A 128,650-nucleotide genomic window follows, 5' to 3' on the forward strand; every position below is an offset into this window, starting at 1 on the left:
GCTATATTATCTTAGAAAGTTTATTGACTAAGATTCTCAAACTTCATTTATTTTTAGCAAAGAGTAGTTATGTGTGTTGATAAGAGTGTTTGGCACCAATAGGTCATCAAAAGTGAGGATTATTATTTTTAAAGTAAATATTCACATTTTCCCCTTGTATCTAGACCTACTCTCAAACTGTCATAACAGCTTCATTTGATGTAAAAATCCACTGTTGTTGCTTTGGCTGTTGTTGTTGTTATTGTTCAACAGTAAATATTTTTGGCCCACCCCTAGGGAACTGACAGCCTGTTGAAGAGTATATGGTTAAGGAACTCTAATATTACCAAAGAACTATAAAAAAAGAGCTGAAAGACTGGGAACTCTTTAAATCACTTTCTCTTTTCAGTTTCTAGGAATATACCTGTTTAAACAATTGAACATTTTGCATAGGGATAGTCATTTAATGGTTAGTAGAAGGCGTTCAGCTGTTTTTATTTGAGAACGAAAAGAAAATTGTTGAGAAGTTATCATCTTTTACATAGGTAATAGGGCTTGCCTGGTGGCTCAGTGGTAAAGAATCTGCCCGCAGTGCAGAAGACCCGGGTTCAATCCCTGGGTTGGGAAGATCCCCTGGAGAAGGAATCTTGAATGGCAACCCACACCAGTATCCTTGCCTGGGAAATCCCGTGGACAGAGGAGCCTGGTGGGCTACAGTCCACTGGGTCACAGAGTCGGACATGACTGAGTGACTAACACTACATAGGTAACATCAGTTAGCTTGTATTCTAATTTCTGAAGTCAATATGAGACAACCTTATTCTAGCCCTGTCAGTTTATACTGATGAATTCTATAGCTCACCATACAATTATCCATTTGTTAGTGTTTAAGAAGATAATACAAATATTTTGTTATTAATTAAGCCTTATATAAAAGAATAAATCCAGTACCCAGGCATAAGAGTATATATGATTTTGCTTAACTGTCTGGAGCAGTTCCACACATTTTCAGCATATTATTCTGTGACTTTGGAATGGATCATAACTGTTTCATCATGCAATAGTGATCTCTACATAATTATTAAGACAAAACATTTGCCTCTTCTAAGTCCTTGTTTCATAATCTGACTTCGTGCTAGTTGCTTCAGTTGTGTCTGACTCTGTGCGACCCCATGGAGTGTAGCCCACCATGCTCCTCTCTCCATGGGATTCTCCAGGCAACAGTACTGGAGGGGGTAGTCATGCCCTCCTCCAGAGGATCTTCCTGACCCAGGGATTGAACCCAGGTCTCTTATGTTTCCTGTTTTGGCAGGCAGGTTCTTTATCACTAGCCCCACCTGGGAAGGGGAGCCCAAACTGACAGCCTTCTTCTGTCTTCCTGTCTGGAGTAAGTGTGAGAACTGGAAAGAAACAGATGACATTATCTCTATTTGCAGATAATGTAATTGTATAAAGAGAAACCCTAATGTAAAAATATAAAATTAAGAAATCATTCTTAATTGTACAACCAAAATTAACAGAATTGATTAAAGTAGCAATATAAAAAACTAACAAAGAAAAATCAAGAGTGTTTATATATCCAAAGAATAACACTAGAGGATATCAAGGGAGGGTAAATCACAACTGTAGTTGCAATAGAAAATTATTAAAACCTAGGAATAAGCTTAAAATACTCATTTCTCACAGGTGCAAAAGTAGGCTTGAACAAATGAAAGGCCTTTGTTCACGGGTAGGGCAAGTCTACATCATACATATGTAAATTCTTCCCAAGTTAAGAAAACATTTAATGTAATTCCATTAAGAATATTGAGATTCTTCTCTTAAAGTAGACTCTTGATTCTAAAGTTCTTTGGGGGTCAGGAAAAGGCAGAAAAATCCCATAAAGAACAATGAGAGGAACTAGCCCTGTATGATACTAAAACATTTTATCATTGCCCTATAAATTTAAAAAGGTGCTTTCATTGACACATAACTAGATATACAGAATGACAGACTAGAATAAAAAATTTAACATAGAACAATTATATGGGAAAAGTGATACCTCAAGTCACTGGTGAAAATATACTGTTTTTAATAAATGTTTTTGGCATAACTAGATAGCCATTTGGGAAAAGTAAAATTGAATCCATATTTCATCCTGGATACCAGAATGAAATCCAAATAATCCAGACATCTATATGTAAAAAATAAAACTGCAAAAGAAAACAGATTCATTTCTTTATAAACTGGAAGTGAGAAAAACCTTTCCAACTATGATTACCAATCCAGAAGCACCAAAGAAAATACTAAAACACTGACAGACTTGACTCCATAAAAATAAACTTTTCAAAGCAAAGGGGGAAAAAACCAAAAGTCACTAATCAAATTAAAATCCAGAAGAAAATATTTGTAATTTATATCAAAAAAATCACAATCACTTAAGTGATAAAGAGCTCTTAAAAACTGGAAAGAGAAAGACCAAATACCATTGAGGAAAGATATGAATAGAATTTAAAGAAAAAGCCGATGTCCTTCTTTACAAAAAAGAGCTCCATTCATACCAAGAGAAAGGCATATTAAAATTACTTACACATACTATTTCTTACCTATTGAGATTGTCTAAAATACAAAAATTTGAAGAATTGTGATGGCAAATAATAAGGAAACAGGCACCCTTAGGCAAAGCTAGTGGGAGTGCAAAATGGTACAACTTTCTATGGAAGGGAATTTAGCAATATCTAACTACATTGCCTTTGCATTTATCATTTGACTCAGCAATTCCACTGAAGGTACACTTCCCCAGATATGAAATACTAATGATCATTACTTGTGATGGCGTTCAGGGCAGGCCAACCCAAAGTATGCTACTTTGACATATGGATTGTTTTGAATTCAAGTTGAGAAAGAGCCAGTGCAAGAAGGACATTCTGACCCTGCCCTCTTCCCCCTGAAATCAGGAAATAAATCTCCCATCCAAAAGGCAGCCTCTGAGCACCGGGGCATGACATCTTTATGTCCAGGGATAGAAAATTCAAGACAGAGACGACTCTGCTTTGTTTCTTCACTCATTAGTGCCCAAGCCTAAGTGTCTTTGTCAGTTCTTCACAAAGACATCTATTGTTTCTTTTCTAACCAATATAAAGGCTGCCTGCTTTAGTCATTTCTTTGAGTCTCACATTTCCATGAACTCCCATATGTGTGGAGTTAAAATTTGACCATTTTCTGTTAATCTGTCTCATGTCAATTCAATTATTAGACTACAAGAAGAACCTAGAAAGGCAGAGGAAACAAATTTCTTCCCCAGCACTGTAACTGCAAAAGACTGGAAATAACCTGTCCTCAGTGTGTCAATAAATGACTGAAAGTGGAAGTGTAGTTCCTCAGTTGGGTCCAACTCTTTGCAACCCCATGGACTGTACCCCGTCAGGCTCCTCTGTCCATGGGATTCTCCAGGCAACAATGCTGAAGTGAGTTGCCATTGGCTTCTCCAGGGGACCTTCCCAACCCAAGAATCAAACCCAGATCTCCTGCACTGAAGGCAGATTCTTTACTGTCTGAGCCAGCAGGGAAGCCAGATAGATGACTAGCTGAGTGAAATACGAGCATTGTGGTTGTCGTTCAGTCACTAAGTCGTGTCCGACTCTTTGTGACTCCATGCTCAAATTCATGTCCATTGAGTTGGCGATGCTATCTAACCATCTCTTCCTCTGCCACCCCCTTCTCCTTTTGCCTTCAATCTTTTCTAGAATAAGAGTATTATGCATTCATTTTTTAAAAATAAGGAATATTTCTGTGAACTTACTTCAAGGAGTTACAGAATCAGTTCAGTCAGTTCAGTCGCTCAGTCATGTCCGACTCTTTGTGACCCCATGGACTGCAGCACGCCAGGCCTCCCTGTCCATCACCAACTCCCGGAGCTTACTCAAACTCATGTCCATCGAGTCGGTGATGCCATCCAACCATCTCATCCTCTGTCGTCCCCTTCTCCTTCCGCCTTCAATCTTTCCCAGCATCAGGGTCTTGTCCAGTCCAAGAGACTCTAAGAGTCTTCTCCAATAGCACAGTTCAAATGCATCAATTCTTTGGCACTCAGCTTTCTTTATAGAATTACAAGATATATTAAGTTAAAAAGAGTAAGGTGTAGAGTATTATATACGTGCTATGAGTGGAACTGTGCCCTCTAAAGAGATATGCTGAAGTCCTAATGCCCAGTATCTCTGAATGTGACCTTATTTAGAAACCAGGTCTTTGCAGATGTAATAAAGTTAACATCAGGTCATATGGGATTAGAAAGAACCCTAATCCAATGACTGGTGCCCTTATAGAAGAGGGAAATTTGGACACAGAGACACAGACACACAGGAGAGAAGGCCATGCAACCATACAGGCAACAACTGGAGTAATGTTTCCACAAGCCCAGGAATAATACTTCAGGTAACCAGAGATGCTAGGAGAGAGGCGTGGAACAGATTAACCCACTCTGAGTAGGGAGGAGCTGAGGAACCAGGATCAAAGCCTGGCTGAGATGGTGGAGGAGATAATGAAGGTTATGAGATTCTTAATTGTTTTGTTTTGGGGAATTTTTCATCCTAACAAAACAGGAAAAATCTTAAAGCAGGTATTTTGCATATTGTTGCCACATTCCCTTAAGAGTGTCCAGTGGCCTCCCCATTGTCAAATCTAACCATCAGTTCTGTTGTCATGTCACAGCCTCTGGGCAGCAGAGCACAGTTGATCATCCTCTCCTTCTTGAAACACTTCCTTCCATAGGATTGCAGACCTCCCCCCTTCTCACAGACCTCTCCCACCTTCCACGTCATATATGTTGGAGAGTTCTAGGCCTCACTTTCCAGACTCCAGTTTGTACTCTTCCTGAGCAGCCTCGTTAGGTCTTTTACGATATTTTCTACATGGAGATGAAGACCAAATTCATATCTTTAGCTCCAGTCTTTGTCCAGGGCTCCAGCAGCATTTATCCATCTGCCTGTTTAACATTTCTACCCAGATGATCTCTGGAGTCAGGCCACCCAAGCTTGTATTCTAGTTCCCACCTGTATGATCTTGTGTTACTTAACTATATCTGTGAGATGAAAATGATAATAGTACCCACTTCTCTAGATTATTTAGAATAGTGCTGGCACAAAGTAAATGTTTGGTAAATATGCTGCTTACTTGCTTGAAGTCACTGCTAGAAGTTTGGAAAGAAGGAACCTTGTGTGTTCACCTGATTCAACAGTTAGTTTTCCAGGGCTGGCAGCTGGATATTGACTGACTGAATGATTTGATGAATGGATGAATCCATTCCTTTAAAGGAAGAGAATGCAAGATAGCACAAACTGGCTGAATTGTGACTGGTTGCACATGCCTTGGCTGGAGAAGTCAGCTCTGCCTTTCCCACCCCCGCCTTCCCAACGCTGTATCTTTGGAATTTCTCTTCTGTTTGGCCAAGTCCTTGGAATGGGCCATTCCTGCTTCTGATATCTGATGGTGTGGGGCATGCTCTGTTTTGTTTGTTTGAAAATGTGAAATATCATTTATTGTGTAGGCTCATCAATCATGTTTTTTTCATTTTATACTGTTTCACCAGAACTTAATGGAAACCTAGAAAAAAGTTCTATTATGTAAAGTATCTATCTTTGTTTTTTTGTCAAGTTGCTCAGTCGTGTCTGACTCTGCGATCCCATGGACTGCAGCCTACCAGGCTCCTCCATCCATGGAATTTTCCAGGCAAGAGTACTGGAGTGGGTTGCAATTTCCTTCTCCAGGGTAATCTTCCTGACCCAGGGATTGAACCCAGGTCTCCCACATTGCAGGCAGACGGTTTACCGTCTGAGCTACCAGGGAAGCCCAAAGTACCTATATCTATGAATATATAGATACCTATATATATAATATATATATGACATGAATAAATTTAAATATGACAGTGAAAGACAGTGAATTTTCCTGGCAGTTAGGGAACCGGGGGCGAGGAGAAATATTTTTGCCGAGTAAGAGTAGATACATGGACGGTGATATATCAATACTACTGCGCCACACAGCACGACACAGCCCACCTAGTGACCCGGTCCCCACCCCCCGCCCCAGGCCCCCGCCCCCCGGCCCCCGGCCGCCGGCCCCCGCGCCCCGCCCCGGTTCCGACCGCGCCCCGCCCCGGCCCCCGCCCCCGCCCCAGTCCCCGCCCAGCCCCGGTTCCGGCCCCGCCCCGCCCCGCGCTCCGGCCCCGTCCCGCCCCAGCCTACGTCCCGCGCTCCGGCCCCGCCCCGCTCTCCGGCCCCGCCCCTGCCCCGCGCTCCGGCCCCGCCCCGCCCCAGCCTCCGTCCCGCCCTCCGGGCCCGCCCCGCGCTCCGGCCCCGCCCCGCGCTCCGGCCCCGCCCTGCGCTCCGGCCCCGCCCCGGCCCCGCCCTGGTTCCGAACCCGCCCCGCCTCGCCCCTCGGCCCGGCTCCGCCCCGCATCTCCGTCGCGCTCTGCATCCCTGTGGAGGAGCCCCGCCGCCCCGGCAGAGCCCGGATCTCCGCACGACCGAAGCCCGCCACTCCAGACCCGGGTGGCCGCCGCTGGAGCGCGCGGCGCGGCGTGGAAAGATGGCCGCCCTGACGACGGTTGTGGTGGCGGCGGCGGCCACCGCCGTCGCCGGGGCTGTGGCGGGGGCGGGCGCGGCCCCGGGAACCAGCGTGGGAGCCGCGGTGCCGCAACAGGTAAATAAATGGAGGAGGCAGAGGTGGGCCTGAGCGGGCTGCGGGCGCCGGAGGCGCGGGACGGGTCCCCGGCTGAACAGGTGTCCTCTGCAGCGCGGCCGGGAGGCGGGAGCCGCGGCCGTTAGCCTTCCTTCGCTCGGGGCCTGGCGCTTGCCAGCCTTGTGCTTTGTTCGCTCGTGCATTTTTAACTGCTGTTACGGAGCCCCCTCCCTGGTGGTTTGGGAGTGGAAGAAAGTCTGGGTGGAAACCCTGGCTCTGCCTCTGTGATAGGAACACAACCTCTCGTGACTCCGTTTCTTCTCTAAGCGTTGGATCTGATCATACGCACCTTCCTGAACCCTGCACCTTGTCTGGGAAGCCCCTGGTACAGTGCTTGGTTGGAGAGAGAGTCTGCCCAGTGACTGATGGCTGCTCTATTATTGTGTCAGCGCTGGGAACACAAGGAGGAATCAAACTGGGATGGTCTCCGAGGCAGATGTGTTTCCAGAGATCTCCTTGGGACCCCTTTCTCTGCAGTAAGGATTAGGAGATTCCCGGAAGAGAATCGTTGGAGCCAGCAGCTCTTGTCAAAGATCTCGACTCCTCCGCATTCTCTCACAGCCCACACCCAAAGCACAGGCAATTCCTGTCTGCCCTACCTTCAGAATAAGTCAAGAATCCCACTTCAAGCACTACTACCCATGTCCACGCCATCATTTCTCCCTTAGCAGAAACACTTTCTTAGTTGGTTTCTATTCATCCACTCTTGCCTTCCTGACGTATTCACAACAACCAGACCGTTCAGGAATGACACTGGTCTGCCCAGATCCCTCAGAGTGAAAGCAGACGTTTTCACCATGTTCCACACCTTAGACTCTACAGGGCCTCTGAGCTGCCCCCAAGATCTCCCTGTCACCTCATCTCCAGTCCCCTGCTCTGGGTCTGCTGCAGTCATACTGGCTTCCTGTGGTCCTTCAGACAGGGGGAGCACACTCCTGCCTCAGGAGCTTTGCAATTGCTGTGCCCTCTGCTTGGAATGCTCTTCCTTCCTGGTCTCATGGCCAGCACCATCTCCACCTTCAGATATCTTTGTTCAGATGCAATCAGCTCAGTGGTTCTTTCTTTGACCTCCCCAAACTGAATCCCCTTACCTAGCACACCGTTCTCTTGTTAGGTTTTTTCTATATCTGACTGGAGTGACTTAGCAGCAGCAGCATAACACTTATTACCCTATAATATACTGCATATTTTATATTCATTTTTTGTGTGTTGTTTTTCTCCTCTCCATCTAGGAATGTAAACCCTGCCCTCTATGAGGGAAGAAACTTTTGGAAATTTTGTTCACTGTTACATCCCCAATACCAAAAACTGTGCTGCTTTAGTCCAGAAACGTAGTAGACACTCCCTAAATGTTTGTGGATTAGGCCAAACCTGGAGGAAGGCTGTTATGAGCTGAGGACAGCTTCCATCATTTTCTTCCTCTAAGGAGATACAATATCTTTACGTATTTCCAGAAATTCCACTTCATCCTGGTTTGCGTTTCTCACAAGTTGCTTAATATTGTTACTGATGCACACTCCTGCCCACTACAGTGGTTCTCAGAGGTTTGCCTTCCTCAGTGTTGGATCAGAATCACCTATGGAGCTGTTTCAACTGTCCCTTCAGCCCCTCACATTTAGCAGTGTCTGGAGACAGTTTGGGTTGTCACAACTGCAGGTGGACTGTGGAGAAGGCTGTGTGTGCTACTGGCATCTAGCCGGCACAGGCTGAGGGACAGTCCCCCACAACAAAAAGTCCCCTGGTTCAAAATATCAGTAGGGCTGAGGTTGAGACACCCAATTTTATATGCTCTCACCAATTCAGAGAAGGCAGAGCCTCATGGTTAGCTATTGTGGTAGTAGCGAAGTAGAATTTCTCAAGGGTGTTGGGTTTTAAAAAAGAATTAGAATCTCTAGCAGATTGTGACTTTTGAGGAGTTTATGTGTTATCCTTCTTTGTACCCCCCCAACATATCTCACACACACACACACACACACACACACACACATATATATATATATATATACAAACACATGCACATTATAGACTCAGATTCTGTAGCCCAGCCCTGGACTTGAATACTTGTCATAGGAATTTGTGAATCTATGACCCTGACAGTGAAACAGCTAACGTGTTTCTGAGAAGAGATCATTTTCCTTGTGACAGCCTCATGATATTAGAGGTATCTGCCAAAATACTAAGATTCCTAGATTAGCCTGCCCGGGCTTCCATGACAAAATACCACAGACTGAGTGATTTAGATTACAGAAATATATATATATATTTTTTTACACTCTGGGAGGCTGCAAAGATCCAGCCGAGATCTTGTGCAAGATGAGGGAGCTGTCGGGGTTGGTTTTTGGCTTGTAAACAGTTGCCGTCTTGCTGTGTCCTCACATGGCCCTTTGTGTACATGCAGAGAGAGAGTTCTCTGGTGTTCCTCTTCTTAAAAGGACACCAGTCCTGATGGATTAGGACCCTATCCTTATGAGCTTATTTAACTTTAATTACTTCCTTAAAGGCACCACCTCCAAATCTAGGGCCTCCACATGTGAATTAGGGGAGTGGTAATTCAGTCTATAACAGTTCCCTTAAATTATTTTGGAACAATTATCTTTGAAGTTTTAGAACTATTTTATTTTTTATTTTATTTTATAGCCTCCAGAGCATATGAAATCTTCTCATTCATCATTAGGAAAAGTAATAATGTACCCTATCTATGTATTTTAATGTTTGTATATTATTTGTTCATAATTCCTCTCAGCCATTGCTTTTCAAGACCAAAGACTACAAATTTCTTGATTCTCCTCTTAGATGCCAACTCCCTCTTGATCTTTTTAGCACGTTTAATTTTGACTTTTTTGAAGTATCTCTGGCTGCATCACACGAGTGTATGTCGCGGTTTTGCTCCAGAGTAGGGCTGTGTCCTCTCTTTGTCTCTAGTGCCCTCTCTGTGATGACTTGTATGTAATGGCATTCGGCTGACTGGAGTGGTCCTTCAGTAATAACCACATTACTTTTCTGACTTTACATAATTACTCAAAATGGATTTCCTCTAGAAGATCACACAAATGAATAGGGCTGTGTATATATCCAGGTGTGGCAGAGTGAAGAATTCCGCCCCTGCCCCCCACATGCACCTTTTTTTGGTCTTCTTTTGACATTTCCCTTAATGTTGTTAATACAACAAACACAAATAATACACAATAACCACAAATAGGGCAGGGGGAATCCTTTGTTATTAATATATTTTTACAAGCAAGCCTGTCCCAGACAGCTCCTTGGACAGTCCGTCTCTTCTCTACTCCATGTCAGTCAGTCATTTCCATCTGCCTCAGACACAGTGGATTGTAAGTCAGTGTGCGTCCTCACTGTATCACTATGTTACCTCAAGGATAGTCACATCCTAACCCCCAGCACCTGAGAACATGTGACCTCATGTGATAAAAGGAATTTTGCAAATATGATTAATTTGAGACTCTTGAGGCAGGGAGTTTATGCGGGGTTATCTGGGTGGGCCAATGTATTCATGGAGAAGGAAATGGGAATCCACTCCAGTACTATTGCCTGGAAAATCCCATGGACAGAGGAGCCTGGTAGGCTACAGTTCATGAGGTCGCAAAGAGTCGGACATGACTGAGCAGCTTCACTTTACTTTCCAATGTATTCATAAGAGTCCTTGTAAGAGGGAAGGAGGAGGATTAGAACCAAGAGGAGATGTAATAGTGAAAGCAAGAGGGCGATGTGATATGAGGAAGCGGCCATGAGCCAAGGAATGAAGGTGGCCACTAAAAGCTGAAAAAAGGTAAGGGAGTAAATTCTCTGGGTCTCCAAAAAGAATGCAGTCTTTTCAACACCTTAATTTTAGACTTGACCTCAAAAACAGTAAAAGAATAGCTTTGTGTTGTTTAAGTCTCTTAAGTTTGTGGTGAACTGATTTTTTTGGTAAGTTTGTTGTAGTAGTGATAGGAAATGAATGCAACCAGAGAAAGCCTAAGAAGGCCTGAGCTCTCATCTTTGGCTGACCTTGAAACTGTGCAACAGGAAATGAAGGCTAAAGTGGAGTTGTAAACTGCTTGCCCCAGTACTGATGCCATGTTCCAGCTTGCACACAGACCCCCTCAGCAAAGTGTGGGGACTTATAGGTTCAAGACATCTAAGAAAATCTTTGACCAACCAATCATTCACTGACAACTAAGCTAACAAAGCAGAGATTTCAGTGCCCCACAAACAAAGAATCCAGACTTTACTGAATTAGTTCAGAAAAATGACTGAAAAAAAACCAGCAACAACAGCAGACCTTGGAAAGAGGGGAAAAAAAAAATCTCATTTTTAGTGTTGCCACATTATATATTATTTAAAGTGTTGGGTTGCTGATGAATTATGAGATATGCAAAGAAATAAGAAAATATGGTCCACACACAGAAGAATTTTAAAAAAAAAGAATAGTAAAAAGAAACTGTCCCTTAAGATGACCAAATGTTGGAGATAATAGACAAAGATTTTAAATTATTGATTTAAACATGTTCAAAAAGCTAAAGAAAACCAGATCTAAAGAAATGAAAGTATGAGAATGGTATCTCACCAAATAGAAAATATCTAAAAAAAGAGACTGGAAAAGGTGAGCCTTCAATCCAATCCCAAAGAAAGGCAATGCCAAAGAATGCTCAAGCTACTGCACAATTGTACTCATCTCACACACTAGCAAAGTAATGCTCAAAATTCTCTAAGCCAGGCTTCAACAATATGTAAACCATGAACTTCCAGGTGTTCAAGCTGGTTTTAGAAAAGGCAGAGGAACCAGAGATCAAATTGCCAACATCCACTGGATCATCAAAAAAGCAAGAGAGTTCCAGAAAAACATCTATTTCTGCTTTATTGACTATGCCAAAGTCTTTGACTGTGTGAATCACAGCACACTGTGGAAAATTCTCAAAGAGATGAGAATACCAGACTCCTGACCTGCCTCCTGAAAAATTTGTATGTAGTTCAGGAAGCAACAATTAGAACTGGACATGGAACAACAGACTGGTTCCAAATCGGGAAAGGAGTACATCAAGGCTGTATATTGTCACCCTGCTTATTTAACTTATATGCAGAGTACATTATGAGAAATGCTGGGCTGGAAGAAGCACAAGCTGGAATCAAGATTGCTGGGAGAAATATCAATAACCTCATATATGCAGATGACACCACCCTTATGACAGAAAATGAAGAACCAGAGAGCCTCTTAAAGAAAGTGAAAGAGAAGAGTGAAAAGCTGGCTTAAAATTCAGCATTCAGAAAATGAAGATTATGGCATCTGGTCCCAGCACTTCACGGCAAATAGATGGGGTAACAGTGAGAGACTTTTATTTTTGGGGGTTCCAAAATCACTGCAGATGGTGACTGCAGCCATGAAATTAAAAGACGCTTGCTCCTTGGAAGAAAAGCTATGACCAACCTAGACAGCATATTGAAAAGTAGAGACATTACTTTGCCAACAAAGGTCATCTAGTCAAAGCTATTGTTCTTCTAGTAGTCATGTATGGATGTGAGAGTTGGACTATAGAGAAAGCTGAGCACCGAAGAATTGATGCTTTTGAACTGTAGTGTTGAAGAAGACTCTTAAGAGTCCCTTGGACAGCAAGGAGATACAGCCAGCCCATCCCAAAGGAAATCAGTCCTGAATATTCATTAGAAGGACTGATACTGAAGCAGAAACTCCAATACTTTGGCTACCTGATACAAAGAACTGACTCATTTGAAAAGCTCTGATACTGGGAAAGATTGAAGGCAGGAGGAGAAGGGGACAACAGAGGATGAGATGGTTAGATGACATTACCAACTCAATGGACATGAGTTTGAGTAAACTCTGGGAGTTGGTGATGGACAGGGAAGCCTGGCTTGCTGCAGTCCATGAGATGGCAAAGAGCCATACACGACTGAGTGACTGAACTGAACCAAACTGATAAAGAGAGAAGTTATAGCAAAAGAATGGAATAGAAAATTTGGAGCTAAAAAGTACAAAAATGCAAATGAAAAATTCACTAGAGAGACTCAACACTATGTTTGGGCTGGCAGAAGAAGGTAGGTCAATTTAGATTATCCAGAATGAGGAATCTAAAGAAAGAAAGAATGAAGAAAAGTAAACAGAGTGTTAAAGACCTGTGAGACACCATCAGATGTCACAGCTAATCAGAGTCCCGGGAGAGAGGGAAAAGTGGGGAAAGAAATTTTGAAGAAATGATGGCTGTAGTATTGATCTACACATTACTGGAATTTAGTGAACTTCAAGATCCATACCTAGACATGTCATAATCAAACTGTAAAAAAGAGACAAAAAGAAAATTCTGAAAGTACCAACAGAGAAATCAGTTCAATACATATTAGGCATTCTCAATAAGATTAACAGATTTCTCAACAGAAACCTTGGACTTCAAAAGTATGGGATAATATGCATGCATGCTAAATTGTTTCAGTTGTGCCCAACTTTTTGCAACGCTATGGACTGTAGCCTACCAGGCTCCTTTGTCCATGGGATTCTCCAGGCAGGAATACTGGAGTGGGTTGCTGTGCCCTCTTCCAGGGGATCTTCCAGACCCAGGAAGCGAGTGCATGTCTATGTCTCCTGCATTGGCAGGTGGATTCTTTACCACTAGCCCCTCCTGGGAAGCCCCATGGGATAACAGACATAGTCAAAATGCTAAAAGAAAAGGACTGTTGACCAAGAATTCTGTGTCCAACAAAATAATTATCTAAAAATGAAGGAGGCTACATCAAACTGAAAAGATTCTGCACAGTAAAGGGAATATCAGCAAAATGAAAAGATGACCTACTGAATGGGAGAGAAACATTTGCAAATCATATTTTGGTAAGGACATATCTAAAAATATAAATTATTAAAACTCAAAAAGACACCCCAGTTTTTAAAATTGGAAAATATATAAGTAGGTATTCCTTCAATGAAATAGCCAATAAGTACATGAAAAGATGCTCAGCATCATTAATCATTATGGACTAATCAAAACCACTGTGAGATACTACTTCACATCCAGTAGGATGATTATAGTAAAAGAGACAGACAATAACAAATGTTGGTGAGGATGTGAAGAAACTGGAACTCCTGTAGCATGCTGATGGCAATGTAAAATTATATAATGATGCAGCCACTGTGGAAAACTGTTGAATAGCTCTTCAAAAGTTCAAAACTTCTGTGCTTCAAAGGATATTATCAGGAAAGTGAAAAGAACTCTGAATTGGGGAAAATATTTGCAGGTCATTTATCTGATAAAAGACTTATAGGAATGCTTCCACTGTAACAATAAAAAAATAACACAAATGGAAAAGTAAAGAAGTAACTGTGATTCAGAAATTCCACTGCTAGAAATACCCAAGAAAATTGAATTCATACTAAAACTTGTACATAAATGTTCTTAGTAACGTTGCTCATGGTGACCAAATAGTGAAAGTAACCCAATTGTCCGTCAGCTAATGAGTAGATAAACAAAATATGTTAGTCATGTGGACTATTACTTAAGCGTGAAAAGGAATGAAGTACAGATTCATGGTACAACGTGAATGAATCTTTAAAATATTATACTCAGTGAAAGAAGCCAGACACAGAAGGTTGTATATTGTATGATCCTGTTTATGTTAATTGTTCAGAATAGGCAAATCCATAGAATCAGAACGTAGATTAGTGATTGCCAGGAATTGGGCGGGAAAAGGGTATGGGAAGTGACTGCTTAATGAGTGCGAGCTTTCTTTTGGGTATAATGGAAATATTCGGGTACTAGGTAGTGTTGCGGAGAAGGCAATGGCACCCCACTCCAGTGTTCTTGCCTGGAGAATCCCAGGGACAGAGGAGCCTGGTGGGCTGCCGTCTATGGGGTTGCACAGAGTCAGACACGACTGATGCGACTTAGCAGCAGCAGCAGCAGCAGATAGTGTTGATGATTGCATGACTTTGTGAGTATAGTAAAAAACACTGAATTGTAAACTTTATGTGCACATTCTATGGTATGTGAAGTAAATCTCAATTTTAGAAGTAGTAACCTAAAATCATTACTTTATTCTTGTTTGCTCGTTCCTTGAAATTTGACGGCTTGGTTCATTATTTTTTTTTTAATCTCTCAGGCTGTCAGCAGTTCCTCTTGGTTATGCCTCCAAGATACATCTAGGCTCTTTACTTTTGGTCTCCACCATCACCCTGGTAGACCTGGATGCCATCATTCCTAGTCTTTGTTGCTGTTTCACCTGTCTCATTGATTCTCCTGCTTCCAGCCTTGCCTCGCCTCTTCCTCCACCTCCCTGAATTTGTTCTTTAAAAAATAGAAAGATTTCCTTTAAAAATTAAATGTATCATGGCATTCTCCTACCCTAAACCTTTCAGTAAAATTCAGACTCCTGTAGTGACTTAACATGCTGGTGTGATATGCCACTTGCCTGACTCTGTACCTCAGCTCCTACAAAGCTCTGCACTTCACTCATCTTATATCACAATTGCTTTTGCTCTGCTTGAACCAGCCAAGCTTTTCTCCTGCTGGAGGGCTTTTGGACACCCTGGTCCCTCTGCCTGGCACACCTTTCCTTGCAGCTTTTGGCCTGGCTGGCTCCGTTCTTCGTTAAACATCATCCCCTCAAATAGACCTCTGTGGCCATTCTAACTGAAAAGAAAAAACAAAAAAACAACCCCTTGTCCCCTTTATCTTCATCTCAGCACTCTTTATTTCCTTAATAGTCCTTACAGTGTTGGTTTTTTTTTTTTTTTAATGTATCACTTATTTACTCTTTTCTTAAGTCTGTTTTCCTCTCTAGATTTTAAGGCAGAGGCCCTATTATCATGGGGGCTTCTCCAGTGGCACTAGTGGTAAAGAACTCGCCTACCAATGCAGGAGACATAAGAAACGTGGGCTCGATTCCTCAGTCTTCTGGGTTCAGAAGATCCCCTGGAGAAGGGCATGGCAACCCACTCCAGTAGTCTTACCTGGAGAATCCCATGCACAGAGGAGCGTGGCAGGCTGTGGTCCCTAGGGTCACAAAGAGTTAGACACAACTGAAGCAACTTAGCATGCAGCACACACATGTTACCATGGACCATCTTTGTTTCCCTAGTGTCTAGGCCAGCACCTGTCCCATCATAAGTGTTCAATGCATATTGGTAAATGAATGAATGAATGAAAGAGATTTTTCTAAAACTCCCTGAAGACTTTACATTTCTCACTAATTTAGCATTTTAAAACACATATTCCTTCTTCCACAAGCTGTATTTTTAAAAATTAAATAAGATTGGCCCCAAAATTATCCCCTGAGAAACTCCATTATTGATGTTTTATCTCTGAAAAAAAGGGCTTCCCTGGTGGCTCAGACAGTAAAGAATCCACCTGCAATATAGGAGCCCTGGGTTCAATCCCTCTGTTGGGAAGATGCCCTGGAGGAGGCATGGCAGCCCACTGCAGAATTCTTGCCTGGAGAATCCTCGTGAGCAGGGGAGCCTGGTGGGCTACAGTCCATGGGGTCGCAGAGTTGGACACCACTGAGCAACTAAGGACAGCACACACTCTGAAAAAAATTCCACATGCATCTCCCACCATTTTTATTATTGAGGATAAATTTGTTTTTGTTTTCTCTTCAGAATGATGGCTGTCTTGGTACTTCAGGTGGAATTCGTCCTTTTCAGCTTCAAAACTGGAAGCAGAAAGTTAATCGAACTAGGAAAGCAGAATTCATACGTACAGCTGAAAAATTTAAGAATCAGTAAGTATAAGAACAGTATCTTCAAGGAACATTACTCATCATTTTATTATGAACAATATAAAGTTAATTCTCCCCCAGTCTATCTAATCCCATACCAAAGACTAGTCACTAGTCTTTCAAATGTAAAACAAGGGACCAGTGAGAAATGTGAAATATAGAAATGATAGTAAACTATTTAATATAAAGTTAATTTTAAGTAGAGTTCTTTAAATCTTAATTTCACTATTTTGAATCAGTGTATATCAAGGAGAATAAAAGATTTCTTTAGATCACATATATCAAGTAACTGAATACATTTTGACTTAGCAAAGTAAGCACTTGGTAAATATTTTTGAGTGAATAATTTTAATGAAGAGTCCTACTGTACTCTTGAGTTTTTTTTTTTTTAATTGGCCTTTTAATTGGTCTCCCTTCCTTGGTCTCTACCTCTTTCAGATCTACCCTGTACATTATGACTAGGAAAATTAAGAAGGTGGCATTTAAGTTTTAGTGTTTATGTATTTTTTAAATAACCAGTGATATTTACTGAATGTTCAACATTGTTAGTAGCACCATACCATTTAACAAATATAATGAGTAAAGGCAAAAGAACTAGAGCTCAGGCGGGTAACCCTCTCCTATAGTTGGAAGCTTTATGAAACACTGCTCTGAATTTATGCAGCATCAATTTGCTGAAGAACCAAGAGAAAGGGAGGCTTTTGTAAGAAATGATCTCTGGACCAGAATTAGTGGCAATTGTCTGTTTAGAAGTTCTACCAATAAATAGTATACTGTTTGAATTTTAACAAGTTATACCATAGTGCAGCCTTGTGAGACTGAATTCTGACTGTATTGGTTTAATTCTTATTTTTAATACCCAGAATTTGATAAACTACAGGTTTTTTTTTAATTTATAAAATGCATTATCTTAGATAGAATTGGACTCTAGGTTAAGATTTCTGGTTTATGTTTCTTTCTAGATAAGATAATCTGCCAGATGATTAATGTACATAAATTAAGCAAGCCAGTTACATTATGCCAGTATAGATAGGTACTTTATCTGTGTATAGGTTTTATAACTCTGATTAGGCTTTCTTCATCTGTTACAAGGTTTTGGAAAAACTCATTGAAAGAGTGTTAGAAAAATCCATTGAAATTGAATCCAACTATTCTCATTGAATATAGAGAAGAACACCATTTGTAATATTTTCATTTTCAGAATAGGTTATATATTCACATAATTCAAAAATTAATTCAATCAAAGGGCCCACAGTGGAAGGTCTTTGTTTCACCTGTGACCCATATCACCCATTTCCCTTTTCCCCAAACCACCATTTTTAGTTTCTTACGTATCCTTCCACGGGTATTTTATGTGTTTTTCAAGGACATAAAAATGCATATTCAGATGGTTCCTTTTTTTTTTTAAATAAATGGTCGTATACTATATACATTCTAGTGCATCTTATTTTATATTTTTAACTTAAGAGTATATCCTAGATACCAAGAAATTATTGATTTTGTTCAGGCATGATAATGGTATTATACAAATCCAATACTCATAATCTCTAGGAATGCACACTGAAGTATGTTGGGGTGGAAGCACATAATGTAGTGGGTTTCCTTTAGAGTACTTAAGCAGAAAAGGAAGAGGAAAGATAAGAAAAGGTAGATGAGAGAGGAAAAAGACAGGTAAAATTGTTGAGTTAGAGTGATATGAGGTATATATCATACGAAACGATATGAGGGGAATCAGTTTACCAGTCTCTAGTATGTCTTAACATTTACATGTAAAACTTCTGTTAAAAACGAGAGTCTCTTGGTGATCTTTCCTTATCGGTACATAGAACATGGTACTGCATTGTATCCTACGGTATGCATATACCATCACTTATTTAATCTGCCCCCTGGAGAATCCCAGGGATGGGGGAGCCTGGTGGGCTGCCGTCTACGGGGTCACACAGAGTCGGACACGACTGGAGTGACTTAGCAGCAGCAGCAGTGATAGGCATTAGATTGCAGAAAACGTTAAGTTATAGTAAATAAATGCTTAATTCATTGGAGCCTCCATGGAGGTTCATATCATTTTGCACATCTTTGAGTGTATCTTTAGGAAAAATTCCTACAAATAGAAGTGCTGGATCAAAGGTATATGAATTTGTGATTATAATGAATAGTTTCTGATTATGCATGATTGTAATGAACAATGAATAATTTCTAAATTGTCCTTGATAGGCCATTTATGATTTCACCAACAATATATGAGAGGACCCATTTCCCCACAGGTTTATCATCAGAATATATTAAACTTGTGTGTTTTTTCCCACCAGTCTGATCGATACACCATGTTACCATGGTATAGTTTCAGTTTTCCTTTCTCATGTTACGAGAGAGGTTGAGCATCTCTTTTTCTTTGGCAATTTATCTCCATTATACATTTTGAATACCTATATGGGTCAGTATTGGAGAAGGCAGTGGCACCCTACTCCAGTACTCTTGCCTGGAAAATCCCATGGATGGAGGAGCCTGGTAGGCTGCAGTCCATGGTGTCGCTAAGTTGTACATGACTGAGCGACTTCACTTTCACCTTTCGCTTTCATGCATTGGAGAAGGAAATGGCAACCCCTTCCAGTGTTCTTGCCTGGAGAATCCCAGGGATGGGGGAGCCTGGCAGGCTGCCGTCTCTGGGGTTGCACAGAGTCGGACACAACTGAAGTGACTTAGCAATAGCAATGGGTCAATATTTCGAATCCAGGAGTAACAAAGCTTGACTGACTGTCGTAGCATAGCCTGTGTCCATGATGGGCATTTCTGTCTGCTCGTAGTGCCTTTCCCCACCCCAGCCAGAGTCGAGATGGGCTGGCGCTCAGTGCAGGGCTGCAGGAGCTGCCCTCAGCCTGTTAGACTGACCTGCAGACTAAAGGCTTTTTGATGTCTCTGTTCTCCCCCTTCCTTCCTCCCAACATAGATTGAAGCTCTGACTCCCTCAGCCTTGGGGCAGCCAGTAGGGCCTGTGGCATTCTCATCTATTTACCTCAGGGTGCCTTGTATATTAAATTCTTTTCTTGGTGTGGCAAGCGAAAAAGATTCAGAAACTCTGCCTTATATAGTTGCCCCTCAAGATAGAGGAAAGGAAATCAGTGACCAGAGATACTCCACCACTCATTAAATTCAGGATTAGTGGAGATGTATTTATATTAATTTCCACCTTGTGGGAGAAAGAAAATAGATGTTGAGAAAATAAATTTCTTTGTCCAACCGAAAAAGTTTCTTGATGGTAAATTGTTTTGTTTTACTCCAGGGTTCAAGCTAACATTAGAAGTCTTACTGGTAGATGGAGTAAAGCCAAGGAGCAAGGGTGAGATGGAGCAGCTCTGAAGTAAATGTAGACCATATCCCATAAAAACACTGAAATCCCTGCCTTCATAGATTGTTTGCCTTTTGGAGTTTTAGTTTTACTAGCATTAATAACTTGCATTTCTATAGTGCATTTTGCTTCCCTGGTGGCTCAGAGACCCAGATTTGATCCCTGGCTTGGGAAGATTCCCTGGAGAAGGGAATGGCAACCCACTCCAGTATTCTTGCCTGGAGAATTCCATGGACAGAGGGGAGCCTGGCAGGCTACAGTCTGTGGGGTCACAGAGTCGGACATGACTGAATGACTACTGTTTTGGTTCCATAGCCTTATTGATCCAAGTAATTTTATTTTGAATCCTTTGATGAATTAATACAAAGTACAGATTGTAAGTATATTCATATTTTAAACAATTAAAAATGTACTTAAATCATATTTATACTATTTGTTTCTTTCCCTAAAGGGTTATTAATCTAGAAAAAGACAAACATAGTCATTTCTACAACCAAAAAAGTGACTTCAGAATTGAACACAGTATGCTGGAAGAATTGGAAAATAAACTGATTAACAGCAGGAAAACAGAAAGTAAGTTGAGTTCATGATGAGCAAAACCCATTGAGAGATATAAAGTCGTAGTTTTGGCCTGTGCTTTGTCCTTGTGTGTTGACTGTTACAGTCTCTGTGAAGATACATTCTAGTGGGTGTAATGAGTTTATCTTTTAAGGATATGTATTTATTTGGGGGAGGGTCACTATTTAGTCTGGATATTTATACCTGGATTGTTATAACTGGATTGTTCCCTGTGTATATCTCGTCTTAATAGGAAAAAGAGAGTTTTGTTTTCTGGTTGTCGAACCAGTTAATGATGCTACATTATTTTAAAGGAAAGGAAGGGTGCCTTAAAGATCTGCATAGGCTGGGCTTGCAAAAGGATCAGCAGGCCTTTAGCTGGAAATGTACTGTAGCCTTCCTTGGAAGAGGAACAGAAGAAACATAAAAAGACACAGCTGGCTCAAAGTCCAAATTCTTACTTTATGTATGTAAAATGTCCAGGTAGCTACAAGATTACTTACAGCCAGGCTTACACAGTGGTGTTTGGTGTAGGTTTTTCAACTGTTGTGCCAGCCAATAGGAGGAAAGGCCAGACTCAGAAGGATGTTCATTTAGAAGAAAGCAATACTAATGATCCACACAGTTTCCTGAATCTGTGTCCTGTCCCAGAAAGCCTTTTCAGTTCAGTGATTCCAGTTAATCTACCAAGATAATGTAATTATGTTTAATTTTTTGCAAGGTTTGCAACAATGCTATCGTATTTTGGTGTCAGTTTTTAAATAAAGCTTTGATTATGGGCAACAAATTTAAAAAATAAAGGAAAACTGATTACTGGGTGTCTGATCTTAGCTCATCACCAGGCTCCTATTGACTGAATCCCAGACTCAGTAAGCATCAACAGATTCAGAACCTGTATGACCGTTAAAGTGCTCAAGTCACATAGTTGTTTAAACCTGAGTTTACTTGTCTGTGATATATTATAAAACCTGCCATTTCTGCCATAGGAGAGCTGTCTGTGCATCTGATGAAATAGTATTGGGTAGGCTCAAAGCTTCATTCGGGTTTTTCCGTAAGTTGTTATGGAAAAACCCAAATGAACCTTTTGGCCAACCTAATATATAAGAAAGTGTTAGAGATTGTACAGTGAATATGTTCTACTGCTTATTATGAATATTAATAATTATTAACTGTACTAAATGTTGGCCTTAAAAAAGAATTTTACAAGAATACCTTGTTTCCTTGTAGAGTAGATTTTTTAAACTGCAAAGTCCTTATTTTATAGTAAAAACACATCTTAACTTTGATTAAAGGAAAAGTAATGGTTTTTAGGGGCTTCCCAGGTGGTGCAAGTGGTAAAGAACCTACCTGCCAATACAGGAGACATAAGAGATGTGGGTTTGATCCCTGGGTGAGAAAGATGCCCCCGGAGGAGGGTATGACAACCCACTCCAGTATTCTTGCTTGGAGAATCCCATGGATAGAGAAGCCTGGCAGGTTACGGTCCATAGGGTTGCAAAGAGTCACACACAACCGAATCGACTTAGCACAGCACAGCACAGCAATGGTTATCAACCAACTGAGCTTTATAAAATATTAAGACTTATTACACAGAGATTATACTGCTCATGAGACACCTTTATAGTTAATTAAAAGAAATTTTTAGTAAGTTTTTCCTTTCAGAATATAAGATTGCACTATTTTAAAAAGTCATCTTTTGTCAGACAGTGGCAAGAATCATTCTCTCTCTTCTGTTAGAATGATGAGACCTAACATAAATGCCAGATTTCCAGTTCTCCTCTTTGATTCATAGAAGAATCTGAGCATCCCTTGTTTAATATTAATGTTTCTTAATATCCCTCAGTTCTTTCACAGACAAAAAGGCTGATCTTTCTGTCTCTCCATCATGCCATTAAGTAGAGTATCTCCATTCTGTGCATTTTAAGTCACTTGATTTTCTCCCTTTTAAGGCACTTTATTTTTATTTTCTAATTTCCCTTTGTCTACAATTTTGCTTCTCTTTATTCATACTTTGTGTTTATCTTATCTTGGAGAAGAAGGAATGCATTGCATTAATATAAGGATATAGAAATTTCCCTTTCACATGTTTCAGCTCAGAAGCATTAAATAGCTATACTTTACCTCAAATATTATGTCACATTTTAGCATGTATTTATGTAATGTTGTACTTGAATGCTTTGCCTATTTAGTGCAGAATGTCAGTTCCAAATGAATTAATAAAAGATCATTTTTCCTATAGTGGTATCATTGTAGCTATTCAAACTATGGCAAATATAAAACAACAGAAAACACTTTCCTGATTACTAGGGAAGTTCCTTGACCTAAAATTCCAAAAACGAGTAAGACCTTATAAAATACATTGGGTAAAGTTTCTACTTCTATAGAACTCTGAAATTTTAATAAAAAATGGAAAAATCCAAAGTCATATATGCATATTTGGGTTTGTTTTGAATATCAGCACTGGCTTCCAGCCTAAAGATAAACTTTTAAAAAAATAACTGTTTTTAAGGACTTTTGAACAGAGCCTTTTGGTGTTTCATGTTCATTTGTGGAAGAGTTGCAAAAAAAAAAGGGGGGAAGTAGATAAGCAAAATACCCAAAGATGATGATCAGATATTAGTATATGAATATGTATACAAATATGAATATTTGACTTTATCCTAGTAATTTAAGTAAATATTACAGTAAGGCTACTACTTCAGAAGGAAGATATGAAAGAAGAATCCAGTCTTCCTGCTGGTGATACAGAACGTCTGAAAATGGCTTTGAGACGCTTTGCTCTTCAGGCTTTTATTGTGGGCCTAGCACCTTTCTTTAGACTGGTCCTTTGGCTGCACTTGGCAACTTGTAGCATAGCAATAGCAGTGTGAGTCTCTCAGACGTGTCTGACTCTGCAACCCCACAAACTGTAGCCCACCAGGCTCCTCTTTCTATGGGATTTTCCAGGCAAGAATACTAGAGTGGGTTGCCGTCCCCTTCTCCAGAGGATCTTCCTGACCTGGGTACTGAACCCAGGTCTCCTGCATTGCAGGCAGACTCTTTACCATCTGAGCTACAGGGAAACCTATAGCATAGGCAGCAGTAAATGGCACCTGAGACGTCTCCTCAAGGCCATGACTGTGACACCAGTGGGTGTCACCAGCCCATATTAGATGGTGTGGTTAGATACAGTTAATTCTCACTGGGCAGTTTTCAGTATTCATAGCATTAGTATTGGCAATACAGTTTTAATATTCTAACAATAATTGAGATCAACTCTATGTCCATAAATTATAGCAAAAAGGAAAAGACTGTTAAAGAATAAAACATGACTAAAATTATGCTGCTGATCCATGTATTGGAGTGTCCAATAACTCAGTCTCCAGAGTTAAGAAAATATTTCTAAGGACATTTCCCTGGCACAGGTTATAGTAAGACTTAACCTATTGTGCCTTAAAATATTAGACAAAATTAGATGCTTTCTTTAGAGCAAGAGTTGGTTCAGGCTATTTTAACACTCATAAACCATGTTTTGTTCTTTAATTGTTCTTCAATAATTTACTAGGTGAGGGTGATCAGTCTTGTGTGAAGAATCCTGAATTGGTAACCACATTTGTCATAGACTTATTTTAAAGTACATCCTTCTTCCCTCAATGAGTTCAGTTCAGTTTAGTCGCTCAGTCGTGTCCAATTCTTTGTGACCCCATGAATCGTAGCATGCCAGGCCTCCCTGTCCATCACCAACTCCCGGAGTCTACCCAAAATCACGTCCATCAAGTCGGTGATGCCATCCAGCCATCTCATCCTCTGTCGTCCCCTTCTCCTCCTGCCCCCAATCCCTCCCAGGATCAGGGTCTTTTCCAATGAGTCAACTCTTTGCATGAGGTGGCCAAGGTATTGGAGTTTCAGCTTCAGCATCAGTCCTTCCAATGAACAGCCAGGACTGATCTCCTTTAGGGTGGACTGGTTGGATCTCCTTGCAGTCCAAGGGACTCTCAAGAGTCTTCTCCAACACCACAGTTCAAAATTCTTCGGCGCTCAGCTTTCTTCACAGTCCAACTCTCACATCCATACATAACCACTGGAAAAACCATAGCCTTGACTAGACGGACCTTTGTTGGCAAAGTAATGTCTCTGCTTTTGAATATGCTATCTAGGTTGGTCATAACTTTTCTTCCAAGGAGTAAGCATCTTTTAATTTCATGGCTGCAGTCACCATCTGCAGTGATTTTGGAGCCCAAAAACATAAAGTCTGACACTGTTTCCACTGTTTCCCCATCTATTTCCCATGAAGTGATGGGACCAGATGCCATGATCTTCATTTTCTGAATGTGGAGCTTTAAGCCAACCTTTTCACTCTCCTCTTTCACTTTCATCAAGAGGCTCTTTAGTTCCTCTTCACTTTCTGCCATAAGGGTGGTGTCATCTGCATATCTGAGGTTATTGATATTTCTCCCGGCAATCTTGATTCCAGCTTGTACTTCTTCCAGCCCAGCATTTCTCATGATATACTCTGTATATAAGTTAAATAAGCAGGGTGACAATATACAGCCTTGATGTACTCCTTTTCCTATTTGGAACCAGTCTGTTGTTCCATGTCCAGTTCTAACTGTTGCTTCCTGACCTGCATACAGGTTTCTCAAGAGGCAGGTCAGGTGGTCTGGTATTCCCATCTCTCTCAGAATTTTCCACAGTTCATTATGATTGACACAGTGAAAGGCTTTGGCATAGTCAATAAAGCAGAAAGAGATGTTTTTCTGGAACTCTTGCTTTTTCGATGATCCAGCGGATGTTGGCAATTTAATCTCTGGTTCCCCTGCCTTTTCTAAAACCAGCTTGAACATCTGGAAGCTCACGGTTCATGTATTGCTGAAGCCTGGCTTGGAGAATTTTGAGCATTACTTTACTAGCATGTGAGATGAGTGCAATTGTGCGGTAGTTTGAGCATTCTTTGGCATTGCCTTTCTTTGGGATTGGAATGAAAACTGACCTTTTCCAGTCCTGTGGCCACTGCTGAGTTTTCCAAATTTGCTGGCATATTGAGGGCAGCACTTTCACAGCATCATCTTTGATTTGAAATAGCTCAACTGGAATTCCATCACCTCCCCTAGCTTTGTTTGTAGAGATGCTTTCTAGGGCCCACTTGACTTCACATTCCAGGATGTCTGGCTCTAGGTGAGTGATCACACCATTGTGATTATCTGGGTCATGGAGATCTTTTTTGTACAGTTCTTCTGTGTATTCTTGCCACCTCTTCTTAATATCATCTTCTTCTGTTAGGTCCATACCATTTCTGTCCTTTATCGAGCCCATCTTTCAATGAAATATTCCCTTGGTATCTCTAATTTTCTTGAAGAGATCTCAAGTCTTTTCCATTCTGTTGTTTTCCTCTATTTCTTTGCAGTGATCACTGAGGGAGGCTTTCTTATCTCTCCTTGCTATTTTTTGGAACTCTGAATTTAGATGCTTGTATCTTTCCTTTTCTTCTTTGCTTTTCACTTCTCTTCTTTTCACAGCTATTCGTTAGGCCTCCTCTGACAGCTATTTTGCTTTTTTGCATTTCTTTTCCATGGGGATGGTCTTGATCCCTGTCCCCTGTACAGTGTCACAAACCTCCGTCCATAGTTCTTCAGACACTCTGTCTATCAGATCTAGTCCCTTAAATCTATTTCTCACTTCCACTGTATAATCATAAGGGATTTGATTTAGGTCATACCTGAATGGTCTAGTGGTTTTCCCTACTTTCTTCAATTTAAGTCTGAATTTGGCAATAAGGAGTTCATGATGTGAGCCACAGTCAGCTCCCGGTCTTGTTTTTGCTGACTGTAGAGCTTTTCCATCTTTGGCTGCAAAGAATATAATCAATCTGATTTTGGTGTTGACCATCTGGTGATGTCCTCCTTCCTTACAGGAGCAAAAATCCAGCAACAATTGGCCAAAATATACAACAATGTAAAGAAACTTCAGCATCAGTTAAAAGATGCGAAGCCTACACCTGATTGTAAGTAAATTTACATTTTCAATTTTTTTATATTAGTTTTTTCTATTGTTCATTAGAAAAATATATATTTTTAAATAAATTTTTCTATTTGGCATTAATGTAGGAGCTAAACCCTACTTTTTGTTAGAGATTTATAAGGAAACATTGGGAAACTGTAATATCTGCTGTTTATATATTTTTTAGTCTTTAAAATGCTATCAAATGCTTATAAATTATGAAATAGAACAAATATTAATGTCATATATAGGATGAATAGGGCTCCCCAGGTGGCACTAGTGGTAAAGAACCCGCCTGCCAGTACAGGAGACATAAGAGATACAGGTTGGATCCCTGAATCGAGAAGATCCCTTGGGAGAGGGTATGGCAACCCACTCCAGTATTCTTGCCTGGAGTATCCCATGGACAGAGGGGCCTGGTGGCCTAGAGTCCCTGGGGTTGCACAGAGTCAGACACTACTGAGGGACTTAGCAGCAGCAGCAGCTTCAGATGAGGAATCTGTGGTATGCAAAGATTCAGGTTCAGGTGATAAAGAGGAAAAGATTCTTGATTCTTTGCCTACTGTTCCCATCACTTGCTAATTGAAATTACTGCCTTTCAGAGGCATTTCAAATACCTGAGGGAATGGCTAAGTAATATTTGGGCAAATTGTAGTCATTTGTGAAAGACAAAATAGTGTCCTTACCTCTTTCCTTATGCCAACATTCATTCCTGAGAGATCAAAGCAGTACAGTCAAGTGCTCAAAGAAGTAAAGTGCTCAAGATGTGTGGGCTTAAGAATCAGGCACATGCTGGGTCAAATCCTTGAACTGTCAGGTAAGTGGCTTTAGGCAAGTTGCTCAATCTGTTGGAGCTTTCACTTCCTGAGCTCTGAAATGGAGATAATCATACAGCCTAACTCAGAGTTGTGGGAATGAAGTGAGGCTGCTCGTAGAGTGCTTATGCACTGCTTACAGCATAATCACTAGAAATAGTAAATATCCGAAACCATTAAAAATATTAGAAAAGAACATGGATTTCTATTTTTATGATTATATTATAATTTATAAGAATAACAAAAGTCAGAAGTCATAAAGAAAAAAGTGGACATAATTGACTATTCAAAAATACCGCAAACCTATCAGAAAAGTTGAAATACAAATTAGGATAATATTAGCAATATATATATAACTTAAGAAGCTAATATCCATAATGTGTAAAGAGTGTCTACAAATTTGAGCAACAAAGGTAACAGATCAAGAGAATGGGCAAAGATTATAAGTTGCATATTATAGCCAAAGAAACACGAAACACATATGGAAAAGTGCTCAGGCTTAGTAATTATTATAAAAATGTCAGTTAAGTCAATGATAATAAGTTTTTGATTATTTTGGAAATGGCTGGAATTGCATGAGACGGAGCACTCTCAGGAGCTGTAAATAGCTCGAGCCTCTTTGAAGGACAATATGACAGTATTTTACATACTGTAAAGTGGGCATACTTTTTATAGCAATCAGTTATCCTCTAAGAATACTTATTTGAGGGGGAGGGATAGATTGGGAGTTGGGCATTGACATGTACGTACTGCAAAATAAATAGGCAACAGGGACCTACTGTATAGCACAGGGAACTCTGCTTGATATTATATAATAACCTGAATATGAAAAGAATTTGAAAAAGAATGAGGTGAGGTGAGGTGAAGTCGCTCAGTCGTGTCCGACTCTTTGCGACCCTGTGGACTGTAACCTACTAGGCTTCTCTGTCCATGGGATTCTCCAGGCAAGAATACTGCAGTGGGTTGCCATTTCCTTCTCCAGGGGATCTTCCCAACCCAGGGATCGAACCCGGGTCTCTGGCATTGGAGGCAGACGCTTTAACCTCTAAGCCACCAGGGAAGCCCCGAGAAAGAATAGATACATGTATATTTGTAACTGAATCACTTTGTTGTACACCTGAAACCGGCACAATAGTGTTAATTGATGATAGTCTAATATAAAATGAAAATTAAAAAATAAAATAAAAACACTTATTTGAGCATCCAAAAATATGCAAAGATAGTTACTACAGCATTGCATCTATTGAAAGGTTCATCAGTTGGAGAATTAATGATTTAGGGTAGCATTGGACAACAAAATGCCGTGTAGCCATACAAAGAATGAAGTACCATATGTATGTTGATATGGAAAGTTAATTACAACATATTGTTAAAGAAAAAGTACAAGTCACAGAAAACATATGTGATACAGAAGTTTTTTGGAAAAAAAATAATATTTAAGGTATGTATGCTTAGGAAAAAATCTGAGATAAAATCTCAATCATAAAAATTTACTTTTTAAAAGTACATTTTTTTCTTTTAGGCTGAGAAATGTTTTTTAATTAAGAGAACATTGTAATTTTCTACCTAATTTTTACTTCTTAGTCATAATAAAATATGACATAATTTTTCCCTTTTTTTTTTTTTTTTTTGCAGTTGTTGAAAAGCTCAGAGAAATGATGGAGGAAATTGAAAATGCAATTAACACTTTTAAGGAAGAGCAGAGGTTGATGTATGTTTTAAACACATTTTAATTTAAAATTATTTACCTTTATTTTTCAATAACTCTTTACTAGGTAGTTGCATGTAAACTATTTTATTGTTATAAATTTAATACTAGTCTTACACAAAAGCAATATAATACCTCTCTTTTGCTTTAGGTTTTAGACTGCTTTTCATGTTTAAAGTGAATTTTCATTTATATTTGGAGTCTATAAACTCTCAAGAGTTTGAAAGATTGCTTTTTCCTCTGAGGAAACTCTTTGAAGGCTTAGATTTATAAATGTTAATAATGTGAAGTGGAGAAGGTATCAAATGAGTTGGGAATAATAAAATTTGAAGGAAAACAAAGGGCTAACATGGATTGGTTTGTATCTTATTTTTCAAACTTTTATTTTTAAAATTTTAGATATGAAGAGCTTATTAAAGAAGAGAAAACAACTAATAATGAGTTGAGTGCCATATCAAGAAAAATTGACACATGGGCTTTGGGTAATTCAGAAACAGAGAAGGCTTTCAGTGCAGCATCAAGCAAAGTTCCTGTGGACAAAGTCACACCAAGTGCTCTTCCAGAAGAAGTGGTAGAGTTTGAAACGTTCCTCCAGCAGACAGGAGGGCGCCAGGGGGGCTGGGATGATTATGACCACCAGAACTTTGTGAAGATGAGAACCAAGCATAAAGGGAAGCCAGCATTCATGGGAGAAGTTCTGGAGCACCTTCCCGGAAGAACGCAGGATGAAGTTCAACAGCATGAGAAATGGTATCAAAAATTTCTGGCCCTAGAAGAAAGAAAAAAAGAGGTAATAAGAATTGTAATAGCTATTATTTACTGTATATTTCTGTGTTCTAGGACTGTGCTACACTCTTCAACATATATATTATTAACTTTAGTGCAACCCTATGAAATATGTCAACGGTTTCCCCCCATCTCATAGCAGGTGAAACTGAGGCATTGAGAAGTTAAGTCATTTTAGTGGAACTATAGTTGACATAGTTGGGACTTCCCTGGTGGCTCAGAGGGTAAAGCGTCTGCCTGGAATGCGGGAGACCTGGGTTTGATCCCTGAGTTGGGAAAATCCCCTGGAGAAGGAAATGGCAACCCACTCCAGTACTCTTGCCTGGAGAATCCCATGGAGGGAGGAGCCTGGTAGGCTACAGTCCATGGGGTCACAAAGAGCTGGACATGACTGAGTGACTTCACTTCACTTAATAGTTGACATACTCAACATCCAGCATAATCTACTCTAAGAAATAATACAGTGAGTCAGAAAACATCTGACAGTGGTCAACATTCTCTGTCAACTGGAAATAGGAAATTCAGATTTAACCAGGCTTTTGATAAAAGTCATCATACTGGTGAAGTCCACATTATTTTCAACAGAAAATAAAGAGCGCAGTAGGGAAAAAAAATTCTTTGACTCAAAAGTTTCTAAATAGTTTTGGAACTTTAGTTGCACTACTTATTTTAAAAGACTCAAAGTTTTAGCAACCCCAGAGTACAAAGTAACTCTTAATTGTCGCAAATACCTAAAAGGTCCCATTTTCACAAAAATGTTACTGTGGCTCTGGTTTAGATTAGGATTCCTCAACACTGGCATTCGTGACTGTTTGGACTGGATAGTTCTTTACTGTGAGGGCTGTCTTGTGCATTGTAGGGTGGTTAGCACCATCCTTGACCTCCACCCAGGAGATGCTGGTAGCACCACCTTAAATATGGTGATCAAAATATCTGTAGACATTACTAGATGTCCTCTGGAGGGTAGAAATTGCCCCTGGTCAAGAACCATAGGCTTAGATAGTCCTAAGTTGTTTTTTTTTTTTTGGTAGACTTGAGCGCAATAAATTTTAATTCAATTTGGTTTGACAAGAAAGGTATGATGGTTCAGCAGACAACATACCCAAAAAGGAGCATTAAAGAAATACTTGATTCTACATATAAAGTATTAGAGGAAATAGCTGGTAGTTTGTTGTTGCTATTGTTTCTCTCCAAAATAAGTTGAATGTTCATAAGGTCGACACTTAAAACCTTAAGAAAACATTTTGAAGCATAAGTCATTAAAAAAATAACAATCTAATAATTATTTGCACTTCCCTGGTGGCTCAGATGGTAAAGCATCTGCCTGCAATGTGGGAGACCCAGGTTCAATCCCTGGGTCAGGAAGGAAGTGGCTACCCAGTCCAGTATTCTTGCCTGGAAAATCCCATGGATGGAGGAACCTGGTAGGCTACAGTCCATGGGGTCACAAAGAGTTGGACACTACTGAGTGACTTCACACACAAGAATTATTTGGGATTTTTTTCCAGGGGCCAGCAAAGTGGTCTGAGGACTAGCAAAGTCAGCATCACCTGGGAACTTGTTAGAATTTAGCAGGGTCCAACCCCAGACCTAGTCTGAACTCAGAGAGTGGGGCCCCAAAATCTGAGTTTAAATAAAGCCTCTAGGTTATTCTGTTAACAAGCTCAAGTTTCAGAACCACCTGTCTAGGGTAAAGGAACAGACAGTGTTGCTTAACTGTGCTTCTTGTGATAAAGGTAAACCACCTAGATTCTGGCTTTCTCTTCTTGTTCCCAGCCACTCTGTTTCCTGATCCCTGATGACTGATTGAATGTCGGGGTGATATAGGAAAGAGTGTGAAAGAGGAGATGTCATTTACTAAAGCAGGACATGTTTGAGGAGAAGTGTGAAGTTTGGGAGTATAGCATCAGGAATGCAGTTTTGTATTTTGGGGTTTTTTTGGCCGCACCCTGTGGCATGCAGGATATTAAGTTCCCTGAGCAGGGATCAAACCCATGCCCCCTGCGGTGAAAGCATGGAGTCTTAACCACTGGGTGGCCAGGCAAGTCCAGAAATGCATTTTAAATCTGTGGAGTTGAGAAGGTTGAGTAGAAAATTTAACATTCCTATCTCCCACTTCCTTTAACATATCCTACGTCTTGCCTAAATGAACATACTTCTTTTCAGACGCTCCATGAACTTTCTGGTCCACGTCCTCTTGCTGATCTTGTTCTCACTTTCTGGAACCTCCTCCTTTCTTCCACCCTCCACTGCTAACTCACCTACATCTGCCCAGACCATCTGCTGCTTCCTTTTGCCTGCTCACCCCTCAGAATTTCACTAGCACTTGTTTAGATGTCTTGTGTGATATGCGATGGCGTGTTCTAAAATATGTTCTAGTATTTATGTGCATGTCTTATCTCACCTAGAGCAGTGCTGGTCAAACTTGGTCCATGGACTGGATGTTAGTTTGCAAACTATTTCTGGTCTTCAATGAGTTATTGTGATTATACAAGAATCAGCTACCCAGTAAGCATGCTATTTTGAAGAAGGCAATGGCACCCCACTCCAGTACTCTTGCCTGGAAAATCCCATGGACGCAGGAGCCTGGTGGGCTGCAGTCCATGGGGTCGCAAAGAGCTGGACATGACTGAGTGACTTCACTTTCACTCTTCACTTTCATGCATTGGAGAAGGAAATGGCAACCCAGTCCAGTATTCTTGCCTGGAGAATCCCAGGGACGGGGGAGCCTGGTGGGCTGCTGTCTATGGGGTCGCACAGAGTCGAACACAACTGACATGACTTAGCAGCAGCAGCAGCAAGCATGTTATTTAGTTCAAGTGACTGTTTTTTTCATAGAAAACTCCGTCGTTGAAAGACGCAGTGCATTGATTTGCCTTCTGGCACGAATTCCTGATACTGTTGTGGACTGGGACTTTGAGTGGCACTGGCCTAGATGGCATTTGGTATTGTTTAAGCACCTGTGGTTCCTATTCACAGTGTCTTGCGTATCGTACACGCAGCATAAGCATGTATTTCATGAAAGTGGATGATATATCATGAGGAACTTCAGGGGAAAGTAATTCAGTTTCCTTTATGGCATAGAAAAGGCCACTAGAATTTTGAATAATCTTTACATACCCACATATAAAGATATGAAGCTATTTTCCTTTTTTTTTTTTTTTTATACTTTTGAAGCACTATGTGCCAGGCACTGACTCATTTAAACTTCAGAACAACCCTGTTTGAGAAATGCTACCTACCACTTACAGATGAGCAAAACGAGGACAGAGACATGTAATGACTCATCCAAGTTTACACCTAGTAAATGGCAAAGCCAGGATTTGGTCCCAGATACCTGGCTTCAGAGCACACATCCTCACTTACCTCACTTTTAACTCCTTTTCTGAATTTGACCAGAGATGGGTCACTCAGAAGGGATTATAAGCCTAGAAAGAGAATTTGGAAACAAGTGAAATGATCAGAGGAAAGGACTGTTTCCCCCTGAACATCAAGGAAGGAGGTAAAGGGGAGGAGGAGACTTCATGAGGTGCAGTCCTTGTGTACCTGGTGATTCAAAGAGGAAGAGAAAGGCCAATGGAAAGGCCATTATTTAGTGTTTTAAAAGATACATTAAATTTTTTACAAAGAGAAGTAGAAAAAAATTGCATTGGTTTAAAAAACCACTTTTCAAACCTAAGCAACAAGCATATTGCAGTCACTATGTAGAAAGAGATACAGATTTGAGGTTGTATTTTAAAATGCTTTTGGCAGGAATTCCCTGGCAATCCAGTGGTGAAGACTTGGTGCTTTCACTGTTGAGGCCCAGGTTTGGTCACTGGTTGGGGAACTAAGATGCCACATGCTTCACGGTGCAGCCAAATAAAAATAAAAAATAAAATGCTTTTGGTTATAAAAAAATTTTTTTCTTGCTATTGTTTTTTAACCACATAGTCTATTCAGCATTGGAAAACCAAAAAGCAGCAAAAAAAGGAGGAAATTTTCAAATTAAAGGAAAAAGACAGCATACAAGTACTTTCTCATAGTAAACAGGAAGATAACCAAAAACAAAAAGAAGAACAAAGAAAGAAGCAAAAATTGGCCATTGAAGCTTGGAAAAAGCAGAGAAGTATAGAAATGTCAATGAAAAATGCTTCCCAGTTAAAAGAGGAGGAAGAGAAAGAGAAAAAGCAGCAGAGAGAGCGTCAGCGCCAGTGTAAACTAAAATTGCTGCTGGAGACTTACACCCAACAGAAGAAAGAACAGGAAGAATTTTTGAGACTTGAAAAGGAGGTACGGGAAAAGACAGAAAAGGCAGAAAAAAGGAAAACTGCTGCTGATGAAATTTCTAGGTTTCAAGAAAGAGTGAGTAAATATTTTTCCTGAATAATTTTTCAGTGATACACATGGAGGTATTACTTCCAGGCTCAATCAGCAAAAATTAATTGAATGCTTCTTAGGTATCTGGCCTGGACCTAGCGTTAGTACTCCAAAATAAGTAGGCTGTGCTCCCTGCTTTCTAGTAGGTTATAGTCTAGTGGGAATGACTGGTGTGCAAATAGGGGACTTCGCTGTGATATGGTAAACAGTGTGGCGCTTGAGGTGTGGACAGACAGCTTGGGGAGGTGGAGTGCACGGAGGGAAGCTCACCACAGCTGCGTGAGACAGGAGGCGACACTTGAGTCTTGAAAGAGAAGAAAGGGAAGGAAAGGGGAGCTCGCTTCCTAGCAGAGGGAACAGCATGAATGGGCAGCTTGGAGGAGCGTAACTCTAGCTTATGGGGGAAACTGTAAACACTTCAGTATTCTTAGGGGGAGACGGAAGCCAGCAGGAGGCGAGACTGGAAAGGCAGCCACAGTCCAGGCCACGAAGGTCTTGTCTGCTCTGCCAGACTGGCTGGGTTTTCTCCGTAGGCGATTTGCTTACTTGGTCACTGTCCAGCTTCCTACCATAGTGTAAGCTCCATGAAGGCAGAGGTTTTGTCCTTTTTGTTCATGCTTTACCCTAGGGTCTAGCACATTATACTCAGTATATACTTCAAGGAATCAAGGTTATTGCTGAGAGGTAGGATTATAGTGATTTTAAACAAATGTATACAAGAAAACTCCTGATCAAAGAAAGAAGTTGCAGTCTCATCAGATAGGGTGGAATTCAGTCCAAATATATTAAAGACAAGGAAGGGTACTTTAAAATGAAAAAAAGTACAGCTGAGAGATAACTTAAGAATTGCATCAAAATATACATGCACATATGGGCAACACTCATAAGGCAAAACATAAGGGAAGTGCAAAGAAAGATAATAAAAAATAATAGGCCTAACACATTACTAGTGGTATTTCTTTTGGCTCATATATAAAAATAAAAATCTCCCTAAACAACCAAAGATCCGTTCCCCAAAAAGGCAAGCAAGTCACATAATAAAAGACTTAGAACAAAAGAAAACCTTGTATTATACAGAAAGTATAATGCAAGAGACCTAAAACCAGACATCTCTGTATTGATAACTGAAAATTTTACCCATTAAAAGAAAGGAAGTTTTAGATTGACCCATAAAATAAAACAAACAGTTGAAAGAAAGTGATTCAGAAAGGATGTGCATGCGTTATATTGATATTCAGAGAAAATAAAGCTCTTAGATTTTCTCTTTTTGGAAAAAGTTTATATTAAAGGTATATTGCTGTTAAGGTAATTTAATTTTACATGCAAGCAACTAAACTTTGAAACAAATTCTAGTTAATTTTACTTCTTAATGTTATCTTTTTTGTTGGTATATGTCTTTTAGGATTTACATAAACTTGAATTGAAAATTCTGAATAGACAATTAAAGGAAGATGAGAAGGCAGAAAAACAAAGAAAACTGGCAAAATTAAAAGAAAAGGTACTCTACACTGAGATTAATTTATTTTCATTGTTATAATTCTTTTATTTGTAAGGATACAAACATAAACTCCAATTCTCTTTTATCTCCATCTCCTTTATTTCATACTTACTTATTTACCAATTACAAAGCAACTGTTTTAATTCTACCATTTCACATTATAAGCACCTCGTGTTCTTGTACCCTGAATTCCTTCTCTCTTCCTGCTCTTCGTTCTTTTCTTCATTCTTCCTATGTGAAAAAAAGTGAAAGTGTTAATTGCTCATTTATGTATAACTCTTTGCGACCCCATGGGCTGTGGCCCACAAGGCTCCTTTGTTCATGGAATTCTCCAGGCCAGAATACTGGAGTAGATAGCCTTTCCCTTCTCCAGGGGATCTTCCCAACCCAGAGATTGAACCCAGGTCTTCTGCATCGCAGGTGGCTACTTTATTGTCTGAGCCACCAGAGAAGAAGCCCCCATTCTTCCTATATGAGCCTGTATTTTACATCTATAGCAGCTGTGAGCGTTGTTTAATTTCATTGGTGATAAAGATACTAGTGACTCTCACAGATGAAACAAAGGACTACTTACTGGTGGTTATTTATCTTAAATTTATTGTCCGTCATAGTTTGCTGAGTTATATTTCCCTCATGCTGCTGCTGCTAAGTTGCATCAGTCGTGTCTGACTCTGGGCAACCCCATAGACAGCAGCCCACCAGGCTCCCCCGTCCCTGGGATTCTCCAGGCAAGAACACTGGAGTGGGTGGCCATTTCCTTCTCCAATGCATGAAAGTGAAAAGTGAAGTCGCTTAGTCGTGTCCGACTTGCAGCCCCCCATGCTCCTCTGTCCATGGGATTTTCCAGGCAAGAGTTCTGGAGTGGGGTGCCATTGCCTTCTCCGACTTCCCTCATGAGAGAAATACAAAAAAAATAACAGCGGAAGTAGAATAAAGTAACTAGAAAAAATAAATTAACATTTTATTAGTAAATTGATGTAGTCCAAAGTTTATTTTAGCTGTATGAGCACAATTAGAAGATTACTGAAGAGGTTATTAACAGTTTTATATCTGTCTAGGGAATATCAAGTATTTTTCTTAAACCTGCTTTCTGTTACTAAGGATCTTACAAGTACAAACTGAATAGTTCATATAAATTAACTGGCACTCATTTTCCTTCCAATTACAGGTTGAAAACAATGTTAGTAGAGATCCCTCTAGACTTTACAAACCTACCAAAGGTTGGGAAGAACGGACCAAAAAGATAGGACCAACAGGCTCTGGGCCACTCCTACATATCCCGCATAGGTAACGAAGGGCTTAGAATGGGTGTTCACTCTATAATAGGCTAATAAACTGTATATGAACTGTATATGTTTTATATAATTTATATATATTTTATAATAAAGTTTACTATAAACTTTTTAAAGAGTGTATAGATAAAACAAATCTATATACTTTTTAAAAGTTAACATCTAATCAAGACTTTAAAAAAATACCCTATGTATTTATACTCTCTTTTCTTCTCCTTAGGGCTATTCCAACCTGGAGACAAGGAGTTTAGAAAATATGCGATCATGAAATTGGCATTCAGTTGATGAGAATGTTAGCATATGGAGTTATAGGAGGAGGGAATGACCATGTCCTTAGAATTTTATTAGCCTCTTCAGATTGATTATTGTGTTGCATGTGAATTGGCAGGTATTAAGTTCTACAATGCATTGTCGTTAGTATTTCTTGTTTATACTAAGAGGGTAATTAATATATGTTGGCCTGCTGATGTCAAAGTTCTTTGAATAAGTTTATGTTAGAAACAGTATTTTATTTAAATACTTAAAACATTTGAAAGATTTTTTTTTTGTCATGGCATGGCAAAATAAATTGAGACAATCATACAGTGACATTTTTAAACCAAGATTTTGTACCATTTATAACTTGGAACTAAATTAACTTGAGTAACAAAAATTTTAAGTTTTTTCTTTTGAGTTATGAAATGTTAGAACTTTTTCTAAGTTTAACAAATTGGTAATTTGTCAGTTACTACTACATTTTTGTGTAACAAATATTTTGTATTTGTTTGAAGCATGCTTTGTTTTATAAGGAAAATATTTATTTTAAAAATACACTTCTCACCTCCTATATATTCTGTTATTTGCATTATTGATACACAATCTTACTGGTCTCCTTCAGCTGTTTCACGTCTCCGTTCAGCCTTCCTGGGCCCACACGTTTATAAACCTGTGTCCTTCACATCTTCTCCCTGGGCCCACACGTTTATAAACCTGTGTCCTTCTCATCTTCTTCCTGGGTCCACACGTTTGTAAACCTGTGTCCTTCTTATCTTCTCGGCTGATGCAGTTTTCTTTGGGGCTTTGTTTGCCTCAAGATACCAAAGTTTTGTTTTTAACAGCATCAGAAGTAAGCTGACTTTAAAGGACTGTGATATTTCTTAGTGGTATTTAAAATTTTTAAATTGGTAGACTAATACATTTGGTCAAAAGAGTCAGTTTTAAAGTTTCCAAACTTTTATAAATGAAAACACAATTTAACTTCATTCGACTCGATTTTATGAAAAAAATTTTTTTAAATCTTAGTTCCTAACTTTAAGTAGTTCCCACCATACAGGAAGGGCATCACATACATGATAAATATAAGAAACTTCATTTCTTATAACTTTTATCTCAGAGTATGTTAATTATAATTTGATCATTCAGGTCAAATGATTTAGATACAAATTTACTAGGAGTAGTGTTTAAAACCTTTTCTTATTTCACAGTTAATATTCAAAGTAGATGGCTTCCAGATTTTGGAAACTGAATTCTATTCATACAATTCTTGGTTCAAAAAGAGAGAATTAATATAAACCACGGTTTCTTAGGCATGCCCGTTTTATTCGTTGCGCTTGTTCTCCGTAACTTTTTAAAATGATTTGAGGCGGCGTAGAAATAAAACACAAATGACAGGACAGAGTATTTAAAACCAGAATTGAATAACAACAAGATAGAGCAAAGTAAAGGTTTCTTATGCATTGCTTTCTAACATGTTGCTTTTTTGTTGTACACAAATACAGCTTTCTGTTTCCCGCATTTAAGGTAAGCCTGTTGTATTGGGTGAGGTGATTCTTACAGTTTTTACTTAATTTTTTTTTTAATAAAAGAAAGTATAGGATTTTGAAGAAACGTGTCCTTGTAGTTGTATCTGAAGTAAATAAGGAATTTTTCATATGGATCCTTTGTATAAAGGATGTAGAGGAAACATAATGTCTTCAGTTACAGGCTCATGGAAAAGATGTCAAATAAACATTTCTTATACTGGATTAAGAAATTGAGGGAAAAAACACTAAAGGAAAAATGTCATAAAGCACCCACAATTCTACTACTCTAAAGGTAACTTCTCCTGAAAATATACCTACATATTTTAAGTAGCTATTCTTAGAGTACATTTTAGATACTATACTATTATCACTTAGCATTACATCACATACAATTTTTCTGTTTCTATATAATTCAGACATTATCATTTAATAGCTAAATATTCAGTTTTATAGATACTCTGTCATTCCTATACTTTGAAGACTTGTGGTCTACATTTTTTAGCTAATAATGTGCAGCGACATTCTATGTGAAGGGTTAGATTCTGTCACATGTATGTCAGAATTCTTGTATGGTCAGAATCACCCATGAAAAGGTGGGTGATTACTTACCTAGGAAGTATATTCTCTCTCAGTGAGTCCACCATAGAAATATTTTCTCCATTTGGATCACATTAGTAGTTCTTGAGCTGAAAATCACATGAAATATTTTGCTTCTCGCTAAGAGCCAGGTTGAATACACTGTCTTTCTGTCTGAGCTTTGAATAGCTTCAGCCATTTGGTGGTGTATCTGTGCAAGTGAGAAAAATCTTCATTGTAATCATGGAATGAAAACTCCTCTAGACTGGACATACCTATGGACAGTGACTCTTGGCCTCCATGTTTGTACAGAAGCACCAAGGACAGCCCTCTTCCCGTACCTGGTAGTTTGTTAATGCAGTATTTGTTAAAGACATGTAGGAATACCTAGAATAATTAGTTACTAGTACCTAACATTCAGAAAACGAAGATCATGGCATCCGGTCCCATCACTTCATGGGAAATAGATGGGGAAACAGTGGAAACAGTGTCAGACTTTATTTTTTGGGGCTCCAAAATCACTGCAGATGGTGACTGCAGCCATGAAATTAAAAGACGTTTACTCCTTAGAAGGAAAGTTATGACCAACCTAGATAGCATATTCAAAAGCAGAGACATTACTTTGCCAACAAAGGTCTGTCTAGTCCAGGCTATGGTTTTTCCAGTGGTCATATATGGATGTGAGAGTTGGACTGTGAAGAAAGCTGAGCGCCGAAGAATTTTGAACTGTGGTGTTGGAGAAGACTCTTGAGAGTCCCTTGGACTGCAAGGACATCCAACCAGTCCATTCTGAAGGAGATCAGCCCTGGGATTTCTTTGGAAGGCATGATGCTAAAGCTGAAACTCCAGTACTTTGGCCACCTCATGAGAAGAGTTGACTCACTGGAAAAGAGTCTGATGCTGCCAGGGATTGGGGGCAGGAGAAGAAGGGGACGACAGAGGATGAGATGGCTGGATGGCATCACTGACTCAATGGACGTGAGTCTGAGTGAATTCCGGGAGTTGGTGATGGACAGGGAGGCCTGGCATGCTGCGATTCATGGGGTTGCAAAGAGTCGGACATGACTGAGCGACTGAACTGAACTGAACATTATGCAGGGTGCTTTGGGTTGGTGAAAACTCCGCCCACATGGTATGCTTTTTAAGAAATACATTTTCTAAGAAGGCTAACAAAATTATGCCCAAACTTGTATTAGCTGACTGTAAAAATCGAGTTCAGACCAGGTCCTTGCGTGGATATTTTCCCCTAAGACTACCTCATAAACTTTTAAAGGGAAGAATGTATGGCTGAAGCAACTGAAATCCCTCTTTTTGAAGAAAATTAAAAAGAAGCTTATGCTATTTCACTTTCTAGCATATGCAATGGCAACCCACTCCAGTACTCTTGCCTGGAAAATCCCATGGACAGAGGAGCCTGGTAGGCTGCAGTCCACGGGGTCGCACAGAGTCGGACACGACTGAGCAACTTAGCAGCAGCAGCATATGCATATTTGGAGAACACCTAGCGTTTATTTGCTGTTGCAAATTGATGCATTATTGATGCTGGATAACACACTGACTTAAAGAGTAAAATCTCTAGTCTCCTAAAAGAAAATGATACAAACCCTCGTATGAAATCAGCAGTGGTGTGTGCGCGATACAAACCCTCGTATGCGAATCAACAGTGATGTGTGTGTGTCTGTGATACAAACCCTTATATGGGAATCAACAGTGGTGTGTGTGTGTGTGCGCGCGCGCGCACGCACATGCAATTCCTGGTATTCTAGAAGACTAGAAACATCTCTTGGTAGCGTTGATAATGATTTAATGAGCATTTAGTTATCTCTGTATTAGTTTTGTAGATTTTCTCCATTCAGCTTAAAACTGTGGCCCTCCAAAAATGAATCTGTTGGCAACTCTATACTGACTTATTTCAGTTTTCGTATATACCATCTTAATGTCGTTTCAGTTCAGTTCAGTCGTTCAGTCGTGTCCGACTCTTTGCGACCCCATGAATCGCAGCACGCCAGGCCTCCCTGTCCATCACCAACTCCCGGAGTTCACTCAGACTCACGTCCAGAGTCAGTGATGCCATCCAGCCATCTCATCCTCTGTTAGGGCCCTAATTTTTTCAAAACGACCTTGAAGCTATTGACCTTGCACTTCTTCCCCAAAATCGAACGAAGATAAAAGTTCTGGAAGGATTTGTCGGCTGAATTTTACAGGGTTTAAGAGGTGTTTCCAAAACTTTGGGCTTAGAGTACAAAAGGGCAAGATCGTGCCCCACCAAAGGGTAAATCTGAGGGAGAAATTGCCACGTAAGGCCTTCGGTTGACAGCATGTAGTTTTAATCATCAACTGAGGCGGGAGCGGACGCACGCCCCCTCCCCGCGCACGCCCCCTCCCCGCGCACGCCCCCTCCCCGCGCACGCCCCCTCCCCGCGCACGCCCCCTCCCCGCGCACGCCCCCTCCCCGCGCACGCCCCCTCCCCGCGCACCCCCCCCCCCCCCCCCCCCCCCCGCGCACGCCCCCTCCCCGCGCACGCCCCCTCCCCGCGCACGCCCCCTCCCCGCGCACGCCCCCTCCCCGCGCACGCCCCTCCCCGCGCACGCCCCCTCCCCGCGCACGCCCCCTCCCCGCGCACGCCCCCTCCCCGCGCACGCCCCCTCCCCGCGCACGCCCCCTCCCCGCGCACGCCCCCTCCCCGCGCACGCCCCCTCCCCGCGCACGCCCCCCAGGTGTCGCCCCTCGGTTTCCTTCGAACCGCTCGCCAACTGCTTCCGGGTCGCCGCGGACGTCGTTTCCGTAGCAGTATGGCGGCCACGGAGGATGAGCGGCCGGCGGGGAGCGGAGAGGGAGAGCGGTTGGATTTCCTGCGAGACCGGCACGTGCGGTTCTTCCAGCGCTGCCTCCAGGTTTTGCCTGAGCGCTACTCTTCTCTGGAGACCAGCAGGTAATTGGTAGCTCACAGTCAGCGGGGCCGACACGGGGCCCGGCCCCCCCGAAAGGCGCTGCGGAGCTTGAAGGCTTAGTGGGCACCCGCAGGGGGCTGCGCCGCCGCCCACTGGGCACTGCCTCGCCTCCCGGGCAGTGGTACAGTCCCCACTGCTCCCGCGAGCTAAGGCGAGAGGGCTGGGACGAGCTGGAAGTCGCGGGCTTTTGGAATCTTCAGGTTCCGCCCTTTTTCACTTCCCAACCATTTTTTTGTATCAACTCTGAGCTGCTTCCCCGAGCCTGTGAGTCACTTGGCCTCACTTCTGAGTATAAAAGGAGCATTTGTTATCACATTTTAACTAATAATCTCCAGTGCTTCCCTTGCCTCCGTAAGGTCATTAACTCTTCCTTGAATGTCTATAAGGCATTCAATGGATAGGCGCGGCAGAGAGCCTCTAAGGTTTCCGTAGATAAGAACTTTGCAGGAATTCTAAGTCTAAGGATTGGCGAAGGTAAAGTGCTGGTTGGAGCAACCTGTTAAAGTTTTATTTGCAGTAGCATTGTGAGTTGGGGTTGTCTGAGGACTGTGATCTGGCAGAAGCTAAGAACCTTAATTAGCCATTCAGAGTAGAAGTCGGGATGAGAAGAACGAGAGGAGGAGGCGATCTTTGCTCTGCATTGCTGTATTTCAAAGTGAGATTCCAAAGATGCCTTGGACTGGCTTGGAAGAGAAGGCAGATTGGTTTTGCCCTGATCTCTTTCCGTATTTTCTTAACTGAGCCTGGGGTTAAACGGTTTGACCGTTTCATGACTGGGTCAGTTTGGGAAGTTTTATAGATTACTTCTGCATACACGGTCAAGAAAAATTATATAGGTGCTGGAGGACAGCTGAACAAGACACTCAAACGGTTTCAGTAGGGCTTTCAATAGGTTCCTAAACCAGATTTCCTTCAACTTTCCCTAGTCACCCTTTCCAAAAGAGACTACTTCCAGTCACCACCTGAAATTATATATTGATTGATTGATTTGTTTAATCTTTCACACAGGATTGTAGACGTCAGGAAGGCACAGTTTTTGTCTTTCTTGTTTACTTCTATAACACCTGGACTGCTTCATCCAATTTGGTAGCCACATTTGGATATTTAAATTTGAATCAAAGTTAAATAAAATTTAAAAATCACTTCCTCTGTTTGCAGTAGCTACCACACTTCAAGTGCTCAGTCACCACATTGGCCTATGGCTTTTGTTTGTGTTTCAACATTTCCGTCGTTTCAAAAAATCCTGCTGGACAGCATTGCACTGGATCCTTGACTAAGCTGGCATAAAAGCAGACAATAAGTACATAATTTTGTTGAGTAATCATTCTGAGCTTAGCCCTGGAAGATGAGCAGATTTTTGCTAAAGAAGCAGTGAAGCATCGTTTATATTCCTTTCTCCATCCATGTGCATTGTTTGACTAGTAGAGCCTATGTCTTGACCTAAGTTAGCATTTCCAAAACTCAGTCAATTGATTGTGATGGTATGGGATGTTTAGAAATATACTGGTAAATCACATTTATAGTTTATGATGAGTAATTTTATGTGAATTTAAGGCATTTGAATTAAAAATATCATCCTGTTTTGACTGTTGAACAGTTGAACTTTGTTGGTAGCTACCACAGGTCTGTGTTGCTTTTTCAAAATGCCACTGTGTTTGATCGCTTTAAAATTCAGCAAGGGCAAAACCATATAGACTAACGTACGTTGGCTGCTGCTGCTAAGTCGCTTCAGTCGTGTCCGATTCTCTGCGACCCCGTAGACAGCAACCTGCCAGGCTCCCCCGTCCCTGGGATTCTCCAGGCAAGAATACTGGAGTGGGTTGCCGTTTCCTTCTCCAATGCATGAAAGTGAAAAGTGAAAGTGAAGTCGCTCAGTCGTGTCCGACTCTTAGCGACCCCATGGACTGTAGCCCACCAGGCTCCTGTGTCCATGGGATTTTCCAGGCAGGAGTCCTGGAGTGGGGTGCCATTGCCTTCTCCGAATGTATGTTGGCAGTAAACTTTAATCTTGCTCATAGCGTAAGTAAAGCAGCAAAAATTCTCTGATTAAACAATTAACAATTGATTTAATAACCATATAACCTTAGAATTTACACCAGGCATTGTATATTAGATAACAGATATGTAATATTTTGTGCTAGTAAAGAAATAGTAATTATATTCTTTTTATGCTTCATGTTTGTTAACCTAATCAGTTTGGATTTTTTTAACGGCTCAGTTAATAACCACGTTTAAGATACTCTGCATATACTGGTTTTTGTAATGACTTAGAAGTTTTTCAGTATTTCTTGATTCAAACTTTTTACTTTGCTTAGGTCAGCATTAAACCCTTTTGTGGTGTATGCGATTCATAATTGACTTTAAGATGCTTGTGAAAGAAGCTTCAACTTTTTAAGCAAAGGTGACCAGTCACAAAATTTTTACTTAAGATGAGACAGCATGTTACCTAAGTCATAACTGTTAGCTGATATTGTAGTTAAATTCCACAAGCATTTATTGAGGGGCTGCCATGTGTCTGGGTATGAGGATATGGTGTAAAGCAGCAGTACCCAGCTTATTTGGCACCAGGGACCAGATTCATGGAAGATGATTTTCCAGGGATGGAGACGGGTGGGGAGGGTTTCAGTGCAGGATTCGAGCACATTACATTTATTGTGCAGTTTATTCCTATTATGATATCAGCTTCAACTCACATCATCAGGCATTAGATCCTAGAGGTTGGGGACCCCCAGAACGTAGTGATTCAGGTGTTCTGTGTTCATTTTTTACTGATAGATATGAAGTAGCTGACTCCTAGGAAGGCTACTGTTGAACTAGACATTTAGACTCTTATTTTCTGACACATCATTTTGGCAGAAGCATTTCTCTCTCTCTTTTAGCCTGACCAATAGAATTTTATTTTTATTTTATTTTTATAATAGTGGCTTTATGAAAATTAAAAGGTTCACTCAAGGTTTTTCTTTTATCTTCTGAAAAGTGGTAGTTACTAGTTAACTCAGGTGAATATAGACCTTGGATTGTGAGCTTTATCAGTGAGCAGGTTTCTTTTCATGAATGGTTTAGAGAGCTTTTTGGTTATATGATATTGTTGCCATTTGTGTTTAGGCAGTGGGCATCAGAATAGGCCTTTTTAAATTGAGAAGCAAATATTGACCATATTCTGTCATTTTTAACGATCCAGCTCTTCTAGAATGTTTAGACAATTTGTTTTGTTTCTAAGATGTTAACAAAGTCTTTCTATTCTGGTGTCCTCCATATCCCCTGTGTATCCTGTGATGTCACCGCTTAGCCACGTACCAGCTAGCAACTTCTCTGTCCTTTGGTTTCCTCCCTTATCTGAAGTATATCACAGTCTGACAGTGTGTCTCTCAATCAGTGATAACGGGGTGTTTATAGAAATACATATACCCGAGGCCCCTCCCCAGATCTGCTGCATCGGACTTTCTTATGGGCTTGGGAGTCTAGCAGCATAGTAAGCATCCCAGGTGGCTCTCATGCCCACTAAAATTTGAGACAGTTTGCCTAATAGGAGAAACAAAAGTACAGATGATTACAGCAGTGCACCCCAACTCTAACGTGCATGTGACTCACCTGGGCGTCTTGTCAAGATGCAGATTCTCAGGGTGTAGGTCTGGGCGGGGTCTGAGATGCTGCGGTTGCGACAGGCTCCCAGGTGAGGCTGAGGCTGCCGACCCCTGCTGCCCCACTGTGAGTTTGTTTGCACAAAGGCTGTGATCGTCACAGGGCATTCTGGAAGCACCTGTGTAATTCCACCCAAAGAGAGACTCAGAGAAGAGTCTAGTCTGAGGCTTCTTGGGAAAAGGTAACCCTGGAGCTAAATATTAAACATTGTGTTGAGTTTTCATGTAGGTGGGTGGATAATAGGCAAAAGGACGATAAAGGCAATAAAGATGGACAGGCGAGTGTGGAGCAGGGCGTCGTCAGGCAGTGCTCTTCACAGTGGTTCAAAATGTTAGGCAGATGTGGTCGGAATTTAGTATGGAGGGGAAAGCGTGGACTTTGCCATGTCAAGAAACTGGGAACTAAATATCATGTGAGTGATGGGAAGTTGCCAAGCAGTGGGTCTTCCTGGTTAGATAAGCATTTCAGAGTGATCACTAGACTTTAGATCGGTTATTACATTAAGTGGGACAAGGCCAGAACCAGAGTCATCAGTAGTGCCTGAAGCTGTGGCAGTCATCCAGGAGCCAGGTCCTGGGACAGCAGAAATAGAAAGGAGAGGACGACGAAGGAAGAAGGAATCCCAGAATTCTAGGGTTGACACTGCCAACTAGAGGACAAGAGGCAGAAGGATATAGCTGCTTAGTAATTTTCCTCGCAAATTTCACCTGCTTAAGTTTGGGATGTTTGTCTTATTTATTTTTGTCATGACATCTAGTCTGTAGTGGTACAGAATCTGCCTGCAATGCAGGAGACCTGGGTTCAATCCCTAGGTTAGGAATATCCCCCTGGAGAAGGGAACGGCTACCCATTCCAGTATTCTGGCCTGGAGAATTTCATGGACTGTATATATAGTCCGTGGAGTCGGAAAGAGTCAGACACGAATTTCACTTCTAGTCTGTAGTAGATATTCAGTAAACATTTCTTATTAAAAATTAGTTTGCAGGAGAAATTTTATTTTGCATGTTAAATAATTCCAAAAATGTGTGACTGTTCTTGAAAGTATTTATAGGCTGTTTCAAGATATTATGAATGAAGAATAGGCTTAAAATTCTGGAAATCATGAATCTTTCCACCATTCATTCCAAATTGTTTATTGGTGCTTCTATGTACTATGTATTTTAACTTGATGATTCTTTCTAATGTATACTACCAGACTCTCCATTTCCACTGTTAATTTTATCAGCAGCTGTGCTTCTGTTTCTTGATGTAACTACTTGTTTATAATTTTAGAACTCTTTGGCAGCATGATTTTGGCCAGGTTGTCGTCCTCGCTAATTTGTGTCTGACTCTTTTGTGACCCCATGGACTCCTGCCTGCCAGGCGCCTCTGTCCATGGTGTTTCCCAGGCAAGAACACTGGAATGGGTTGCCATTTCCTTCCCCAAGGGATCTTCCCCGACCCAGGGATTGAACCTGAGTCTCCTGTATTGGCAGGCAGGTTCTTTACCACTGAGCCACCAGGAAAGCCCTGGTTTGGCGATAGCCCCACCTTAGATCTAGGCAGGAAGGCCGTCTGTTGCTGAAGATGCTGGTAGATATCAGTAAAGATATTTGTACTAAAAAGTAGCAGAGCAAGTGACCCAAAATTTGAGAATCTAGTCAACTCCCATGAAAAGAAAGTGAAAGTCGCTCAGTCATGTCGAACTCTTTGCAAACCTGTGGACTATATAGTCCATGAGATTCTCCAGGCCAGAATACTGGAGTGCGTAGCCTTTCCCTCCTCCAGGAGATCTTTTCCAACCAGGGATCGAATCCAGATCTTCCACATTGCAGGTGGATTCTTTACCAGCTGAGCTACAAGTAAAGCCCAAGAATACTGGAGTGGGTAGCCAGTCCCTTCTCCAGCAGATCTTCCTGACCCAGGAATAGAACCAGGGTCTTCGGCATTGCAGACGGATTCTTTACCAACTGAGTTATTAGGGAAGCCCTGATCCCTAACTCCCATAAGTCAGTGTTGGTATACCCCAATGATCGTTCACTTGCTCTGACCTGATGGTGGAGAAGGCAATGGCAACCCACTCCAGTACTCTTGCCTGGGAAGTCCCATGGACGGAGGAGCCTGATGGGCTGCAGTCCATGGGGTCGCAGAGTCGGACGTGACTTCACTTTCACTCTTCACTTTCATGCATTGGAGAAGGAAATGGCAACCCACTCCAGTGTTCTTGCCTGGAGAATCCCAGGGACGGGGGAGCCTCGTGGGCTGCCGTCTATGGGGTCGCACAGTCGGACACGACTGAAGCACTTAGCAGCAGCAGCAGCAGACCTGATGATACAATATACTCAGATAGTAGCATAGGAAAATCATATCACAGCTGATCCTTGAGCAACTTGGGGCTCGGGGCCCAGGGTGTGCAGTGGAATATCAGAGGTCAGGCTCTCCTTATCATAGGTTCCACAACTTCAGATTGTGTGTAGTACACTGTAGTACATATTTACTGGAAAAAAAATCAGCCTATAAGTGGACCCATGCAGTTCAAGTTTGTATTCAAGAGTCATACAATAGTATGGCTAGATTCCCCCCCCCCCCCCCGCACAGAATGTTTTTCCTCTTTTCTTTTGGTTCTCTTTAATTCTTATTTCTTTTGTGCTGTTTTCTAAGCCTGAAACCAGTTGTTCTTAAGTCTAAAAAGTTGAAGCCTTTTGGAAGCATCATTTAGTTTATGTCTCTTACCTGCAAATTGGTCTACTGGTGAAGGAACTTCATTGGGCTCAGGGGGAGTGGGGTGGAGATGTTACTTCTTCATCCATGTAAGATTAACTTTTTATATGTAATGTTTGGAGTAGGAGAATGGGCAGGAAGACATGGCTTACTTTGGTTTTTCAGGCTACAGACTCAGAGTTCAATTCTGGGGGAGAGAAGAAAGGAAGAAAACAGACAGATGCACTCTGAAGAAGTAATAAAGTGAAAATCACTTCACTGGCCTCGTCTTAGAAGCATGTACTGGCATAGTCACCCCTCTAGAAGCCTGCACCAAGACAGGTTGCCTGACAGTCTCTACCCCAGGCACCATAAAACCTCACGTTATTTCTCCCAGAGGCTCCCAGCCCAGAATTCCTTTTTATTCCTTAGGAATTGTTTAATTCTCTTGCTCTCAGAGTTTTAGGACTACTTGAGAACTCTAGTGTGGTCCAAAAAAAAAAAATCTTTTCTTATTATCTTATCTTAGAGGAAGGCTGGATGTTTGCTCCAAAGGCTTCTTGGTTCTATTTTGCCAGCCACTGCTGGATGCTAAATTTGATAAACAGTCTTTTCACTATAGTGCTGTTAATCCTATAAACCTTAGTCTAAAGTGCAATGGGTTGAAAATGCTGGACTTTAAGAAGCCTTTAATAAGTATACAAGGTTTTACAATAGTTTACCATCAGATGACTGATTTCCATACCATAGTACAAGTATAATTTTTAAAAAGATCATTCAGTTAACACTTGCATGCAGATAACAGTAAGACTTAAGAGCAGTTTCTAGACCTCAGCACTTTTGACATTTTGGTCCAGATACTTCTTTTTTGAGTGGTGCTGTCTTGTACATCATAGCAGCATACCTCACTTTTACCAACTAGATAGCAAGGAGCACCCTTCTCTAATGATGAAAACCAAAATTGTCTTCAGAATGGCCACTTGGGAGCAGTATTGCCCCAGTGGAACATCACTATGCTTCAGTAAGCCTTGCTGCCCAGTAGAATCACCTGAGAAGCTCACTACTTCCCATCCCCACTCACCCAAACCCCAGGTTCCAGACCCTGCCTTCCATCTAGAATTTCTGATCTCTTTGCTGCGTAGTGAGGTCTTGGCCTCCAGGTTTTGCTGGTGGTGTATTGTTTGTCTTTAAGCCGATTCTAATTGCGCCATGCTTGAGAAATACCCCTTTGACTCAGAGCCCCTTCGGTAGTTTCCCTTGGTTATCTAGCATTGAAATCTGAAGTAAGTTACTTGAGTTCCTTGGATTTTATTATCTTGAGCTAGAAAACTAAAGAGATAGACTGGATGACTTTTAATTTAAAAAATAATACCTACTTATGTTTACAGCCTCTTGTTTATGTTTTTCTGTAACATATTTTAGTAATGGGAAGATCATTGTTTTCTCAGCGTCTTCATGTTGTCTCTCACTTGTATCTCTCTTCATTTTGCTTGAAGATTCCGCCAGCAATGCGGACTAGGCAGGATCAGTCCCTGGGTCTGGAAGATCCCCTGGAGGAGAGTACGGCAACCTGCTCCAGTATTCTTGCCTGGAGAATCCCATGGACAGAGGAGCCTGGAAGCCTGTATAGTCCATGGGGTCACAGAGTTGGACACGACTGAAGTGACTGAGCACATAGTAACGATTTAATAGATGCCTTATTTTGCCTGACTATAGTCATTCACTTTGTAGATGTCCGCAAAACTGAACCCAGTGATAGCTCTCCAGCAGGCTTGTTAGTTAATTCTGTAGATTATTTGACTGCATACCATGCACAAGGCAGACCTTATCTCATGAAACATAATTTTCATCAAGAGAAGTGACTTTCAAATGTGGGTACTGTTAGGTAGAAATTTCCCCATGTCTAAAGCATTTTATTTTAGAGAAGAGTGGTTGGGGGTGGGGGGATGGTGGAGATTGCCAACCAGTGAAAAGGCCTGTAGTGTTAAGACGGTGAATGTTAGTGCTGTCCCTTCAAATCAGGAAATACCGATAGTAATAGCTTCAATGTATTTAGCGCTTGCTTGTGAGCAGGTAAGCACAATAACTGTGTGAAGTATAATGATTTACAGGTAAGGAAGCTGACTTAGAAAAGACTTAGAAAGGGTTAGGTAACTTAACCAGATTACAGATGGATGGAAATTGGCCAACCAAGGATTTGAAGCTGGCTCGTTTGACTGCAGATCTGAGCTCTCAACTACTGCTTCCCACATAAAGGGGTGCCACTCCCCTTCATTTATTCCTGATCTTACTCAGATAAATCACCTCTCTAATTCAAGTGAATTTCAGTGACTTGTTGGAATTAAACTGAGATAATAAATGAGAAATTTTCTAGGTCAGCGCCTGCTGCTGCTGCTAAGCCGGTTTAGTTGTGTCCGACTCTGTGCGACCCCATAGACGGCAGCCCACTAGGCTTCTCTGTCCCTGGGATTCTCCAGGCGAGAACACTGGAGGGGGTTGCCATTTCCTTCTCCAGGTCAGTGCCTAATACATAATAATAATCTCTCAATGGGCTTCCCGTGTGGTTTAGCTGGTAAAGAACTCACCTGCAATGCGGGAGACCTGGGTTCAAGTCTGGGTTGGGAAGATCCCCTGGAGAAGGGATAAACTACCCACTCCAGTATTCTGACCTGGAGAATTCCATGAACTGTATAGTCCACGCCTTCGCAAAGAGTCAGACACAACTGAGCAACTTTCACTTTCCACTTGCCAATCTCTCGATAACATAAGTCTCCCAGGATGTCTTCTTGAGTATACCAGTATCTCACTAGTTTTAATTTTTGCCTTTAAGCTTTGGTTAGAATTAAATTGCTCTCTGATTTCTCCTCCTGTAATCTAATGGATGCCAGCCTTTTCAACCAGGGATTAGAGAGAGAATTATACGCTTTAAAAAAAATGAGTATTTTTCCACTTCTCCTAAAGTTGGTAATACTATTCTAAATTCAGAGAAGAGAAGTTAATTATATATAGTGATTACCTTAGTGCATTAAGTCTTAATTTTCTCTTGGGATCTCTATTTAAAAGGTTATAGAATGCATTTAGTGGTTCTGTGAGAAGACATTAGACCAGATAATTTGAAGTACTAGTTTGTCAGTATTAGTCATAGGAATTATTAGAATGTGGAACTGAGATAACCATGTTCAATCAGACAACACCATAGAATGCATCTCAACAGGAAAGGAACTGTCTATGTAACAAACTCTTCTGTAATAAGCAACCACTGTGGGGACCGGTTTTTATATAAGAACACAGGCTTAGCTTTCTGCACAGTCTTGGAGGGGAAGGATTTTGCTTTAGAGTGTTATTTCATCAAATACTGTTCATTTCTAGGAAATGGGAGTTAAAATGCATTTGCATTTTTAGTGTCCCTTGTTCCCCTTTTTTTTCCCAAGGAGTTACATTATTTATAAACAAATTTGAATAATTTATTCTAACATCCTTAAAAATTAAGCACCAGGTATAAGCGTAACTGCAGATGGTGACTGCAGCCATGAAATTAAATGATGCTTACTCCTTGGAAGGAAAGTTATGACCAACCTAGACAGCATATTCAAAAGCAGAGACATTACTTTGCCAACAAAGGTCCATCTAGGAGAAGGCAATGGCACCCCACTCCAGTCCTCTTGCCTGGAAAATCCCGTGGACAGAGGAGCCTGATAGGCTGCAGTCCATGGGGTAGCTAAGAGTCGGACACGACTGAGCGACTTCACTTTGACTTTTCACTTTCATGCATTGGAGAAGGAAATGGCAACCCACTCCAGTGTTCTTGCCTGGAGAATCTCAGGGATGGGGGAGCCTGGTGGGCTGCCATCTGTGGGGTCGCACAGAGTCGGACATGACTGAAACGACTTAGCAGCAGCAGCAGCAGTCAAAGCTATGGTTTTTCCAGTAGTCATGTATAGATGTGAGAGCAGGGCTATAAAGAAAGCTGAGCACTGAAGAACTGATGCTTTTGAACTGTGGTGTTGGAGAAGACACTTGAGAGTCCCTTGGATTTAAAGGAGATCAAACCAGTCAATCATAAAGGAAATCAGTCTTGAATATTCATTGGAAGGACTGATGCTGAAGCTGAAACTCCAATACTTTGGCCACCTGATGCAAAAAGCTGACTCCTTGGCAAAGACCCTGATGCTGGGAAAGATTGAAGGCAGGAGAAGAAGGGGATGACAGAGGATGAGATGGTTGGATGGCATCACTGACTCAGTGGACATGAGTTTGAGTAAGCTCCGGAGTGATGGACAGGGAAGCCTGGCGTGCTGCAGTCTATGGGGTGGCAAAGAATCAGACATGACTGAGCAACTGAACTGATAAATTGCTCTTGGCGAATCAGTGAAAATTGAGATTTGTATATATTTTCCATCCTTTTGGCCTTATATATACTGACTAGGTGCGTGGAATTCTTTCTCAATTCTACTTTTAGCCTTTAGGTTGCTCATAACCTGGCTTCAGTAAATTCATGTATACTTCAGATGAGTAAGACGAGTTCTTAGGCCTTAAACGTCCCTTTATTAGAAATTAAAACAAAGATTTGATTGATATTATTAAATTATAAGATTAAATTGGGTTTTTCTGATTTCACAAGTTGGGGCTATTGTTTAAATTATTGTAAAGTTAAGATGAGTTTATTGTTTTTCTGAAACAGAAAGACTTCATTGGTTTGATAAGATGGAATTTTATATTTTTTTCTTTTTAGGTTGACTATTGCATTTTTCGCACTCTCTGGGCTGGATATGTTGGACTCCTTAGATGTGGTGAACAAGGATGATATAATAGAGTGGATTTACTCCCTGCAGGTCCTTCCCACAGAAGACAGTGAGTGAGTTTTTAGCTTTTTATTTTTAGTGTGACTAGCTGTGCCTAGTGTAACATGTGTGTTGGACTTGGAAATCTTCGTGTATTCGCAAACCATTATCATATTGGGTTGGCTGAAAAGTTCGTTCGGGTTTTTCGTAACATCGTACAGAAAAACACGAACAAACTTTTCGGCCAACCCAGTATTTCATTCATCTGCGTTTTCCTTGTGATGTGGCGCTCCCTTTCTGTTTGAGCAAGGTGCTGGCCAAGGTAGGCCCGTGCCTTGGGAGGCTGCTCTGAGGTTGAGCGGGGATTCGCAGCTGTGCGCCATGCTGCTGTGCACGTCCACCCTGACAGCTGCTGCTCGACGACTTGGATCCACGTTCGTGTTTGATTAGTTTTGTAGCATTCACTCTGTTTTTCATTCTCAGCCATTCTTTTTGTCTCTTCACTGAAAAACTCCTTGCCATCAAAAAGTTTCATTCCAACCTCTTAACCATTTTCCCCGCTAATGTTCCGTTAGTGTTTCTTTAATGGTTTCTTAGAACTCTTGGTTAAACTTCAGTCATTTTTATGGTTCTTAACAGTTTATATATTTTGATCAATTAAATAAATTCTCAGAATTCATAAATTACAGATCAGTTAAATACACATAAGTTTTATAAACTCTGTTGTTCACTCCATTAAGTTTAAAATACCAAATATTGATTTAACTTATAAATGTTAGAAATTCTAACATTCAGTTGAATTAGATCAAGCCCAAATAAACTCCCAGAAAGTCATGTACTTCTTATGTGTGATCACTGCTTTCCTTTCTTTTATGAGTCAGCATTTATAATTTAATGATATGGTTCATTGGTTGGAGTAATCTCACCCAGGTAAGCTTTGGGGAAATAATAAACCAAAGCTTTATTTAGAAAGAAAGAGCTTTGATCTGTTAGCAGATACCATTGGACATAGTGTGAGCTTTCTATTTTATTATTCTTGAAGTTTGTAGTATTTGTTTATAATTTTAAAAAGTCTTTGCTTATTAATGAATTCTTGTTAAAAAATGGTTAGGCATTTTGGATCTTTCAGAATTCTAATATAAAATCTAATCATTTTTCACCAATGACTTGAAACAGCATATGTGATATACTGATGAGTAGTTACAGATTCCAACATGTTGCTGAGTAGTATTTATTGAATGTTCTGCTAAGAATACTCTGCTAAACTTGAACAGAAGGACTGTTGAAAATTATGAGATATGGTTCTCGTTCTCTAGGAGCTTGTGGCTGAGGTGAGGCTAAGTTCTAGTCACCTGCAAAATGGAAGTAATTTGTATTTCCTTTTTAATCAGATTTTTTTTTCACTAGTCTGAGTGAAAGTCTGGAAGTTTTTAAAAAGTTAGATATTAATATTAAACAGATGTAAGGTAGTTTTGTTACAGATTATGTGTAATTTTTGCTTGTTTACTAACAATGCATGTCCTAATTATAAATTGTTGTTTCCTAAGTATATTTCACATAGTACAGATAGGAAATTATACACTGTGGTATATAGCAAAGCTATTCTATAAGAAGTTTTTGCTAAAATATATTACTTTTAGACATTACTTATGATACTCATTTCCTTGGAATAAAATAGCTATGGTCCCTCTAGAAATGTAGGAAACCCATGCTATAGGTTACATTTATCAGAACACTAGTCATTTTTTTCATTGTGCTTCCTACATTCTTTTGTATTTTTATCTGCCTTTAAGGACAGTTTGCTGGCTTCATGATTGAGCTAATTAATACCATATTCGTTTTGAAGGCTTCTTGCTTTTCTCATTATTTATCTTCTGTTGCAAGAGCCTTGCCAATTGTCATCTGAAACTGTCACGTTATCCCTGATAATTGTGTTAGCTGTGCTCTCACTAGAATGACCAAAATGAGAGAGGTGGGAAATACCAAATGTTGATGAGGAAGCTGCACAACTGTCACTGCTATTTTACAGCCACTGTTCGGCAGCGTTCACTAGAACCAAGCAAATGCACAGTCTGTGGCAGCGATTCTGCTCCCTAGCATGCACCCAGCCAGGAATGAGACATGTGCTCTCACAAGGTGTGTGCTAGAATGTCCATTCATAGCAGTGTTTTCACAGGAGCCCGGGGTGGGAATATGCAAGCTGCCCGTCATTGGTGTTGTAGATCAGTGGTGTATCGGAATTCACACACTGGATCACTGCACAGTAATGGCAAAGGACAATTTAGACCTGCATACAGAAATCTGGATGAGTGGCACAAACCTATTTGTGATAAACATATAGTATATTACTCTGTTAATACAAAGTAAAAATGTCAGTAAAGCCAGTGTGAGCCTTTGGGGAGTGCCGAGAAGGAAGCAGGACGGGCTTCTTGGGTGCTGGTCATGTACTTTTTCCTGAGCAGAGAGCTGGTTATACAGGTAAGTTTCCTTTGAAGAAGTTCATTAAGCTGTTTATTATACTTTGATGAAAGTTAAAAAATTTTTTGAATTTGGGTGTATTTACCATCTCTTTTGAGATCATTCAGAATTCTCTTTCCCATTGTACTTTCAACTCCATGTACTTCATAGATTGAAGCCCATTGCTAATTTTTCACCTTTTCAATCATTGCTGCTTACCTGTTGCTTAAAATATTTTTGCTTATGTCTGAATTGTAGACTTCTGGAGGGCAGTGAATGAACCTGTCTTAGATTTTTTTTTCTCTTTTCATGTGTAGTGCATCATTGTGTATCAGCAGTTGTTGCACTGTAAATTATACCTTTTCCTATTTTTTTTCTTTTGTGTATTTTCACATTTAGCCTACAGCATTCTCTGGCTCCTCAAATATTTTCGCATTTGTAAGGCATTTGCAAGCTGAATAGAATGCTTTCTATAACTCCTAACTCTCTACTTGTCCTACTTTGTGATATCACATAAAATCCTAGGGGACTTAAAAATCGTAAAAGTGTTAAACAGAACCCAGAGACCATAAAATAAAAATTTGGTAGATTTGATTAAATAAATATTTTTAAATGTGACATAGGGAAAGATAAAGTTGGATAAATAACAGACTTGGTGGAAATTGTGCCACTGTGTATACTAGACAAAATATTAATATCAAAACTGTAAGAAGTTGTTAAAAGATTGAGGAAAAGATGACACATTGCCATTTAGAAAATGACAAAATTTGTGAATAGACACTCCACAAAAGAAGTACACATAGTCATTAAATACGTGAAAAGAGGACCGACCGATAGTAGAAATTAGGGAGATGCCATAGAAACAAGAGATTAACATTATTTTTTACCTAGCACATCAATTTACCAAAAAGTTTTTAAAAGTTGTTAAGAATGTGGGGAAAAGAGCACTTTAATACTCTGCTGTTGGAAGTGAAAATTGTTGTAACCTTTGGAAGGGCATTTTAGGAGTGTGACTTTTTGCCCTCACCTATCCTTGTGTGTGTTGGATCTAGTTAAATCATGGTCCCCCAAAGGCATATGCACCCAGAACCTCAGAGGGTGACTACATTTGGAAGGAGGGTCTTGGTAAGCATAATTAGGGTAAGGATCTCAAGAAGAGTGACTGGTGTCCTTCAGAGAGAACGGAAGGGAGGTACTTGACGGAGGCCAGGCCATGTGAAGACAGACGCAGAGCTCAGGGGTGGGTCCGCGTGGTAAAGAGCATCAGGAATGCCCACCAGAAACTCAGAGGAGGTATACACTTGGCTTTCCCTCAGAGCCCTCGGAAGGAGCCAACCTGCTGACAACTTGATTTTGAACTCCTGGGCTCTACAGCTACAAGAGAATACATTTCTGTTGTTTAAAGCCGCCAGGTTAGTGGTAAGTTGTTGCTAACCTCAGGAACCTAGTACATGTGCATGGAACTCTGTAGAGGGATGTGTTGGCATTGTTTGTTATAATAATACGTCAGAAACAGTAAGTATCCACCAAAAGTGGAACAGTTAAATAAGCTGTAGGCCAGTAAAGAGTACTGCCCTGTAGTAAGGTGACTGAGGTAGATCTGTATATGTACTTAGATGAAACTGTTCATCAGATGCGGTTAAATGGTAAATACCAACGTGTACAGGGGTGTTTTGTTTTAATAATCTGTTAACATCAGTGTATAGGAAAATCTCCAAAAGCATGCATAGACAGCCTTTGTCGAGGGGAAAGTAGATGAGAACAGAGGTAGGGGATGGCTGGATAAGGTACTTTAGTTTTATTCTATATTTCTGCGTTGTTTGAATGCTGACAATAAATATTCTGTATTTTAAAAATTTTAGTTGAAAAATCTTTATCTCAGCCTTTCTTCAAAACACAACACAAATAAAAACGAAGCCAATTTATATGATTATACACAAATATTGACATTTTGCTACTGGCAGGAACAATTCAGTGCATTATTTAATATTTTGTAGTTTTCAAATACATCATCAGGTTGTTCTTCCCTCAGTCTGCCTTTCCCAGAAGTCGGGCAGACATTGAAAGGGCGAGTGAGTGAGAGGCCTGCCCGAGGTCACACAGAGATGTCAGTGACAGAGTCAGACTGGAATCCCTGGCTTCTGACTCCAGGTCCCCATGCTGCTATACTGGGAAAGTATATACCCTTGTGGAAACTGTTCTGTGTGGCAATTAAGTACATTGTAAATATTTAATCACAATTATCCCCTAGGATTGTAAAGATCCCCGTGGTATCCTAGTAATAAGTGCGGTCAGACCATTGGAGGGTTGGGGCCCTTCTCATCAATGTCAGGAAGTATTTAGGAAACACCAGGGATCAGCCCGGGGACTTTGTTACCCTCTCTGACCAGGGGCACAACCAGACAATTTTGGAGCTAGAACAAAACAAGGAATATTATAGTCCATCAGTTTACAAGTAGATGTTAAGATCCAGAGAGAGTAATCATTTGCTCACAGTAATATAACTAGTTGATGTTAGAAGCAGAGTTAGAATGCAGCTTCCTGTTTCTCATTTTCAGTTTTCCCTATGCTGATCCCATGCACCAAGTGCTCTTTTTATCATGTGTATTTTTCTGTGAGATACGGATTTTTTCATGAGAACTCAGGCTGTCTTATGTGTCTAAAGGAAAATAAATCTGATATCTCTTCCTTAATAGAGCTCATAAAAATTATAATTAAGTGTTTGGAAATGTATATAAAGTGGTTTAATATTAAAATGTAAAATGTTCATTGATTTCAATTTTTTAGTAGACTTTCAGTGAGTTTGCGTCCTTTTTTTTATTTTAAACATCATGCTGGAAATGTGAGTATAGTTTCATGTGGCTAAGCTGAGCATTAAAACTTTTAGAAATTATAGAACACTTGTTTGGGAGGCATTGTAGATCAAGAATTTTATGTAAAGATAGTGTCCCGGTCATGGGTTGGTTTACATGCCCAGCGGCCCTTAGTCGCTTATCTGGTATGCTATGCCACAAGTCTTTTCACAGCCCACCTGCAGTTCCAAATTCTCAACTTACTGTTTTGTTGGATGAAATGCTATTAAAGTTCAGATCTCTATGAAAGAAAATCCCCTACCTGCCTTCTTTTTAACTGGTCTAGGTCCTATTCTAAAACTAATCTGTGAAATTTAGGAAATAGATACAAAAACGTTTTTTTAAGGTATGTAGTATTTTATTTACCTTGTGGGGATCTTTCTTGACATCCTGAAACAGGAGTCATATAAGATGTTCTTTTACTAGGAAACCTTGTGTTTCTTGAGATCTGTGAGAAATTATTTCTATAGCCATAAAATGTAAATGTCTACTTTTACATTTTAAAAAAAATCACCACATTCGCTTGAATTCTTTCTGCATAGTGCAATAACATAACTTTGAAAATGAAAATTAGAATGTTAAGAACATAACCAAAACAAGTTTTGGATTATATAAGCAGCACACCACCACTAGTAATGTGATATTTTAGCTCGAGTTATATTTTATTGGAAGCATTTAAATATAATATTTTATGTATTTTTATTTTGTCTCAATAAAATTTTCTCTTACGAGGGCAAATTCATTTTCTTATGAAAAGCAAAGTAACTCTGCTGACTAAAATAAATCTTTTTAAACTCTCATTAAAGTTTTACATTCTGCGAGTTTCTTTGCTTTTTAGAGAATATCTAAATACATTGTCTTTATGATGCTTGGCATGGCTGGAGTTTCTTTGAGTTTAGTAGTCAAATCCTAAGTTGTAAGTCAGATATGACCCAGTCATCAAGCAGAAGTCAGCTTTGTAGCTTAATACTTATCTTTAATGTGCAAGCATGCAGATAAAGGGATTGTTTTCCTTTATGGTTGATAGCTAAATATGTTTTACTCTTTAATACATCTCTCTACGTACTTGGCCTTCCTTGGTGACCGAGTGGTAAAGAACCTACCTGCCAATGCAGGAGACATAGGTTTGATCCCTGGCTCAGGAAGATCCCCTGAAGGAAGAAAGGACAACCCACTCCAATAGTCTAACCTGGAGAATCCCAGGCACAGAGGAGCCTGGTGGGCTACAATCCATGGGGTTGCAAGAGTGGGACATGACTCAGTGACTAGACAGCAACTACATACTCACACATAAATGCCCATATGTATATTACACCCATTCATGTGCCCATATTTGCTGCTGCTCCTTTTTCTTTCTGTTGACCCAGTTTCATTTTTTAAGTAATCTGGGTTTTTATGATGCATAGCTGTTTAAGCTACCTCCATATAACGAGGTAAACTTGTTTGACTTTATGGATGTGTTCACCAAATCAGTGATTCTCAATTTTGACTGTGTAATAAGGCAGGGATTATTTTTCTTTCTTATATGCATTAGTTCAGGCCCTACGCTGAGGGTTTTGATGTGGGCCGCGGTTACGATCCAAAAGCATCCAGATTTTTCTGAACTGGACTTGATCATGTTCATCAGCCAGACCACATTTTATTTGCTTGTACTGAATAGGAACACTGGAGGGTGCTATCTCAGTTCAGTTCAGTTGCTGAGTCCTGTCCAACACTTTGCAACCCCATGAATCGCAGCACACCAGGCCTCCCTGTCCATCACCAACTCCCGGAGTTCACTCAGATTCACATCCATAGAGTCAGTGATGCCATCCAGCCATCTCATCCTCTGTCGTCCCCTTCTTCTCCTGCCCCCAATCCCTCCCAGCATCAGAGTCTTTTCCAATGAGTCAACTCTTTGCATGAGGTGGCCAAAGTACTGGAGTTTCAGCTTTAGCATCATTCCTTCCAAAGAAATTCCAGGGCGGATCTCCTTCAGAATGGACTGGTTGGATCTCCTTGCAGTCCAAGGGACTCTCAAGAGTCTTCTCCAGCCTCACAGTTCAAAGGATCAATTCTTCGGCGCTCAGCCTTCTTCACAGTCCAACTCTCACATCCATACATGACTACTGGAAAAACCATAGCCTTGACTAGACGGACCTTTGCTGGCAAAGTAATGTCTCTGCTTTTCAATATGCTATCTAGGTTGGTCATAAATTTTCTTCCAAGGAGTAAGTGTCTTTTAATTTCATGGCTGCAGTCACCATCTGCAGTGATTTTGGGGCCCCCCAAAATAAAGTCTGACACTGTTTCTGCTGTTTCCCCATCTATTTCCCATGAAGTGATGGGGCCGGATGCCATGATCTTCATTTTCTGAATGTTGAGCTTTAGGCCAACTTTTTCACTCTCCTCTTTTACTTTCATCAAGAGGCTTTTTAGTTCGTCTTCACTTTCTGCCATAAGGGTGGTGTCATCTGCATATCTGAGGTTACTGATCTTTCTCCCGGCAGTCTTGATTCCAGCTTGTGCTTCTTCCAGTCCAGCGTTTCTCATGATGTACTCTGCATAGAAGTTAAATAAGCAGGGTGACAGTATACAGCCTTGACATACTCCTTTTCCTATTTGGAACCAGTCTGTTGTTCCATGTCCAGTTATAACTGTTGCTTCCTGACCTGTATACAGATTTCTCAAAAGGCAGGTTAGGTGGTCTGGTATTCCCATCTCTCTCAGAATTTTCCACAGTTTATTGTGATCCACACAGTCAAAGGCTTTGGCATAGTCAATAAAGCAGAAATAGATGTTTTTCTAGAACTCTTGCTTTTTCCATGATCCAGTAGATGTTGGCAATTTAATCTCTGGTTCCTCTGCCTTTTCTAAAACCAGCTTGAACGTCAGGGAGTTCACAGTTCACGTATTGCTGAAGCCTGGCTTGGAGAATTTTGAGTATTACTTTACTAGCATGTGAGATGAGTGCAGTTGTGCAGTAGTTTGAGCATTCTTTGGCATTGCCTTTTGGGATTGGAATGAAAACTGACCTTTTCCAGTCCTGTGGTCACTGCTGAGTTTTGCCAATTTGCTGGCATATTGAGGGCAGCACTTTCACAGCATCATCTTTCAGAATTTGAAACAGCTCAACTGGAATTCCATCACCTCCCCTAGCTTTGTTTGTAGAGATGCTTTCTAAGGCCCACTTGACTTCACATTCCAGGATGTCTGGCTCTAGATGAGTGATCACATCATCGTGATTATCTTGGTCGTGAAGATCTTTTTTGTACAGTTCTTCTGTGTATTCTTGCCAGCTCTTCTTAATATCTTCCGCTTCTGTTAGGTCCATACCATTTCTGTCCTTTATCGAGCCCATCTTTACATGAAACGTTCCCTTGGTATTTCTAACTTTCTTGAAGAGATCTCGAGTCTTTCCCATTCTGTTCTTTTCCTCTATTTCTTTGCATTGATTGCTGAGGAAGGCTTTCTTATCTCTTCTTGCTATTCTTTGGAATTCTGCATTCAGATGCTTATATCTTTCCTTTTCTCCTTTGCTTTTCGCTTCTCTTCTTTTCACAGCTATTTGTAAGGCCTCCCCAGACAGCCATTTTGCTTTTTTGCCTTTCTTTTCCATGGAGATGGTCTTGATCCCTGTCTCCTGTACAATGTCACAAACCTCATTCCATAGTTCATCAGGCACTCTATCTATCAGATCTAGGCCCTTAAATCTATTTCTCACTTCCACTGTATAATCACAAGGGATTTGATTTAGGTCATACCTGAATGTTCTAGCAGTTTTCCCTACTTTCTTCAATTTAAGTCTGAATTTGGTAATAAGGAGTTCATGATCTGAGCCACAGTCAGCTCCTGGTCTTGTTTTTGTTGACTGTATAGAGCTTCTCCATCTTTGGCTGCAAAGAATAGAATCAGTCTGATTTGGTGTTGACCGTCTGGTGATGTCCATGTGTAGAGTCTTCTCATGTGTTGTTGGAAGAGGGTGTTTGCTATGACCAGTGCATTTTCTTGGCAAAACTCTATTAGTCTTTGCCCTGCTTCATTCCGCATTCCAAGGCCAAATTTGCCTGTTCCTCCAGGTGTTTCTTGACTTCCTACTTTTGCATTCCAGTCCCCTATAATGAAAAGGACATCTTTTTTGGGTGTTAGTTCTAAAAGGTCTTGTAGGTCTTCATAGAACCGTTCAACTTCCGCTTCTTCAGCATTGCTGGTTAGGGCTAGACTTGGATTGTTATGCCCAAGTCGTCAAATCTCCCAGTGACCACCAGGGAGCCGATATCTGATGCAAAAAGCAAGAGAGTCTTTATTACCAAGCTCGAGGTGGGGCTCCCACCGTTAACCGACGCAGCAGCTATAGGGAGGAGTCCTGGGTTTTTGGTTACATTGCTTATATAGGGAGTGTTCATGAAAAAATTTCTAGGTTGCAGGAAGTCTGATTGGTCACTTTCTTTCAAAGGGTTGTGTGTTGGTTTTTGATTGGTCCCTATTACCTAGGTAGACCACAAGTTCCTGAACGTTAAGTCAGGAGATTCTGGTCTGGGTCCGATTGGCTCGTGGGTGGTGGGGTGAGGTCAGGGGATTTCCAAAGGCTCTTTTCCCGGAACCTCACTAAATGGAGTTTTTCTGTTAACAAAATGGAGTAGCTTAGATTCTTCAGGATTACTGTGATATTGAATGGTTTGCCTTGGAGACGAACAGAGATCATTCTGTCATTTTTGAGATTGCATCCACGTACTACATTTCGGACTCACTTGTTGACCATGATGGCTACTCCATTTCTTCTGAGGGATTCCTGCCCGCAGTAATAGATATAATGGTCATCTGAGTTAAATTCACCCATTCCAGTCCATTTTAGTTTGCTGATTCCTAGAATGTCGACGTTCACTCTTGCCCTCTCTTGTTTGACCACTTCCAATTTGCCTTGATTCATGGACCTAACATTCCAGGTTCCTATGCAGTATTGCTCTTACAGCATCGGACCTTGCTTCTATCACCAGTCACATCCACAGCTGGGTATTGTTTTTGCTTTGGCTCCATCCCTTCATTCTTTCTGGAGTTATTTCTCCACTGATCTCCAGTAGCATATTGGCACCTACTGACCTGGGAGTTCCTCTTTCAGTGTCTTATCATTTTGCCTTTTCATACTGTTCATGGGGTTCTCAAGGCAAGAATACTGAAGTGGTTTGCCATTCCCTTCTCCAGTGGACCACATTCTGTCAGACCTTTCCACCATGACCCGCCCGTCTTGGGTTGCCCTGTGGGTATGGCTTAGTTTCATTGAGTTAGACAAGGCCGTGGTCCTAGTGTGATTAGATTGACTAGTTTTCTATGAGTATGGTTTCAGTGTGTCTGCCCTCTGATGCCCTGTTTCAACACCTACCAAAGAAGTTTAAACTTTATCCTGAATATGCATTCAGTTGTAAATTTGTAATAAATTGCATATTTATACTTGAATAGTTATCATGAATAGGTAAGCTTACTAGCATTATAAAAGACTTCATAGTAGCAGACAAATGTTGACAGGAACCAGAAAGAATGGCCTGACGAATTTTTTAAGATGATGATGTGTATTCCTGTTTGAAAATGGAAGAAAAGATATTTTTATTTTGAAGAAACTTTCCTTTATTAAGCCCCTACTATATATCAGCCTTGATATGAAACTGACTTAGTGGGGGCTCTAGAAGGTTTCTTAAGGGAAGTATAAGCTCAAACCTGAAACATGGAATCAGAGCTTTCTTTCATCAAAAGTAGAAATAGGATTTGATTTTCATAGAGAACTGTCAGCAGATCAGTAGCTTGAAAGGATAACTTTTAAAAAGGCAATCCAAAGGGGAAAAAGGAAAAGCTGATTGCAAAAGTTTAAGTAATAATAGTAAAACTTTTCAGGGTTCAGGTAAAATATAGGACCTAGGACAGTATATTGTTTAACATTACCCCTCACCCAATTCAAGATGGATTAAAACAAATGACGCTAAAAGGATAGAGGCACTCGTAGCTTGGTAAGGAAGGGGTAATTTATTTTTAATTTAAAAAATACAATGTTGCGTCCAGTTTGGAGTATGGGAAGAGTGTTAGGCAGAATTCTGAAGATGTCGCCTCCTCTCCCCCCACAATTCCCGTTCCCTGGTGTTTCAGTCAAGCACTACTCGGGGCACTACAGATGCCGCAGGTGAAGTTAAGGTTGCTAATCAGCTAATCTTAAAATACGGAGGTTGTCTGTGGTTGTTACACATGCAGTCACAGATAATCACATGCGCCCTTATTATAGGAGACAAACGAGAGAAATGCAGGGAAGGAGGACGAAGGAGAGAGGCTGCAGAAGGGGAAGCTGGAGAGAGTCTAAGCATGAGAAGGGCTGGGGCCCCATTGCTGTATTCTGAGACACGAGGGCCCATAGCAGGAGATGGCAGGAGTGCCCTCTGGGAGGTAAGGGCGTGCCCTAGCTGACAGGGCAAGGGAATAGAGACTTTAGTCTTACAACTGCAAGGAACTTGGTTCTGCCAAACAACCTTAAATGAACTCAGAGGCAGATTGTTCCCCAGAACCTCCAATAAGGAATGTAGCCCTACAACATAAAACAGACATTTTAGCCTGGGGAGACCTGCCTTGGCCTTCTGACCTTACAGAAGTGTGGGACAATAAATGAGCGTTGTTTTAAGTTGCTAAGTTTGTGGTAATCTGTGATGACAGCAGTGACAAAGACAAAACTCCGCTTTATTCATGTCCCGTAAAATGTTACGTTTATTCCCTTTGAAGCTTTGACGATAAGTGCACTTCCTAATTGTAAGCTTAATACACCTGTATTTTTGTATCCTGCTTTTCTCTTAACTTGATTATATATATTTCTCTGTGTTACTGTGCAGTTTCCCCAAATCATTGCTTTTAATAGAGTAGATACATTGCTTTTCTTTGAGTAGATGCAATATGTTATATATTTAACCCATTGGACTTCTGTGTCACTTCAAAATTTTTATCATCAAAATGCTACCCTGAGTGTTTCTGTGCATATGATCATCTCATATTTGAAGTTACTGGAGTGGATATTCACATGCATCATTACCAAGTCAAAGGGTACAAGCCTTTTTATGACTCACGAGGCATTAGCAAGTCTTAAATGGCTTACCAATCTAAAGTGAAAGTCGCTCAGTCATGTCCGACTCTTTGCAACCACATGGACTGTCCATAGAATTCTCCAGGCCAGAATACTGGAGTGGGTAGCCTTTCCCTTCTCCAGGGGATCTTCCCAACCCAGGGATCGAACCCAGGTCTCCCGCACTGCAGGCAGATTCTTTACCAGCTGAGCCACAAGGGGAGCCCTACCAATTGAAAAGTTTTTATCAAAATTAAGAGAACCATGTTCATCAAAATCATTATCACCATTAGATGGTAGTCATTTTTAAGTAATTATTAAGTAATTTTTAAGTAATTATTTTTTTTTGTTAATGGGGGAAGATTCTTGGTGCACAGTTTTAACTTTAGGGAAGTTGAGTTCAGTTCAGTTGCTCAGTCGTGTCTGACTCTTTGCGACCCCATGAATCGCAGCACGCCAGGCCTCCCTGTCCATCACCAACTCCTGGAGTTCACTCAAACTCAGGTCCATCGAGTCAGTGATGCCATCCAGCCATCTCATCCTCTGTCGGCCTTCTCCTCCTGCCCCCAATCCCTCCCAGCATCAAAGTCTTTTCCAATGAGTCAGCTTTTCGCATGAGGTGGCCAAAGTACTAGAGTTTCAGCTTTAGCATCAGTCCTTCCAAAGAAATCCCAGGGCTAATCTCCTTCAGAATGGACTGGTTGGATCTCCTTGCAGACCAAAGGACTCTCAAGAGTCTTCTCGAACACCACAGTTCAAAAGCATCAGTTCTTCGACACTCAGCCTTCTTCACTTTCAGCTTTCTTCCAACTCTCACATCCATACATGACTACTGGAAAAACCATAGCCTTGACTAGACGGACCTTAGTCGGCAAAGTAATGTCTCTGCTTTTCAATATGCTATCTAGGTTGGTCATAACTTTCCTTCCAAGGAGTAAGCGTCTTTTAATTTCATGGCTGCAATCACCATCTGCAGTGATTTTGGAGCCCCCCAAAATAAAGTCTGACACTGTTTCTACTGTTTCCCCATCTATTTCCCATGAAGTGATGGGAACAAATTTAGGGAAGAAGTTTCCTAAATTACTCAGAGAGTTAATGTATAAGCTACCATTCTAAGTATTTCAGGAGATATAAAACTGAATAGTGTGAAAGGTGGAGTCGCTCAGTCGTGCTTGACTCTTTTCGACCCCGTGGGCTGTATAGTCCGTGGGATTCTCCAGGGCAGCCTGTCCCTTCTCCAGCAGATCTTCCCGACCCAGGAGTGGCGCCGGGTCTACTGCGCTGTAGCCGGATCCTTTACCAGAGCCACAAGGGAAGCCCTGTCTCAGTGCCTAGTGCCTGAAACCATTCGTGATTAGTCGTGCACCAGTCAGGAGGGATGTGAAGCTAGTGCCTCACCTCAGAACCAGTTTTTAAGTCAGCTTGATTTTTTTCCCAAAACTTACTTATTTTTTTTTAAACTTACTTATTTTTAATTGAAGGAGAATTGCTTCACAATATTGTGTTGGTCTGCCGTACATCAACATGAGTCAGCCGTAGGCATGCATGTGTCCCCTCCCTCTGGAACCTTCTTCCCACCTCCCCACCCTTTCCCGCCAGTGTCACAGAGCCCTGGTTCGAGTTCCCTGAGTCATACAGCACTTTCCCGTTGGTTATCTACGTTACACGTGGTAGTGTATATGTTTCCATGTTACTCTCTCTGTTCGTCCCGCCCTCTCCTCCTCCCCCCCAGCCCACGTCCATAAGTCTCTTCTCTATGTCTGCATCTCCATTGTTGCCCAGTAAATAGGTTCATCAGTACCATCTTTCTAGACTCCATATATATACATTAATATACAGTATTTTTTTTTCTCTTTCTGACTTACTTCACTCTGTATGATAGACTCCAGACTCATCCACCTCATTAGAACCGACTCAAATGTGTTCCTTTTTAGGGCTGAGTAATCAATTGTGTATATGTACCACAACTTCTTTATCCATTCATCTGATGATGGATATCTAGGTTGCTTCCATGTTCTAGCTATTGTAAATAGTGTGTCGGCTTGATTTTTTTTTAAATAGCAATGCATATACAGTCTGTTGGTACTACATTCCTACCTTCTGTTTCTATCATGCTGATTTTCTAATAGTTCTTAAAACCACACTTACCTTTTTAATGTGGGTATAACCATTTCTTTTCATTTATATTTTTGAATTTCTTTCCAACATTACTGACATATATGTAAGTTTAAGGTATACAGCATGATTATTTGATGTACATATATACTGTGAAATGATTACCACAGTAAGGTTAGTTAACAGCTCCATTCCTCTCCCAGAATTACCTTTTTGTGTGTGTGGTGATAAAATTTAAGTTCTGCTATTTACGGTCATATTAACTTGCAAGGATACAGTATAGTATTGTTCAGTACAATCACCATGCTGTACATACATGAGATCCCCAGATCCTATTCACCTTACAGTTCAAAGTTTGTACCCTTTGGCCAGCATCTTCCCTGCCAGCCCTGACAACTACTAGTCTCCTCTCTCTGAGTTCAGCTTGTTTGGATTACTAAATGTAAGTAACATGCGCTGTATGTCTTTCTCTGTATGGTTTATTTCACTTAGTATGATGCCCTTTTCATGCTGTCCATGGGGTTCTCAAGGCATTACTTTGCCAACAAGGTCCGTCTAGTCAAGGCTATGGTTTTTCCAGTGGTCATGTATGGATGTGAGAGTTGGACTATAAAGAAAGCTGAGCGCTGAATGCTTTCGAAATGTGGTGTTGAAGACTCTTGAGAGTCCCTTGGACTGCAAGGAGATCCCACCACTCCATCCTAAAGGAGATCAGTCCTGAATATTCATTGAAAAGACTGATGCTAAAGCTGAAACTCCAATACTTTGGCCACCTGATGTGAAGAGCTGACTCCTTTGAAAAGACTGTGATGCTGGGAAAGATTGAAGGCGGGAGGAGAAGGGGACGACGGAGGATGAGATGGTTGGATGGCATCACTGGGCATGAGTTTGAGTAAACTCCGGGAGTTGGTGATGGACAGGGAAGCCTGGTATCCTGCAGTCCATGGGGTTGCAAAGAGCCAGACACGACTGAGCAACTGAACTGAACTGAACTGAATGCCAATTAGGCTCATCCATATTGTTGCAAGAAGCATAGTTTCCACCTTTTGATGGCTGAGTCATACGCGTGTGTGTGTGTATGTGTGTGTGTGACATACATGTTTGTCTATAGATGCCTCACATGCTTTCTACCCATTCCTCCATAGTTGGACACTTACGTTGTTTCCATGTCTGGGGTATTGTGGATAATGCAGTGAACATGGGACTACAGATAATCTGTTTGATATAATCACGCCATTTTTTAAAATGTATATACCCAGAAGTGAAATTGCTGGATCACATGGTGGTTCTAGTCTTAATTTTTTCTATGGCTACAGCAGTTTACATTCCCATCAGTAGTGCACAAGAATTCCTTTTCATGGGTGTAGCTATTTTCTTTCTTAGGTTCCCAGTTATATTCCATTGATATCTTGAAAAATGAAAAAGTTTAGGTGGGAAAAATATCTGTGTGATTAAACATGCTATGAATAAGCAGATACCAGGTTCTAACTTCAGTGTTCTTTGTGCAAAGTATTGTACTTAGATGAAGGACTATCTTATACTAAAATGTAAAGTACATTTATTTTCTGCAACTGTGGAACAATTTATACCTAAACCTTTCTCCCCTGTGAAGAAGCTGTGAGTTAGGGTTAAAAGACACTGGACGGGACTATTTGTATTGCTAACCAGCTATTAGTGTGAACATGTCACTTATTATCAGCGCATCTGCTTTCAGTTCTTTAGCATGAGAGGTTGAATAGGTTGATCACATGAAAAATCATCATTTAGAAAAGGTAGGAAAACATTTTTGACTCAGTGACATAGGCTGAAATTAAAAGTATCTGGTAGGAAGTCATGTTTTGGTTTGGACTCGTTTGGAAATTAAATGAAGAAACCCACGTAAAGCTCCTAGAGCAGACATTCAGCATTGGGTAGCATGAAAATGGAGATAGTGACAAAGCTTTGGTACTAAATTATGCTTTTTCTGAGAGACTGTATAATTGAACTGCATTAGAATCTGTTTGAAAATAAGGTATACTTTAAAAGTACATGTTTTTATTTTCCAGGATCAAATCTAAATCGCTGTGGTTTCCGAGGCTCTTCCTACCTGGGTATTCCATTCAATCCATCAAAGGTTAGTTCTGTTTGGATTAGGAGGAAAGAGGAGGGGGGAGTGTAGAGATTTTAGTAAGAAAACTAAGAAAGTATATAGGAAGAACCAGGTTTCCAAGTTTTAGTGTACCTAAATAAATGTGTTTTATGAACTGTAACTCTTTAAGGGAAAGCTATACCCACTTTACTTTCTGAAATAATACACAGTATATAAACCCACAGGAATTCCTATTGTTACAAAAATTATGTTTTGGTTGCTATTGCACCTGCGTGTGTGTGTGTGTGCAAGTTATTGGTGATTTCTTGGAGAAAATGGAAATAAAGTACCTGAGTACATTTGTTCTCTAAGAACCCTTCTGTGTGTTATAGTCGGGCTTCACATTTGGTTCACATTTCTTAGGAATGAACGAAAACATTCTTGCTAAGGCACTGATTCGAGGCCCAAGTAGTGATGAATTACGATGACCTTCATGACAAAGGCAGGCTGTCTCCAAGGTTTCAGGCAGGACTTTGGTACTAGTACATGCAGGTGCAGAAAATCTGTGAGTCCTGACAGCTTTTTTCCTTCTTCAAAGAGGTAGACCCCAAATGAGCTTTTGTAGGTATTTCTTCTATGTACAAAGTATTTTTCTACAATAGAAAGCAGAGAAAAGCTTCATCATTTTGTAGAAGACCTCACAAAATAGAAACTTTTTCCTAGATGGGATCAGCCTGCTTATATAATGGTTACAAGCCAATATCTGGTTACACTGAGTACATCAAGATTTGTATCTGGTTCCAAACTGAAGATAAATGGCATGCTACCAGTTTTTCCATACTCTGCTTCAAAAATTTGGAATAAATAGTGATTTTGGAGGAGGTGACATGATTTGACAGAGGCACCACTTCAGCTTTCTTCCTTTGCCTTAAGCTGTAGACAGGTATGCCTATGTGAGTCACATGACTTTGCTAAAGTATCTCCAGTCACGTATGCCCATTGCTTTTATTAGAGAATCTAGAAAAAAGATCCGTAAAAATTGTTCTTTTTATCTGATGCATAAAATACTTTGCAACTTAAGCCAGTGCTAAATAGAGATAGCTCTGCATTTAGTCATAATGGACAGGATATCTATAAGTCATGACCCTGATGGTAATGACCGTTATACAGCACTATACCCTATACAGATGTATACCTACACTTGTTGGAGTAACACAGTTCTTTGATAACATTACTTTAAGGACCTTTTTCCCCCTCACCCCTCTCCCAAAGCATATTTAAAATAACAAAAATAAAGTTTAAAAAGAAACCTTTTTTGCCTTTGGTTCACAGGGTCTCCTAAAACCCATTTATGGCCCTAATTCATCAAGATCTAGGCATTTTCTGGGGAAGCTGGGTCCCACTCCAGTCTGTGTTGCATTAATCTGAATGTTGAATGATAGAAGGAGCTAGAGGCTCTGGTGGAATCATACGGGCCCATGAGGAGTTGTCTGTTAGTGTGGTGGCTGAGAATCCAGGAGAGGGGTGAAACCAAGAGAACCTGAGGGAGCAATAAGATTTTCTAATATAGTATATAACTAAAATAACATCATCAGTTTTTCTTCTAAAACCACCTGTAGGCCATTGACTTACCTGAAAAATGCTCAGGGCCGCTAGTGGCCATAGAATACGTTTTGAGAAACACTGATGGATCCTCTCAACCCCGTTTTCTCAGTTTTTCTTCCAACAGATCCCGTATTCTCTGTGAAACCATATACTGTCCTTAAGACATACTGCATAGCCAGGAGTTTTCCTTCTCTGCTTTGCTTCTACTTTTCCTCCTACCTAAAGCCCCCTCTTCACTGTGCCTAACCAAGTCTCATCCCGCAGAAAAAAATCTTTATCCATGCATTACTGTATTTCCACCGTGGCACTTATCACATCCTGTTTTGTACTGTACTTATTCAAATAAACCTCTCTTCTACCTTCAAGATTAAGGTACATGTTTGATTTATGTTTGGATTCGCCACAGTGCTTTTAACATAGCAGATACTTAGTTTAAGTAAGTTCCAATACTTCGGCCAACTGATGCAAAGAGCCGGTTCATTGGAAAAGACCCTGATGCTGGGAAAGATTGAGGGCAAGAGGAGAAGGGGCGACAGGATGAGATGGCATCACTGACTCGTGGGCATGAGTTTGAGCAAACTCCAGGAGATGGTGAAGGACAGGGAAGCCTGGCATCTTGCAGTTTGTGGGGTCTCAGAGAGTCAGACACGACTTGGCAGGTGAACAACAACTACAACCAAAAAAGAATTCTAAGAAGTCAGTTATAAATGTGGAATAGAATATCCAGGCATATTAGAGCTTAAGTTCTAAGGAGGAACTCAGAATGAAAGAGATACCACAATGAAGATTTGCTTGTCATATTTGTGAGACCATATAAGGAATTGTATATGTAAGACTGGATAGGTGGGGCAAGTTCAGATTTAGAGGAAATTTGAACACCTTACAAACTTATTCTGTAAAGAACTGCAGAAGGTCAGTTAAGGGTTCTGATGCAGGTAAGTGTTCTGATGAAGTGGTTCTAACGCCCTTGGGTCATGACTCCAAAGAAGTGGTGGCCCTTTTGATATTTGCCTTGCACTTGCGTCATCATGAGTAAGATGACTAGCATCTGTATAGGCAGTAACGTTAATCTTCACAGTAACTCTGTGAAGTGGATACTGGTATCTCCATTTTTCAGAAGGAGGCAAGCCATTGAGTAATAGAGCCAGGATTTGATGCCTTTCAGTAGTGTAGAGGTTAACATTTATTGTAGAAAGCAATGGAGTCTATTTTAACCAAAATCTTTGTATAAGATTCATTTTAACTTTGTAGTATTTTGAGCAGTTATTCAGGTATTTGAAGCAGTTATTGATGAGCCCAACTAAAATAGAAAGAAAGCCGATGAGAAAGATGAATTTAAAATGTGCTGTTAGTCTGTCAAAATCAGAACTTTCTTAACAGAGAGATAAATTAGTACAATGTGAAATTTTACATTTTTTTAAGTGAAATTAGCTTTTTATAATAACTAGTTAATAGTATTGGTTACTTGAAAATAATTATAAAACTTTAAGTGCTTTGTGTAATGTGCAGTCTTAAGTTACTTGGCTTTACATTTTTACTTTTATTTTAAAAAGTTTTTAGGTTAATTTTATCTCTGTCTGTGCCAACTAGAGTCTACAGGGTTTCCTACAAGGAGTCACATATTTTATAAACCTTGACAGAGTTTTGCTAACTTTTGTAGTTTTCTTGGAACCATCAAATCAGTGAAACTAACTCAGCAAGTATTTTGGTAATACGAGTTTCCTAGTTTGACTCCCCAGCTCTGCCTGGGCAATTGCTAGTCTAACAGTCTTCACAAAACACTTTACAGTCAATACTCATTTGAGATCTAAACTTTAAAAGTTAGATTATTTTATTCAGAGAATTTTTCAATGTTAGTATCTTAAGCCTTTGTATTTTTTTGTTATTTACTATTCTAAGTGTTAATGTTATTAGAAAGTAAAATAATTCAACTATATGAAAATAGGAAAAGATTTCTCAACTATATTGTTTTGTATTATTTTTAAATGGTAATTAGTACTGTGGTACTTAATTTGAATTTGTATGGCATAAAATAATTATTTCTAGGTGCTTTTCTAACTTTATAAGGCTTAAATTATAATTGATCTGGTTGATCAAATAAAAAGTTTAGATAATTTGGCTTACTTGAATATCAGATCTACTTCCATAAAGCTTGAGGATAAATTTTAAAACTACATGCCTGGATAGTATGCAGTAATACCTATGTTGAGACATACATGAAATTGAGTTTTATTTTTCTCTACCAGATGTCTACACAAGTCAGTAAAAACAACGTTTGATTTTACTGTTTACTGAAGCTTCTTGTCAAATTGTATAATGGAGTAAGATTTCATTTCAGTTTTCTAATTAACATTATATTAATTTTGAATCTAGAATCCTGGAACTGCTCATCCTTACGACAGTGGCCACATAGCAATGACCTACACTGGCCTTTCATGCCTAGTTATTCTTGGAGATGACCTAAGCCGGGTGAATAAAGAAGCTTGCTTAGCAGGCTTGAGAGCCCTTCAGCTAGAAGATGGAAGGTACAGGTCATTTTTTGTTACTTGCCTCTCTCTCTCTCTCCTGTTTTTTTTTTTTTTAAAGAATCTTTTGAAACTAAAAATTAATATAGTACTATAGTAGACCTATAGAATTTGTCATAAATTCTTATTCCAACCACCTAAAAGTTCACTGTATAATATGGTTTAAATGCCTGATCAATAAAATATTTCTTATGTGAGTGAAAATAAAAGTAATCACAATAATAGAACTCCATTTTTATTTTTATTTTTTTTAAGAAGACAATAAGTGATCCGTAAATAAGTGGTTTAATAGTTTCAGGATTAGGATCTACTTTAATTTACCTTCCGGGTAAAAAGTTAACATTTTGAAGCAGACATAAATTTAGTGTCAATGTTTTAAAAGTTTATTTAGTCTAAACTTTTATTCCTTAAGGTAGTTATAGGGGGGAAAAAGAGATGAATGTTGAATATTATATTCTAGTATAGGTAGTTTCTGTGATATTTTTAAAGGTTAGAAAAAGAAGTTAGTTCATTAATACTTGATGATTTGAGTCATGGGTCTAACAAAAAAGAGTTTTAAGGTGAAGCATTTTTTTAAATCTTAGAAGTAATAAAGCAGTAGTGATTCTGTCTAAAGAGGGAACTTGGCAAACAAATCCCGCCATATTATATCTGTGTTCCGTTTACTGTTGTCTCTGTTTTCCTGTCATTATTTAAAAAACACTGCTCTTGCTGAGGGGAAAATTAATGGAAACATGCAAGATAATTGGCATTGATTGGAAATACTATTAAACTAAATACTTAACGCAGCAAGTACATGTCACTAATTTCTCAGTATTTCACTATAGTCTTTGGCTGCTGCTGCCTTACCCTTGTTTATAAATAAAATAATAGACATCAAACACCCTTACATACTTCTCTGCAGTCCACGGGGTCACAAAGAGTTGGACACGACTGAGTGACCTTACTTACTTACTGAAAACTTACTTACTTACTGAAAAAAATAGGTGTAAATTAAAACAATATGATCAGTTATCGTACTGGTTATCTATATGTACATTGAGAAGAAATTTTACATAGGCAAAACCAACAGTTCCCAGGTTTCACCTGCTCCTGTTTCTCTCATGGATTCTCAGACCACTGTGCCACAGCTTCCCGTGGCTGAGAGCAGATGAACTTGCTCTGGAGTGGTGGCGTCTGGAGAGGAGTAGCTGCGGTCATGGGTTAAGCTACCCGGACACCAGAACTTTGGAGCAGAGTGATGATTTAGGGGCAGTTTTATATCATTCAAGTTAATAGTCCTGTTCTTTACTGAATAATACAAGTAGTATATGATTTTTAAATCCGTTATTAGTGATAGGCTTTTCTGTGAGTGAAAACATGAAGTGGCTGTTTCTAAACGGCCCCCTGTACAAGTAAATTGCCGTACAGTAAACCATACTGCTCTCACTTTCAGTTTTTGTGCAGTACCCGAAGGCAGTGAGAATGACATGCGATTTGTGTACTGTGCTTCCTGTATCTGCTATATGCTCAACAACTGGTCGGGCATGGATATGAAGAAGGCTATCAACTATATTAGAAGAAGTATGGTGAGTTCTGTCGATAGTGACTCTCACCTTTAGTTATTATTGCTGTTATAGGAGAGCTGGGAGGAGAATGGGCCAACAGAGGATGAGGTGGTTGGATGGCATCGCTGACTCGATGGACATGAGTTTGAACATGCATCAGAAATTGGTGATGGACAGGGAAGCCTGATGTGCTGCAGTCCATGGGATCACAAAAAGTCGGACACGACTGATGAGAGCTGAGGCATGCCTCATCTCTTCTATTAATAGCAGTAATTTGGAAATAGGGTAATAAGATTGCTTTCTAGGTACATCATATAGCCATGTAAAAATAATAACATATATTTAGCCAGAATAGCCATGTGAGGACAGATTGACTCTTTAGCCATTAAATTTTAAATATAATCTGATTGTATCCAAAGAAACAATATCTTTCGTGGAAAGAAATTTTACAAAAAAATGTAAAATCTCAAAGTAAATGTTGATAGCCTGTCCTAGTAGGGGTCCTTGAGAAGTCACAGCCAAACTTAAAGGAGAATTGTGGTGCCCTTGGTGAGATTATTCCTATATATTGGGTGTGAGATGTTCCTTAAGCCATTTTAAATAGCAAGATTGGGCTGACAATAGGTTTTTGGATCACTTTTGGTTTCTAAACAGTTTTATGTGTGGGTTCTTTTTTCTTTTTTTTAATCTAAGGTTTAAGGAGAGTATCAAGTAGAAATGTTTCTTTCACACAATATAGTTAGTCTTTCTTTTTTTATCAACAATAGTAAGGAAACCTTAGTCTCAGCCAGAATATCATTTGCTCTTCTTTTTAGTCTTTCATATAAAATCACAGTAATAGACGTGCTACTTCCCAGGTTTATTTTACTTACTAAATATGAAATTTTTATTTTATAGATTAAAGTATTTTAGGCTGTAGCTCAGCTTTTACTAGTCCATATTTTAGAGCAGAAATGTAAGTTTTTAGAGGAATAGAGTTATTTTTAATTAAATATATAAATCAGAATTTGCGGAATATACAATAGCACAAATTTTTAAAAGCCTCGGGAGGCAGAAAGAACAAACCTTTAAAGAAGTTTTAAGACAAAAGGAGTTTGATATTATAGACAAAGATGGGTGATTGTTTTGCCAAAAGTTTTACTTTTGTTTTCAATTCAAAGGATTCGTTAGCCAAAGAAACCATTGTTACACACATAAACAATTTCTATTTTTTATGGAAGAAAGATAATTTGAAAAGAAATAAAAAATAGAATTAACAGTGTATACATCACCAAATTGGGCTGAGCTACCTCCAGACTTGAACAGCGCTAGGGAGTCCCTTGTTAACAGCAATCTGGAGGCCCAGTTGAGAAGAGTCCAGGGGAGATGCGTCCACCCACCAGTGAGACTTCAAATCGCAGTTTCAGGGGCTTCTGCTCGTAATCCTAGGCCACAAGCTGATATCATCATCAGTTTGCATCAGTTTGTGTGCAAAAATGCGGGTATGGTTTTACTTTAATCTTTCTACAATGTGGAAAGATTTGCTTCACCTTATGAGTTATAGAATTTCATTAAACCCTCCAGAGAGGGAGCAGGGATTGCCCAGACCATCAGGGGCTCAAGAATTTCAAGACGAATTCTCTTTCTAATCTGAAGTGCTGCCTGACTTGCTGTGCTTGCCCGCAGGCATGGAATCCAGGCAGTGTCCACGCAGGTCAGAGCAGATCAGAGGGCTGCTCTCCTGCTTCTGAAGCCTGAACAAGACTTTCCCCTATTTCCCTAACAGTGATAGGCATTGTGGCATGATTATTGCAGAAATAATGCCACGTTCTTCTTGAGTGAAGTCGCTCAATCGTGTCCTTCTCTTTGTGACCCCATGGACTGTAGCCTACCAGGCTCCTCCGTCCTTGGGATTCTCCGGGCAAGAGTACTGGAGTGGGTTGCCATTTCCTTCTCCTTTCTTCTTAGTGCATTGTATTTGGAGGTACAACTTGTCGATACGTCTTATTATTGGTGATGTTAACTTTGATCACTTGGTTAAGGTGGTGTATGCCAGATGTTTCTCTGTAAAGTTAGCATTTTTTCCCTTTGTGATTATGTTTAGTAACTCATGGTGAGATACTTGGAGGCTATGTAAATCTCCTGTCCCTCATCAAACTTCTATCGTCTGGTGTTAGCATGCATTGATGATTTCCCAGCTCTACCATTCATTCTGTAATTATCAGTTAAAATTCTGCTGTTAAAGAAAGCTTTCCTTTCACCTTTATCCATTTATTTAATTTCAACAGGAACTCTAGGTTCTTGTTTGATTAAATGAGTTATTATCTGTAACTGTCACTCATTTAAAAAGACCCTGACGCTGGGAAAGACTGAGGGCAGGAGGAGAAGGGGACAACAGAGGATGACATGGTTGGATGGCATCACCAACTCAATGGACTTGGATTTGGGTGGACTCTGGGAGTTGGTCATGGACAGGGAGGTGCTGGGGTCCAGCCCCGGTGGATCCAGGGAATTCGAAGCAGGATGGAGTCGGCGAGGAGAAATTTATTTATTTAGAAATATAAAGAGAGATTAGGAAAGAATAGTGTAGTAGAAAAATTACTGGAGAAAAGAGGCTGAATAACTTGGTTTACACAGGAGACCAATAAAGCTCCAAGACAAGGGGCTTGCACCGTCTACGTAGGCCACTGGCGCCCGCTTGAATAGTGGAGGGTGCTCCACCTTGGGCTCCCTCTCATGTGGGTCTTAGAAGCCAGGGCAAATAAGTAGACATGGAGAGCCTCTGTGTTCCAGATGGGAATTCAGCCTGTAAAGGGAGAAAAGAATGACATAGGGGAGCCAAGCGTTGGTGCCAGACCCACAACTTTATTTTCAAAAGCAGCTTATATACCCCAAGTTGTACATAAAGAAATAATGGAATATGCAGAGTTATGCAGGGGCAGCAGTCCTGACCCTTATTGAGACCAGGCTTTCTTTTTGCATACCTTCCTGAATACAAAAGGTCTCAGATGGTTTTACATCATCTTCTGGCCTGGGGGCCTGTTAACATTTTTACGGCTCTCTTCCTAGATAAATGTCTATCAACCAGAAAACTCATTTTCCCTTGAAGTGTTTTTTCTTTAATCTGCATCACCCTCAAAGTACTAAATAAAGTTACATTCCTGTAGAACAAAGGTACAGTGGGTTATAACAAAGAAAGTACGTAACTTAAAGATCTAATGTTACTAATACCAGGGCTACTACCTGTTTTTTCTACATACCAACTATTCAGTTCAGTTCAGTTGCTCAGTCGTGTCCGACTCTTTGCGACCCCATGAATTGCAGCACGCCAGGCCTCCCTGTCCATCACCAACTCCCGGAGTTCACTCAGACTCATACCAGCTATGTCTACAAATAAAAGATATGAAAACTTGGCAGCAAGTATTGGCTTAACAATGAAACCCTTAATCAGTCCTATTCTAATGATTTTGACTCCTTGGAAGCCCCTGCATTCCTAGGATGTTTTAAGCTTCCTGTGCCTCTCGCGGTAGGGAGGCTGCAAACAATCACATGCGCAGCTGTAAGAGTCCGGACAGACCTGTCAGGCGGGCTAGAAAGCCATCAGAAGGGTTTTTGGATTGAAACACTCTTATTATGCCCAGGAGACTTATTATCTAAAAGCTCTAAATTAACTTTTTTCCAGAAAAAGGTGGTCGGGGGAGAGCCCCCTGTAAGCCCCCTGTTAATGTTAGAAGAGTAGGTGGAAAGCATAACACAGTAAAGCAGGTAGACTGATTTTAGGAGTAGATGCTTGAGAAAATCCAGGAGGACCCCTGAGGCCTGATCCCACCTTTGCGTTTGTCAGGCGCCCTTCCTCATGACCTTTGTCACGAGTGGGATTCCCCTTGCTTGCTCCCGGCAGGGAGGCCTGGCGTGCTGCAGTTCATGGGGTCACAAAGAGTTGGACACGACTGAGCGACTGAACTGAACTGAACTGATCATTTATTTTGATGCTGTCCCAGATTCAGCCAGCAAAAACCCCTTCATGCAGGCTCTTATGCCCTTTTGACACGTCCTGTTCATTTTTGAGCACATCCTTGTTCTGTGGCACAAATTATTCCGGGTTCATAGTTTAATTTCCCAGCTTCATTTCTAAAATTGGTCATTTCTTCAAGAAGTCCTGGTTCTTCTTTTTGAAGGGTGGTGTTTAGAAACCAGGATTTGGGCACAAAATGTGCTCATTGGTACTAGGTTGTCATTGCTTCTAGCCCCTCTCCGAGAGGTAGGAAATGTATATATGCATACACAGACATCCCCCTGACACACATCCACACGTTTATATCTGTTTATCAAAAGCCATGAATTTATGCTAGTGAAACGATGGAAGTCGCTTAGTCATGTCTGACTCTTTCTGATCCCATAGGGTGCAGCCTGCCAGGCTCATCTGTCCATGGAATTCTCCAGGCAAGAAAACAGGAGTGGGTAGCCATTCCCTTCTCCAGGAGATTTTCCCCACCCAGGACTTGAACCCAGGTCCCCTGCATTGCAGATAGATTCTTGACCGTCTGAGCCACCAGGGAAGCCCGAGTTCACACTAATTTTAATCCAACACCATTTGTTCAGTCGCTGACTCTTTGTGACCCCATGGACTGTACATGCCAGGTTCCTCTGTCCTCCAGTATCACCCAGAGTTTGCTCAGATTCATATCCATTGAGCCAGTGATGCTGTCTAACCATCTCATTCTCTGCTGCCCTCTTCTTTTGCCTTCAATATTTCCCAGCATCAGAATCTTTTCCAATAAGTCCACTTTTCTCATCAGGTGGCCAAAATAATGTAGCTTCAGCTTCAACATGAGTCTTTCCAACAAATATTCAGGGTTGATTTTCTTTAGGATTGACTGGTTTGATCTCCTTGCATTCTAAGGGACTCTCAGGAGTCTTCTCCAGCGCCACAGTTCAAAAGCATCAATTCCTTGGCATTCAGCCTTGTTTATGGTCCAACTCTCACATCCTTACATGACTCCTGGAAAAAGCATAGCTTTGATTATACACACCTTTGTAGGCAAAGTGATGTCTTTGCCTTTTTACATACTTCTCTAGGTTTGTCATTAGCTTTTCTTCCAAGGAGCAAGCGTGTTTTAATTTTGTGGCTGCAGTAACTATCCTCAGTGATTCTTGTGGGCCCAAGAAAAGAAAATCTGTCACAGCTTTTACTTTCCCCCCTTCTATTTGCCATGAAGTGATGGACCGGATGCCATGATCTTTGTTTTTTAACTCCATTCAGTTCATTTTAATCTTCCTCTTTTCATTTGTAACTTCCTTCTTGGACAGTGACAAACCTGACTCCTATTATCCAGAATGCATTGGTTCTTTTTGCTTAGAGCCCACAGGTATATTGTCAGAATGTTAAAAAACACTTGTTTTTTTTTTTTTTTTAATTCCCTCCACCACCACCTTACCCCCAACCTTTAGTATGTCTGTCATTTATTTGAAATAGAGTTGTTTGTTTGGATTCTGCTTTAGGATCACCCCCCGCCCCCCGCCCAACTTTGTTGATTTTATTTCCTTAATATGTGATATATTAATTTGCTTTTGAAAGGCAGAATTTAGGTTCAAAACTGTGTAACTCACAAGGGCTTCCCTTATCTTCTGCCTCCTTCCTCCGCCTAACTACCATGTTTGGCGCCTTGTTGCCATTCACTCTGTAGGTAAATGTTCTCATTAGTTTCTGGTTCATCCTCCTCTTTCACTCAAAAGAGTACGTTTTTGCATTTTGCTTTTTTCGCTTGAAAGTGAAAAACCACCCTGTATCAAGTCAAAAAAATTTTCCTCATTCTTTTTCTGTTTTTGCAGTTTTGTAGTACTCCATTATGTGCACATCATAGTTTTTTTCGGCTATTCTATATATAGGGTATGTATTTTCCTAAGGCAAACAGTGTTGAAACTAATCCTTTCTGCATGTATGGTTATGTATTATTGGGAATGTATTTTCAAAATAAATTGCTAGAAGTGGAATTGCTTGATCAAAAAGTATATGCATACACAAAATTTCATTTTCACTCCAAAATTATGAACCAGTGTATAATTCCACCAGTGTGTGAGAGTGCCTCTGTCTACACAGACTCACCAATAGAATGCTGCTGCAGTATTTTTATTTTTACCAATCTGGTGGGTGAAAAATGATACCTTGGTGTATTTCCAAATTTGTGTCATTTTATTAGGATTGAGATTGACTGTTTTCTTAACTTCAGGGCTACAGAAAACCAGCCTCAGGCCAGGTTTAGCCTGCAGGCTCCAGATTGCTGACCCCTACTTGTAGTCCATTGTTTTTCCTTTTTCTTTAGATATTGCAATTTTGTGTAATTTTCTTTCTTTGCTCATCTTTCATTTCAACCACTTTCTCTTCAACTCCTTTTACTTACTTCTTCATCTCATTTTTATTCTCTTGGTTGTTTTCAGCCTTTCTTACATGCCCCTTAATGTCTTTTCCTGAAATCATTCAATTTTCTTTATTTCTTCCTACTGTTCATCCTTTTCATTTTTACCTTTAAATCTCCTCATTTCCCAAGTGCTCTTTGAGGGTATACGGTTGAGTTTGGGGTGCTTTACTGTAGATTTCTTTTGCTTCTCACCGTACTTTGGAGGTGAAGGCAGATTTTCCTGTGCAGAGATATTTTCATTCTGATTGCCGTGTTTCCATCTCAGAGACTCAGAGTTCTTTTGTGTAGATTTGTCTTTTTCTGTTTAGTCATTAGTGGATTTGTTTTTTCTTTCAAGAATTCCTAGTTAAGTAAGAGTGCCATCTTTTCAGTGCAGGGAAACAAAGTATGATTTTTTTAAGTTAAAGTGTGTTTTTGTTGTATAGTGATTGGGGAAGGGTAGTGAGTTCTATGATTTTTTGCTAAGAGAGAGTTCTTTTTTGTTTCCTGGGTTTTTAAAGTTTGCTCCTTAGAGTTTTGCTTTATTATCTGATCTTCAAAGGGCCCTTCTTTCTTCCCTTTCTTCTTCTGTCTTCGCCAGAGTTACATGCTTAGAACGCTGCCACCTTGACTCGCACGCCCTCCTCAGCCCCTTTGCTGTGGTGAGTGCTCAGTACTGCCAGAACTCCTCTAGTACCGGCGTCCTCGCTTTGACTGGTGGCCCCAGACTATAATGATGGTTGTGCTGGCTGAAAGCATGCGAAGTGATCTTAATCACCAGTGGGAAAAATGACACTTGTTCTGTGACCTTTAAAAATTTTTTGCCAGAACATTTAAAATTATTAATGCTACTGTCAGTTATAAATGTATAGAGAAATTTTAATGGTAAACCAATATTTGTTAGTACACTGTAATTTAAAACATTAGCAATATTGAAAAAGTTTAGAAAATTCATAAGGAGTCGTTTGAGCAGCCTTCTTTGTCTTCTCATTATATAACTTACAGTATGGAGCAGCCATCTTTTCTGTCTTGGTAAATGATTATTCTCTTTTCTAAGATTGTGTCAACTTCCAGCATTTCGTCCTTTGCATTGTCATTGTGAAATACCTGAGAATTCCTTTTATGTGAAGTTTTTGCCGACATCACTTCTCTAGAACATCTTCTTCCTTTTCATGGTAGCCACTTTCTTCATTCATGTAGATATTTCACCTTCACCTAATTTTTCTGACTTCATGTCTAGTCTCAAACAGCCAGCACTGTCATGGAAACTATTTCTCCTGTCACTCTGCTTGACCTCCATTTCCCTCCCAGTGCGACTGCTTTTCATTTCTTTGCTGCACTTCTACCTTTGGTGGCCAGTCTCTTCCTTGGTTGTGACTTTTTGCAAACATCACGTTGGTTATTCAGTAAAATACAAAGGAACAGCACAACCCCATACGTTGCTGTGCTGAATAACGTGCAGTGACCAGTTACAGGCAGACTGTGAAGAAGGTGACGTGACCGTTCATAGCTCGTGGCCCACATCTGCTGTTCTTGCCGTCTTTTGTGGACTGAGGGCCCAGCGGCAAGTCTGCACTTCCTGTAATTGCTCCTAGTTGCTGTGCTGTCGCTGAAATGGGAGGCATGCTTGTTGCTGGGATTTGTGTATGTTGGAAGAATGCAAAACAAGGATTTCCTATAATTTCACACTTAAGGAGGCCTTTCCTTTTGAGCCAGTAATTTTAGGTAATCTTAGACAGCCCCTCTCCTCTCTCCTCACGATTTTTCTTGAATTGCCCTTGCTCTCTGCAAAAGTGTATCAGGAGTGTGAGATTTGATGTTTCTTTTTCTGTAGACAGGTAATTTGAAGCTTCAGCATGTCTTCTAGCTTTGATAGAGTTTCAGTTCTATGTAGTTGTATTATTCTTTTTTTAAAAATATTTATTTTTAATTGAAGGATAATTGCTTAGTTGTATTATTCTTATCCTGTTTTGATTTTGTGGGATATGTGGGGAAATTCAAATTTTAGGTAGGACACCATTATCCTCAGCTAACCAGAAGCCTCAACAGATTTGTTTTGTATTTATAATGTTATATATATGGGTATGAAATCCTTATGTTTTCCGTAAACTCATACCTCTTGCAAGTGGGAGAGGAATAAAGGTTGAGGTTTTTATTGAGTAAAGATTAAATATGTAAGTGCCATCTTTGAACAGTCTATTCTCAGAATATGCCTAGTGTATACATTTACTGATTCAGCTTGGAGAATAAGACAAGATCAGGTATTTGAAAATGCCTAGATGTATTTTATTGTGGGAAAGAATACATATTTTGAAAGATAAAAGAGAGATAAAATTAGACCAAGAAGAAAAATCGGCATCATGACAGCATATTTATCTATCATTATTTCAGCACTAACTGAATATGTTTCTCTTTTTCAGTCCTATGACAATGGGTTGGCGCAGGGAGCAGGACTTGAATCTCATGGTAAGGCATCTTAAAATAAGTGGGTGTGTGGTTTCTTTTGTCTTTAAATAACATCATGGTATCTTCAACATGTAGGACCTCAGAAGTTTGTCTCAACTTTTGAAGCAGCCTGATTATCTTCTTTCCTACTTCTCCCTGTTGACACTGTTGTGCCAATTTGAGCCTCTTCTAGGTCAGTAATCATTCAGAGATTATTCAGACCAGAATGTTCAAACAGTATTTTCTAGTACTCTTTTCAACTGTTAGCTGCATGAAAGCATCTTGGGAGGATTTAAGAAATTGTTAGAAAACAGCAAGTTTTCTTTTTTGGTGTAATACTAAAAAGCTTCTTATTATTTAGTGTAATACTAAAGGACTTCCCTGGTGGCTCAGATGGTAAAGCATCTATCTACAATGTCAGAGACCTGGATTTGATCCCTGGGTTGGGAAGATTCCCTGGAGAAGGAAATGGCAACCCACTCCAGTACTTTTGCCTTGAAAACCACATGGACGGAGGAGCTTGGTGCAGGCTACTATCCATGGGGTCGCAAAGAGTTGGGCACGACTGAGCAACTTCACTTTCACTTTCACTAAAAAGCTAGATACAGAATATTGAACATGAATCAATGAATTTGTGAAAAAAAAATTTTTTTTGCCTTCTTTAATGTAATTGTACTAAGTCATAGTGATAAAACATTTTTGTGTATGGCATATGTTCACTACACACACAAATATAAATCTTTCTCATATTTTCCCTCAGCAGAACCAGAAGAGTGAGCAGTAGTCAGTCTGTCAGCAAATCAATAGCCTGAACTCTTCAAGTGGAAAATTTTCATGTGGAAGAAAATATACTTTCATGCTCCTTTAAAAAAAAAAAAAAAAAAAAGAGCTCAGATCAGGGAGGCTTTCTGAATGAACTCCGTATTTCCTCTTTCTCCCAGCTGTGTTTTTGTGCTCCCTTGGCGTGTCCATCCCTCTGCTAGCACGATGGAGAGGACAGAACACACCCGTATTCAGGTCTCAGCCCTAACACTAGCTGTGCAGTTTAGGCTCCTCACTGAGTCGCTCAGAGGTGTTCTTCTTTCTTTGTTAGAGATAACAGGGCAACTGGTTTGTAAACCATAGAACAGGTATGAAAGTTTTTTAGACGTAATGCTGGTGCTTCCTCTAGGGCCCAGCCTCTCGGGTCGCTCCTCCTCTCTCACGCTCTGACGCCCTCCTCAGTGGTGTTTGTAGAGCGCGTGCCACTGAGGGGCATACAGAACACTGTCTGGGACTTTGCTCTGAAGCCATCCTGTGATGAGGACGTCTTAATTCTTGTGTGTGCCTGAGTCTCTATGAGACTGGGGCGGCAGTAGCAGTCGTGTCACTGGTCATCACCCCTGGGTAAGGAGGAGTATGCTTACAGTTGCATAAAGAGGAAAACTGACATCTGTGGAAATGTCTGAGAAGACGGGGTCTGAGCTCTCTGCTGAAGGATGTTAGTAGCACCCTGGCTGAGGAGATACTTAGCAGTGCAGGAGACTTGGGGAACAGACACCAGAAAATGGTATTGCTTTCTCTGGAATGTGAAGCAGAGAGGGCTGCTCAAACCTGATACTCTCTGATGGAAAAAAAAAGTCTTGCTGAGTCACACAAGTAGTGATTTTGAGTCCATTTGACTCAAGTAGGTTCTCACCCAACAAGACCATCATTGATAGCCTGTGGTTCATGCCTAAAAGCTCACATCTTCCTTTTACCTCTCTTTTTGGGTTGGTAGGTTCCAGGACTAAAGCTGTAGAGGGGAGGGCTTGCTTCTCAGGGTGCCGAGGCACAGGGCACGCTGCGGAAGGGTCATAGGCCTGCCAAGCTATTGCTCACTTGCTCCTCGCTCACTCAGCTTTTGGGGCAGCCAAGACCTGGGTGTCTAGAGCTCCTCAGGTCACCACTGAGTGTCCTACAAATATCAGATGTTTTAATGTTCTTCTGTGCTGTGAGGTTAGACAGGCTGAGAAGTACTGTTCTGGAAGGCTTTGGTATAGCCTCCCTTCCTTGTCTTATCCCTATCTACACTGGCAAGAGAGACCTCGTTCCCAAAACGAGCACTGCAGTTCGGGCACTCTGTGGCTAGTTGTGTGTGTTCTCCTTTCTTTCCATCAGAGAGGATCAGATCTGAGCGGCCCTCTCTCCTCCACATCCCAGAGAACATAGTCTCATTTTCTGGTGTCGGTTCCACAAGTCTCCTGCACTGCTAAGCATCTCCTCAGCCGGGGTGCCCACTAACATCCTTTACAATAGTGAGCTCAGACCCTGTCTTCTCAGACGTTTTTACAGGTGCCAGACTTCCTCTTTGTGCAACTGTGAGTGTATTCCACTTACTAAGCGGAGATGGCCAGTGACACAGTTGCTATTGCCACCCCAGTCTTCACTTCACATCCTCCAGGTATTGGCTCAAACGATATTTTTGGATAAGCCCCCTATTTAAAATTGCAAACCAACAACAAACACAGCTCATTTTTTGAATTGCAAACCAACCATATATACATATCCCAGTCTCTATCTGGAAATCTTTCTCTTATTTGTATGTGCCTTCTCTTACTGCCTTCGATAAAGAAGGTTATTTATTTACATAACCTTATTCCACTTAGGCATAATGAACAAAGGTTAGAATTTGGATCATTATTATGAGAAGCATTTCTTAAATTGTAATTTAATATAATGATGGGATGTTCTCGAGATTTTTTGAAGCTTGTAGGAATCATTGACCTAATCCTATTAGTATTTAGCCGTAAGAGCATATTGTAGTTGAGTTCTCGAGCCTGCTCTTTAGTAATGTTTTTAATATGCTTACTGTCAGAATGGTTCCTATCTTTTGGTGTTTTCATGTCTGCCTCTTACACTCTTCTACCATGCTACTTTTAATCCGGGTTTTTAGAACTGGTTTTTTAGAATTGTTTAGATAGAAACCTCTTAGGAATAAATGTTCATAAGTGAGTTTTAGCTTAATGCATAGACTTTGTAATAACTCTTTGGCTCTTCAGAGTCCAAGCTTACTTCAGAAGTTGTTATTTTCAAAATTTGGTTGATGGGCAAAGTAAAGAGTATTTTTATTTTGAATTGTTCTGGCTTGCTTTAAAAAATTCCAACAATTATTTTGGAAAGTAGCAATAATGGAGAAGGCAATGGCAACCGACTCCAGTACTCTTGCCTGGAAAATCCCATGGACGGAGGGGCCTGGTGGGCTGCAGTCCATGGGGTCGCTAGGAGTCGGACACGACTAAGCGACTTCACTTTCACTTCTCACTTTCATGCGTTGGAGAAGGAAATGGCAACCCACTCCAGTGTTCTTGCCTGGAGAATCCCAGGGACGGGGGAGCCTGGTGGGCTGCCGTCTGTGGGGTCGCACAGAGTCGGACACGACTGAAGCGACTTAGCAGCAGCAGCAGCAGCAGCAGCAATTAAGTACTTCTTTATTTCTTGGTGTAGTTAGTTTTAAAAATTATGTACTTTCTGTTAGAGGCTTTATATTTAATGATGTGTAATACTTGAAGTCATGGGCAGCTTCATAAAAGAGAAATTGAAACTACTAGGTCATTGAAAGAGGAATAAGATTGATAGTTGCTGAATAGAAATTAAAAGGTTATGATATATTTGTTTTACTTTTGTTTTGTTGCTAACATAGATCTTCTCTTTTTTTTCCCATTGGGAAAAAAATCTGAAGACTAAATAGTTCTTACACTGACCCTTTATTTATTTGTTTGTTTGTTTTTATTTTTTGACAGTGACCATTTTAGTGTGATAGCTGTCTTATATTTCCTAGAGCGAATGCTCGCTTTTCCTTTGCCAGGGAATATAACCAGGATTTGTAACACCAAAAGGAGAATTGCAAAATGATGCATATTAGGAACAATCTATTTAAAGAGCTAGAATTAATAAAAAATCTGTAGATGAAGTTGTAATAAATTGGAAATATGGAGTATTTTCAGATTGTTTGGAGTTGACAACAGATAGTGCCAGTGGAAAGTGGTGGAATTTGTTCGTTGGTTTTTTCCTGTGTGGAGAAATACTGACTTTTCATTTCCTGAGGAAAGTAGTTTCCTTTGTGACTATAGTGTTTCCTTTGATGCTATAACATTTTCATAAACTTAGGGGTGGAAGACAATGCAAATTTGTTCTCATAGCTCCAGAGGCCAGAAGTCCGAACTGCATCTTACAGGGCTTCAGATAAAGATGTCAGCAGGGCGGGTTCTTTCTGGAGGTGCCAGGAGGTCTATCCCTTGGCCTCTTTCAGCCTCTGGGGACTGCTCACATTCTTTGGTTTGCCGTCACGTTGCTTGAGTCTCCGCTTCCATTGCCTCCTTTTTGATTGTAGTTTAGTCTCTGTCTGTCCCTCTCTTACAGGGACACTGTGGTTGCATTTAGGGTGTCTCCCACCCAGGATAATCGCCCCATCTCAAATCCTTAACTTCCATCACGCTTTCGTAGTCCATTTTGGCATATAAGGAAACATGCCTGTGTTCCAGGGACCAGGCCCTGGCTATCTCTGGGCAGCGGTGGAAGGTGGGGTAGGGCGGGCATTTTTCAGTCTAGCATAGTGAGCATGGACACGTACTGTGCATCCACTTCCAGATACAGTTTTCTTCTCCACCCCCAACACACACACACTCTTTCCCTCTCCCTCTTCTATTCCTTTGCTTAAGGAACTTTTCTTCCTTAGGATAACTTAAGGCTTCCCTTAAGACAAAGTCTAAGGGCTTCCCCTGTGGCTCAGCTGGTAAAGAATCCGCCTGCAGTGTGGGAGACCTGGGTTTGATCCCTGGGTTGGGAAGATCCCCTGCAGAAGAGAAAGGCTACCCACTCCGGTATTCTGGCCTGGAGAATTTCATGGACTATGTAGTCCATGGGGTTGCAAAGAGTCGGACATGACTGAGCGACTTTCACTTTCACTTTTTCTTCCTTAAATTTCTGAAGCTGACTGCATATAAGCCTCTAGTTGATGTTATATGTAAAAATTAGTCTGTAGCTTAGGCAGATGGGACCTTAGTTCATAAACAGTACACTGTCATTTTTAAGGGAATTAAAATCAGACTCAGGTGTTTAAGAGTGGTAGACAGGAAATAGTAGTCCTAGACTTTAGTTTCAGCTCTCCCATTAACCATAAAATTTTGAACTACTTTCTAAATCTTACATTTTTCACTTAAAAAAATGATTCTTATACTTTTAAATTATTTTAAAATTTTTTCTGTTTCATCAAGTTCATATTGAAGACCTCAGTGCCTAGTGGTTATTTTAAATAGTGAAATATAAGTAAATAAAATAGTAATATAAAAGTAAAATTATATTTCTTTTAATTTTACCTTTCTTTCACTGCTTTCTAGAATTACTTAACCATTTTTTTTCCTTCAGTCATTTCATATCACTTCCCTAGACATCTAATAAGTTTAAAGTGCTGTGTGGTTTTAATTAATAGGAGGATCAACTTTTTGTGGCATTGCATCACTGTGCCTGATGGGTAAACTAGAAGAAGTGTTTTCAGAAAAAGAATTGAACCGGATAAAAAGGTGGTGTATAATGAGACAACAGAATGGTTACCATGGAAGGCCCAATAAGCCTGTTGACACCTGTTACTCTTTTTGGGTTGGAGCAACTCTAAAGGTAAGAGAAATAATAAAAATGAGAAACTTCTACTGTTTGTTAATAAAAACTGTGCTTAAAGGTTTTGGTCTTTTTAATGTTCATTAAATATTGTTAGGTTAAAGCCAAAAAGTTTTTCCTGTTGCTCTGGCAAAGCTGGTCTCTGTATGGTTTTTCCACAGAATTCAGTTACTGTTGTACTACTTAAAAATTTTTATTCTTACAGAATTCTAGTGTCCAAAACCTATGTAAGAAACTAGGTGTAGTGTTATAAAAAGCTTGTAACTGAAACTTACCAGTAGTCCACCTAGATGGAAAATCCGTCTGAACATACCAGTAACGGATTTATGGGAAAATACCTTAAAAGACAAACCATGGGTAATTCCTTTAAAAACCATTTAAAGTTTTCTGTTTTTTATTCATTTGTATAAGCTTTCTGAAATGTATTCATTAATATGATCATACATTTTCCCCATCTCTGCTACCTTTTGATACGTGTAAATCCGTAAGATTATTAGCCATTGAGTACCCACAAGTTTTCTATATCCTAAAATTGCAAGTATCACCTAGGCCTGATATTCTGGAATCTAACAAAAGTATATTCATCATCTATATAACATGTTAATTTTTTTCTCTTAAAATTTATACATGTGGTTGAAGCAAATAAAATAGAATGTTTTTTCTAGTCTCCTCGCTTCTAGTACCATTTATCTGGTACACCATTTTAATTTTTTTAATTATGGAAAATTTCAAACTTAGTGAAAAGAGAAAATGGTGTATCAGTTCAGTTCAGTTCAGTTGCTCAGTCTTGTCCGACTCTTTGCGACCCCATGAATCGCAGCACACCAGGCCTCCCTGTCCATCGCCATCTCCCAGAGTTCACTCAGACTCACGTCCATCGAGTCAGTGATGCCATCCAGCCATCTCATCCTCTGTTGTCCCCTTCTTCTGCCCCCAGTCCCTCTCAGCATCAAAGTCTTTTCCAATGAGTCAACTCTTCGCATGAGGTGGCCAAAGTACTGGAGTTTCAGCTTTAGCATCATTCCTTCCAAAGAAATCCCAGGGTTGATCTCCTTCAGAATGGACTGGTTGGATCTCCTTGCAGTCCAAGGGACTCTCAAGAGTCTTCTCCAACACCGCAGTTCAAAAGCATCAATTCTTCGGCGCTCAGCCTTCTTCACAGTCCAACTCTCACATCCATACATGACCACAGGAAAAACCATAGCCTTGACTAGACGGACCTTAGTCGGCAAAGTAATGTCTCTGCTTTTGAATATGCTCTCTAGGGTGGTCATAACTTTTCTTGCAGGGAGTAAGCATCTTTTAATTTCATGGCTGCAGTCACCATCTGCAGTGATTTTGGAACCCAAAAAAATAAAGTCTGACACTGTTTCCACTGTTTCACCATCTGTTGTATAATGAACACTTAATATGTGCAGTAGCCAATTTCAGCAGTTCTCATCTCAAAGCCAGCCTTCATTCATTCATACAGCTACACACTTTCCTCCTCACTGTATTATTTTAAAGCAATTCCTAGATAACCCCTTTTTACTTTATCTGGAAATTCTTCAGTACAATCATTAAATAAAGATAGCTTTTCAAAGAATGGAGATGTAATATTCTGTCTTCTAAAAATTCAGCCATAACTCCTTATTATCATTAAATATCAATTCAAAATGATGTATATTTCCTATTGTATCACATCAAGAGGAATATAATGTAATTAGTCTCTGGTTGTCTCTCCTTTTTGATCTAAGGGCTCCAGAGTTGTCAGAGCTGATTTATCCATTATAAAGTTCCCCATCAACCTGTTTTTCTTCACCTTTTTTTATGGTGGTAAAATATATGTAATGTAATATTTATCAGTTTAACTATTTGTAAGTGTACAGATCAGTGTTGTGTAATCATTACCATTGTCTATACCCCGAACATTTTCATCACCCTAAACATAAACTCTGCTCATTAAACAATAGCTCCCCTTTCTTCCATTCCCCCAGCCCCTGGTAACCTCTTTTCTGCTTTCTGTCTCTATGAATTTGCTTATTCTAGGTATATCATATAAGTAGAATTAGGTAATATGTGTCCCTTGTCTGGCTTATATTTCTCAAGATCCATCAATATTGTCATATATATCACAATTTTATTTCTTTTTATGGTTGAGTAATATTGTACTGTAGGTATATACCACATTATATTTATCTGTTCATCTGCTGGTGGACACTTGGATTGTTTCCATCTTTTGGCTATTGTGAATAAGGTGGTTATAAGCATTGGTGTAAAACATCTGTTCAAGTCCCTCCTTTCACTTTTTCCAGGTAGTTAACTAGGAGTGGGATTGCTGGATTATATGGTAGCTATGTGTTCGACCTTTTGAGGCACCAACAGTTTTTCACAATGGCTGCACCATTTGACATTCCCCCTGGTGATGTATAAGGGCTCCAGTTTCTCCACGTCTTCACCAGTGCTTCTTTTTTTTTATAATAGCCATCCTGATGGGTATGGACATGAATTTGAGCAAGTTCTGGGAGATGGTGAAGGACAGGGAAGCCTGGCATGCTGCAGTCCATGGGGTCACAAAGAGTCAGACACGTCTGAGCTACTGAACTGAACTGAATAATGAGTGATATCAAGCATCTTTTGATGTGCTTACTGACCATCTGTATATCTTCTTTGGAGAAATGTTTGATTTATCTATTTTTTCTTTTGTTGCCAGGGCTTTTGGTTGTTCTTACATGAAATCATTGCCAAATCCAATGTTATGAAGATTTCCCCCAATGTTTTATTACAACAATTTTTAGTATTAACTCTTAAGTTTAGGTCTTTGATCCACTTCGAGTTAATTTTTGTAATGGTATAAATCAAGGACTTCAGCTTCATCTTTTTACATGTGAATATCCAGCTTTCCTAGTCCTGTTTATTGTAAAGACAGTTCTTTACCCATTAAGTGGTCTTGGCACCTTTGTAAAGTCATCTGATATTGTTTGTGAGAGCTTATTTCTGTGCACTCCATTCTGTTGCATCGGTCCTTACTATTTTAATTACTGTAGCATTGTAAGTTTCGTTATCAAGAAGCATGAGTCCTGAACATTTTTCTTTTTAAAGGTGGTTTTTGCAATTTCACACGAATTTTAGGATTGGCTTTCCCATTTCTTAGGAAAAAGGCTGTTCACATTTGTATGGATATTGCATTGAATCTACAGATTGCTTTGGGTAATGTTGACATCTTATAGTGTCTTCCTATCCGTAATGAGGGGATGCTTTTCATTTATTTAGGTCTTTAATCTCATTCACCAGTGTTTTATAGTATTTTGCATACAAAGCTTTTACCTTCTTGGATAAATGTATTCTCAAGTATTTAGTGGCTTCTTTTAGAAGCCATTATAAGTAGAACTGCTTTCTTAGTTTCCTTTTGGATTGTTTGTTTTTGGTGTGTAAAAGCTTCATCTTCTTACAGAATGGTTTTAGCAGCCATTGAGGCATCATTTCTTAGATCCATTGTGTCATTGGGGGTTGTTAATTGGTGATATTCTATCATTCCCTGTAAATTTACTAACTAGTATCCTTTTGTAAAGAACTTCACTTTAGCTGAAGATGTGGTTGTGCAGAGAAAGACAGATGATTATTTATTTTAATCTTAATAACGTTCATTCCATCCATTAAGTTGGTTCTCTAGCATCCTGTACAGCTTTCCAATAAGACAATTTTAGGGATCTTTCTTTCTTACACTTTGAGCGCCCTTGGGAGCTCATAGGCTGTAATATGCTCTGTCTGTTTCAGTCCATTACATTGCTCTTGCTCATGCTCAGTTTGTCCCATCTCTAACCAGTGTGAGCCCCTTCAAGTTCGTTCTTGAGTCTTTTTGTATGATTTTGGTGGCCTTTGACAACTTTCTAGAGGCAGCTTTTAAAAATTTTAATTCTTATGGATAACTGTAAATAACTTTAAACATGCTGATTGTTTGACTTAACACATTTAGACATTATCGTTGATTCCCAGCTGTGAAAAATGAAGATTTGGTCTCCCTTTTTTCCAGCAAATTGTTACTGAGTTCTTTGTTTTTTGGTTTTTTTAAGTTCTGAACCTTTTCTCTTCCTCTTCCTTCTAAATCTGTCAGTTTACCTTTTTTGTATAATGTCAAGTTAGGTAACGTTTGTATTTTGCTCAGTAACAATGATCAAATATTTCATGCTTTGCCTGTAGGTTGATTTTAAAATTTGAAAACTAATAACCACTTACTAGAATCATGTAAATATTCTTTATTGCTTAACCAAGTATAATTATAGTTTCTTCTCTCTATGTAATGACCCATGTGCTACTTCATACTAGAAAGCGTTTCTAGTATCAGGAGTCGAAAGAGTCTCTGCTTATATTCTATTAATTAAATAAAAATGAATGAATAAGTTTGCTTCTTATTAGTACCATAACTTTCTAATTGGTTTTATTTTGCTTTTTGAGACATGATGCTGCTTTGTTAGTCTTTAATACTTCCTGTGGCTCTCTGGTTAATATTATTAGCGCACTTCAGCTGCTTTGTGACACTTGAGCTTTCTTACGTGCTCACTATCCCCTGACCCTGTTCTCTTCACGATTTGATTTAGCCTTTGTTTTTTCTATTTAATAGGATCTTGGGAAAAAGAATAATACATGTCCTGAATCTTTAAGCTACTTAATCTTTTATGCTAAAATTGTATTTGTCTCACCTTTTGTCTTTCTTAATTAAAGAGCTTTAATATTTTTACTATTCTCAAAATTGTCTTTAGCATGTGATTAAATTTTTATTGTCCTTTTTTTGAAATATTTTTACTTATCATTACTATAGTTAATAACTAACAGTTCAGAAATCTATTATAAGAGTTAGAATATGGGTAAATAAAAGTGCCTTGTAAAAATAACTGGTGAAGTTGAACACATTGGCGAGTTGTGTTTTGAATATGTTGCAGAGAAGTCATTTGGATCTGTTTCAAAAGAAAGAAATAGTGAATAGGTCATGAAAATGAGAGTAGATGATTTTTAAAAAGTTAATGTGATTGATAATTTTTCAAGTCCCTTAGGCTTGCTTTGAGAGCCTTAACTAGAGAAAAGCATTTTTAAATTATATATATCTGAAAATTGAGCCACAGGTTGATATGAAGGTTTTATGTCAATAAATTTATATTTGTTACTGTCGTTTCAGCTTCTGAAAATTTTCCAATATACTAACTTTGAGAAAAATAGAAATTACATCTTATCAACTCAAGATCGCCTCGTTGGGGGATTTGCCAAGTGGCCAGATAGTCATCCAGGTAGTTTATTTTTTGTGTAAATCCAGAGCAACCTTTGTTTTATTTATTAAATAGATCTTTAAGCGTTTGTCAGAAAGGGTATATGATAGAAAATATAGCCACAGTTATAAACTTACTTTAAGTAAGGTTTTTAAGAAGGTAAATTGCTTAAATTTACAGTAGATTTAGGATCTTCAGGGTGTAAAGGAAGGGTTTGATTATCAAGATACTGGTATAGTTTGCCTTTTTTCCCAAATATTTCACTTAGCAATGTATTATTTTATTGCAGACAATAAGACAGGTGGTCTGAATGGTCCCAATTCAAAATAGAATAATTTGGTTCATCCAAAATCTTTAGGAGTATTAGCTGTCACTTGAGCTATGTGTAGAATAAATTACTCTTAAATCCAAAAGAGAACTAATTCTTATTCTTTGCAGAAGTCATTCTCCAAGCTACTTCCCCCTCCTTCTTAGGTTTCACCTCCAGTAAAATGATCTATTTACAGCCTCCAAAATCTCAATTCAAGAATTTGTTAAAAATAAGTCAGAATGCTGACACTTTTGATAAGCAGAATGACAAAGTATTAGCTATAAATACACGAAACTAGGTTCAAGAAATGATTGCTTTTACAATATTGCAATAATATCATGGTTTTTATTGTTAGCCTAGAACCTCTTTCCCTCATCTCTTGTCATAGAACTGTTATGGTCAGAATATGTACCTGAATTGAAATACAATAAAGGGCTCATGGAATCATATTTTTGTACCTGAAGAAAGCAGGAATATTTCCTTATATCCATATTTACTTGTTTTTTCATGCAAAATACGCTTCTTTTTTTTAAAAAAAGGTACAATGCTTTTTATTTCTAAGTGTTAGAAAGTGTTAGTTGCTCAGTCATGTCCAACTTTTTGCGACCCCGTGGACTGTGTAGCCCACCAGGCTTCTCTGTCCATGGGATTTTCCAGGCAAGAATACTTGAGTGGATTGCCATTTCCTACTCCAGAGGATCGTCCCAAGCCAGGGATCAAACCCATGTCCCTTGAATCTCCAGCATTGGCAGGTAGATTTTTTACTACTAGTGCCACCTGAGAATATTTAGAAATTTTTGGCATCTGTAACCCATAGCTGTAAATATGTTTTAAAATTCCCTCAAGAAAACAATTGTTTTGGTATCGATTCCATTGTTTTAAACCAGTACATGGTACTATTTTAACAAATAATGAGAATAGAGAAATGACACTCTTGAAAAGCATTTCTTATGTAAACATATTGAGATACATTTTGATTTTTTACAATAGCTTTTTAAAAAGTTAGTTCTTGGAGCTTTTTTGTAGAGAGGTCAATTGCTAAGTTTAATATTTGTGTAAATACTTGGTTGTAATATTCTTTTTAGGTGTGTTGCGATGTCTTCCGATTCTATACATTATAAAGCATAGAAATCATTGTATGATAAATTGACTTTATGTGGAAAAGATTTGTTTCCAGAACTGTTATAAAAATTATTTTAATAGGATTTTTTAAAATTTGCTTATGCTTGGTTCTAATAAATCAATCTATTGACACATTTAACACAGAGATTTTATATACATTAACAGGAAAAATTTATTAAAGGAATTAAGTTTTACTATGAAGAAAATGTATATTTCTACATTTAAAGTGCTCGAATACATCACCACTTACAGATGAGATTATTATTTATTTTTAAGATTTGAAATGTTTAACTTCTATTTCATTAGCTTTTATAAACAATCCTTTTGAGGAATAAAAATTTTACATTACCTGGAATGTGTAAGATCCTGTTTTACATTATTATGAGTGTATTTTCTGTTGCATTTTTTTCCTAGAAAAGTTTTCTCGTTTCCAGACAATAAAATTTAATGTTGCTTTGTGCCTTTTGTAATTTAACATAACTGCAAGAAAAATAGAATAGGGAAAATCAAAAAAAAAATTTTTGGTATGAAAATTAGAGGAAAGTGAGCTAGAAGAAGTCTTAAGCATTCTCTGAAAAAAAATATAAAAGGGGATTGACTTGGGCCTAACTGGTGAAATAACTTTTTCACAAATAACACTGAATGAGTACAACTATCTGTCATTCCTTTTATGAAAACTAAATGATATTTATGTAAGTCAACCTTTCTCTTTAATTCTTTTGATACACTTGACTTGTTTTGAACCTTAATAGCCCATGAAGCTATAAATAATGACCAACTCAAAAATAGAAAAAAATTTTGACCAGTACAAAATCTATTTTTTGTAAGTGTTCCCATAACGGCGGAACTCTGAGCACTTTTAGGACTCCATGTAAGGCTGTCATGCAGGCAACGGCCATGTGATTTCAGTGGTCATTTAATGGAAGAAAGTTACTGCCCCGGAAGATGGGAAACTGTAGTGAGGTCAGTGCAGAATCGTTCTGGTGTGAACAGTAGCATTATTACCACCAAACAGAATGTCTGAGTTTGTTTTTATTATCAGGTCGGATATTTTTAGAGCGACTGACATTACTTGAAATAGGAAAATCAAATATAGCACAGCATTCCAGAATGAGTTATTGCGCTCAGTCTTCTTGCATTTAACACAGAGTTGGCATTGTGTGGTTTAGGAGTTGTCAGAGGTAAAGCTTACCAAGGAGTGCTGTGCTGCTTAGATTCTGAGGTTTGTTTATTTTCATTTTTAAGAAGATATTTCCTTTTATGATAGAAACATCTTTGTTTCCATATTCTGTTGTCAGCAAAAGAGAAAACCCATTAGAGTGAGGAGTCTTTGCTGGTACTCTTCCTGTTTATTCTTCAGTCACAGAAGATGTTGGTGGACTCACTTCTTAAGCTAGGAACTGTTTTCCTTGTTAGTGATATTTTCTTGAATATCATCTGATTTTGATCATCTAGTTTTTAAAAATTTGAGGTTTGAGACTTTGAGAAAGCAAATATTTCAAAACTATTTAGTATTTTTCTAAATTTATTTTTAATGTAGTGATGGGCTGATAAGTAGCTAAATATTTCGTACAAATAATAATGCTTGTTGTGATAAAAAAAAAATGTCTTATTTTCAGACGCTTTGCATGCATACTTTGGAATTTGTGGCCTGTCACTAATGGAGGAAAGTGGCATTTGTAAGGTTCATCCTGCCCTGAACGTAAGCACACGGACTTCTGAGCGCCTTCGAGATCTCCATCAGAGCTGGAAAACCAAGGACTCTAAAGAGTGCTCAGAGAATGTACACATCTCCACGTGACTAACTTTAGACGGGGGGCGGTGGGGAGGGTCTGTAGCCTAACTGTAGCTCAAGGTTTAAAGCCATGGATAACCAAGTGTGCTCTTTTTTAAGAGGTAGTCTTTCAGTCGAATCTTGTGCCGACGTCACTTTGGGATATGCTCTTGAGCCAGTAACCTTTGTGCTAGGTTTCAAGAAAATCTTTGTTGAAGTTTGAACCACAGTGGACTTTGTCATGGTTCTTAAATGTTTATACTGTATTTCTAAGTTCTTTGAGGCATATTAACTGTATGTATGTAGGTTATCTTAAAAAAAAAAACTTCAGTACAGAATTGTATCATATTATAAAATGGACACAAATCTTCAAAAGAAGTTTACAGTTCACATAGCATTGGTAATCTTCGGGTGAGCACTTAGTGATCATTTAAAAAGCTTGACTGCTTATGGTGGAACATTGCTTTAATGAATTAAGTATCTGGGGTTATTCTTTGAAAACAGATGATCCCATAATTTTTAAAAAAAAGAGTGACTTATTTTGTCTTATTCTTAAGTAAAATGTGCCAATTAATCTTTTGTGGCCTATACAAACGAAATTAACTTCATAGCAAGAATAAATAGGCTTAACTAATATAGTAATTTCCTAAAGGGAGATTGTTATAAAAAGACTATTATGTAACTGAGAAGAAAGTAATTTAACTGTATGTGATTGTGAATGGGAAAGTTTTGTGCTGTGTGGGTCATCTATTTTAGATGTTGCTGGGGTAAATAACAGTTATGTTTGATTTTAATCTCGAATCATTAGTCGCTTTTTTTTTTTTTCTCCTTTCTCCAGGGAAAGCCATCTTACCTAGAGGGAAAAACATTTAGTGGTTTTGTTTCTTTTTCTGAGATAAATTTTAAACTGTATTTTTATAACTGAATTATTTTTAGCCATTTGGTTTTTTTGTTGTTGTTGCTCCCAGTGTTTTAGCTTTTCTGATTTCAAACTGATAATTTTCTTATTTTCTGAAGTTAAATAAGTAAACATTTAAGTGAAAAAAAATAGTGCCTCTCAATTAAATTTAATGGTATAGCTCCATTCACAGTCATAATATTTTTGTAATATTTTCAGGTAAGTGGGAAGGTAATGTATGCCTTAGAGGTTAAGGACTGGGGTTTGCTTTTCATTGTTCTGTTTTCTTCATTCTGTGACCTACCTGAATTGTAAAGGAGTGCTGTAAAAACTTACTTTATTAGTAATCAGTTTATCAATGAATCACACCCAGCACCGTTTGCTCAGTGGCAAAGTTACGGGAGTAGTTCTGAAACGGAGAAGGAAATCACTTCACCAGAGAGACAAGGTTTAAGTTAAAATCTTGGTGAAAATAAATGTTGGAGTTTTTAGGTTTACAAGTAAAGTATCAAGATAAAAACTAAATTACTAGTATCACTGTTTAGATATTGTAATATCTAAATTTTTATTTTTTAGTGTTGAAAAAAAAGTACCCTTAAATAATGATCCCAGGGGAAACCTAGTATGTACATGACAAAATGATTCATTTATTATTCACATGCTTAGTTTAAACCTCAGTTTGCCAAAGTCAACTCTTTTTTTTTTTTTTAATAGAAATAAAATCAGAGAACTGATGGTGGGGAAAAAAATAACCCTAACAATAGATGTCACCCTTCCATGAGTTATTCCAGTTTGCACTGGTTTAAATCCTGACAAATTTAGACACCTGCGTCTCAAACTAAGACATTTCTTAGACATCAGGAGTTAAAATGACATATATGTAATGGCTTTAGAACTATATAAAAAGCCCCGATTTTTTTTTTTCCCTGAATTGCCATTAGTGGTTGGAAGCGTAAAAAAGTATCTGTATTCGTATGACGTAGAATTCCAAGGTCAAAGTATTTCATAAACTGCTAAATATTTTCTAACTCCTTGTGTAATTTAATAACATAACATATATTTCAGTGTGATTCTAATTAGCGTGCTTTTGAGAGGCATTCTTAAGAACCTGTTGGCCAGTGAATGTTGAATTCCACAGCAGCATATTGACCAAAAAAACCACCAGGCCATTGTGAATTGTGAAGAAGCTATTCCGAACTTTTTCTAAATAGTTACTTACAGGAAACTATGAATAAAATAAATTATAAGCACTATTTCATATGTATACTTGATCTTTAGCAGCGGTAATAGAACGAGAAGGGGGATTTTGAAGCCTCAGTCAGTCTGTTCCCTATGTTCTTTCCCCACCTCCAGTATGGTACTTTTTTAAACTGTGGTAGGATGTTTTGGACATCTGCATGAAAACAAGGTTGATCAGGTCGTTACAACACAATTCAACCTGTTTATCATCTACAAGTGCTTTTAGACTTGACCTATAATATGTGTACATTTTAATTAGATCTTTAAATAATAATTTATAAATATTTAAACTCAAATAGAACTTTTTTCCTACAGGGGTACATCGTTTGGAACTGTGGTTTGCTGGGTCTGATGGTATTTGAGTGCATTATCGTAAAGAGGCGCTCTGGAGTCGGATGAGTGGGGTTTAAGTCTCACACCTGCCAGCTCACCAGTGTCAATCTGGACCCTAACCTCCCCTGTGATAAAGGGAGGTGAGGGGATCTGACAAGGGTTTCTAAGTCGCTTCGGTCATGTCCAACTCTGTGACCCTCATGCACTGTAGCCCGCCAGCCTCCTCTGTCCAGGGGATTCTCTAGGCAAGAATACTGGAGTGGGTTGCCATTTCCTTCTCCAGAAGGTCAGATGAGATAATACATATTGAGTATTTAGCATACTACCTGAATACAGTAAACTCCTAGTTGTAATTTCTATTATAACCATCTTCAAATTGTTTTTAAAACCTCTCTTTTCTACAATAGAGATCCCACAGAATTTAAACTCCAGGAAGATGATGGCAGCAGGGTAGTTTCTGAGTCTTCCCATTCGACCCGAGTAACTAGGATCACCACAGACCCCATCCTACAAAGCCAGCTGACAGGGCGTCCCCATGAACTTCAAAATGCAGTGTTGGACAACCCACTGACCAGCGTAGTTTCAGCATCTGTGTGGGAGGAAGTGAAAGGCAGGCAGCTGGTTTCTGTCCGCCTTGAGAACAGAGCTATACCACTGCCCACAGTTTTCTCACTAGAAAGTACAGCGGGCCAGTCGGAGAGCAAACGCTGGAACTGGAAGGGGTCGTACAGGTCCCCACGTGCACGTAAGTGTTAGATCAGTATAGTGGGGTCTGATCGTTGTGCGGGGGCAGCCTGGGCCCTGTCCTGTTTGCATCTTAAACCTAATGAGACAAAGCCCCGCTTGAGTTAGACTCCAAAGTGGACCGGATAGGTACCACAGGACAGTGAGAAGAGAGACAAAGGCCAGGTATATAGGAAGAAAGGTCAGCAGACATAGACCCGATACGTGGACATAGATGATCACTTTGTGAAAGTGAAACGGGAACTTACAGGGCCAGAGAACAAAGAAAAGGCGTCCTAGGGCACCGCTTCCCCGTGAAAGTACAGGAAAACTCACTTTGCCAAAAACAAAACCTGAGAAGGATTACCGTCAAGTCCTATTCAGAACTGTCTCAAGGAACAGGAGGAGAGTCCAGCGTCCCCTCAGACAGAGAAAGCACACCAGAAGGACGTGGCCACGAGACTGGAAACCATTACGGCAGGAAATGTCTAGTTTCAGAACAAGACCAGTAGAAATGGGAAAAGCTAAAATTGCATACTCAAGTCTTAAAAACTGGAGGAAAAAGCAAACCCAAAGGAAGTAGAAGGAAGGGATTAATAGAAACGGGGAAGGAGGAAGACGCGATAAGACAAACAGCCAGACTTTCTAACAACAAAAGGAAAAGTTTCAGTAGCAAGAGAAGTAACCGTAGACCAGGAAGTTTTTCAAAATTACAGTACTATGCAATTTTATGTGATAAATTAGAAAATAATAACTTCTTAGAAAAATGCCAATTGCCGAGATTACCCTACTTGATAACAGAAATTTGAAAACAAATGGGCTTTTTACCAAAACAATATCAGGCCCAGATTGTTTCAAGGGTATTTCTACCAGACTGTCATGAAATAATCCTAATATTGTTTAAACAATTCCAGGGGCTATTAAGAGACTCTTGAACCCCAAAGGGTAAGAAAATACAAACCAAAAAAGACTTCTGAATTCATTTTGTAAAGTGAACATGATGGAGTTGTTTTTTTAAACCTAGCAAAGGTTATACAAAAGAGAAAACTACAGACTGCTCTTACAGGAATATATCAGTGCACGCACTGCGCTGACGCATTAGCAAGTAACTCAAAAGCACTATTAAGTTATGATCAATTTGGGTTTATTATAGGAATGCAAGAATAATATTAGCATATTATGTTAAAGAGTTAAGGAGAAAAATAATGATAGTCTCCATCTTTGCAGAAAAGATATTTGACAGAATGGAGCATTCATTTATGTTAAGTATACTCAATAAGCAGAAACTGTTGAGTAATTTGTTTTACGTTGTACTTCTCCCCAGAAGCCAGCATGTTAATGTTGATATGAGAGGCTTTCCAACTAAAGTCAGGAACAAGGCCTACTTCCTCCTCTACTGCTTAATTTTGTGTTGGGGGTTTTAGTCTATGATATTAGATGAAAGAAATGTGAACTGAAAAGGTAGAGGGAAACTATTTGCCAATTTGATCTTATATCTGGAAAACCTAAAGGAATTTGTTGAAAAGCTATGAGAGCTTAGTGAAGTAGCAGTTGCGCACAACTGATAGGTGAATATCAGTGGCTTTCACCAGGCATAGAGGATGCCATTTCGATGAAGTTCAAAATGGGCGGAATTAATCGTGAACGGTGTCAGGAATCAGTGCCCTTGTCTAGTCACTGCCTCCCTTCTCAAATGGAAGCACCGTCATGACTTAAATCACCATCAGTTTTTGAGCTCTCTCTGAGTGGAGTCATAACCGGCACATTAGTTTCCCTCTGGTTTCTGTTGCCCCACAGGGCCTGGAAGAGCACAGGGCAGAGCCTGTGGTGCTGGTGATGTTCTGGTTTATAATCTGGGTGCTGGTTGCACAGGTGCATTCACTTTATGAATATCAAGCTGGACACTCAAGATTTGCACACTTTTCTGTATTGTAATTATAGTTCAATAAAAATGTCTACTACAAAGAATAAAAAACTTTACATATAAACCTAAACTGGTTAGAAGGTGTGCTTAAAGAGAAGATTCCTCTTAATGATTGCAAAAAAAAAAAAAAAAAAACGAACAGAAACCACCTGTCTATAAACTTAAAATGTCCAAAACCTGTATGGAGAAAATTGTAAAACTCTTAAAAGCCCTCCAGGTGGCTCTGGTGCACATCAAAATTTGAGAACCAATCACTGATTTAGAAAAAGTGCCTTGGGAGGAGGAGAAGGTAAGTGAAGGCGCTCAGTCGTGTCCGACTCTTTACGACCCGTGGACTGTAGCCCACCAGGCTCCTCCGCCCATGGGATTCTCCAGGCAAGAGTACTGGAGTGGGTTGCCATTTCCTTCTCCAGGGGATCTTCCTGACCCAGGGATCGAACCCAGGTCTCCCACATTGCAGGCAGACGCTTTAACCTCTGCACCACCAGGGAAAAGGTAAGAACCCCATAATTATTTGCAAATTTGAATTGTAAAAAGTTTCAGGTAACGAGTGTGATTCAACAATGTGATCTTTGTTCCCACCCTAAAAAGGTTAGTATGATCTTAGTCTGTGGTAGTAGGGTTGAAATGTAATGAAGGCTCAGCGGTGCTAAGAAGATGCAAATTTTCTCAAATGGACCAGGCTTTATTTGCCCATGTTTTTGGCTATGAAAGGGTAGAGGAGGTTAAGGAGCAGGAGCATTTAAATTTGTCAGCTAACAGATCTCACTCCTCTGATATCAGTGTTTTGTTTTTTTTTCCTTCTGCTCCTTGTCTGTGTGTATGTGCCCCCTGGCAGTTCGTGTGGGGGAGTTGGGGGAACTCTTGCAGGTTGCTGCCTTGATATTGTGCCTACTGGGTGTCTGCCCCTGGCCTAGTATAGCCTTTCCGGGTGGGTTTGTGCCCTTTGCCTCTGATTACACCGTCCCAGGGCTGTGGCCTGTTTGCTCTAATCCCAGGCCACCACCAGTCTCACTGATTTTAGTGAGACTCTTCTCTGTACCCACAAGTCCCCTACACACACCATCCCATCTGTGGCCTATGCAGAAACTCCTGGGTCTTTATTCCTGAAACATGGTCTTCATTTCATATATCTAGTAACCTCCCCTCCCACGTCAGGGTTCCTGAGCCACCCTGGATGTAGAGGTAAGCGAAAACTGTTTCTCCTGGAACTTCAGGTCACAGGCCCAGCACATAAACTATATGTGTACATATTTTAAGAGTTGGAATTCATGCTAGGGAATTACATTCTGTTGTGGCTCAGCTGGTAAAGAATCTACCTGCAATGTGGGAGACCTGGGTTTGATCCTTGGGTTGGGAAGATCCTCTGGAGAAGGGAAAGGCTATGCAGTCCAGTATTCTGGCCTGGAGAATTCCATGAGACAGTCCATGGGGTCACAAAGAGTCAGACACAACTGAGCAGCTGTCATTTTTCAAACTAACAAATGCATCATAATGACAGATTAGGGGTTGGACAGCAAGTGATGCAGAATAATTGTGAATAGCTTAAGTGCATGATTAATTTCACTTTCCACTCCAGGCCATGATTTGGCAATGACTGTTGCTTGTTTGAAGCAGAACAGACAGACAAAGGGAAAAGGCATCCCCTGGCTTGCCAGCCCTGGCTCCCTTCCGTGGTTAGAAATATCAGCAGAATACGCATCCACTTTCTTTTGTTCTTGGAGGGAGTGTAGGGGGTGACTCTTGCACACACACACACATCCCCAAACTTGGTCTTTTTCTGTCCCCCTGCACCTCTTCCATCCCAGCACAAGGTTACTCGACAGCCTGAGCCAGGTGATCTTTGCCCACGTCGTCTGTCCAGACTCCTTACCCACCAGTGCCACCCTATCAAGCATCTCAAAGGAAACAGGCTGAAATCTAGAAATGTTGGCCTCCTCAGGGATCACAGCCCATGGCCAGCCCTCTCCCCAACATAAGCACCCTCCCACACCTTGAAGGGCTGGCTCCCTTATGCTTGTGACAAGATTCCTATTGCCTCCAGCTCCCCCAGGCAGCTGCTCCGTCATCACACCTTGGGCCCCAGGGTGCACACACACTAGCAGCACAGTCCAGCGAGAGCCCCGTGCAGGTCCTGGAAAGTGGGCTGCCGTTGGAGTTCCATGATCCCTGGTACCTGGGGGAATGCTCCAGAAAGGGGGCCCGTCAGTCTCCTACGGGGAGCGCTGCAGTGGGGCCTCCTTGCCCAGATCTAAGGGCAGCACCAACAGAGCGCCAGCCTCTGTTCTCTTCCTGCACACCCGTCTAGACCTTGCTAGTAGGCCATCCACACACCTTCACTCCACCTGTCTCATCCTCTGCACTTCCCCAGGGCTGAGAGTGACGATTTCTCACCTGTGTGTGTAGCAGGGACTTGTTTGTTTCCCAGCTTCTCTCTACCATCGCCTTGATAAGCTAACTGGAGTTTGATTTAGAACATTCTCAAGTGACAGAGGCTGGCTTTATGGTTTTTATTTTGCTGCAGACTCTAAGGTGGCTTATTGCTTCCCTTTCTCCTTGCTGTAATGTGCTGAACCTCTCAAGGTAAATGAGTGCCTCTGGTGGAACAGGAAATGCAAAGGCGAAAACACCGCCAGGTTGCTCAGTTAGCCCCTGCCTATTGAAGCATCCCTTTGGTGGAAGCAGGGCTGCTGAAAGTAAGGAGGTGATGACACCACCTCGCTCTGTTCTGTCAGTTTCACAGGACCACACAGCCAAAAGGTTACAAGTGAGAAGATTACGCCTTCCAGGGGACAAGGAGAAATGGGCCGTGTATATGACATTCAAATACTTGAGAGCCATTCTGTGGAAAAAGGTTTAGATGCATTGCCAACTCCGGAATGAGTGTGGTGGGGGCTTAGGGAGTGGCCCTCAGGAAGAAGGTGAGGCCTAGAGGACTTCCCTGAAGCTGATTTGCGTGGCACCGAACACGTGGTTTACTGTGTTTATTTGAGCTGGCTTCAGAGAGCAGGCGAGGATTGGGGGTTAATCCTTGTGTATACCCCTCGTTTGTCACAGTCTGGCTCCACCAAGAACTGCGCCACTCAGATCTTTAAACATGTAAAACAAATAATATTTTCTGAATAATGGAATTGATAAAGGAGTCACTACATGAGAAAGATCAAGAACTTTGCAATGTCAGAGCTGCATGAAGCTGGAATGGAACCAGTCAGCTCCCCGCCCCAGAGAAGGTGAGCTCAGCTGGAAGGCAGGAACTGATGAGAGGACCACAGGCTGGCCGTGCGTGGCTAAACTTGCTTTTAGATTACGGTCAGTGTGGACAGCAAAATGTCAAAGAGGAAAACAAATACTATGATTTTAGAGCATGACTCCATTTCTAAAGCCAGCATTCCTATTGCCTGTTCTTGAACAAACTGCATTTTCAGAGTAAACAAATCCTAATTGATGTGGGAAAGTTCCTCTTTTCAGAAAAAGTCTCAATTTAAAAGGAATGATGGGAGAAGTGGGGGGGGGGTGGTCGAAAAGAACTATTTTACAAATTCTCATGGATTCTAGGCAAAAATCATCAGTGGATACTGAAGCCATTGGGAGATAAATTGATGGGAAACTATAAAATGGAAGGCTCAGACTTCCTGCACTTGAGTCCACTGGTCAGTCCCGCCGTCTCTAAAAGGAGGATAATCAGACAGTTCAGGTCAGTCGCTCAGTCATGTCCGACGCTTCACGACCCCATGGACCACAGCACACCAGGCCTCCCTGTCCGTCACCAACTCCCGGAGTTCACTCAAACTCATCTCACCCTCTGTCGTCCCCTTCTCCTCCTGCCTTCAATCTTTCCCAGCATCAGGGTCTTTTCAAGTGAGTCAGCTCTTCACATCAGGGGGCCAAAGTACTGGAGTTTCAATTTCAGCATCAGTCCTTCCAATGAACGTCCAGGACTGATCTCTAGAATGGACTGGTTGGATCTCCTTGCAGTCCAAGGGACTTTCCAAGTCGTCTTCTACACCACAGTGCAAAAGCATCAATTCTTCGGCGCTCAGCTTTCTACACAGTCCAACTCTCACGTCCATACATGACCACTGGAAAAACCATAGCCTTGACTAGATGGACCTTTGTTGGCAAAGTAATGTCTCTGCTTTTTAATATGCTGTTTAGGTTGGTCGTAACTTTTCTCCCAAGCAACAACTGTTTCTTAATTTCATGGCTGCAGTCACCATCTGCAGTGATTTTGGAGCCCCCAAAATAAAGTCAGCCACTGTTTCCATTGTTTCCCCATCTATTCGCCATGAAGTGATGGGACCGGATGCCATGATCTTTATTTTCTGAATATTGAGCTTTAAGCCAACTTTCTCATTCTCTTCTTTCACTTTCATCAAGAGGCTCTTTCGTTCTTCTTCACTTTCTGCCATAAGGGTGGTGTCATCTGCATATCTGAGGTTATTGATATTCTCCCAGCAATCTTGATTCCAGCTTGTGCTTCATCCACCCCAGCATTTCACATGATGTACTCCGCATATACGTTAAATAAGTAGGGTGACAGTATACAGCCTTGACGTACTCCTTTGTTGATTTGGAACCACTCTGTTGTTCCATGTCCAGTTCTAACTGTTGCTTCCTCACCTTTATACAGACTTCTCAAGAGGCAGGTCAGGTGGTCTGGTATTCCCATCTCTTTCAGAATTTTCCACAGTTTATTGTGATCCACACAGTAAAGGCTTTGGCATAGTCAGTAAATCAGAAATAGATGTTTTTCTGGAACTCTTACTTTTTTGATGATCCAGTGGATGTTGGCAATTTGATCTCTGGTTCCTCTGCCTTTTCTAAAACCAGCTTGAACATCTGCAAGTTCATGGTTCACATATTTCTGAAGCCTGGCTTGGAGCCAGGCTTGTGAGATGAGTGCAATTGTGCGGTAGTTTGAGCATTCTTTGGCATTGCCTTTCTTTGGGATTGGGATGAAAACTGACCTTTTCCAGTTCTGTGGCCACTGCTGAGTTTTCCAAGTTTGCTGGCATATTGAGTGCAGCACTTTCACAGCATCATCTTTGAGGATTTGAAATAGCTCCACTGGAATTCCATCACCTCCACTAGCTTTGTTCATAGTGATGCTTCCTAAGGCCCGCTTGACTTCACATTCTAGGATGTGTGGCTCTAGGTGAGTGATCACACCATCATGATTATCTGGGTCGTGAAGATCTTTTTTGTATAGTTCTGTGTATTCTTGCTACCTCTTCTTAATATCTTCTGCTTCTATTAGGTCCATACCATTTCTGTCCTTTATCGAGCCCATCTTTGCATGAAATGTTCCCTTGGTATCTCTAATTTTCTTGAAGAGATCTCTAGTCTTTCCCATTCTGTTGTTTTCCTCTATTTCTTTGCATTGATCGCTGAGGAAGGCGTTCTTATGTCTCCTTGCTGTTCTTTGGAACTCTGCATTCAGATGCTCATATCTTTCCTTTTGTCCTTTGTTTTTCACTCCTCTTATTTTCACAGCTATTTGTAAGGCCTCCTCTGACAGCCATTTTGCTTTTTTGCTTTTTTTTCCCTCGGCGATGATCTTGATCCCTGTCTCCTGTACAATGTGACGAACCTCCATCCATAGTTCATCAGGCACTCTGACTATCAGATCTAGTCCCATAAATCTATTTGTCACTTTCACTGTATAATTGTAAGGGATTTGATTTAGGTCATACCTGAATGGTCTGGTGGTTTTCCCTACTTTCTTCAATTTAAGTCTGAATTTGGTAATAAGGAGCTCATGATCTGAGCCACAGTCAGCTCCCAGTCTTGTTTTTGCTGACTGTATAGAGCTTCTCCATCTTTGGCTGCAAAGAATATAATCAATCTGATTTCAGTGTTGACCATCTGGTGATGTCTATGTGTAGAGTCTTCTCATGTGTTGTTGGAAGAGGGTGTTTGCTATGACCAGTGCATTTTCTTGGCAAAACTCTATTAGTCTTTGCCCTGCTTCATTCCGTACTCCAAGGCCAAATTTGCCTGTGACTCCAGGTGTTTCTTGACTTCCTACTTTTGCATTCCAGTCCCCTATAATTGGAGAAGGAAATGGCGACTCACTCCAGTATTCTTGTTTGGAGAATCCCAGGGACAGAGGAGCCTGGTGGGCTGCTGTCTATGGGGTCACACACAGTCAGACATGACTGAAGTGACTTAGCTTAGCCCCTATAATGAAAAGGACATCTTTTTTGGGTGCTAGTTCTAGAAGGTCTTGTAGGTCTTCAAAGAACGGTTCAACTTCAGCTTCTTCAGCCTTACTGGTTGGGGGGTAGACTTGGATTACTGTGATATTGAATTGTTTGCCTTGGAAACAAACAGAGATCATTCTCGTTTTTGTGATTGCATCCAAGTACTGCATTTCAGACTCTTGTTGACTATGATGGCTACTCCATTTCTTCTAAGGGAGTCTTGCCCTCAGTAGTAGATACAATGATCATCTGAGTTAAATTCACCCATTCCAGTCCATTTTAGTTCGCTGATTCCTAGAATGTCGACATTCACTCTTGCCATCTCCTGTTCGACCACTTCCAATTTGCCTTGATTCATGGACCTGACATTCCAGGTTCCTATGCAAGATTGCTCTTTACCGCATCGGACCTTGTTTCTATCACCAGTCACATCCACAACTGGGTATTGTTTTTGCTTTGGCTCTGTCTCTTCATTCTTTCTGGAGTTATTTCTCCACTGATCTCCAGTAGCATATTGGGCACCTACCGACCTGGGGAGTTCATCTTTCAGTATCCTATCTTTTTGCCTCTTCATACTGTTCATGGGGTTCTCAAGGCAAGAATACTGAAGTGGTTTGCCATTCCCTTCTCCAGTGGACCACGTTCTGTCAGACCTCTCCACCATAACCCGCCCATCATGGGTGGCCCCACACGGCATGGCTTAGTTTCATTGAGTTAGACAAGGCTGGGGTCCGTGTGACCAGATTGGCTAGTTCTCTGTGACTGTGGTTTCAGTCTGTCTGCCCTCTGATGCCCTCTCTCAGCGCCTACTGCCTTACTGGGGGTTCTCTTACCTTGGACATGGGATATCTCTTCACCGCTGCTCCAGCAAAGTGCAGCCGCTGCACCTTACCTTGGACGAGGGGTAGCTCCTCAGCCACTTGCAGCTCCAGCGCTGCGCAGCCACCGCTATGACCTTGGATGTAGGTCCAGACAGTAGAGCCTCCTGATTGATGCCCTGTGAGGTACTCTGTACTAGTAATAAAGCATCCTTGCCAAAGACGAGGCTGGATCTACTCAGTCTGCTAGATCTGACAGCTAGATCTCACCAGTGAAATGGGGAAAGTAAAATGGCACCATGAGGAAGCAGGCAGCTGTGTCAGAGGTACCACATCCTAAAGACGAACCTGGGTTCTTCAGGAAGCCAGTGGCATGAAGAAATGGAGGGGAAGCGCTAAGAGGGACCATTAAGAGACATGAGAGACATAACACATGCGCCCAATTTGAGTTTGGGTCCTGATTTGAACAAGCTAACTTTCAAAAGACATTTTTGAGAGGACTAGGAAACTGATATGAACTAGGTATTTAGTGATACTAAAGTTATTAATTTTGTTCATTGTGATATGGTTACGTTATACAATTTTTTTCTCATATTTTAGAGATTCACTGAGAATTTGGATTGATAAATTCAGAGCTGCACTTTTAAAGAACCAGAGCTTACCTCCAAAGCTTTTTCATTCAGAAGGTTATGGTAGACAGGAATCTTTAAATACCACAGGTAATTCTGATGAGAAACCAGGTTTAGGAGTTTATATTAAGTGATTCAAAGGTCATTTTAACCTGGATTGTAGATGATGTTAAGGTGACTTCAGACTGATAAATGTATCTTAAAAGTTCCAAGCAGGGGTCTTTAGGAGGCAGTCAGAATGCATGTGTGTACCTCTCCTGCGCCGCCCCACACACCCTTCCCCGAACGTTCATCAGTATTGAGAAGCCAGAAGATTTGGAAGAGGGGGAAATACAGGTAAAGGATACTCGTAGCTCTTGATTTTCTATGTCAGACCTAGCTGTAGGAGGCTAATGTCTAACACTGGAGATGGAAGATGTTTTTATCGAAAAGACTGAGGAAGTGAGGTTTGGCTCAATGTTAGCTATTATATTAAAATACTTGAGCTCAGTCACTCACAGATGAAACCAAAAAATGCAGGAAGAATTTCTAAGTGGAGGACCTATTAATATGTAAGTAGACAAATGAGTTTTAGGAAGTACTGCCCGGCTAACATTTTTTCAAACATTGTGCTACCTCCTATAAGGAGAGGAAACACAGATTACAGAGCTTAGTGCTCCAGACTGAATTATCCCAGCTTTTATTTCTACAGCAGGCATGTACCAACTTTAGTGTCTAAATGGCTTCAGAGAGCTCACTCCAGTTCACTAAAAGATTTCATTTAAGTCAGAGATTGCAAACTGGGTTATTATAACTATTGCATGTTTAATACTCATAGTGTCTATGAATGTTTAATACTCATAGTGTCTATGCAAGTAGCTTCTTCTCTGCTTATAAATATATAATACCATAATGGAAATTATCCATTAAATTTTAACAGTGTAGCATCTACCTGGAATGTGCTTTGCCCCAGAGTTTTGTGATAGTATATGTGGGGGAGACAGGTGGTAGGAAGTGCATCAGTGATGAAGTTAGCCTGTGTTTAAAAGAGAAAACATGCCTTTCCCTCCAGCTCATTTTTATTTTGCAACCTTACGTCTCATTTTGATTTTGTTTCACTGTTGTCTGAAGAGAAGGCAAAAACTGTCAACCAAGGACACAGCTGGAAAAAATTCAGACTTAACAGGGAATTTATTTCAAAGATTTATTTCCTTAATAAATTACTCAGGCCCGGGTAACTTAGCTTCAGGAGACCTGACGACTTTCATTTTTTGCCCCTGAAACACATAGAACAAGAAGAGCTTTAAGACAAGATGATTGTTACTGCCCAAACCAGCAGACTAAAGGGTGTGGCAAATGTCATCATGCTTTTCAACCATGGTGACCTCTGTCTTCTCTACTCTTTGTTTAAAGGTAAGCGATCATATCAAAAAAATTTTAAGCAAGACCACGGTGACACACTGACCCCCATCCTGCAGCAACCGTCTGCAGAGGCAACACGTGTCCAGCTGCTAGAAATGGACCTGCAGATACAGCCACATCCATGTGAATGTTTATACCCACACGCTTATGTACGATGGTGACCTCAAAACCAATCTACTCAGCAGAAACCCGAGTTTTCTTTTATTTGACAGAGCCTGGTATATTCATTTTCCGTATTTCTATTTCATTCCTGAGAATATTGAGGAAGTGGTGGCTGGCTCAATGTTTACTATATTGAAATATTGATATTTTGTAAGAAAAAATGGTCAGTTTTATCATCTGTGTTATATTTTTAGAAAGGACTAAGGGATGACTTAAAATCACTTATAAAAATAATTAAACAATAGTAACTGGGAGGTCGTAGAACAAGATCTTGAATTTTTCATTTCCTCGGCTCCTTTGCCGCCTCTGCGTAGCGGCAACTTTGAGCTCAGTAAAGTGGGGCTGTTGCAGACACCACCACAGGCTGGATGACCTGTCTGCTGCAGAGGGGAACTGGAAGCAAAATATCAATCTCCTGACACTTGGTGCTCGAGGAGAGAAGGCCCTGGGGCCATGCCAACAACCAGTATCAGCCGCTGAGGGTAACGGGTTATTTGTTGCAACACTGTGGTTTCTCAGTAGAAAACCAGATTGTGGTTCTTACAGCGAGACCTGCTTGTTTGTGCCGGCTGGGTTTCTCCACCTTCCTCACAGCATAGAACACATATGAGATTTTGTTTGTAAGGCACTCAGTCGGCCCAGGAGGCAGCTTTCGGGTGGCATCCAACATCCTAGAGGCTCTATTGCCCCGTGCTGGTTGCTCAGTCGTGTGCGGCTCTCTCCAACCCTGTGGACTGTAACCCACCAGGCTGTTGGCCCACGTCCTACCCTAGACCCTTGTTCTCAAAGGATTAACAGTGGCATATCTTAGCACACAGGGGATCCATTCCAGCTACTGGAATTGGTGATTATTTGCTACCCAAGTGAGGCCTGAAAAATACTCCAGCGGCAGCATCACCTGGTGCTTGTTGGAAAAGCTGACACTCAGACCCATCCAATCAGCGTGTGTTTCAGCGAGCTCCCCAGTAAGTCTTGTGAGCATTAAAGTCTGAGGGGTGGAGTCCCTGGGGTAACCATGTACCTCCTTAGCAAGCGGGATAAGGCCCTGGTGAGCTAAGCCCTGCCTCGCTTTGCAGCACTGCCTATGGTCCTTCCCTTCTCTCTCCTCATACCAGAGGGCACTCTGCTCTCTCTGTTCTTTCCTTCGCATAGACTGCCTCTCAGCCTAGAACGCCCTTTATCTGCCCTTCTGAACTCTTCCTCTCCCTTCAACTGTCAACTTCAAAGTCAGGTTTCACCCGCCCAGCTAAATTGGGCAGAGCAAGATGCTGGCCTGTTTCAGACTTTTGCTTCCGCCCTGTTGCTCCCTAGTTCTGGTTATGTGCCTCTGCTAAAGAACTTCCCAGGTCGGACAGTAATTACCTGTTTACTCAAGCAGACTGCGAATGCTCAGTGTCAGCAGCTTTGTTTACTCATCCTTGGATAGTGGTAGGTGTGACAGTCATGCTCACTGGATAAATCAATCAGTGAATCTTGTTGGCCATTTTTACAAGAAAGCTATTTCCCTAAAACAGTAATGTATATAATATTTATAAGTCATTTCAAAATAATTCTGTTTGTATTCCTCTGATTTGTGGCTGGTTTTCATGAAATGCAGGCTAGCACGTACCCCATTTCTTATCCTTCAGGCCAGATGTACAGTTATGCTCTTTTTATGATTTAATATATTTTAACTGTAACAAAGTTGTTACAAGAGAAATTAAATCATATCAAAAACTTATAGATGAACACATCTTCTGATATGACTACTGTCTAGTAAACCACCATTCAGTGCTTATTTTTCAACAGTGTAACTCTAAATACTGATAACTATCTTTTCTTTAAAGATGCTAAAAAAAAAATCCTGATTCCTAGCTGGTCTTCATTCACTTTAAAAATCACATTCTCAAATTGTATCCTTTTTTTCCCCTGGGTATTGTAAATTTATGTATATATCCCCACATACATCCTTAGCCAGCCTTTTAAATGCACCATTTTAAAAATCCAGCTCTGGGTGTGAAATAAATTTTACTGTTAGGAAGACTCATAAAAGGAAGATGTTATAAAAGACCAATTTCCCCCAAAGGCTGAACAATTATTGGGGTAATTTACCGAAGAAGTACAGCCCGTGAGACCACACCGGCGCCAGCGCCAGCAAATAGTTTCTTTCCTCTTCTGGGTTTAGGGAAATGAGCATGAAGGGAAGGGTATTAACTCTCTCGGGGTAAGATGCGGCATTGTCTTTGAGAGCAGGAACTTCTAGGACACACAAGAGGGGCTGGTGGTGGCAGAAGGCTCCAAGGAGGGATGGAAGAGGGGCCCACTTGCTGGCTGCTTGCCACGTTCAGAGAACGAGGGAAAGGAGCAAATAATTTCAAAAATACATAGAATAAAACTAGCAGAGACAACTGATTTGAGACCTCCCATTTAGGGAACTGCTTCTTTAAATCAGAGACTCACAAAGAAAAAAATCGCTCGCGTTTGCAAAATGGGCTTTGTACAGTACCTCAGACCACGGGCGGCTGAGAGGAGCACAGAGTTACCATGACTTTGCACCTCCCACAGGGAGGAAACGGCCCAAAGAGAGGTTCACAGCCTAGGAAGACTTGCCTGTGCCCTGCTGGCAAACGGTGTAAGAAAACGCATTAGTCTGTGTCGTCCTGACTAGCTAATCACTAAAGGCACAAACAGAAAATTCAGGCTGTCGACACTCTCCTAGGAGTGCCAACATGCCTCACAGTCCAGAAAATCCTGCACGATTCCCCTTTTCCGTTTATACTTCAGAGACAGGAGGAAGCCAAGCAAATTGGACAGTAGCTTCTTTTGCTGTTTTGCTATTCGTGTCTGTCGGAGCCCTTCCATGCTCTCACGGGGTCTGGGTCACTGACTGTAAGATCACTGCCTTTCCAGAAAGCGGGCTTCAGTGCAGTCCCACCCCTGCCTCCACGTGACCCTAAGAGGAGGCCTGAAGAGGGCTGAGAGGCCAGACGCAGCAGGACCCCTAACGAACCGAGAAATACATTTCCCCCAGGCAGGCCTCACCTGCACTTTGGGCTGAGATTTTGTTTTCTAGGACTAAATAGCCACCTCCTTCCTGGGAGAGCCTTCCTCTCAACTCTCTCCATGCTTTTCACTTCTCTGCCTTGGCACTTAGCTCTTGTGTTGAAAATAACTGTTGATATATTTCTCTTTCCCCACCTGCACCGTGCAGCCTTTGAGCGGGGAGCACCTCATTCAGCTTAAGGCCAGTACTGGTGGGTGCTAGTTGACGTCAATCTCCCCGCCTAGCCTGCAGGGGTACCAGGAGAGGTTAGCAGTCAGGGCTCCACACCCAGCTCGGCTCCCATCCCGGTGACCTTTAGCAAGCCATGCCTGTGCAAGATCTCATGATTGCATAACACGGGGATCATAAAATGTGCCTCATGGATAGCTCCAAATAATGAAAACGAAGGTGCCTCTCTTTATAAATTACCCACAGCTCTTCAGACCACAGGGGTGTTGAGTTCTGTAAATGAAAGAACAGTATGTCAGCCAGCCCAGCAGATTCTCACATGTGTGCTAGGACTTGACGATATTGCCCATGTTTGCTCCAAGTTAACAAGCTTTTCATTTTTAGACGTTTTAGATTTACAGAAAAATGCAAAGATGGTCCAGAGAGTCCCCAAACACTCCTCATGCAGTTTTCCATATTATTAACCCCTTACATTAGCAGGGTATATTGGCTACAATTACTTAACCAATATTAATGCATTCTTCTTATTATTAACTCTATTCAGATTTTCCTTAGGTTTTGCTTGGTGTTCTTTTTTTTGTCTCAGGATCCCATTCAAGATACCGCATTACATTGAGTTATCATGTCTCCTCTTGACTGTAATAGTTTTTCAGACTTTTCTTCATAACCTGGACAGTTCTGAGCACTGGTCAGGTATTTTGTAGAATGTATTCAGTTGGGATTTGTCTGATGTTTTTCTCATTGTTGGATGGGGTTATGGGGTTTGGGGGGCTTCTCTGGTGGCTCACTGGTTAAGAATCTCCCTACCAGTGCAGGAGACACGAGTTTAATCCTCGGGTTGGGAGGATCCTCTGGAGAAGGAAATGGCAACCCACTCCAGTATTCTTGCCTGGAGAATCCCATGGACAGAGGAGCCTGGTGGGGTACAGTCTGTGGGGTCGCGAAAGAGTCAGACATGACTCAGCGACTAAACAACAACAACAATGGGTTTGGGGAGGAAGATCACAAAAGTGAAATACATTTTTATAGCTTTCTGCTTTTTAAAAGCTTTTACTTCCTATCTCCCCCTGCCTCTGCCAGAACGCTGTTAGTACATTGATAATGCCAGTAAGTATCAAGGAAATAGGCCATATTCTTGCACGTGTTACAAGACATCATTCTCCTCAATTGGATATCACTAGCAGGAATGGACTCTTAGAAAAAGTGTCCCCAGAGAAGTGGCCTTGGAGCCACAGACCAGAAGTTCCTGTGGGCTTTTGATAGTGAACTCAGATAAAGGAGGCTTTTGATAGTGAACTCCGATAAAGGACCAACCGAAGACAACAAGCCCCCAGCACAAAAAGACCGTACGGTCCTGGTATTTGATCTTGCCTGAAAGATTTTATCATCCTTTGCGAGTAAAGGAAGAGTGGAATAACAAGTCATAAAAATACGACTACAATTAAAGGCACTAGGTCAAAGAATCACACCTCCGCCCACCTGAGGCTTGAAGAGTCGAGGCAGCAGTAGAGAGTTCATGACTAAGACAGATACTGTGTGCAGGCTAAGAGCGTGGGCTCTCTCCCTGCTCTGCCGCTGCTCCTCCCAGGGATGCTGGGCAAGTCACCCCACTGTTTGTGGCTTAGGGCAGCCTTCTCTGGATATAGTGGATATGGTAATAACTGCCTTGCAGAGTTTTGTGGGGATCAAATGGGATGATATGAGTTAGCACTTACAATGGTGCTGACTCAGAGTGAGTGCCTCCGTACATATCAACTGTCATCATTTTTATATTAAAATTGGAGTGAAGCTAATCTGAGAGGGACTCTAAAGTTAAAACCCTAAGGCTCAGAAGCCTTCTAAATAAGCCAGATGGGAAAAAAGTCAGATTTCTGAAAAAGATTCCGGAAATCACTTAAAAAAACACAAAGCCTGTTACAACCCACGTGCACCTGCTTGCAGGTGGAGAAGGCAGACAGTTTCTCCAGCATGGCTGAGTTACACGCCCATGTGTCTTCTCCCACACGACTGAAGCTTGGAATCCTGTTCAGAGGGCAATTAACCAGGGTTAAGTACACTGCACAGTCTAAGGCCATGGAATGGAACCAGCCAGCTTGCTCTCACTGGAACGGCGAACTGGGGCTCCAGCTACTGGGCCCGTCAGCTCGTGACCTGCCAACACAAACGAGCCTCCAACACAAACGAGCCTCAGCATTCACCTTCATCTCAGCACTCTGGTAAGGCCTAGAGGAATGTGGTTATCTGAAGGTGTTTGCAAATCTCTAAAGTGACTTTAATGGAGAAGCATGCATTATTGTATTATCAGGGTTCTGTTAGGCCCTTTGCCCAGGTCTCTGACTCTGAAGGATGCAGCAAGAAACACATTCCTCTTCACACACACTCTCCTTTCACATTTCAACTCCAAGCATGCTATTACGGATGGTATAAGTGCAGAGTAGTAACAGACAGGATTCGTTGAGCATTCAGCCTGCTTCTGGTCACAGTTCTAATCACTGTACATGTGTTAGTTCATTTAATCCTTATAACAGTTCTCTGAACCAGTACTGTTATTGTGCCCATTTTTACAGATGGGTAAACTGAGGTACAGAAAAGTTAAATGAACAACTAAAGGCCAAATAGCTATGATGTGGTTCTATCAGTTGGGACTATATTTCATTGCATGTGACAGAAAACTCAAAAAGAAAAGAAAGAAAGTGAAGTTGCTCAGTCCTGTCTGACTCTTTGCGACCCCATGGACTGTAACCCACCAGGCTCCTCTGTCCATGGAATTTTCCAGGCAAGAGTACTGAGGTGGGTTGCCATTTCCTTCTCCAAAAAACATAGTTTAAACAAGTTAGAGTTTAATTTTCTCTTCAGTAAAAGAAGATGGGGGTGGGGGTGGTGGGGTAGGTTGTCTAAGGCTAGAACGGAAGCCCCAGGATTCCTAGAGAACTGGACTCATCTCTTTTTCTTCTCTAGTGGTCCTAATACATGACTTGTATCCTCAGGGTGTCCTCGGGAGTCCGAGGTGAAGGTTGGAGTGCCAGGCATCAGAACTGTTTCAGTTAGGAGAGAAGAAAGAGGGCAGAGGGCTTCCCTGGAAGCCGCACCTAACAACTTCCGGTGACATCTCATTGACTACCTCTAGCTGCAAAGACCACTGGGGTTTTGTTTTTATTTCTCTATGCTGGGCACATTGATCAAGGTTCTATAACAAAGAAGGGGGAGAAAATAAATTTGAGACTTAAGTGCCCAAAAATGTGGGCTTCGCAGGTGGCACAGTGGTAAGTCTGCCAAGCAGGAGACGCAGGTTCCATTCCTGGGTTGGGAAGATCCCCTGGAGAATAGCAGCCCACTCCAGTATTGTTGCCTGGAAAATCCCATGGAAGAGGAGCCTGGCGGGCTATAGTCCATGGGATCGCAGAAGAGTCAGACATGACTTAGCAACTAAACAGCAAAACAGCCATAAAATACAGCTTTTCAGATTAGAACTGTGGGGCTGATAGCAGGTAAATATATGGCTATATTTCTGGTTTTATTTCCCACTTGCAATAGTCATTTGGAAAATACGAACAAGATGGTGTATGCAACTTTTTAAAAAGTTATAACTTTATTAAGATTTCCAGCTTTTTCTTATCCACAGTTTCAAGTTATAATTGATGAGACTCTGTAAATTCATAGTATTTAAACTATTTTTTCAGACTTTTATAACTAAAAGAAACACAGAAGTGGTATTTTAGATCAAATAATTTTCTTATTTTTATTCTAAAATTTTAATCTGAGGCTTTTTATCTGCAAAACATTAGTCCCAGGTTTCCCTTTCAAAGAGGAAATGTCCATTATTAGAACTTTCTTTATCTTTTACGGAAATATAGGAAAAGAATATTTGAATCATATTTTCAGAGAATTTCCTGAGTTATACATAATTATAGCTAAAAACCTTTCTTTTGACCTCAGTTTCTCCAGAGATAAAGTAGATATCATTCATTGAATATATACTTGTGGGCTTATTAGGTGTTGAATACTTTATATATGATAGTCATTTTTATCTCAGTGTTAACAAAATAATGGAGTAATTATTAATTATGGAGTTTGTTAATCAGTACTTTTACAGTTAAATTTCTTTTCATACAAGTAAACCAAATTTGATATATTGAAAAAAGAAACAAAACTCCTTCTGGAATGAGATGCAAATATTTCAACTAGGTACACATTCAGTTCAGTTCAGTCGCTCAGTCGTGTCCGACTTTTTGTGACCCCATGAATCGCAGCACACCAGGCCTCCCTGTCCATCACCAACTCCCGGAGTTCACTCAGACTCATGTCCATCGAGTTGGTGATGCCATCCAGCCATCTCATCCTCTGTCGTCCCCTTCTCCTCCTGCCCCCAGTCCCTCCCAGCATCAGAGTCTTTTCCAATGACTCAACTCTTCGCATGAGGTGGCCAAAGTATTGGAGTTTTAGCTTTAGCATCAGTCCTTCCAATGAACACTCAGGACTGATCTCCTTCAGAATGGCCTGGTTGGATCTCCTTGCAGTCCAAGGGACCCTCAAGAGTCTTCTCCAACACCACAGTTCAAAAGCATCAATTCTTCGGTGCTCAGCTTTCTTCACAGTCCAACTCTCACATCCATACATGACCACTGGAAAAACCATAGCCTTGACTAGACAGACCTTTGCTGGCAAAGTAATGTCTCTGCTTTTGAATATGCTGTCTAGGTTGGTCATAACTTTCCTTCTAAGAAGTAAGCCTCTTTTAATTTCATGGCTGCAGTCACCATCTGCAGTGATTCTGGAGCCCCCAAAATAAAGTCTGACACTGTTTCCACTGTTTCCCCATCTATATTTCCCATGAAGTGATGGGACCAGATGCCATGATCTTTGTTTTCTGAATGTTGAGCTTTAAGCCAACTTTTTCACTCTCCTCTTTCACTTTCATCAAGAGGGTTTTTAGTTCTTCTTCACTTTCTGCCATAAGGGTGGTGTCATCTGCATATCTGAGGTTACTGATATTTCTTCTGGCAATCTTGATTCCAGCTTTTGCTTCCTCCAGCCCAGTGTTTCTCATGATGTACTCTGCATAGAAGTTAAATAAGCAGGGTGACAGTATACAGCCTTGACGGACTCCTTTTCCTGTTTGGAACCAGTCTTTTGTTCCCTGTCCAGTTCTAACTGATGTGCTGCAAATGTTATCTATTTTTTTAGAGTTCCCTCAGCTTGCTAAGGGGAAGTGTTGTATTTCACAAAGCCATTTCATATTATATTGTTTAGTCCTAAATAGGAAAATTGTTAATATTTATCTTCTAGTACCCTTATATGTAATGATTCACAATGCATGTTTTGCTATATGGCAAAGAAGATGAATATTGTACTAGATAAGTGCTAGAAGATAAATATTAACAATTTTCCTATTTAACAGTAAATAGAATATGAAACGGCTTTGTGAAATGCAACACTTCCCTCTAGCAAGCTGAGGGCACTCTAAAATGGATAGCATTTGCAGCACATGTACATATTTTAAAATTTATATTAATGTAGCTGTATTGCTGCATCTCTAAGGAAATCCTTTTAGTGTCACTGTGTTCCAGAAATATGTTACAAAGAAGACCATAGTAGAATCCTTTGTAACGGGAGATGTCACAATAATGTTTCCCCTGATAGAGTCCAAAACTGTGCACGGGTCGGTCAATGAAGAGAGAGTTCGGAGTCACAGCCCGAGGCTGGGGTACTGTGGTTCACTCTCAGTCTGTCGCTAACTGTAATCACCTTCTGACCCTGGCCAAGCCAGCCAAACTGGACGTCCTCGCTTTCCTCGGCCAGAGTGCAGGAGGCGGCAGCCGTCAGGGAGGAACCTCGGCGCTCCTGGGAGCTTCGCGAGCGGCTGGCGACCTGCGAGCGTTAGGAGAGGGGAGTCCTTAAAAGAGAGCGTATCTATTTCACATCACAGAAGACACAGGGCCCTGCATTTCAATTCTGGATTCAGATAAGAAGCAGATGAAGTAGAGTCAGTGAGGAGAGGTGAGGCGGCGAGGATAGCCAAACTCGGAAGGAGAGTGTTCCCCGCTGCTAGGTCACTTCAGTCGTGTCCGACTCTGTGCGGCCCCCATAGACGGCAGCCCACCAGGCTCCCCCGTCCCTGGGACTCTCCAGGCAAGAACACTGGAGTGGGGTGCCGTTTCCTTCCCCGAGTGTTCCCTGAGAAGGGAGTAAATGCGCGAGCTACCAAAGAGCAGCAAGTAGGTTAATAAATAGAAGTTTCATGCGTTTTCCCATGTGCCCTTAATCTTATTCAGACAAAGGTGCTATTTTTAAAATTTTGAACATACTCCATAGCTCACCTCTGCCTTGGCTGGCTAATTGTAAGTGAAAATGTGCCTGCTTCTTGACCAAAAGCTTGTCCTTCCTACTGCTCAAAGTCAATGTTGGTTTTATAGCATGATGTTTAGAGTCTCTTTTGTACCATGTTTTTCTACTCTGTAAATCTCTCCCCAGGTATTTCTCCCCTCTATAATAGAACACCACTACTTGAAGCCCTATCAAATATCAGTACTTGGATTAACCAGTAAATTGGTGGCCGACATTGATGTTGACATTTTTAACTTCAAATTAATGGAGATATGATCTGTGTTCTTTGTTGAGGAACAGTGGCACAAGAAGGAGATTTTTAAAATATGTTACAGTGGCACAAGAAGAAAAAAACATAGTTTTAAAAATATGTTTTGTCGCAAAAGAAAACGATAGACGCACGTATCGCTTTTACCAAAGCCAATGAACTCTGCTATGTGATAACCTTACACTAATTTCTTCCTTTGAATACAACCCCATCTCCTCACTCACTGCTGCTAAAATGGATACCAGATCTGAATCCTGAAAATGACCCCTTCTCCTTCCTCCCATGTCTTCACTCCCATGATTCTCACAAAAGAAACAACCCTCTACAATAAACAAGGAATTAGAGGAGAATGGTCTAGAGCCAGCCCATTTATTACAGCACTAAGTAATTTCCTTTATCCCTGGCTTGTAACATCTCAAAGCATCAATGGACTCAAGATTCTTCAGGATGGTTAAAAAACACTGATGCTAACCTGTGAGGCAGAAAAAATAATACAAAGTGGACCTTTGCCCCCAGAGAATGACTGAGGTCCTGTGGGAAGATTCTTCAGCCTTGCGAAGAGCAAACTTATGTGGCAGTAACACAAGCAGGCATGATGAGAGGAGAAGGGCAAAGAAACCAAAAACGGAGTATGTGGTTAAATTATTTATGATGATGTCCCAGCTGTATTGATCAGAGGCAGCTTCCTCTCTTAACCCTACCTTCCCCGTACTTATAGAAGGTGTCATCCATCCCCCAAAGAATTATGTCCCAGTGTGAATGGGCTGGGGACAGGGTGTGGGGTTAGTTTTCAGGACCTTAGTTGCAAGAAGCCTGGTTATCTAATATAGTTCTACCATTTCTAATGACAAACAAACCAGTGATCTCTTTGCATATCTCATTTCCTAGGAAAGAAACGGCATATCATTTCACAGTGTACCTTGCAGGAAAAAAAAGTTCTGCCCTCCTCGCCAGATCATATTACCTTCAGCATCAAAAAGTCTAATACAAAATTGAAGTTTCTAAAGCACAGCATGGTATTGAAAGGGCGTTTATATTTTAAGAGTCTTGCTTATCTTGTTCACTGCTGAATCTGCACTGCCAGAACACTGCTGGTCGCACAGTAGGTGGTCAGTCATATTTGATGAACAAATGAATGAATGTTGTTGGTATACTTATCGGGACTCAGTGAATGGACACGGGATGCAGGCATTCCAGTCTCTCTGCTCGGCAGCTTGGCTGATGGGACCTCAGGCTCCTACGATAGCTGGAACTGGCCATTCCAGGCTTCCTTCTGGGCCCAGTCTTACTTGCTTGAGAAACAACTGTGTCCTCCGAGACTGAGGATGAATTTAGGATATGTGCACACAGTTCCAACTTTGTAGTCTGAGAAACTCTGAGACAAGAATTGATCCTCTGTCTTTCAACAAACAACCCCAAAGCAGTTTCCTACCCAATTTGGGCCAAAGATTATCTGTGATAGACTTCTGAAGAAAAGAAACTGTTAGAAAATACAATATCCTTTCACCTCAAGGGAAAGGGGACTTAAAAAGAAAGCTCTTCTTAATGTTGCTGAGGTAACTAACATTTCATTTGGGGGAAAAAAAAATCCTTATTCTGATGCAGAAGGGAAAAAAGATTGGTAGCTGATCAAGCCGGTTCATTCTAAGGCAGTCTAAGAATTTGTCCCAACTGAGTGTTGAAAAGTCATCTGGGGAAGGCAAATTGTGACTTATCTCTGTAACAGACAACTTTGGCTAATGTATGACTACCTTTATTCCTAACAGCTAACATTTTATGGAATTTAACCAAAAACCACATTAGAAAGAGAAGAAAATGTTACTAGGTAGATGTGTTTAGCTTCTGGTGATAGTTAAACTGATCAGAGAATACTAGAAATTATTAGATTCCAGCAAGAGTCTAAAATGGCATCAACCTTGGATTTTGAGGAAGATGGAAAATAGAGCCATGCAAAGACCTCTGTTCCTTCCATTTCAGGTTCCTGGAAACGACAGATCTGCTTTGCTTTTTAAAAAATTCATAGCAGTACTAGGAAACAGGAATTGATACACTGGGCCGGCCAGAAATTATTATAAGGGATCCTGAGACATATGCAAAGCAGATGGAATAATGTTAACAGAGAAAAGCTACTAAGCTAAAAATGGAAATGACTTCAAATGTGCTACTGACTCAGGGAGCATACAAGGAACAGGAAGAATCCTAGGCCCCCAGAAAGTGATCAAATGAGACAAATATGGACATTGGAGCAAAAATGCTGAAGAACATGTTGGTACATCAGTAATGTATTGATAGATTTATATATCATAACCAAGCAGGACTTATCCCAGAAGAGATTCGACACTGGAAAAAATTAACATAATTCACTCTATTACTAGATTAAAAATGGAAATCCTACAGTCATGTAAACAGATGCCTCATGAAAGAATTCAATTAATTTCAACATGTATATCTAATAAAAAATTCTTTTTAGCATAGTAGGAATAGAAAAAACTTTCTTACCCCAGTCAAGGATATTATTAACCTCTAATGCTTAACCCCCCAAATCCTCAACTACAAAGATGAACTATTTGGAAGGTTTCCATTAAAATCAGAAATAAGTCCAGAATGACTTAAATTTCTGCTAGCCAACATTATAATGAAAAGTGTAATAAAATGGGTAAAAAATTCTCTATTGGCAAAGAATAGGAAAAGCGAGCTATCTGTATTCAGATAATATAATTTTTTTTTTTTATTCCAAGAGACCCAACTAGCAAACTATTAGAAATAATAACAGAGCTCAACAGTGTGACCAGAAACAAGACAGACAGACACCCTTCAGCCTTAGACCGAATGTGAGTGTTCCCTCCAGAGTGTTTATGTGGAAATCCCAACCCCTATTGTGATGGTATTAGAAATTGGGAGGTGATTCAGTTCAGTTCAGTCGCTCAGACATGTCCAACTCTTTGCAACCCCACGAACCGCAGCACGTCAGGCCTCCCTGTCCATCACCAACTCCTGGAGTCCACCCAAACCCATGTCCATTGAGTCGATGATGCCTTCCAACCATCTCATCCTCTGTGGTCCCCTTCTCCTTCTGCCTTCAATCTTTCCCAGCATCAGGGTCTTTTCAAATGAGTCAGCTCTTTGCATCAGGTGGCCAAAGTATTGGAGTTTCAGCTTCAACATCAGTCCCTCCAATGAACACCCAGGACTGATCTCCTTGGGAGGTGATTAGGTCATAAGAATGGAGCCCTCTAGAATGAGATCAGTGGCTTCTACTAAAGAGATATTTTTCCTTCACGAAAAATGTACCTCAGTTAACACTGATATTACGAATTCTTTGAATTCTTTGCCTGGTAAATTGTTTATTTCATTTTTTTCCCAAGGGGTTTTCTTTTTCTCTTTCAATTGGGACAGATTCCTCTGTCTTCTCATTTTGTTTGACTTTGTCTCTCTGAAATTATGTGAGACAGTTTCCCATTGTGGTCTTGAAGGAGTGTCCTTATATGGGAGCATCCTCATTCGGTGAGTGCCCAGTGGCTTTGGCAAGAGAGCTGAATCTGCTATGGTCCTGAGTCACATCTTCCCCAGGGTTGTGCTGGCAGCTATAGGCTTGGTAGGAGGTGCGCTTGAGTTGGAGGGGTTCGGGCTGGAGCCTGGTGTGAGCTAGGGCTTCCTGTCTTTCCCGTGGCCATCATCACCCAGTCAGGGGCCAGCTTGGGTCCCAAGTTACTGGAGCTGAAGCCTTGAGGACTGGGTCTGAGCTGGTTTCATCCCCTGTTAGTGTGTTCTCCCGCCCATCCTGACACCATTCGCCTCACCCTATGGGGAGGCAGTGCCGGACAAGGAGGGCTGGTGTGGGCCCTTGGCGTGAGTTGGGCCATGGCCTGTAGCAGTCTGGCTGGGGTCAGAGACCCAGGCTGCTTTCCGACGTGCCGCCTATGGAAGAACCAGTGACGGCTGCCCCTGCCCTGCTCAGATGTCACATCAGGCCTGAGTCACATGTGGTCTCTCTGCTGAGCCTTCTCCCTGAGCCTTGGCAGCCCCCAGCCCCGTGTAGAGCTGGTTGTGATGCAAGCCGCTGAAGCTCTCACCTGTCTCAGGCTGGGGCAGGCTGGGGGACAGCGGTGTGCCGTCTCGATCCACCGTCTCTGCCTTGCTTCGGGAGCAGGCTGGTGGCCATGTCCTCCTCACGAGTGGAGTCCTGGCTTTCTGCAGGCCTCCTGTTAGCCCCACCAGCACGGGGGCTTGTCCTCCCCATGTTGGACCCCAGGGCTAGGGTGCCGGTTTGTGCCTGAATGACTCACTTCCAGGGCGAATCTCCACCCATTTGCCTCTGACACTCTCCCAGGACCGCAGGTCCCAACCTGACTGTTTCCCTTCCTTTCCCACCTGATTGTGCTGCATGTATCTTTCGTACCGCCTTGGTTGTATGGCCGTCTTCTTGCCAGTCTCCAGTTAGTTTCACTGTGAATTGTTCCACATGTAACTGTATTTTTGATGTGTCCACAGGGGCAGGTGAGTTCTGCATCCTCCTGTTCCATCACCTTGCTCTCCACCCTTTCATCACTGATTTGAAGTATCACCTGTATTACTTAGAAAATAAATATAAATCATGTAAAATCTAATCACAAATTTTAATCTAGATTTTCTATTGTCTTATTGATCTACTTACTATTCTTATACCAGTTGTTCTAATTATTATGGCTTCGTTTTTGTATTTGCTGCAGCATTGTTCTTTTATAAATTGTCTTGATTAAAATCTTGTGTGTTTCTCTTTTGAATTAGTTTTATAATTAACTTGGCAAGTTCCTGGAAAATCCTGAGAGTACTTTTATTGTGATTATTTTGGATTTACAGATTAAATGATTGAAGAAATTCATTGCTATCACACTGTCTTGCAAATATACTAAAGGAGTTTTTCAGAATGAAAGGAAATGACTACAGATAGCAGAAAATGATGAGTACCAGAAATGCTAAATTGTGAGTAAACAAATTGTGTGCATATGTTTTTAAACTCAATTTCTTTTGCAACCTTAGACTGCAATGTTAGACTGTGTAAAGTGCTAATTATAAGAATGTATTCTTGGGTTTATAACATACATAGGTGTTATACATACATACTATATATGGCAACTGAGGGGGGAGAATTGGAACTACCTTCTTAAGCTGCTATATTTTACTGGTATTAAGTCACTGTTAACCTAAAGTAGATTGTGACAGGTAATGTTTATGTCGTAACTCTTAAAGTAACTATTAAGAAATAGGAATTGTTAAAAATCAACACAAGAATGAAATAGGTTCATTAAAAAAAAATATTAACCACAAAAGAATACAGTAAAGGAGGAAGAGAGGAAGAACAAAGATCTGGGACATGGAATTCTCTACCCAACAGCGGAATGCACTTGCCTTTTAAGCATAAATGGAATATTACCCAAAACGTAATATTTTAGGAGACAGTAAACTACAACCCAAGGGCCAGGCACCTAATTTTTCAATCTACTTTCTGTTCCTATGAATTTGTTTATTGTAGACATTTTGTATAAGTGAAATTACACAGTATTTGTCCTTCTGTGTCAAGCTTATTTCACGTAGCCTAATGTCTTTAAGGTCTGTCCATATTGTAAACATAAATGTTCGTTCCATATTATAGACAAATAATATTTCATCATATGTATCTACTATACTACATTTTGTTTATCCAGTTGTATGTTGATCAACATTTGGGTTGTTTATATCATTTGGTTACTGTGAAAAATGCAGCAGTGAGTACTTGTGTGCAAGCAAGTATCTCCTGAGTCCTGCTTTCAGTTCTTCTGAGAGGTGGAATTGCTGGTAATTTTATGTTTAACTTTCGAGGGACCACTGAACTGTTTCTCACTGCATCATTTTCTACTTCCGCCAGCTATATACTAGGCTTCCAATTTCTCCACAGCCTTAATATATTTAAAAAACACTGAAATTAATTTTTTTAATGATTTTTGTTCAAATTAGATGAGAAATCAACAGAAAGAAATATGGGAAATCTAAATTATTTAGAAATTTGGAATAACTTGGAAATTAAGCAATATATTTCTAAATAGCCTGTGAAAAGGGGAAATTAAAAAACATTTCTCTAAAAACATGTATGTATTTTTACTTTTGCCTGAGATGGGTGCTCGTTACTGTGCACAGGCTTTCTCTAGTCTTGGTGATGGGCAACCCTTTGCTGCGGTGCCCAGGCCTCTCAGCGGGGTGCT

At 40.5% G+C, this 128,650-nt stretch overlaps 2 protein-coding genes and 1 pseudogene across 3 annotated transcripts; all 3 read left to right on the forward strand.

The window, feature by feature from the left end:
* On the forward strand, window positions 6,377-37,574 carry CCDC112 (coiled-coil domain containing 112). Of its 2 annotated transcripts, none has more exons than XM_018053729.1 (10): window positions 6,377-6,657; window positions 16,292-16,413; window positions 20,208-20,329; window positions 26,205-26,294; window positions 28,741-28,816; window positions 29,213-29,603; window positions 33,533-33,943; window positions 35,361-35,456; window positions 36,625-36,743; window positions 36,969-37,574. In XM_018053729.1, the coding sequence occupies exons 1-10, from the start codon at window positions 6,544-6,546 to the stop codon at window positions 36,997-36,999; spliced, it is 1,572 nt and encodes a 523-aa protein (XP_017909218.1). In that variant the 5' UTR covers window positions 6,377-6,543; the 3' UTR covers window positions 37,000-37,574. The 2 variants fall into 2 exon arrangements, with proteins under 2 accessions (XP_017909218.1, XP_017909219.1); XM_018053730.1 differs by having other exon boundaries at window positions 33,533-33,871.
* Window positions 20,472-20,927, forward strand: LOC102182794 (annotated as a pseudogene).
* PGGT1B (protein geranylgeranyltransferase type I subunit beta) lies at window positions 41,884-99,383 on the forward strand. Its single transcript, XM_005685283.3, has 9 exons — window positions 41,884-42,038; window positions 53,111-53,229; window positions 69,698-69,765; window positions 73,699-73,850; window positions 75,286-75,418; window positions 84,195-84,240; window positions 89,669-89,853; window positions 95,006-95,114; window positions 98,145-99,383. Exons 1-9 carry the CDS (start codon window positions 41,899-41,901, stop codon window positions 98,324-98,326), a joined length of 1,134 nt encoding a protein of 377 aa, XP_005685340.2. The 5' UTR covers window positions 41,884-41,898; the 3' UTR covers window positions 98,327-99,383.

The sequence above is a fragment of the Capra hircus genome, chromosome 10 (assembly GCF_001704415.2).
Source record: "Capra hircus breed San Clemente chromosome 10, ASM170441v1, whole genome shotgun sequence".
Lineage (NCBI taxonomy): Eukaryota > Metazoa > Chordata > Mammalia > Artiodactyla > Bovidae > Capra > Capra hircus.

Coding starts and splice junctions, on each gene's coding strand:
- CCDC112 (XM_018053729.1), top strand. CDS start 6,544: ATGGCCGCCCTGACGACGGTTGTGGTGGCGGCGGCGGCCACCGCCGTC. Junction 28,817..29,212: donor AAGGAAGAGCAGAGGTTGAT/GTATGTTTTAAA, acceptor TTAAAATTTTAG/ATATGAAGAGCTTATTAAAG. Junction 33,944..35,360: donor TTTCTAGGTTTCAAGAAAGA/GTGAGTAAATAT, acceptor TATGTCTTTTAG/GATTTACATAAACTTGAATT.
- PGGT1B (XM_005685283.3), top strand. CDS start 41,899: ATGGCGGCCACGGAGGATGAGCGGCCGGCGGGGAGCGGAGAGGGAGAG. Junction 53,230..69,697: donor GGTCCTTCCCACAGAAGACA/GTGAGTGAGTTT, acceptor TTTATTTTCCAG/GATCAAATCTAAATCGCTGT. Junction 73,851..75,285: donor CTTCAGCTAGAAGATGGAAG/GTACAGGTCATT, acceptor TCTCACTTTCAG/TTTTTGTGCAGTACCCGAAG.